The following is a 118,968-nucleotide window of genomic DNA, read 5'->3' on the forward strand; positions in this document are numbered from 1 at the left end:
AAAAACTAACATCAATGTTATTCTTTTATTGTTCAAATCCAAGCAGAATAACCCTAAAAAAATACATGTTCTTACCCAAATACCTTTGTATGATCTACTCATAATTGTTGGTTTCAGTTAGCATGTGCAAACAGAATTTTTACAACCTCCGAGCAGACAGAGCTTTGAGTCCTCCCTAAAATCTATGGCACCAACCAGGTTGGGAACCAAAGCGCTATAGCTTATGGTGATATCAGAAAGCAGACTACTACGTAGCTCCTATTGTGCTGATTATTTATGGTTAAAAGTCCTGCATGGAGACTGTGAAGTATGCACAAAACACCATATCCAGCTTGGATCTGATCAAGGAGTGAGAAGATCAATCTTCAACCGCAGTATCTTCCTGTGACCTTTCCCTTCCCCACCCTCCTGAGCATGTCTGCATTAGACACACAGTCTTGCCAGTGATACTCAAAGATGGGCAAAAGACAAATTATCACAAAGAAGTCAAGCTCACGCCTCTGGCTGTCAGTCAACAGGCCTCACCAGACTACGGTAAGACTGGAAGAACCAAGGACCGAAAGACTCTTGACCTTTGTCCAGAACGCCACACTGTCTTGCTCAGCAAACCCATTGCCCATTGCGCTAGTCCATAACATGGTCATGATCTTGGCTTTGCAGTCAGCCATTGATAGATTACACTGCCAAGGTACAGTAGGTGAACTGCTCCAAAAGGAGGGATGATGGCGTTTATATCATGCAACCTGTTTGCAACCGGGCATGCTATGTGCTGCATACTATTTTCTGCTCGTCAGTCTGTTCTTCTCTGCTCTTCTTTACTTGATACTGTGCATGCACACATACGTAGCACTGATACAAAGGTAAACCTCCTGTGGGAGCAGGAAAACTTCATACATACGAATTTCCAACTCAAGGCAGGTTAGAAATTTTCAGGAGCACATACCTATATGAAAACAGCTGATTTTTTTATGAAAGCATTTTATTGGATAGAAATATGTAAGACAGCACATGGGTACACAGACAGCACAGACACAGCAGACTGGTTGGTATAAACGCAGGTCTGAACGGTGCATTTGAAGGTCGAAGTCTTTACTGTGTTTAATGAGGGGGAGAAGCAGCCTCAGCTCCTGAGAAGCCGTACCACAGAGGGTCACCTTACTTACTTTTCTTGTCTGTTTTTGGAAAAGCTCAAGTGTAATCTGTGTGCAGAGCGGCTCACAGCTGAAGGTAACTCGTTGTTTACAGATTAAGCCCCCCTCTTTCAGCAGAACAGGCTGACCCAAATCATTAGAGGTCAGAAAAAAAAAAACATCATTCTCTATTGTTACAGTGAGTTTATCTGACTATGTGCGAATAATGTGCACCTGCTTGTTCACATGGGAAAACATCGCTGCTTTGGCCGTTCGCTCTGTGGCCTCGCTGCAGTCTCTGTCCAGTGTCATGTGTAAGCGTTTGAGGATCCTGCGGTGAGAGTGGAGTATTGTGTTTCTATTTTATTTATTAGCCTCTTATGTAAGCAGCAGCAGGGGGATGGGACACACTGAGACAGGGCTAAAGGGCACTGAGCGAAGAAATACAGTCAGGCAGGGTACATCGAGTTATCAAGGCATTTCAGAGAGGGAACAGAGTTAAATCAAGAGATAAAAAAAGACAAAACAGACAGAGACTCTGGAACATTATAATTCACAGCGTTTCTTCTTAAATCTTTATTTACTAGTTATATATTTGAACTACATCACTTAATAAGAAGGAATTTACACAAAATACAAAACATATTTTGTATTTGGTGAAGCAGATCTGTGATTTTCCTTTTTCCAGGAGTGGAAAATAGCTGCAGTGTTACCTGTCTGTTGATTTCATCTTCATAAAGTGTTCACCTGATGACTGATAATCATTCATACACCGGGGAAATTTTCTCAACTGCCTCCCTAGATGTCAACAGGCTGAGATAAATGCGAAAATGTTCTCTCTAATTAAAGCACAAGTGTCAAAACAATACAGTGGGTGCTCTCAGTACTGAAAAGGGAAAAAACAGTGGTGCTCAAGGACTGAAATATTTGCGTTTGTGTTTATTCACTGACACTCATGTCCTCATATTTTTTTTTCTCTTTTTTTGTGGCTATCTAGTCAAATAGAATTGTGCAGCATCCCCCTTTGTCATTTTTAACACTGTCAGGATACAAACATTAAAGTTCACCGTCTGAGACTTTGCCACCTTATGCCATTTGGGATAATGATACTCATGATTTGTGTCTATTTAAATATTGTCATGAAGTCTTCATTGCTTGAGTAGTCGCCCTAAACCCTCCTTCAGTCAGCATGCATTTACATGAAGTTGGAAAAAGTCAAATTATTGTGTTAGTCCGAACAGAATTTAACCTGTATAACACGTGCATAGAAACATAGTTGAAACACAGGTTCAGTTGAAAGTCTGGCCCCCAGAGTTTCTGCTGAGACTAAATCTGGCCCTAGTGCAAATGTACTTGATGAACCCTGATCTATGGCATCAGGAGAGTGTTGGCAACTTTTACACACCATGCACCTTAGCAGTCATTGGCCCTGATCTGTGATTTTTCGAGGTCTTCTGCTTTGCGGCTATCATCCCTGCTGTCATCCAGCAGTGGTGGTATTTCACAAACCATCCAATGGAAAAGGTGGCATCGATAATAGTGCCACACTTGAAGTCACTGAGCTCTTAAGAACAACCCATTTTGTATCACAAATGTTTGCAAATGGAGACTACACGGCTAGGTGCTTGATTTTATACGCCTGTGGCAACATGTGGGATTGTAACACCAGAATTTAATAATTAACGTGTGTGGCCAAATACTTTTGTCTGTATTATGTATCTTAAATGTCAGATCAAATATCCCCTGGTATTTTTACAGCTAAATCTGACCCAAACTCAACTTGCATTCTGCACATGCTCCACATTCTCAGTGTCAGGCTTTGACCTGGAAGTTGAACAGCATGAATGCTAATCATAGCAGGAGCTGCACTGTCATCTGCCTTTGGTTATAAGTCAGAAGTATGGCATTTATTTCATTTGCATTGAAGTAAAGCAGATAATATATACCAAATGTACAGAGCTGTAATGTTTGCTCAGGTTAACGCCGTCTGACATACGACCAATTAGGCGCTTCCTGTTGAGCTTGCTAGCAAGGTTGACAGGAAGGAGGTCTGTGGTAACAACTTGAATGGGGATATTTCATCATTTACCTTAGCAAACTCTGCCGTGCTCCAAACAATAAATCTGTTTTCTTGCTGTACATGTACAGTCCTGTGAAAAAATATTTGCTTCCTGATTTCTTCCTTTTTGCATATTTTTCACACTTAAATGTTTCAGGTCATCAAACAAATTTCAAAGTTTTCTCTATTTGTGGATAATGGCTGTCATCATAGTTTACTGGAGCCTGGACACCTTAGAAATGGCTTTTTAAATCTTTCCAGACTGATAGATATCAGTGACTTTGTTTCTCATTTGTTCTTAAATTTCTTTAAAGGGCGCCATGATGTGTTGCTTTTAGAGATATTTTATTCTACTTCACTTTGACAGACAGGTTCTTTTTAAGGGATTTCTGGATTTTAGAGGTCTGGCAGTAATCAGGCCTGGATGTGGCTAGTAAAATAGTGCTAAGCAATCCAAAAAATGTGGTTAATCAAAGTTAATTCATGATTTAATGAGAGGGAGGGCAATTCCTTTTTCACATTGGATCAGGTAGATTTGTCCAGAAATGTTTATAGAGCGATTTCTGGGGCTTTGGTATTCCAGCGAACAATGATGAGAGCCATTACCCACAAATGGAGAAAACTTGGAATAGTGGTGAACCTTTCCAGGGGTGGCAAGCCCACCAGAATTACTCCAAGAGTGAATAGACGACTCATCCAGGAGGTCACAACAGAACCCAGATCGACATCTGAAAGGTTTAGCATGGCCTGGGCAAATTTTGGACTTGACCTTATAACAGACTCGAAAGCCATTTAAAGGTCACATATTGTACAAAATAAGCTTTTCCAGGCTTTTCTTAAAAAAAAGGGGGCCCCTGGCCTGTCCACAATCCCCCAAAGAACCAGAACCCACCCCCCCACCCCTTTCTCCACCTTTCAGAAAGTGTGTGCTGAAAAAAGATTTTCCCCTCACGTGTGGGGAGTAAGCACCAACCCCAAATCTGGTTGACCTTTCCTGCTTTGGAAGAAAGTTCTGCCCTCTTCTCCTGAGGAGAGCCACATCCATTAAGCTACAAGCATTTCCTGGGAGGGGGCGGGGTCAGGGCAGAGTCAGACAGCTAATTAACATTTAAAGCCACAGACAGAAACAGCTCATTCTGAGCAGGCCTGAAACGGAGGGGTTTTAGACATGCAAAAATATAATACTGGAGTGTTTTTCAGCAACAAACTTAACAGGCATGTTTTGAGGGACCTCTGACACCAAAATAAACTTGTCTTAAAAGGGTAAAATATGTGACCTTTGATGTGGCTGCGATCATGGAAAGGGTTTATTTAACATCTTTTAGCCTACTTAACTTTGTCAGACAGGTTCTATATAAGGAATCCCTGGATACAGCAGGTCTGGCAGTGCTTAGACCTGAGCATGGAAAGTAGAAATTGAACTCAGCTTTCCAGAAAATTGTGGTAAATCACAGTTAATTCATGATTTAACAAAAGAGGGGGGGGTATATTTTCTCACATAGGGCCAGGTAGGTTTGGCTTTTTCCCTTAATAAATAAAATCATCACTTAAAAATGCATTTTATATTTATTCTGGTTATCTTTGTCAAATATTAAAATTTGATTGAGGATCTGAAACATTTAACTGTGACAAATGCAAATCATAAAGGGGAAAATACTTTTCACAAAATTGTATTTTATCCAATTTCTTTTCCCTTCCACTCCCACCACCATCAACACTTTAGCCTGTCAAATAATTGCACTCCCAACTGGATACAGAAACCATCTTAAAATAAATTAACTGGAATAAAATTGATTTTCTTAAGTCATCAGCAGTGAGCAGAAAACACATCATACGGGTGCATCATAGGAGTTCACTTGTATAATAGCCTCTAGTGTCAACCTTTGACTATATTAGCATGCCACTGAAATTATGTACTCTGTAATTAAGCCAAGGTATGAGTCAAGGATCATCCGCATGCAGAAATAAACTGAATATGACCTCAGCATCCAAACCAAACAGATACACATGAGCTGGAACTGGAGACAGGAACACGCAGTCGTGTCACAGAGGGCATCAGAGCAGACAAACAAAGAGGACTCAGAGAGAATCATCAACACACATCTTTGTCTCCTCCTTAAAGCACCTGGCTCTAAACTGACCTGACCTTCCCCCCTGGCTCCCCTAGGGGACTAATTGGCATCACAGTGGCCAAGTTACCCCCAGATGACACCAGAGATTCCCTGTGTGTGCTTAAGTGTGTGAGAGCCTTCAGGGCCCGAGGAATAAAACACAAACTGTCTCTGCTCTGCTTTGCTGCTGTCTGTGATTTGTATAGAGAAAATGTGATGTAACAGAGTCCAGGCTGAGACTGCACGGAGCGAGGGCTGGGTAAATCTGCAAGAAACAACTGAAGTGATACAAAGAGAAAGACAAGATGAAGAGGGAGGAGGAGGAGAGAGAGATGAGGTTGAAATGCTGCAGCCCTCCCCTCTGTCTCATCCCCCTCAAGTCAGTGAGTAGCAGTGCCTCCCCCCTCCTCCTTGCTGTGTGGAATGGGGTTTACATAACCCACTGCAGTCTGAGATAACGCAGCACACCACTGCCGACTCTACCTTTTCTCCCAAGGCAACGGAGACACAAACCATTTGCATAAAGCTGCATTAAAAATTCAGAGTGTGTGGACTATATATAGCTTAGCATGCACTATACTAAGAGAAGAGGCTTCTACTCTCTGCTGCATGTGGAAACCTGCATGCACAAGCATCTGCACACATACACCAGCTAGTTCAATAATGAAGAATCAATGATAGAAAGGCTGATGTTGCTGGTTGCAAATCGCCCTCAGGAATGGAGCAGCTTAGTTGCACAACAATCAGATTTGAAACAAAACACCTAAATCTGTTTATAGCATGACACCTGACAGAATCTCCTTCATGCAAATGGCTGTAAAGGTGCTCAAAATTCTTTGGTACTTCTCCCTTGATTGATATTAGCCATGTCAGGGCTCTGTGTTTGTGAGAGGTCGTCGCCAAGAAGAGAGAATGCAGCCAATTTATGTAACTCTTACTTAATCACTTTGCTGGTGTTTTACCAGTTCTGTATCCTGGGTGGCTGCAGCCAGTTCAGTCTGGACCGAGCTGGACGAGAGGTCATACAGGAGGCTTGTTATCCATCTGTGGGAGCCCGGTTTAATGCTCCTGAGTGTGTTGTGTTTGTGTGTGCGTCATTGTGGTTGATGAACTTGAATTAGTAACCCGGGCTGTTGTTCTCTACATTCCCCTGTGACTCTGCGGCTCAGCTGGGATCCTGTCACAATACCTCACCCAACCTCACTGGCTCTCCAACAACTGGAGCACTGACGCACCAAACCACACTGAAATGCTTTTTGAGAGTCCTCCAAATTCTATTTTTAGATCTTTCATAAACACATCACAGAGGTTTCCATTATAATCGACTGAAGGAATTTTGGAGCTGAAACAAGGTTGACATCACATAAAGGTCACAGTGAAAATATTTACTTTAAGATATAAATGCTCAAACTGCTGGGTAGATAACCGTCCTCTAATTCTAATGGAGATTATTGTGGTTTCTAATGAGGTGAAACATTCTTTGTGTCATCAGTAGGGTCATGTAATCCTTTCTATCCTTAAATGGCTCCAAGGATGGCCAGGCTGGTCCATTAGAAAGAGTGTTTAGTCTGTCGAGAACCAATAAGTTTGTCTTTTATTTGCAAGATCAGACTGTAGAAAATATTGAACAAAGGCATTTCGTTACAGGCTGGACCAATCCACAACCAGTGGACTTATTTAATATCCATTGCATTCAGAAAGTATTCAGACCCCCTTAATTTGTTCAATTTTGTTATAACACAGCCATTTAAATCCACTTTTTTCTAATTAATCTGCACTCAGTACTACATCATGACAAGTGGAACAGAATTTAAGACATTTTGCAAATATATGAAAAATAAAAAACGAAACACGAAACATTTAAAATTTGGCTCAGGAGCCTCCCATTTCTCTGTCTTTGCTGAGATGTTTCTGCACCCTGACTGGAGTCCCCCTGTGCTAAATTTACTTGATTGGACATGATTAGGAAAGGTACACACCTCTCTATAGAAGGCCTCACAGCTGACGATGGATATCAGAGCAAAACCCAAGTCATGAGGTCAAAGGAACTGACCTCATGTAAAGCTTAGAGACAGGATTGTTGCAAGGTACAGATCTGGGGAAAAGCTCAACCAGGACTCTTCCAGGAGCTGGTCGTCATTGAGTAATTTGGGGAGAAGGGCCTTAGTGAAAGAGATGACCAGGAACCCGATGGTCACTGACTGAGCTCCAGAGATCCTGTGTGGAGATGGGACAAAGTTTCAGAAGGGCAAACATCACTGCAACCCTCCTCTGATCTGGGCTTATGGAAGAGGGGCTTGGCAGAATCCTCTCCTCAGTGCAAAACACACTAAAGCCTGCTTAGAGTTTGCAAAAAAACTCCATGTGAAAGCTAAGCGGGCTTTCATGTGTTTTGCCTCTAGCCACTCTGCCATAAAGCCCAGATCAGTTTTTAGAGTGTGGTAAATCAGGGTACTGGGGATGGTGCTTGTAATGACAACAGACATAAGAGATGTGTCTGAGCAGCAGAGTTTGTGTGCTTTTGAACAGCTCAGTGTGATATTTGTGATATGCACACTGCCATTTTTCTTCTTTCTGTTGCATAGTTTTTTAAATATTCAAAGATGGGAAGGGTGTTGATAGATTGGAGTTTAACCTGGACTGTCTTTGTCCGGGCCCTATTAAAACATCATGTTCAGAGTTTTTACTGTATAGTGTTTAAAGAGATTAATCGTCTTAGTTTGTAATCCATATATGTGTTTTACTTTTATATCCGTGAAAAGTTGTCCCCATTGAGTTCCTTCTCATCAGTGCCCAGTTCATAGGAGTGAGAGATGTTCAGTCATTTAACATGTTTATAAGTCAGCAGAGGCTGTAGGTTGTGATGCTGTTAGTGCTGGAGTAGAGCAAGGGTTTTGTCTGATTCCAAATTATTTTTAAGAATAAAAGCTACAATCCTTTACTAAGCCTAACTTCACCAACAGACAAAGAGCTTTGATGTCATATCAGGACCTTTACAATTCACTGCCAAGACCTACAGGTTTATTCCCACTCCAAAAGATGACAAGAGGCATTGTTGTTCTAGAGGGTAAGTAAAATTTAGAATTAGATTTAGTTTCTGTCCCATCTATGAAGATGTAATGGATGTCTTCCATTTATACTGATTTCATCTGCTTGGATGATTATGGAAACTTAGTTAATATATTTGAAGGTGAGCCTTTTTAGTGGCAGGATTGCAGGAACTTGCACCTTTTTAATGACTTGTAATGAATGAAAAGTTGCACCAACTCAAGAGCATTCTTTTGGGGTCTTGTAAGCCCATGAAGGTAAAGCAAACTGTGCCATGTAAATAAAACACAATCCCATATACTTCTAGTAATGCTCCCTACTCCTTCCGTTCCCTGTGGGCTGGCTGGTGGATCAAGGAAAATCTCTGTAGTTTCTTCGTCTCATTTCCAAGATCTCCTAATCTTTTGCCTCTCCTGTCAGGTGGGTTTAGCAGGTTCTTTATCACCAAACTACCCTCTCCATCCTTTTCCTCAAGGGTAAGAATTTATCCACATGAACTGCATGAACTTCACAAGTGAACTGGCACAGGAGTAACACTAAATGTCGGAGCGGTGTTTTGTTGTGGGAGTGAGTGGTATGCAGTGGGTTTCACTGTTCAGCTGTTTACCCAATTTAATCTCTATTAAACCTACACCATTTACCCCCTTAACCTGCTTTTGCTTGAGAACTGGACTAATCTTTATGTTTCATAATCTGACAACAGCGTGACTCATGAATATGAATCATAATGTTACAAAAGATGCTTCAAAAAATGGATTTTGGGAGTCTGAGTTACATAAGGAGAGTATTTTCTTTATTTTCTCCTCGCTGTACAGAACATAAACAATAACTCACACACACACTCCCACATACACACACATCTTAAGAAAATCTACAAAACAAGATATGGCTGTTAAAGCCATGTGGGCATTGATAAGACAGTGGAATGGTAAAAAAGTGAATTATTCATCATCCTCTTCCTCCTCTTCTTCTTCTTCTTCGTCGCTGATGACATATTTTTTTGCCTTCTTGGTGGCCGTTTCGTCCTCATCCTCTGCCTTTCTCTTGCCCGACCCCTCGCCCTCCTGCACAAAAACATAACAGTGGAGATGACGCTCTGATGTGAAATTACAGCCATGCTGACAGCAGCAGACATTCTGTACCTCTCCTCTGTACTCTCTGTTTGGCATTTTACTGTTGCTGGACTTTTTTTTTTTTGGCCGTGCAACAATTTTTTTGCAGAAACAGTCTGTGCAGAATCAAAAGCATGTTCTTTGGAAGGACTTTTGTTTCTCGTCCTGCTCCAGTTCACATGAGGGAAAGGAGGCAAGTTTGCTTTTTAAAACCAATGTGTCCTGCATCACACTGCCCCCTGTCTGTACAGTGGGATACTATGTTCTTTAGCTCTGAAGCATCATATATGTGCCAAAGAGTAATCCTATTAACACAGCAACACTCATATAAACAGTAACAGACAAAAAAACCTGTTAAAGAGCCCACCTAGCCCTGAAAATAGAAGCATCTGAAAGGCTTTTCACAAGTTTAAACACGGATTCTGACATACTAAAATGTGTCATCGAGGTAAAAGAGCATGTTTTACAGATATTCACAAGCAACTGCACTCTTCCGGGAACATTTGTTTCAGATCCGACTTCAATAAAAATCAGGAGAGAGAGCAAAGTAAAGCAGAGTGAAGACCTCTCCAGAGGGCTGGGCTGGTAATCTGGCATACAGGGCATTTTCCTAGACACACTCTGGGGCCAGTATGATTCTATTAGGATTTTTTAAAATAATAACTTGTTATGCACTTCTAATATAGTAAGGGTATTATTTGGTAGCCCTTTAAAAAGGGAAAAAGGAACAGCTGTGTTATGTTCGACTGAGGATAAAGGGCTGGTTTACAACCAAAACTTGCCAGGGCCAAATTCCCAGCACTGCCTCTCCATGTTACTGAAAAATGTCCAGGCCTACCATAATAGAATTAAGTTCAGAACAGTGGTTTTCAACAGATTTAGCATCAGGACCCACTACTACCTCCTAAACCACAAACTATAACCCAAGTTACTGATATGTTTTCAATAATATTGAATGAATGTATGAATGAAATGGGGCATTTGAGCTTGAAGTGGATAAAATATGATATGAGATATATCCTTCAAAATAGAAGCTCATCAATAAACGCTCGTAACCCAATCGTTGGTCCTGACCCTCTGAGAAGCAAAGCTATAGAGGATCAACAGATCTGTTATGATTACATGGATCCGAATTACTAAAGAACTATTTAAAGAAATAAGCCATGGAAATGTTACAAATCTGAATTGTGTTAGTGTTGAATACACTCACCAGTCACCTCTTTAAGTCTATCTCTTCAACTGCTCATTAATGCAAATATCTTAATAACCAATCACAACACAGAAGCCAGGGCATTCAGGCATTAGCCCTATTCACACTTGCATAAAACTCCTGAAAATTCCCATATTCTTCTAAGCTGAGCTGCTTGTGTGAATGAAAACAGTTGTTTCTTTCACCTAGACTATGAATTTTCCTGCTAGCTCCATTGTGTTTTATCATCCCTGGCATAACAGGCAAATTGCAAGAAAATGCCCTGCTGTGAGGGAAATGTGTGAGCAAGCAAGTTAGGAAATTTTCTGGGTAAGTTCTCCAAAAAAATAAAAGTTCATGTGTGAAAACGGCTATGGTCAAGACAGTTTGCTGAAGCTCGAACTGAGCATCAGAATAGTGAAGAAAAGTGCCTTAAGTGACTTTGATCATGCCATGGTTGTCAGGAGGGTTTTCATGACTCCATCTTAAACCATTTTATTACAGTGTGTAATTGTTTTAAGCGAGTATCATTCTTTCTTGGTTTGTTTGATTTTGCATTCATATATCTTGACATCATTGTAAATGCGATTGATTGTTTTTGAGAAATAAGTTACGTTTAAAACAAGTTTTATTGTTAAACGTTGGTAGGCCTATATGATTTGTAGCCTCAGTTTCCTGTTCTGAGCCAACAGGAGTGGCACCTGGTGTGATCTTCAGCTGTTGAAGCCCACTGCCCTTGATGCACTGTGTTCAGAAATGTTCCTCTGCAAAAGTCCTCTGACCTCTGCCATTAACAAGGCATTTTGGCCCAGAAAACTGGCGCTTACAGGATATTTTCTTATTCACTCTAGAGATTGCTGTGTGTGAAAATCCCAGTAGATTAGCTATTTAGCTATATTTAGACTAGTCCACCTCGCACCAACAACCACGGCACGTTCAATGATACTTAAACCACCTTTTCTTCACCATTCTGATGCTTAGTCTGAACTCCAGCAAAACCCTTTGACCATATCTAAATGTTTAAATGGATTGGTTGCCGCCATGTGATTGGCTGATTTGATCCAATCTATTCCACTCCACTTAATTAATATAGCATATCTTAAAATCATTTATGTTAACTAAAGTTACACGTTTACATGAACTAACTAGTTATTAATATGAAGTTAAACAAGTGTACCTTATAAAATGATTGGTGAGTTTTTGTTTTATTTTGTATTACTAAAATTTCTGTTTTTGTTTTTCTTGTCTTCCCTTGTCTCTGTTCTAGCCCACCAAAAATGGGAAAAGCAAGTTTGAATGTACTTTAAATTAAACAAGGACTGATTTTTTAAATTTATTCACCATTACTCTATTTCCTCAAGACATAAAAGGATAAAGCTTACACTAATACAGTTTCATAAGGTTTTTTTTTTTTTTACAATATTTGTCTTACTCATGTCAAATGCCAATACTTTTTTAAACCTTAACAAAACATGGGATAGATGCTTTTTCCCATGCAAGCTTCTCATAAAAAAAACACATCTAAGAAGTAAACTGAAGTATGTCCAAGTGTTCTGTTAGCTATGACAATGGGCTATAGATGTTCTGAGACAGTTTTATATTTAGATGTACAGATCTTCTGTTCTACTCACCTCATCACTGTCGAGCTTCTTAGCCTTCATCAGCCTCTGGGCCTTGTCATCGTCAGAGCCTTCATCACTGTCTGATGAGTAGATCCTTGCTCTCTCCTCTGGATCAAAGAAGAAGATGTTCATTTGATTTCAGAGACATAAATATAACTTCATAAGAAAAATAAAGAGAAGATAAGCATGGTAAGAATCTGATATGCCTCACCTCTCAGGCCCCCTCCTCCCTTGTATTTACTCTTGATGGCTGCCAGACTGATGGCTTCCTCGCCCTCTTCCTCATCATCATAGCGATCAGGCTCCAGGTAACTGCTGCTCAGGCCTCTCTGGTGCTGCTTCTCCCTCATCCTCCTCTGCTGGGACTCTCTGCGGATAGACGCTCGCAGACGCTCCTCCTCTTTCTGCCCAGGAGAAACACAGCAGAGAGGACTGATAATAAGCACAGGTTTCAACTTTGAAATGTATGATTTTTTATTATGGATGTGGGTTGGAAAGGGAAGTGGATTTTGTTTGTTTATTTTGAAGTTTTGAGCTGGTCTGTTAAACTTTAACGGTGTGTATTTAACTGAAATGGGAAGAACACAACATTAAATGAGACATTATAATTATTGGAGTTATAAACTCTATGGTCAAAAGTCTGTCTTTTCCTCTTCTTCTCTTAGTTTTGACTCCATTGTTTGCTTTTTGTCTCATGCATCAAGCTCTTTAAAAAACCTTTAACCTTTTTATCATTCATCTGTGATACCTATTAGCTTCCCCAGCTATACAATACCCTGCTGGCATGATTGACAGGCTCTATCTTTAAATGAAATCTCATGAAAGACAAAGAAAAGAAAGGAGACAGTAGGGCTAACTGTTAAACTAAAAACACTGCAAAAATAGGATGCAGCTATCACTAAAAGACAATTCAAATGTGGCAGAACTTAGCAGCAAATGAAGCTTAACAGCTGTCATGACAAGCTGCACAGAGCTATGTGCTAAAACATTACCTTGATGTATGATTGTTCTGCTTCCTGACTGATCTGGATCACTACCAGAGGAATACAGATGCAAAAACTAACATTTTTCATGTGCCCTTACTACATGAATGACTTCTCTATCTGTATTTGCCAGCCTCCATTTGTCAGATTGGGCTGGCGCACAAGGCAAAAGGCTCTAAAGTCCTTCCAAAATTCAAAAAAGTTCAACTTGCTCTGTTATTGAAACCAAAATGCATGATGAAAAACAAAAAAACCAAGCAAACAAAAAACAACAGCAGACTTGCTCTGTTGTAGTTTACTACCAGGGCAAATGAAACTGGCAAGAGGAACTGATCAGTGCAGTAAAATCTGGAATAAAAAACTCAAGTATTTAAGCTGCAGCCTGATTTTTGGAATCTTTACAGTGACCAAAAGAAAAAAGTGTACCCTCGCTGCATTACCATTTACATTTCTTTAAGCAAAGCCAACAAATTCAGATTTTTATGCAGGAAGTTTTTTTTTTTTTTTTTTTTCACGTCTCCTGTGCAACCTTGGCATGAATTTTATTCACAGAGGAGCTCCGTCATACACAACTACAGCAGGGCTGGCCTGTCAGCTCAGGAGAAGCCCATGTGTACAACCTCAGTTGCTTTGATTGGCCTGTCATGACTGTGATGGATAGAACAGACCCCCTATCCCCCTCTGAGAACTTTATTAAAAGTCTTGCCCTTCCAAAACACTTTCTATGGGAGTTTTCCCAGATGAATGTGAAATACAGTTTGTCTCAGCTGGTACAACACCTTGAATGTAGCAGAGTGTAAACTTTGTTGGAAGTGACCTTCAAACTAGGTTATATTTGAACCTACACAGAGCTGGTGCAACCCATAGCTGTCTGATTTCTTGGCAACCTGAATAAAAGTCCAAGGTAATCAGTTCTGGTTTAGTTTTTGTTTTCAGTGATCAAATACTGTAGGCAATTTCCTGCTCATTGTCTGACTTGCCGGTTAATTGTACAATCTGGAGAAGAGGCTGGAGGTTTGTCTACGATCTTGACAAAATAAATTCTTACCTTTCTAACTAACCAGATTTAGTTACTTAAAGCTTTGCTCTATTTGCATATCATTGATCACAAAACTAACAGACTGTCATTTTTAAAACATATACTATCAGAAAGTATCAAAAGTTTTGACAACCTAACAAGCATCAACACTGCTTGAGATGACTGATCATGATTAAATAGCTGATAGTGATGATCAGAACATCTCTTGGCTAATGTGGCTTAACTTTATTTTTAGTTTAAACAACCAGAAAAGCTTAAAGCTGCACATCTTCATCCTGTTCAGTCAGACCGTCTCAGTGAAACCACAAACTTTGCTATCAGCAGAACATGTTTGGGTTGACAGTAGATACACAAACAGCCCCCCTCCCCAAAACTTGCTGACACTGTTTCCACTGGACTGGGCCCCTGTGTGACCTTATTACATAAGCGTGTCAGGGAATGACTTTATGTAACCGAGCCTGATGCTTGTCACCAACCAGCCCCATGTGACCCTTTTTGGTCTCCGTGGTAACAAAAGCATTCTCAGGCAGGGCACAGGAAAGACAAACAGGATGGGAACAGATGGACAGAGTCAGGGCGAGGGTGTGTGTTACCTTGATCATTTCGTTGCGATGCGACTCAGGATCTCGTCCGGCCATGGGGAGGATTCGGATCTTCTGCGTCTTTGAGCAGCGGTCAGCCAAGGACAGGGTCATCTTCCTGTGGGTGGCGCTGTCAGTGGAGTGCGGCCTGAAAATACAGAAAAAAAACCCCAGTTAAAATCTGCTTATTTCTCCAGTGCTTTTAACTTTCTTTCAAACTTATGGTGGATTTAAGTGCAATATTTTTATCCCCTTCTTCAGATTTTTATCCTTTCAGAATGCAAGAAAAGCCTTATTAACAATGCAAACCCACATATTTGCATTGCAAATTGGCAAAAACAACATCGCTGTCTGCCAAACCTGGCTAAGCCCACACTCAGAAACATAAGCAGCGCTATGGCAGAAATATGCATCACACGGGTGACAATGTGAGGCATATTTCTGCATAGTCATCCACACATAGAAGCTGGCAGAAAAACATACCAAGCTCAACAGGATTAAAGAAAACAAATTTGTCTTCTGCACTCAACAACTACTTCATTAGTAATACCTGTTCAACTGCTTATTGGCACAAATATGTCACCAGACTATCACATGGCAAGAAACAATGCATTCGGGCCTGTAGACAATGGTCAAAATCATCTTCTGAAGTCCAAACTGAGCATCAGCTTGGGGAAGAAAGGTGATTTTAGTGACTTTGAAATGGATACACCATGGTTGTGGGTGGTCTGGCAGGCTTTCATGTTGTTTATGCCAAATTCTGACCGCATCATTCAGATGTTATGGCAGAAATTGACACTCAGGCAGAACAGGCAACCCTTCTTAAATCCTCTGTTGTCTAATTTTGGTGAGCCTGTGTGATTGTAGCCTCAGCTTCCTGTTTTTAGCTGACAGGAGTGGAACTAGGTGTGGTCTTCTGCTGCTTTAGTCCATTTGCTTCAAGGTTTGACATGTTGTGTGTTCAGAAATGCTCTTGTATACCTCAGTTGTATCAGGGGGTTATTTCGATTATTTTTGCCTTCTATTAACTCAGACCATCACCACTCACCTCGAACCTCTGCCGTCAACAAGGCAGAGGTTCTGACACTGACACTCACTGGATATTTTCTCTTCTTCAGACCATTCTCTGTAAACTCCAGATGGTTGTGCATAAAAATTGTAGTAAATCAACTAGTGGTGGGTGGTAAACCAAGATCAATAATGCCACTGGTTAAGTGTTTGCTGAAAAAATGGATCTGTCAACACTGTCATAAACTCTCTTCATGCCAACATGAAGCACATCAATGAGATAAAACGTGTTTCTCCTCCTAATTTGGTAATGATTTAATAACTGCAACATGAAGCTAGTACATGCACTTTGTGAACCGTCCCTGTCGGCACTTTAACAATAGCTGTGAGCTGCAAAGGATTGACTTACTTTGTCTTAAGCAAGTGCTTGAGCAATTTGTATTAAAACAACTTAAAACAACAGTTTAAAGGTGAGTTTTAACTGATGATTTTCTTGTTTCAAGGCCATGATAATTCAGAGAAGCAGGCTATGGCACTTAAAAACATGGGAGAAGCAGATGTAAGCACGGTAGCTCCGTACACTCACCAGTACCTCTCTTTAATAGCACTGCAGGCCTCCAGACTCCCAAAGATAAATCAATGCTATACATGCTATTTTGGACAAGTTCTTTCAATAAAAATCTGTAATTGGTATTTTCCTCAAGTGTTTTTATTGTTGAACACCCATATCAGGAAATATGTTGTCAGTAGAAGCTTAACTAGGGTTGGGAATTGTTTGATACCGATGCTTTCTGATCTAAATGGTGCCTGAATCAATACTTTTAAGAGAAAAAAACATGTTGAAAGCCAATGGGAGAATTAAAGCTGTATTGTAAATTATTCACAAAAATATCTTTATAAGATGCCAGACAAACATGGGATAAGAAAAGGAAACCAGTGTAACTTAACACATCAGTCCCCCATTCCATAACATATTTCTTGCCTCTCATTTAGGGTGGTGGGAATTGAAATGAATTATCAATACCTGTATTGTAATCAGGGATGTTCTGATACCATTTTTTCTTTCCTGGTACAATTCATACCACGGTATTGGGCATCGGCCGATACGGAGTACTGATCCGATATCAGTGTGGACTTTCTGGACTGACTGTGCAGACTAGTAAATTATTTTAGACCTATATTTGACTCAGAACATGGCTCAACAAATAGAATCATAATGTAAAGCATCTCTGTGACCCTGTAATTGTTTTTCTGCTGATTATTGAGTTTTACTCCTGAATATTAAACTAATAATAATACAGGGGGCTGCATCACAGGCTCTCACTATCTCTCTCATTATGCTCTATTTGGGCAGCATCACTTGATCACAGAACAGCCTGCAAGTGGCTCACAGACCCTCACAAAGGGAAAACAATGTGGTGGTTAGCAATCAAATTAGCGTTCGAGCAAGGAGTAAATTATCATAATTCGATTTTAAATGGATTAAAATGACGTTTGATATAGGGTTTACTGGTGTGGGTTTAATCATTAAAGTCCCCAAAAGTCAGACCAGTTCCAGGCTCACTGAAAATGCTGCCCCCAGGATTCAGAGGCATCTATAGCGTCAATGCATGAAGGCATGTAGACACAATCGAGAAAGTATACTGAAGGTCATATCAAGCATTAGAATGAGAAGAAAGGATTTAAATGGTTGACTGTGCCATGGTTGTGTATGCCAGATGCCATGTAACAGGCTGATCAGATATCTGTGTTAATGTATGGTTGAACAGGTATACATAATAAAATGATAGTAGAATGTATGCGCATATTTGAAGCAAAGATGCACACACCCTCTTTCACTGCAATATGCTGAATGCAAATACAACCATTTAATTGCAGGAAAACTGCACAGAGCACATTTAGCCGTCATACAGCTCAGACTTATTGGCTTGAAACTTACTTCAGACCTCTCATAAAAAAATGCTGAGCTGTTTTCCACACTGTCCCAAATCCAATAGTTCCTCTACCTTTCTATTGGCTTTAATAAATTGCCTTTTCACTGTTTAAGTGCAGCAATGGTTTCAGTAGAATCAGCATTTCACTCTGTTTCCGCCTGCACAGATACCAACACTTTTTTGCTGCCTCAGCTTGGTCATATTCTTGTAAAGAGTTTCTCACTTTTAATCCACAAAAAAGGGCAGAAACAATTCCCTGAATTATCAGCTCATATTTAATTCATGATACTGAACCAAGGAAATGAAGTGGCAAACAGAGACATGAACATTAGGATGTGGAAATTTTCTTTTTTTTTGTCTTTAGTTCACTTTATATATTGCTTTCCACATTTCCTCTCCTTTCTTGCAAATTGAGCATCATTTAAAGAAGCAACAACCCCGAAATCAATAAAGTTGGGACATTTTCACTAAAGATTGGTGATAATTTATTAAATATTAAACCACAAATGTTTATGGAAAAAAAAAAAAACCAAAATGACATAAAATGTTGGCTCTAAAAACTTGTATTTTAGGGTAATTATAAGCCAATTTAGTTTTTATTGTTGACAATATTTAAAAAAAAATGGGACAGTTGTGAGGCTTACTTTCCTTGTCCTCTTTCTAAGCTCTCTCTTCTTACTTTTTTGAATGTTTTGCTGTTTTTTCATGTGTTTCTTTGCTGTTTATGGTGTAATGTTGGCAAATATTTTGTCTGTAGTATCAGCATTGTCCTTCTTGGAGCTTGCATATACAGAGTTTGGGTCTGTTAAGGCACCGATATTGTTTGAGTTTAGAGATGCACCAATTGCAAAAGTCAGGGTCGATGCCAATACCGATGTTTAAAATATCAACTGACTGCCAATACCAAAGTTTTTTTCAATACTTCTTTTGGTGTAAGGCTCACTATGCCATCATTGTCTCTCATATTTGACCAGGAAAACAGATTAGTTTTTGTCCAACAGAAGAGTTCTTTCATACCAATATTTGTTTGATTGGACACAACACATATACATCCACTACAAACATCTGTTCATGTCACATTTTCTGCCAATGGCCGATGTTTGCCAGCAACGCCAATATTGGTCTATGTGGATTTTAAACTGATGCATCTGAGCATCCCTATTTGGGTTATGATGGCCATGTGTTTGAGTCGGTAAGATAATGAAGTTAGTTAGCCTAAAGGTAAATTTAAGACAATCTTATGTTCCAGCTTTTTAGGAATTATGTTCCAGCTTTTTACTAATGGATGTTGTACTATCAAAGGTGCCAAAAGCTCCTCTTGACAAATGAACTGTTACCTAACCCTTTCTACAATGGGCAGTCTCAGTCCTAATCCTAATCAAACCCAGCTCTGATGATTGGACCTGAACGGAACAAACGGTAACATCCTGTCTGGGAGTGTGGAGGCCTGCGGTGCTTTAAAGCAGCTTTGGCCTGTTTCCTACTAGACCCATGTGGTCCCAGAAGACAGAACATCCAGGTAGACTACGGGGTGCTAAGAGGCTTAACCAGTTTTTACTGGGAGAAACCTGGGGCAGCTTGCACAAGGTGATTCAGAGACTTACAGAGTGCACCTCTTAACAGAGCTTGAATGAAGGCTGTTATTGTTGTTGTTTGGAATTAGAGGCACCCTGCTGCTTATTTAGTACATGTACGGCTATCAGAGAGCCAGACAGAGGGGAGGAGGATCCATGGCAACTAAATCCCTGATCACATATGTACAAACTCCTGAAAAATGCCTTAAGCTGTCATGATGAGCTGCTTATAAGCCACATTTTCACCCAGACTTTACCCTATCGGCCTCTGAGTAAAGTTTCTGATAGTATACAAGTGTTATGAATATGCAGCATCTTCTCTGCAATTACATTGCTATTATATTGCTTTGGAGTTATTCTTTACCATCATGTTTGCCCTCCTTCCCACCCACTGCTGTTAAGTGCAATGTGAACAACTAACTTGGGAAGATTTCATGGGCAGCCTGCCTGAAATTTTCTACAAATTTTCCAAATCACGTGTGAAAACAACATGAGACACTGCTCTAATTGTCAGCCTGTCACCATCACAACAATGGCATGTCAGTGTGTTACCTGAAGGTGAGTTTGGTTTTGAACACAGCCTGTCCCTGCAGTCCTGTGCCCTGTCGAATGAACAGGTGGTTGTGGTCTCCCTGGAGAGGAGCTTTGTAAACATCAAACACTTCGTTCCCCAGGTGGAGGGACATGCTGTGGCAGGAAAGAGACGTTTTCAGAAGCATGGAAAGAACAGATGACCACCTGTTCACAGAGTTATAACTCCAAACATCCAGTATGACATAACACACAAACCTGCCATCAGACCATTTGACGATGCGAGCGTTGCTCTCTCGTGTTTCGTTACCCTCCTCGTCCCTTTTGGCTCGCCACCGAATCGTGTTCTCCACCTGCAGGGAAGAAGATGGAACTCTTTAATTCTCGTGCATCTAATACAAAATATTTCCATAAATCTTTACCTTTGTAAATAGCTTTAATTGTTCAAACTCTGTGCTTCTGTACTTACAGATATCTTTCTGTCTTGAATTTCTTATCTCTATTTCTATATTTCCTACTGCTACACTGTATAGAGGAGCTGCTTTAAGGTCTGAATTTTCCTCTCCAGGGTAAGTTAAGTATATATGATTGTGCAGTACTTTATCCAACACTGATATTTCCCAGAATCTGTTTATCTTTCACATGTCACAGATAACATACCTTCAGTTTGAGCCTTGTCCGTCCCTCTTCATCCAGCATTTCTTCATCCTCAAATTCATCTTCATAGTACTGAGGATCAAAGGGCCTATAAATGGGAATGCCACAAGAAAAAAATGAATAAATTAGTAAAACTGAACCTTGCCTTATGAGAAGTCAAGGTGAAAAAAAAAAATGAGAGAGCCTCAGTCCAGAAGTGTGTAACCTTTACCCCTGAAAACAATTAGCATGTGACAATCAGGATAACTGTTAATTTATTTTTTAAGGAATAAAATACATGAGGTATATTGCAATTGGGGATGGAGAGTGCTGATTTTTCTTTACATTGATACCACTATTGATACTCCTTAATAATCTGAGTCCTCATCAGTACCACTTAAAATGCTTTTTTATTGTTTGGTAGAAAGGGAGGGTGTCAAAACATTTTTAACTGAACTGGTATAAATTTGATCAATTTGATCGTCTTTCAGTGGGCAAATCCATCTTCAAAAGCTCCAATCCGCAATGTTTGTGAGGAACCAAAAAACTGTTTGGACCAATCAGCATCATTTAAGGAGAGCAAGGCAGTAGCTACGGGCGAGGCTTAGTTATACTGACAGCTGATAGCAATGGCAGCCACCAGTGCAGCAATTAAGTCGAATGTAACAAAGTATAACAGCAGTTTTATAAGAACCTTACTCCCACCCACCGCCACAGATAGTCTGAGGCTACCCCTGCTCTAAACAAGGCTGCCTGCCTCATTCCTCATTTTGTCTCTCTGCCTCTTCGTCTGTGTTTCATTACAGTCAAAAAGTTAAGTTGTTATTCCTCATGAACAAGTTTTTATTACACACAGGTGAGCGCAGAAAACTTCTTGTTAGGGACGTCACGAAAGTTCATGGCGAAAGAGCAGGCTTTTGAGCAGCATCAGAACTTCCTATGAGGCTTTCAAGCAGCAACATGGGAGTAAACTTTTAAACAGGGAAGTCTGCACATTGATAGATGAATTCAGTGTTTTTGGATGTAGTACTGCAGCATGTCTGCATGCAGGTGAGAGTGTTTGTCTCTGTGCGCCTGTATGGGAGGCACATTCATACACAGGCTGGGAGGGACAGAGATGGAGAGAAGACACTTTCTGATGTATAAAATTATGAAAATCGAAAGACCATCCAATGTTTGGCTTGTCTTTCATCCCCTTTTCAGTGCAACTATGGATGGCTGTTCCGTATGATGCAAGTGTGATTTATTTGTGTTAAATATTTTTGTTTTGTTATTTTTGTGTGATAAATTCACCAAAATTAACGTGTTATTTTGACATCACTAGTATTTCAATGTCTTGGTTTTGCTCCTTGCCATGTTTTTGATATTCTTGATGTTTAAAATGCCTTGTTCTTGGCTCTGTAAACCATTTATAATTGCTCTATATATGAGTTGCTCTCTATAATTAAAGTTGCCTTGCAGTTACACTGCTGTCATCAAGAGCCAAAACATTTTGAAGAACATGAGGACAATGTTTTACTAAGTCCAGCAGCAACCCTTCTAAATAGGCTGAAATTAAATGGATCAAAAAATAGGAATTTTTTGATGAAAGTCTGTAGATTTTGTGTTTTCCCAATGCAAATTTAATCCAGGACAATAATTGTTTCTATGTTGTATGTATTGACAGAGCTGAGGTTCATACCTGGGCTCCACAGACAGGAAGTTGGGCAGCTTGACAAAATAAAGGTCAGATCCCAGATCTGTGCTGACTTTTGGGATTTCTACTTCAATACGGGTTTCAGGCGCTGGCTCCTCTTCTGCCTGCTCCCCCTCCATCCCATCCTCTGTGTCCTGGAGAAACACATAGACAAAGAGAGGGAGATGAGAATATTTAAAAGTCTGGTTCAATGACCTTTGATAATAGGGATTAGCTTCTAGAAGCTTAACGAGAAGCTCTGAGAAAGAGATTTGGAAGCCTTTATAAAAATTATTCTGGGTAATTAAAGAGGTCTAATGATTGGATGGAGGAAAGGCAGATACCAGAGGCTGTCCTGGGGTCGGAGGCTTCTCTGCATCGCTGTCAGAAGAAATGTCATCTGCTTCTCCGAACAGATCGTCTGCTGCTGTCGTCTTTGCTACAGAACCAAACAGAAGGTTATTTAAAACAGACTCAACTGGCAAACTCATGTTCCAGTAAAAGATGACAATGACCCAGCAAAGTATTTTCAGTTCAAACAATCAATTATGAGAAAATGGTCCCTTACGTTTCTTCCTTCCAATATCGCTGTCTGAATCTGAATCAGAAGCTGCTTTTGCTTTGCTCTTCTGTCTAAGGAAATCATCTTCACTATCACTGCCCTTTACAGACTCTGAAAATGAAATAAAAGCAGGATTAAAACAGTATCATTTCCACACTGCAGCATGTTTTCAACTAAAAGGATTAGAGCCCATTAAAGCATCATACAATTAGTGTAAAAGGATCAATTTGGCAGGTAAAATTTCAGAGAAAAAACTGTATCTTGGAGTGATGAACTTAACCTCAGAGCTCAGGATACAGTTTAAACACTTGGATCTAATCCTCTCTCATGAAATCTGAAGTGTGCGGATTAACACAGACAGCAGGCTCATGATCCAGAGGTCATTCCCTCTGTCTGTAATACCAGAACCTAGACAGTACCTGACTTCCTGTTTCTTGGCCCTTCCTCGTCAGAGTTCTCTCTTTCTTCATCAGAGTAATGGCGTTTCTCTTCTTCATCCTCTGACTGGTCGCTCTTACCCCCTCCTTCCCACTTCTCATCATCTGACTGGTTCTCCCGACCGGAGGCTTCTCCGTCAGAGTGAGGGGTCCCGGGCCCAGACTGTGGAGTCCCAGGGTCACTGTGAACACTGTATTTAGACACAAAACAGTCGATGAAACATGCATCTCATGACATCATTACTACATTATTCATTACTCTGCTGGCTGTTTTTATTATAAAATAATTCAAGTAAATCACGTGACAAGTGCTCAAAAACAAGCCACTTTAAGGATTGTGGTATCAACAGAAAATATGCAGAAAATAAGAAGGGATTATGTGTTAAATTCATGTACTACAAACAAACAAAAAAACAATCTTAACATTTCTTAAGCCTCTCAAACGTGACTGGTGCATTTCTATGGTTTATATGATTATTATTGGATTTTAGTGGGTTGGTTCCAGTAAACAAGTGCACTGAGGCATTAGGGGAATGCCATTAATCTGTTCTGACCTTTTTCCCCATTTTTAGATAAACAACTGAAAAATCTACCTGACTGCACTTAAATGTTGCAAATGAAGTTTAAGGGTAAGGCAGGTAGAAGTTTTTTTGTTAATTAGATCACAAAATCCCCATAAATGACCAGAGAAAACAACATGTCAGTGCCTCTCTCTAACCTTAGTGGAGGTTAGTTTATTTGCATGTTACTGAAAAATGACACTAGAGAGTAATCATAGTTAAAACAGTGTGCAAAGGAGGTAAAAACACAGGAAAAAAAGGTTATGAGGATGCTCCCCTGCCCCTTTTTCTCAGCAACAAAATAAATTATTAAACAGATGCAGTGTGGACAGCAAGCTATGCTGCACAAAATCTGGTTTCTGAGTGATAATAATGTGGACACTGATTGTACAGACAGAGGTAGCTTCTTCCAAAGAGATTTTTTAAATGGATCACAATCACATACATATGGGTTCATATTTAGAAAGTTCAGTATGGCATCAGATTGATGTCATATCACCAGAGCACAGTAAACTATGCTTGTGAGCGTATGTTGTTTCATGCATACACAGTTACTTCAACTCACTGGAACGTTTCATAAACTGATGCCATACAAATGCCACTCTGTGGCCATGCCCTTGTTGTGTGTCATGCTTTAAGTTGCCTGAAAATGCTCATGTTGGTGAATGTTCAGACAACTGCTCATAATTTTGAGGTGACAAATACATCGAGGCACCACAACAAAGTTTGGCAACCCCTTCTTCAATACATTCTAAATGCAAGCTAGACTGATAACTAAACCTGGGACACAAAAGTGGGTCGCAAAGCTATTTTCAGTGGGTTGCAGATATGTACAAGGGGAAAATGAGAGTAAATTAGTCTTAGCTGAGCTTTTATTTTGAAGGACATCCCCATCGCTTTGTTTTGTCACATCCTTTGTTCCATCTCAACTCAAAACTGCTCAACTTTTCATCAGAAACACTTCATTATGATTGAAAAATGTAAGAAATGTGGGTCACGATTCATCTATAGAGAGGTGGTGGTGGGGCCTGACTTTAGACCAGTTCAAAACCACTAAACAAAACCACATTAATAGCCACAGTTGGAGGGACACAGAACTAAATAGTGCTTGAAAGGATAAGGGGATGGCTATATACCCTCTGATGGTATCCGCATTTTCTTGTTTCTTCTTTTCTTCCGTATTTTCACTTGTTTTTGTGCAGTTGTTTTTTCTTTTGATTTTAAAATGAGAACAAATTTGCAATGTATGTTTTACCACTGCGTCCTCAATAAAAACAGCTGAACTAAATTACAGGAGAAAGTTTATTTGTTAATGAGTAAAATACTGTAATATGCTTACAAGCATGGTTACATGCTCTTGAGATATGACATCAATCTGATACCAAGGTCTAGAAATAATATTTTACCAGCTCAGAGTAAACTGGAGTTAGTACAGCGCATTTGTTAGGGACTAGTTTTACTTTTGCAGTAAGAAAAATGTGCTGCCTTGTCTACAATGGTAGGGCATGATGGGCTGATCAAAATAAACTTCAAAGACCGTTCTTATTATAATGAGTGTCTTATTTGTTCTTTTTGCAAAGATTGCAAAAATAAAGGCAGCATGAATCTGTCTGATTGATTTTTGAAACATGATGGATCTCTAGGGACCAGATACAACAGCGCCATCTGATTTGCCTTCACTAGAAACACCTATTAGTTCTTGTTTGTTTTTCTCTCATCAAAAAACAAACATCACAACAGAATACGTGTGTTTTTTTATGTTTTTAGATAGAAAAACATATGAATGCTTCTTTGAAAACCAATGTCTGTAAGCCTCTGATTTAGCACTGCATCATACCCCCTCTGGTGTTATCTCAAGTTATCTTAAGGATGCACATTTTGTAATGTTGTAATACCTTCTGTCTGAGCGAGCACTGCCCCTCCCAGAATGAGGGCTTCCTCCTCCGGACATCCCACTGCCAGCTGGGCTTCCTCCATCAGACCTGTGACCTCCCTCTTCGTCATCCTCATCTTCATCTCTATGTCCACGCTCAGAGCTGCTGTGCTGCTCTGCATCAGAGTGATCATTCTCACCCTGGTCTGAGTGCACACTTGCATCTGATTGGTTGCCTGATCGTTCAGACTGGTTGTCGCTGCCGCTGTGTTGACTGTGCTGCTCATCCTCACTGTCGTCTCCAAACAGCTCCTGTTTGGGCAGAAGGAGACGGGAGTTTAGCTGATGTTAAGATCCCTGTTTAAAGGCATGTGACACCTTGACTATGACAGAGGTATACACATTATAATGGCGTGATTCTAGAGGCATGATTGAATGGGTGATAGAAGTGAACAAAAATATGATTTAGCATTTAATGAATATGGTTCAGAAAACTGGTAACGTATGTCTGCCCCACATCCGCACTGCTTTTTTTTCCTCCAAGTGTCAAACAGATTCACAAACCTTATTCATACTGGCTTTTCCTCCCTCTCGGCCTTCCTCATCTTCGTCATCATCATCTCGTCCCCTGTCGCTATCACTGCCACTAACAGAGGCGTTGCTGGCGGATCGAGGTCTCTCTGGCTCCGAGTCCGAACCTGATCCAGAACCAGACTCTGAAACATAAAAAAGCAGACCACTGTAAATCTGACCAAAAAAAAAATTTATTTCAGCACAGAGTGAATGTTGTTGCTGGATGACATTCAAGGGAATTAGAGTCGTTAGTTTTTAAGTGCTCCTGCACTATTTTTGATTGCCATTTATTTCACTTAAGACACAGCATGAAAACTACTATCTCATTTTCTTATTACAGCACAGCTGGATTTCAATATTTCACAGAGCACTGCAATGGCAATCAGAGTAAATTACTCTGTCTTTTTATGAACTTTTTAACTCTGACTGTCTCGTGAATGTGAATAACCTGGGTCAAAAAAAAATATGATCTCAAAAGTGTAATGGTACAAAATAAAACTCTCTGCTTGTGGTCCTGATCTGAATTATACAGGCTGTACACTCTCAAATTAAACTCTAAATATTGAGAAATAAAATAAAATATGCCTGTCTGAAATGGCTGATGATCACTGGATAACTTATTACTTATGTCTAAATGCCAGTGATGTTCATACGATCATTTTTAGTATTGAGTGTTTGGTTGTAAAATGTATTAACTCTGGAAGAGAATTTTGCAGCATATCTATCAGATAATCATGAATATTTGCAGTAAGAATGCTGTTCCTGAAGCATGTTGCTCAAGAGACCACACAGAAGTGTTTATAGGAATTAAAAATAAATAATCAAAAATATATTCTATGAACATACTCATGATTTCTTTTGCATTCATTGTTTTTTTTGCATTGATTTTGGCAAAATCATTAGCCCCCCCTATGAAAATTGCATTTTCTTAAAGTATTTCCCAAGGGCTGTTAAACAGCCCAAGGAATTCATAACACAACATTTTCAAACATCCTAGTTTTATGTTGAAAGCTTACATTATTTTAATTTGTACAGAGAAAAAAAATTATTTCGCAAAAATCAAAAACTACCAGGGTCAAAATGATTACCCCTCTGAAGCTAACAGTCAATTGTCTCTCCTTTTTTTGCTGGATAACAGCCTGCTGTTGTTTGTTGTAGTTTTTTTTAAAAGTCTCAGACATGTCTCCTGAAGAATTCCAGTCCATTCTTCTTTGGCCAATCTCTCAAGCTCCTTCAGATTTGATGGTCTTCTGGCATGGACCTTGGTCTTCAGTTCACCCACAGATTGTCATTGGGACTCAAGTGAGGGCTTTGTACACTCACTTTGGTCTACTGGAGGTAGTTCTTCACCAGGAATGACAGATGTTTTTGGTTGTTGTTGTATTGGAGGACAAAGTGGCTCAGACTCAGATTCATTGCTGACTGCTTGAGGTTTTCTTTAAAATCTTCACATATCCTTGTTTCTTCGGGATTCCTTACAGTTTTATGAGATTCCCAGTTGCAGCATCCCCACAGCATTATACTGCTTTGTGTTTCACCATGGGGACGGACTTCTTTGGGTCAAACGCCTCCACAGCAATGTCTCTGTGGACAAAGAGCTCTAGTTTGGTCTCATCTGACCAAAGGACATGCTTCCAGTATGCAGAATCTTTCTCCAGATTGTCCTTGGCATACTTCAGTCTGGCTTGAAGGTGTCTCTTCAGCAGTAGTTGAGTTTTTCTTGGCCTGTAACCTCTCAATCCATTCCTGTAAAGGGTTCCAGTGATTGTTTTCTTTGAGACTACAATTCCTGACTTGACATTTAAGTCAGTTACAAGTGTCTTGAGTTGACAGTTATTCTGGGGTCTTTAGGCACATCTCCCACTAGTTTTCTTTCTAGAGTCATTGAAATCTTTCTCTTCTACCTCTGCCAGGCTTGGTGTCACTCTGTTAGAATTTCATGATACTTCTCACTTTAGTTCTTGACTCTTGGAAAGGCTGTGATAACTTTATATGTCCCTTTCTTGCTTTGGGAGCATCAACAATTTGTGTTCTCTACTCTAAATTGAAATTTCTTTAGTTTTCTGCCATGGTGCTTTCTCAAATGGCAGCTTAAACCCTAACTGAAGTCTTGAAAATTAGTAGATATCCCTCAGAGCATTATAAAGTTAAAGACCATCATTGCTCAACAGCGGTCTGGCTATGGCTACACAAAAAGGTCAGTTTGAAAGGAGGCTATGGTAGTTTTGTTTATTATGGAATAATTCTGTTTCTGTGTGTAAAGTAAAGTAGTGGGAGCATTTAAGATAAAACTAGGATGTTTGGAAAAGCTGTGCTAAAAAAAACATCCTTGCTTTGTTTAACAGCACTTGAGAAATACTTTTTAAAAACTGAAATTTTCACGGGGGCTCATAATCATCTATAAGTCAAACAGATACTTTATCAATCCAGTTTGCTTCATAGTTCTCTCCAAAGTCCAGACGGGAGCTTTTGTAGACAAATTCGGGACATTTTTCTTATTGTTTACGATGATACGTTGGCTGGACAGCTAACAAGCTACTACTGCCATTAAATCACGTTGAGAATTTTAAGAGCTGGTTTCAAACAATATGTCTATTAACGAAAACATGACTGATCGAAACCAAATCATGTGTAATATGATGACTGTAAATCTTTGCAATCATTTGTTTGTACAGCTTTGAGCTCAGACAACATCCTAACGTTGATTCACATGTTGTTAAATTCAGACCATTCTCTTTTAAGTCTATGCTACTTCCGCTAGTAATTAACCGTAAAGTAACTAAAATTAACATGTTAAAAAATATATCACATCAAATTTAACCTTTAACAATACATCCTGATCATTAAAACAGATTAACACACATCAGTAACGGTCAGATCTCCCTCTCATCAGCATCGTTCGTGCAAAGTAAGCTAACTAGCTTAGCATAGGAAAAGAAAAAAGTTAGCTCGATCGCTGACATAAAAAGTAAGTCTTACAAAAGGTAAGAGACAACGTTACCTCGCTGATCATTGTCGCTATCCCCATCACTCCCGAACAATTCGTCCATGTCCGCCATTTCTTCTGAACCATGGAAAAAAAATGTGAGCCGCAGGAAATGATCTTTGGGTGGAAGGTTTTGTTTCCGAGTTCAAGCTGAGGCAGTCAGGTTGATGTAGTGACCAGGAACGGCCACAGGGAGGCAGTATACACAACAGATAACTCACGGTCTGTGGATACGAGCTGTCCCAATCTAAATTACACTGAATAAAATTAAACTTTTATATTAATGTTGATGAAATTTTAATCTGTTCAATATCATTTTATTTAAATAGTGTTAATGATTAGAAAAAGACAAATTATCGACCTACCAATCAGGGTAGGTCAATAAATGTAATGCAACAGTTTTTTTTATTCCCATACCATTTATTATGATATTTTGTATTATAGGGAACCAAAACTTACATCAGGCCAGAGACTGCAGATGGAAACTAGCTTTTTTAGGCTAACTCTGTTATATTTACAGAAATGTTGATTAATATTCACTGTCCCTTTCAAGACAAAAAAAAAGACGATTGACTGATATATTTTTTTAACCCACCAGCCACAGTGGCAAGTAAGTAGAAAGGCTAAGTTCATACCCTGTTGCATACCTTTTTGTGAAAACCATTTTGTTTATTCAAAAATAAAGACCCAAATGTAAATTTTCAAAACAGTTCATCAAAATTATTATTGTTTTTTGTTTGTTTTACCCCTATCAAAAGGTTTTCAGTAGGGCTGTAAAAATTAATCACATTAATTGTGGTTGGTTAGGGTCCACAGTTGATTTACAAATTTCGTAAAATCCCAATAAATGACATGCCTTATTTTCCCTTCTGCCACTTTTGTTAGGCACTGTGTTATCTCACTGCAGCCACAGTAATGGAAAATAAGTACTGTTCCTTGATGTCTCCGTTCACTTTAAAAACCCCGACAGCTCAGTGGACAAGTCAGAAGTTATCTGAATCTAATGATATCAAGCATTTACCTTTTTACCATCCCATTATTGCCTTTTCACTCCATAACAAGTTCCTTTTTCTCTGGTTAAGTTTGTGTTAAAATCTTCAATCTACCTATTAAAGCAGGGCTGTATCTAAACAGGAAGTCAATTATCCTTTGTAAGAGAATAAAAAAGCACAATGACACAAAAGCAGTTTTTGAGGCAAATAGTGTCAATTTAAAATGTGTTTAAAAGGATGCAATTTATGAACTAACTACAGAAATTTTGAGATTAAATGAAATCAAAAATGTTGATCTTTTGAAACCTCGAGATTCAAGTTGTTCCTTACCTACTACAGAATACTGTATCTCAAGCAGCACTATAATTCTCAGCTGCATTTTTGAATATGAAAACTATATGAAGGAATTACATAAATTTGGGAAGGCTAAATGTATATTTTAGCTTCTGTGGAACTGGTCTAGATTTATAGCCGTTCCTCCTGTTTGTTCTTACATTTTTCTGCTGATTAAGCATCACTGCAGCATTTATTCGAGTGCGACTGGGGAGCTCTCTATAGCATTGAAAGAATTCTGGGTTGCCCCCTCGCCTTTTATGTAATTTTATGAAATATAAATGACATGTCTGAGCGTGTATCAATTAATTTATTCTGAAGATGTTTCACAAAATTAAAAAGAGTCCATAAATGCACAAGACAGCTGCTGTAGAATTAGATTTAGAACTTTTCTGTGTTTTTTCTTAAAGAATTTCTTTGAGTCAGCATCAGAGCTGTTTTAGTTCTGTTTGACTCAGCAACTACTGAAAAAGTGAGTCTTTTCTTATGCCCACAAATGTCTATATCATTTTGCATTATTCATCCATTGCAGCAAACCCCTGAATCATCTACCTTCCTTCCTTCCATCGATCCATCCATCCATCAATCATCCATCCATCCATCCGTCCATCCATCCATCCATCCATCCATCCGTCCATTCATCCATCCATCCATCCATCCGTCCATCCGTCCATCCATCCGTCCATCCGTCCATTCATCCATCCATCCATCCGTCCATCCATCCATCCATCCATCCGTCCATCCATCTATCCTGCATACCCAAAGGGGGTATGGAGCAAAACATGCCACTGAAGACAGGTCATGTTTACTATTAAGTTCTCAGTCAAACCAGTCCCCGCCATCAGCCAATACCTTTTACATTATGGATAAGCCTCTACAATTTCAGATGAACGTGTTGTAATGTGATTTAAAATGACATTAACTGCTTTAACTTATTTCAGCAAAAGATACAACAATTTTTTAGCATACAAATCTGATCTTAGAGTTTCTGCCTTACTTGCATGGCATCTGATTACCTTGCACATATTATATGAACAGAGAAGGCACATGAAATTCAATCTCTCTACTATTGTGTAACACAGTGTTGTAAAAAAAGAAGGATGAGATCTCACTGATCCATTCAATTAAGGGAAAGACAAGGTTTTATTGTACACAGTGTGTGTTATGGGTGTGTCACTGAGTCTACTTGTGGAAAAGAGGCATCAAGACAGGAAGAGTCAGATAGATTTAGTCTTTATCCAAAGAAGGAGAATGTGAAAGAGGTGCTGTGAGGGTCAGAGGACAGAACAATTCTTGTGTATGTGTTAAATTTTCCATCTGGCTCCAGTTGACTCAGTGTTTTGCTTTTTGTGCCACTTTGACTCATCTAATCTGGATTTTTCACTTTATAATGTTGTTTTTGATGACTGAAATAAGAGTATCATAAAACCATTGGGAAGAGTTTGTGTTAGCAGCACCTGCAGCATCTGTCCTGGTCACTATTAGCAAAGTGATAGCTTGATTATCATGATGGGTTATTTATCATGATGGATTGTATGGTATTTTTAATGGTTTTTGTGAATAAACTGATTGATTGATTGATTGATTGATTGATTGATTAAGATAAATCTTAGCATGAGCATTCATGTTAAAGATGTGGAATGATTTACCAAACCTTTGTCTAGGTAAAATCTGTCTTGAAAATATTAAGATAATGATCTTGAAATCTTTCTTCGTTTATCATTAAAAGATAAAATAAAATAAAATAAAATAAAATAAAATAAAATAAAATAATAACAACAACAACAACAACAACAACAACAATAATAATAATAATAATTATTATTATTATTATTATTATTATTTTTAATTTAATTTAAATTAATTTAATTTAATTTAATTTAATTTAATTTAATTTAATTTAATTTAATTTAATTTAATTTTATCTTATTTTATTTTATTTTATTTTATTTTATATTTCCTCCAGATTTCATTTGATTGGTTTATCTGCGTAAGAGGGGCGGGCCAACTAACTCTATTGGTTCAGTACTGCGACACTCTCATTCAATTGGTTGAGTCAGACGTTACTCAGAAAATGCTCTGACTCTTTCTTCCTGTGTTACCGCCCTTGGACTGAGAGAGAAATCAAGCGCTGAAGACATCGCATTCATTGGAAGGCTGGCATTATTTGGAGGTTCCTTAGTTAGGTCCCATTAGTCTCAGGTAAGGAAACTAATAACCATGGGGTTTAAGATTACAACTATGTATTCCATTTACTTGCTAGCCTTGCTGTTAAAGTAACTGTCACTGGCTTATGTGCGGTGTAGCTCACTGGCTTAGCTAAACAGCTAGCAACTTGAGTCAACTGCAAAGGGGTTAGCGCGTTAGCTGCTACATGTCAACGGCTGTTTCGCATGGTGATACTGTGTACGACAATTGTAGCTTTGTCACAAAAGTTAATGTTACTTAAAGCGCTTGTTCCGGCTTTAACTAATTCCTTGCTAATACGGCGTACTTTTCTTTATGGTATTTATCACCAACAACATGTTTACAGTGAGCGTGGTAATCATAAACATGTCAAGAGCGAGTTAGCTACCGTCGGTGAGTAGCCTGCGGTGTCCACAGGAGATGGATGAAACTATTTCAGTCAGGGACGCTAGGTATTCCCTCACGAAATATAAAGTCCCAGATGTTTACAGGTTATCGAGGTGATATGTTTCGTTTAACTGACGCATAATGAGCCTATTAATGAATCTGGTGCCTCCCAGGTTAATTATTCTTGTCTTATCGTGAATGGGAGTTCCCAGTTCAATCAAAAGTAATGTAATCTCAGCAGCCCATCCCTGTCAACAAGACAGTGCAATTCACATAGAGGACATCAGTGTTTTTGTGTTTGGCTGAGACAGAGTTTCAGTGCTTCAGGACATAGCTTTGGTGGTGTGGTGTGACTCACACCAGAGTGGAGGGTCATGGGAGAGGCTGTGGCTTAAAAACAGCAGCACTACTTGTTAGATAGGTACAAGGTCGCTGTCACTGACACACTCCCTGTACAAGAGCTTATGTGAGAGCTTATGTGGGTGTTTAAAAGAGGTAGTTTGACCAGCAAGGCTCAATGGTGAATGATGGGTGTGGTCCCAGTCTTAAGGATGATGTCTGCATAAAGGGAAGTGTGTTTTTCTCCTTCTTTTAAGCCTGAAGGCAGGTGGCCCTCATAAACCTCTAAAGCAGGTATTGTAGCCTGGGGAAATGATGTGATGATTGCTGACACAACATTTTTGGTGATACTGCTTACTGCTCACTTCTGCAGGTAAACAGTCTCCTCCAATAGTATTTGTGTAACCTAAATACCTTTCCCTTGAGAGTGAAACCTGACTTTGAGTACCTGGTTTCACCCTCTATGTAATGCAGCCATAGTACTGAATAGTAGCTTGTCATTCTTTGTAACAAAGGCGTGAAAGTGTCTGCCTCTCCTGAACCTGTATTATTCACAGCAAGTCCTTGCTGAGCTGAAAGGCAGGGCACTCACTTGAAAACTGTTCTCATTATATAATAATGAAGCGTGTGTGTGGTTTGAACAGGGGAATATACAAACCTAGATGTGTGTTGGTTGGAGAAACACCCCACTTCCTGTCTGGCTTTTGCCAAGTTTGTACAAGAGTTGGCAGGACTAAAATTTTGAGTGAATGAACAACATGTTGATTGTTTTCTTTTCTTATGCTTGATTCATTTGCTGTTAAACCGGGAAATTAGATTTATTTAAGATTTAATTCTGGATGACAGGCTGTGATATTCAGCCAAACATCTGTACCATCACTGCTCAAAAAACTGTGTTACTCTAGGTTCTCCTGATATTTTCACTTATGTAATACTGCTAACAGCAGGATCATACCCTGTGTTGCTATCTCTGTCTTCTTCCATCTGTTTTCTATCATTTCTGACACTCCCGGGCAGCTCAGGAGGCTGAACACAACAAGGATAGAGGAGAATTGAGTAACAACAGGGTGGAGAGAATAAAAGGGAGGGGAGTAGGTAGGTGGGTGGAGGAAGTGTAGACTGCTGTCCCAGGGGTAGCAGAGCTGGGTCATTCTAACTATAGTCTGTTTTGTGGGCGGTGTGCTATAATAGTGTAATAACCAGTGTGTGCTTCATGTTAATGTTTCAGTTTTACTATTCCTCCTGCCTCTGCCTCAGAGATTTTTATATAGCAACGGCAACCTGGACTGTAAAAGTTGTGCTTTTTGGATATAAATGTATATATGTATAAATGTGTCTTTTAGTTTTATGAAGTTATGTAATAGAAGCATCGCATATCTGTGATGGGGTCTAATATCACACCACATTTAAAACAGCTTTAAAAAATATATATTGCATTATTTAAAAAACAGGAAGTTTTCCCAAATAAATGCAGTGATTTTATGTAGGTTTAACTAGATCTAAATTGCAAAGTCAGCGGAAATTGCGTGGGGATGCTGAGAGCTGAATTGTGGAAGAACTGCTGAAAAAGGGCAAAAAGCACAAAGAAGCTGAAAATAGCATAAAAGTAGCTGAAAATGGCATTCAGTAGCTCAAAAAGGATAAAAATAGTCTAAGATAGCCGAAAATAGCCTTAAAAGAGCTGAAAATAGCATAACAATAGCTGATTTTGGCCTAAAAGTAGCTGAAAATTGCATTCAGTGGCTGAAAAAGCATAGAAATAGCTGAAAATAGCATGAAAATAGCTATATTTATAAAACTTAGAAGTGAGAAACGAATAGCAGTCGAATGACAAAGAAACTCAATTTTTAAAAGTTTAAACGATGTTGATATGACAAAGTATGAAGGAGGAGATAGCCGGTGCAGAAGAATAATAATAAACAAAATGGCCTATGCGAATATCAATAGTGTGGATGCTGAATTATGGGCATTTAACATTTGAATACTAAGCAAAATTGAATTATGTTTGACTTTAAGTGTGTTATCATAGGCCTGAAAGAGTGAGAAAAACTCTGATGTGCAGTGATATTTTTCAATATTTTCATAACAATATGAAGTGTAATAAATAAATTAGTCACCCATTATCTATACTGCTTGTCGTGTTCAGGTTTGCAAGGTGAATAGAGCCAATCCCAGCTGTCATGGGGCGGTGGTGTACAGTCAATCGCAGGGCTGATATGTTGTGACAGACGAAAGGTGTTCTTACAGTGCATTTCTGCAATGGCGTCATGAAGCTCCGCCATCTTTGTGCCTTGAGACATTCACACTGATACCGCGACATCACGATTTTATACGTCCTCACCTGTGAATTCACAATGCATTTCAGCACTGTGGTACAGCAATATAGCACAGCACAATAGGAGCACCACAGACACACTCAGTCAGACGTGCACATACACAATGTTGTGCTGCCTTTACACCTCTTTTACGCCCGTAATCAAAGTGAAACATCCAATGGGTGTTAATTTCACAGCCTTAAATTACAATGTGAAATGGGCTAAACATTTATGCTGTCAATCACACCTACGGGCAATTTACTGCTATCAGTTAACCTGACATGCATGTCTTTGGACTGTGAGAGGAAACCGTAGTACCAGAGAAAGCCTACGCGTGAATGGGGAGAACATGTAAACTCCACACAGAAAGGTGCTATATGACGGGGATTTTAACCTGGAACCTTCTTGCTGTGAGGCGGCAGTGCTAGCCCCTGTACAGCCCATAAATACACCCGCTTTAAAGAATACCTAGATAATTTTTCAGTTTCTTTTAATACAAAATAAATCCTAAAAGGATTTTTACCACTTACTTGTCCATAATTATTGTGAGGGTAGCAGGAAATGATCTTGAGGTTTCGTCTGATTATTATATCTTATCGTACTATTGAACTAGAGAGAACTTTGCTGTAATACACAGGCCTTCTTTGAATACGTAAATGCACATATGCTGAGAGAGGACAAGTTGCTTGTTGACATGAAGTTTTATTTATTGTGATAAATTCCAACTTCTACAATGTGTTTATTTCAATAAAGATAAAATTGCAAGTTATTGTACATCTCAATTTAAACATTTAATGTAAGAAATTTAATTCAGACACTGAACTTTTTTTAGCGGTAGGGCAGACAAGGGATAGAGATGCATGATGTTGGATTTTTGCCAATATCCAACATGCTGATATTTACAAATTAATTTCTGCCCATACTGACTAAATCGCTGATTTAAAACTTCAGTACCCAAAGGAGTCAGTTTAGAGTGGAGGATAAACAAATTAACTCATTTTAACCCACAGCAAGTTTGATTTCTGTCCTTCTAACCCACTTTAAAGTGGAAGGAATGATGATGATGAATAAAAAAGAAATCAGCTGATGTTGGTCTGTTGGTGCAGCATCAAACTCTTCTAACTTATTTTTCGTAGGTTAAACAACTGATATAGGCAGATTTTTGAAGCCAAAATATTGGTTGTAAATATTAGCATTGGTTTTCATATCTGACAATAATTCACTTTTAAGCTGTTGTTTGCAGATCATAATATAATGCTGATAATTTTGTGCATCCTAACTTAACTCATTTGATAATGCTTAGTGTCTTGTGACTTACTTTTCAATGACTTAGTCTTACAACCAGCGTTGGCATTGTTTGCTTGATCTGTGATAAAAAAAAAATCAGGGAATAATTTTTTTTTCAATGAAAACTTGATTAAATTTTTAAATGTGCTCTTTTTTCTCTTCTCCCATTAGACTGGAAATAAACACAAAAGTGACCTAAAATCCGGATATTCGTGGCTGTGTCCTAGCACAATCTTCAGTAATATGTTTATGTGTCACACAGTAGTCTGAGGTTGCTGGTTAGTGTGGGAGAGCTTAAGGTGAGTGAAGTGCAGACAGGTTTGCAGTATTATTGGCTTCCAGCCATATGTTGTTGTGTTGGATTAGCAGAGGGAAGCGGGAGAAAGGAATCAATCAGATTGGACTAATGGATCCTCTCAGTGTCTCCACCTGGGCTTGAACCCACCCATCGCCATCATTATCCCTGTCTGCATGCTCCATTACTCTTCTGTCTGCGCATGATATAATACGGGGCCTCACTCTTAGCAGCCACTGTAGTGTTAAATGTGTTGAATTACATGCTAGTGAAGTGGAAAGTGTTCTTTAAAGAGTAGGATAATATGTTAAAAGGCGTTAGATTGAGCTGATCTTGCCATAAGAGCATTATGTGTGTGTATGTGCACACCCCTCATGTGCTACTTAATGCTGATCCCAGGCCAGGGTCTCTGCTTTTTCCAGATCTTTGATGGAAATGTAATCCCATCATTTTGCCTTTTGCACATCTTGGAATAAGTCCACGTAACTTGAAGCAAATGATGACCACAAAAGTCATAAATCATACTCCATTTGATACACGACTAATCTTTCCATATGCTCTCACTGGCTAGAAAACATTTGACTGCTGTGGAATTAAAAGAGTTCAGCCTGGACATGAGGGATTAGGCAGAAAACATCAAAGTCTTTCTCTAGCATGTTTCTAGACTGAGGAAATCTGGCACGCTGCAAAGGGGAATATGGCGTAATTACATGTTACAGTGTCCTGTCCATATGTTTTCATATTTCCCAGGACCTCTGCAGTGTTGATTATGAAAAATGAAGAAGAAGACTCCCTTTTCTGAAAAGAAATGGATGAAAACTCTGTAATGATGTCATGAGAAACAAATCCTGGGGCTGTCCCATGATCACAAACTGGCTGTGGTTAATGCAGGATGAATTTCATATGATTTGAATTAATCTAATTGTTTCGCTCTGCTACAAATAATCATGACACTAAGGCTGATTCTTATGTGTAGTCCTGTGTTGATATTGCTCCACAAATGCTTTAACCAAGAAGTAATTATAAGAATTTTCTTTCTTAACCTATTGTATCTAAAAGCCAGTTTTACTCAGTATGTACTATGACCAAACCAATGTTTCTGCCTAGTCATAGCAATTACAAAATTGGGCCTATTAAGATAAAGTTGTGTTTTTCATTAACTCATATGCACCTAAAAAAAAAAAGAAAGGCACATAACATGAAAAAAGAGTTTTGGGTAATTTAGAATAAAATGCCATATGTTTTTGTGCAGCTCCACTCTTGGTGCACTTATTATTTGTTTATTTGATTATGATCCCTGTTAGCTGTACCCTAGAGCCATGGCCCACAACCACCAGACCATGGACCGATACTGATATTGACTATTGGAGCCTGAAAGATGTTTAATTTTTGAAGACTGACAGGATTGTCTTCCGTTATGTCATCCATCTGTGCCTTTGATATCTTGATACATGTCAAGAATAAAGATGCTTTTCTCGGTCACATGAAACCCAAAAATTAAGCCCACAAGCTAGCTAACATGAGTAGAAAACAAACATTGTGAAGAGCTTCTTTGCAAAGGGATAAAGGCTGAAAGAGGAGACAGAACTAGTGCCAATGGCTGCCAAGAAAAAGAAAGTTGTATTTAAAAAGGCAGTACCGGGAGTTTTAAAGGTGATTCTCACGCCTCCACTGATTCAGCATTAAGATGAATGTATTTTTTTCTGCACTTTGTTTTAATGTTGTTTCGATCATTCCATTTCAGCATATTTATCCCCCACTTGTTGATGGCTAATCCATGAAAATGTTGTCTTTATGAAGTCATTCAGTGGCGAATAAAGGTTGGGGACTGCTGCCCTAGTGCACTGCTGGTCTTCACTAACCACACTTGTTTTTGCAACAACCCTTGTGCTGTCTGTTGTAGAGCAGATGAGCATCATATTTGAGCAGGTGCTTGTTCTCTGTTGAATTTATTGACAAATTCTGGGTGCAAATGACTTAGTGCTTTGGTCACACCCTGTGTATGTGGGCCGGAGGCTCAGTTTCAAGTCCAGCCTTTGGATCCTTTCTAGCATCTTTTCTTGAATCTCCTTTGGGATCGATAAAGTAGATATTGAATCCAATCCAATGAAGCATGTCATGTAGAGATGCATAATATTATGGCCATGATATTGGTAAATTCAAGAAAGAAAGTGAGAGGAGCTGTAGTTATTCACACTTCATTTAAGGATTGCCACTGCCTGATGTATTGTAATTTTACTTGAAATAACCATTTTGTCTAAGTAATAATTAACATCAGTTATTATCTGTTATTTACATTTTTTTCAAGCTTAAATTGTAGTTTTAGCTTGACTTTAATATTAATTTAATGTTGTTTAATAACCTTTATTTCCTGAAGCTTGAATGGCTGATCTCCATCAACTCTGGCTTGTGATATAGGCTAACCCAAACTAGCTGTGCAGTATACTTCCTTGAAGCATTTCTGTAATCCAGGATCTGACTGAGCAGTTGTCACGTATAAATGCGGATGTGGTCATTTATTGTAGGTCATTATTTCCAAATGCTGGGTTTGTTTATACTCATCAGTGGTGACATTTGTGCCCGGCTTCATCTGCTGGCACTCAGGCTTGTGAGTGCCACTTCTGCAACTCTCATAATCATTTCACAAATAAATTTGTGATGCTGTAGTGTTATAATAATGGAGGAGGCGAGTTAATTCAGGACAGAAGTTCAGGCTGCTCAGTGAAGACAAAAAAGAGAGAGAGAGAATCAGAGTCTTCAGGGAAATCCTCGAAACTGTATCCCTCAGGCAGCTCCAGGAAAATGACAATAAGTGTTTTAAGAATCATTTCCTGATCTGCAGAGCTGAAGAACAGAGCGTTTTTTCCTGATATCACTGAATTAAGAGACAATTCAGACCTTTCACATTTGGCACAAAACACTGAGACTGATGGGCTGTCTCTGAAAGGAAGTACTTGTCTTTCCTGCTTATTTTTACAATACAGAGCTACCCATGAGGGAAAGTAGAGTTTAAATTTGCGTACAGTTAAGTATGTGTGTCTAAGTCTGTGTGTGTATGTGAGAGTGATTAGGACTAAAACCATCTGTGGAGTCCTGCAGGGAGTCTGGAAATCATGAGGTCATTTTGGTTTCGGACTGTGGCGTGGGAGAGGGAACTGAAGGCGACATGAAGCTTCTTCATTTAGTTTGACAAGAGCCACCCTCTCCTTAATTCATTCACTTGTCGGAGCTTTATTTGATCTTAAATTAATGGGGTATTATCTGCTTATATATAAAGAGCCTTTCAAGGATTTCTAGCATCTGCCACAGTTTGCTTCACTTTTGGGTGCTAATTCAGAAAGAGAAATGCAGACATGAATTCTTCATCTTATAACCATTTGTTTTTTATCGTCTTATTTTAAAGAAGGTTTTCTAAAGTAACACACCCTTTAAGTTACAATGAGTCGTTTTTGATACCAAGGAAGCTGTCAGAGTATTTAGTCAGGCCTGTGAAAGTCCTTTTGTTCCAGCGGTGTGTTTGTATTGCATCACCACAAGGCCTTCTTATCCGGCCCAGCTGTGATAGACCATTGTTTCACTGAGATGAGACAAACAATGTCAAACTCAGTTCAGATTTAATTACACCATATCTAGTCAGCTAATTTAAAGGCATTTAAACCCACATCACCAGTCATTTTCATCATCTGACCTCTTCTTTCTTCAGGTAGCCTCTCCCTGGTCTGGAGCTGAGAAGAAAAACTGCGGCTGTGGTCTGCTGTTCAGTGTTCAGCTTAGCGAGCATTAGCCGGCACCATGGCGTTGTCGTATAAGAAGGACCTGGACAAGTACAAGGATCTTGATGAAGATGAAATCCTCAACAAACTGTCAGCGGAGGAGCTCAAACAGCTGGAGGTGGCCCTCGAGGAGATGGACCCTGAGGTCAGAACATGTTCAAAGTTGGAAGAGCTCCAGGGCTCTTAAAAAGAGGGAGTGCCTGTAGCAGAGGGATTTATAGGGGAAAACATTGAAAAACACTTAGTGCATACTTAGCATTTAAATTGCACATAACATCATCGCATCTGTAAATAAAAGAAGGAACTAGAGTTTGAAACCTACCCCAATTTCACAGCTAAGACTCCCAGATTTAACTGGCACTTCCTAGTTTCTGGTACCTTTCTTTCTTGGAATACATTCCAGTTCTGAAACACAAATCCAAGGCAGAATTTTTCTGTGCACCCTCCAACAACACCTCCCAGTCTCGAGCCTCCATGGTTGGAGAAAAACAATGTAAAGGGAGGGAGTTTATGCTGCACTAACTCTTGTAAGCAGGCAGCCAAGTGTTTGTGTGTTTATTTGTGAAAAAAGCTTTAGAGTATAATGAAATCCTCCCTGGGTGCCTGGGTGTTTTATTTAAATTCCAGCTAAACCAAGTGAAACAAATAACCCTGCACAGTGACCCAAAGGAAAGGCCCAAAGGAAACACTCAGCAACAATCACTTAAGTATGAAACCCCCCACATCATTCCATTATCTAGAAATACAGTTTGGCTTTTTCACCTAAAGAAGCACTGTTGGCTAGACAAACTTCTCACAGATCCTCAATTTGCCTCACTGAAGTTTTTCCTTCCCCACAGCAGATAGTCCACAAATGGTTGCATGTTTTATGTCAGGTTTCCTTCACCAGAACTGTGTTAACATCCTGGTCAGATACATGTTTGACATGTGTCTGTTTCCATGTGTCAAGCTCCCAAATCTTGCTCTCCGAATCTTGAACTAAGAAATGGACCCCAACATATTGTCGTTTCTGTGCAACTCTAAGACGGGCCAAAGTCTAAAAGAGATGATGAAGCTGCATCTGTGAATTAGAAGGCTACAAGAAATTATCTCAGAGCTGAAATGTCTTCTTAGAATAATCTGATGCTGAACTGATTCGGGATTGTCCTATTGCTTATAATCCACAAGTCTACTTATAAGGAAACTGTCATAAATCAGTCAAAACTGAGCACAATTTATTTCATATTGGATCACAATGTCATGAGTAAATAATGTAAAATAAGTTTACTGAGTTGCTAACATTAGCATCAGTGCTGTCACTGCTGGCCTTCAGTTTCTACGTGTCTGTGCTGATTGTGGTTACAAGCCCTGCAGTCAAGTGCTTTAAAGCAAGTTTAAGATAGAACAGCTTACTTACAACTTGAAAACTGCCAAACTGCACTACAGGATGTTATCAATGCTGTCCAGGCACCATGCATGTTCACATCCAGACAGTAGAGAATCATGGCATTTATAGCATCTTATCTAATTTTTTTTTAATTTAAAGTTCACATGTTTTACCCCTTTAAGAGAAGTTAATATTGGTCTTAGAGGCCCCCCAAAACATATGCCTGTGAATTTTGTTTCTGAAAAACCACTCCAGTATTGGATTTTTGCATGTCTAAAAATCCTCTTTCAGCCCTGCTCAGAACGAGCTGTTTCTGTCTGTAGCTTTAAATGTTAATGAGCTGTCTGACTACACCCCTCTCAGGAGGAGGATGTGGCTTAATGAATGTGGGTCTCCTGATCCTTCTCTCAGCTGGATCAGGAGAGGAAGGTGGAACTTTCTTCCAAGCAGGGAGGGCCAACCGAACCTGAGGGTGGTGCTAACTCCCCACATTTCATCATGAGGGGAAAAATCTGAGAATGTCTTGTTTCAGCACACACTTTCTGAAGGGGGGGATGGTGGACAAGCCAGGGGCACATATTTTTGCTAGAAAAGCCTGAAAAGGTGTATTTTGCATAATACATGACCTTTAATGTGTAATTTGTGTACATTGAGCGCAAGCTAACAGGAGCTTTGTTTGTGTAAGCACATTTGACCAATAAAGCTGATTCTGATTCAGTACAGGAGTAGCCAGCAACTGATGGTAGTTGTAGTTAGAGACAGTTAAAGGCAATTAGCAGTGGCCGCTGTGTAACAGTTTAGACTAATGACTGGGATTGCAGGCCTGAATTGGGAAAGATATTGATTTGTATAACCAACTGGAATTTCTGGTGCCTACTTTCATCATTTAGCTGGAACTTGCACTTACCACTAAAACTGGTATCTGAGTGTGTTCTGCTTCCAGGAGGCTCCAACATCACAGACTGATTCTTGGCTAACATGTGCAGCAGGGCAACTCAGTTAAACTTTAGTATTTGTGCTTTTTACTGCATGCCATCAGGAATGTTAGAGTTTCTAATAGAATAGATATTGTATACATTCACAGGTTTAAATAAATAAATAGTCTAACTTCCCCAGTGTCTACAGATTAGTTATTTGAGTATTCCTCTATGTATTGTCTTTCTCCTCTTCTCAGAATGCTCTTCTCCCAGCCGGCTTACGCCAGAAAGACCAGACGTCCAAGAAAGCAACAGGAACATTCAACAGAGAAAGTCTGCTCAAATACCTGGAGAAGGAAGCCATGGAGTACAAGGACAGAGAGGACATAGTGCCCTTCACTGGGGAGAAAAAAGGTACAAATTTACACGATAAAGCACTAAAACCAGGAGTTGGAGTTAAAGGGGAATGAAATGTAACTGAGTGATATTTAACTTAGCATATCCCCTCATTTTTTACTGGTTAAGTACAGAGAACAAACAGCAACACTGTAAAATGACATTACAGATTAATTACTGTCATTAAAATGCTGACTACAAATTCCCTTGGGGATATAGAGTGACATTATATACCATATCTCCTTTATATCAGCAATAATATGAGGCCTTAGGGATGCGTTTCTCAGAGAATAATTGCCTTAGGTGTGTCTGCATCATCAGTACAAATACACAGCAGTAATTACTTCTCTGCTGTCTTAGCATGTATTATTAATGCATGTCTGCTCTTATGCAACATACAGCAGTGAGGGGGAGGTGTGTTTGTGCTGGGGGGAGAGGACGTAGGCAGCATCAAAGGAGGAAGCAAGCATAGGATTATATGTATATGTTTTAAATGTGCACTGACTCCCAGACTCTTCAAGCTCATAGCATCCCTTCAGGACCCCCCCCCCCCCCCCCCAAAAAAAATAAACGAGTTCACAAATGGCAATTTGTATTAACCCCTTAAGAATTATTTGGCTCTTATTGATTTGACAAAAACATGAAATAATTAATGAAATGATACATTCTGTGCCATCTTCAAGGCAGCCATTTTGGCAGGTGTTTTTTGAGATTTCTGGTTTGAAACTTGTTTTGCTCAAGACTGATTCTCAGGCTGGGTTTTTCCAGTCAAAGCTAGGCAAATCTGCAAATCAAAGCCTTAACCTGATATAAGCATAAACACAATGAACACATTGCAAAAGCCCGTACTTACTCAAATGAATAGGAAAAAAATGTTTCATGTTAACAAGTCATGCTTTCTTTCTTTGGTATCTGTACATTCTGCATGTTTGATTGAGGTCTGGGTAAAATAACATTTCTTTCATGTAAATGGTAATAAAAGTGGCCAATTGGTCCCAAGTAATGAAACACTTATAAAACATGCAATTGACCACAGTTTAGTTGACATGGTTTAACACAGGATCATGGTGTCATGGGATAAATAATGTCAGATTGATTGTGTATGTTACTCTTTGTCAGGCAAACCTGACTCATTAAACTCTATGTCCATTTTTCAAATCAAAATACAACCAAACCAGGCTGCTCCTATGAGTTTGCTTTGTTCACTGCAAAGAGAGAAGGCCCATTCATTGGAACCAAAGCCAGTTATTTAGAGATGTCACACCAAATAATCATATCATAATTGTAGTAACCAAAAGGATCATGGTTACCAGTGTTATCCAAGTATTGTTAAAATGTACTGAAAGAGAAACTGTAATAGAGAGAGGCAGTGCACAGAAATGGGTGATTGATATTGAGATGAAGGCAGTCATAGTAGTGAGGAACATCATTGATACAGAGAAATCCGATTCCATTTTCTAATTGTGTTACAGAGGTTACTCTCTTAAAGGCTTATATAAGCACTGAGACAGGCATTCAGAGAGGTGCAGTATTTTGTTTGAAGTGCTCCTTCTCGCTCCACTGCAAGTCTGCTCTCCATCAGAGAGTGCTGACAAGAGGAAGAGAGGAGAGAGACCACAATATCTCCCTAATGTTCTGTGTGGACTTACTTTATTTTCCTCTCAGTAAACAAACCAATGTGGCATGCTGTATTGACAGTATTTAACATAATATTAGATTGACGTTATGGCACATTGTTTTAATGATCATCAAAATTTGAAAGACATTTCTAACCATGGAGTAACATCAGAATCAGAACTGGGTTTTATTGCCAAGTACATTTTCACATACAAGGAATTTGACTTGGTGTTTGGTGCAAAAACAAGTAACGTTGAGGAAGAATAAAGTATTAGCAAGCTATAAAAAGTAAGATAAAAAGTATACAGTAGTTAACATTAAAGCTGATAACCATTTCAACCTTACAGACAATGGTTTCAGCCCAGTTAGGGGGAATGGTCACTTGCAGTTTGAGCATAACATTTGACTGGCATTAAGGGCCAACAAATAAAAAAAATTTATGTTCTTTTAACTGACTTATAATTCTGTTGCTGACTGGTAGATGGTTAGTGGCACCAGTCTTTAATGATGACCATTCTTTTCAGCATTTTGGTGCCGTCAGACAAAGCCACCTATCAACTACACTTATATTAATTTCTGCTGTTTTAGTAGTAAAATTGTATTTTGGATTTATTTTGGATTCAGGATGGGCATGATGCGAACACAGGTATTTTGTATTACATGAAGAACAGCAGATAGACAGAAGATGTGATTTGTAGATAAGATGAGCTCTTACATTTTTTCTTATCACACTTAAAATATTGACACACCCACATCTCAAAGTTTAGATATTTTTATCGTAGTTGACTTACTGGTTTGAGACTCATAAAGAGAGTACAGCTTTTAACTTTCACCTTCTGTAATAATCTTTGATTTTATGATACTCACTCTTTGACATAGTGATCAGGTTTGATGCAGGAAGCTTTTCCTGCAGTGATGGCATAAACAGAATGAAAATGTAGGAAGCATCATCAGTAAAACAGTCTCTATAATGGTAGAGTTGTCTACTGCAAGAAAAACAAAGTCATTAGGAGATTCTGTCACAACACAGCAGATATCTTTGTAGAGAAGCTTCTCACTAATGGTGGAAAAACAACAGGGAATTTGTGTCATAGATCTTCTCAGACCTGTTTTAAAACAAACTTTGCTTTGTCCCTTTCAATGGGGGACGACAGTAGATGTTTTTAGAGAAAAAGAGAAAATCAAAAGTGAGAACAAGAAATAATCTTTGGTCAGTAATTCCTCTGCAGTGGAAGTTTCTTTTGTTTGGATCCCCAGAGATCTGCAAGCTAGTCTCTCACTGCAGAGGAAATATGGAGCTGACATCTCTCCTCTGACCCGGCTCTGGCCTGTTAAAAATTATACTCCCCCTGTGTGTGAATGTAAGAGTATGTGCATGTGTGTGACACTATGGAAAATTCAAACCACTGTGGTGGTTCTGTGGAATGTAGCTGACTCGCTTCCCCTTGTTAGACTCACCCCCAGCTGGTAAATAATGTGGTCATGAGTGTGTGTGTGTCCTTCAAAAACACACGTAGTGTCAGAGGAAGACAGTCTGCTCAGAGGTCATGGCAAACAATGTAGCCTTTTCACCTCCTAAATGTCATCATGTTTGGCCGGTACTTCTTTATAGTAATCAATCTTTTTTTCAATAGTCTTCACCGTCATTAAAAATAAAAAGTTGTCATTGTTCCTACTGCTGTGAAGGATGACCTGTTGTCTGACTGTATAATCAGATTTGAATATAATTTGGTATGCTCATTGAGGTTCAGAATGGGCTAAGTTGACTGAGTCATCATCTTTCAGAACTAAGGGCTATTAATTTTTACACTTGTTAGAGCCATTCATGCTTCTATTGACGTCTGAGAAACACTTTGTTTCTTGGAGGGTGTGGCTGTTTCACCAGTAGGTTTTTTCACAGTGTATTTCTGCATCAGTGCCATGATGAAAATCTGCCATCACAATGTCTTTAAACATATATATTGACACTCCTAAAGCATAATGTTTGGTGTGTCTGACTATCAGTTCCCTTTGTGTTTACAGCTTTGTAGGAGCATAAGAGTGCATGGCACAGAGGGAGCTCCACATACACACACAGTCAAACATGCATTTTCTGCTGATCCCATTCACACCACACGTAAACAGACCATTTTCTCTGTACATAAGAAACTTTCGTTTTTATCTCCTGAATATCCTCGAGTGACCAACAATGACTGACAAAGAAATTGAGGATTTAAACTCATTATCCACAGATGACAATAGCAGGTATCCCAATTTAATATTTTCTGTGAGTTTCTTATCAGACATATTAAGTCTTAGTCTGTTCCAGAATAAAAGTATTTCACATTTATCTCTGATTTAGTTTTCCCAAATACCAATCATTATCATCATCATTTCGGTGAGCTCATGCATTGGAGAAAACCAAACATGTTCTATTTATGTTGGCATGCTCTTTTAATCAGGCTTAATTGGTTGTTTTTGAAGTAGCAGGAAGATGATGTATTTAGTTTTTCTGATTAACAGATTCTTTATTTGATTAAAGTGATGTCATTGTATTTCCAGACATTATGCCTTTGTGGGATTATCGTTATTAGCCATGAAGGAAGATTTCTAAACCTACCATATAAGGCCCAAATCAGGAGACACTGGATGTATCTCTTAGTTTCATACCTTTTGCTAAACTTGCAAGCACTTCTACCAGCATGATCAACACAGGGATAATGTATCATCATGCCCTAAGTTTTTTGCAATAGGTGTGGCAGCAATGAATAACTTTGTTACTGCATTTAACTAGAATCACCACCTGGCAATTAAATGCATCCACGAGGTATACAATTGCTACATGGTCAAATTGCAGTGTTTGGTCAAAAAGAAAGGCTATGGTGGTTTAAGACTCTTATCAAAATATAGAAGGCTTATCCATATGTCAGAGTGGACATTTGTCAGACATGTAAAGAAGATCACACAAAAAATCCTTGAGATAAGCATGGGATGAACATGAGGCCCAATGACCTTGACCTTTTACCTCCAGCATGTATAGTTGGGTAGTGTTACTTTTGAAACTGGTTAAATTACTGCGTAGATACTGATAAAACTAACCTGTTGGAGTCCTTTTGCTTTACCAAATATGAAAACCCTGTATCACTCGTTTCACTTGTTGGTTGTAAAAACAACATAACGATGGCACATCTGTCCTTGAATTTGTAGACCCTTCTGTCTTGCCTAATTTACGGCCCATAGTCTGTATCTCTGCAGCCTGAAAACATCACTAACAGATTTAAGAATCTATACAGCTCTTTAATATGCTCACAGTCTGACAACAGACTGGACAGAAGTATACAGAATTACACTAATGTTCGTGTGTGTTCTAACCATGGAATGTCTGCACAGCTGATTCAACGAAAACAACAGAAGATTTTAAAATTATATTCACAATAATGCTCGTCTTGCTCCTTTCATCCAAAATCAGCTAGCTCAATAAGCTAGCGCACATGCATACCGACACAGCTGTGTTTACCTTCCGCTGCCATGTCGCTACATACCAACGGTCATACAGGAAAGAAAGAAGGACAGACATGCAGAGGCTTTGAGTTTTTTCCTTTCACTTTTTTTGTAGCCAGAGGAGAAAGGAAATTTGGTATTTTTCTTTTAGTAACAGACTACTTCTATTAAAATGTAACTAATGATGGATTGCTGGAATTGTAAAACAAATGTGTTACGTTACTCGCTGCAACAAAAAAGTAATCTTAGAATCATAACGGATTACTTTGTAATGCGTTACCCCCAACACAGCCAACATGTAATCAGTGTGTCTTTGTTTCAATGTGGACATTTCTGCAAAGTTTGAAAAAAAAATCCCTCTTGAGATCCTTTTCACAAAAATACAGAGAGAACCTGATAACATAATGCCTCTGTTCCCAAGCTATTGCCAGTGTGGAGGTGTAAAATATATATGATGGACTGCTTATATTTAAGGGGCTCAGGCTGACTATGATTGCCATCTAAATTCAGTCTGATTACCAAAATACTGTTGTAACAGGCAGACACTTTGTTATTGACAGTCTTTTATTCTGTCAGCATTTTTGTTTAAGTTCATGATTTATAGATCATACAAACAACGAGACTATAGGGCTGACAGTGTCTTGGCTCCGTCTTGTTTCTGTGTCTCTCCAGAGGGACTGGCACAGGATGCTGCCTGATGACTGTATTTACTGTTTGCTAGCTTTCAGGAAGTGCCAGAGCCCCCACTTGGGACCAGTGCGAACAATTTGACTGGCAGGAGGGACTCAGAAGGAGGGAGAGTGGTGGGTGGGGCTTGATTTTAGGGTGTTTTTGTTGAAGGAGAGAGGCCCATAGAGAAACTGTGAGGGACAGTCTGCATGGTCTCTCTGTCCAGTGTGAGAATTTGTAATGGTCCAGCAGTGCAGTTTGGTTAGACTCCACTCATTGTTCACTGACTTCCCAAACGCTTCCATTTTTTTTCCTATCAGATAGGTTACCATGGAGATATCGCAGTGTTCGGACACTCAAGGCTGGACTGAGCTCAGCTTTTCTTTACCACTGATGGCTGGGGAATGTTGTGTAAAATAGCAGGAGGCTGAGACATTCAGGCAGCACTTTCAGACTTAACTTCCTTCTCAACTGAAGAGTTTTAATTCATCTTTTACTTTAAATAACATTAAGTGTCAGTGCGAGAGATATAATCAGTAACAAATAAGGTAAGGAACAAAGTGCTAACAATTATCAACTTGTTGATCTGTGCTGAATCCCTGCAACAAAGCAATAAACATATAATCTTCTTAATTAAACAAGACGAGGAACACACAATGCAGTTTCTGTCAGGAATAGAGGCTTTAAGCCTCAGGAATAAAGAAATGTTAACCATTTCAAGGCATCAATCTGGTGTACCTTGAGAGCGAAATTAAGAGGCTAAAACTATGAAAAATGTATTTCTGTCTAAACAGTTTTTTCCCTTGTAGTACTTAAACCAGTGAAGCATCGATTCTAATTCAATTGGTCAATTATACTTTCTAACTGTTTTCTGGTCTGAACTCCTGATTGGGGGGGGGGGTTGGCTCCAAGGATAAATGGTTAGGAACCACTGATGTATATCATGTGATCTACTTGACCATCTCTGCTTTTACTTAAAACCTATTTCAACCAGAAAATTGTTTCTCACTTCCTTTATTTCATTTGACTTTTATTCCCTTATTTATCTGGGAGTTGTTTTGTTTTTGATGTTATTAAATTATCTATTGTATTTAATTATATATTTGAAAAATATGTGATTTAATTTCTGGCCTAAGTTCACATTCTACAAGCATGAACACTGTCTATCCCTCTTTGTTTGATATAAACCTTTTTGATAAATAAAATTATTGAAATTGAGAAGTTTCCTGCGGCTTCTGACTGGAGGAAATATGAAATATCTAACAAATACCTACTATCAGTGACTGTCTAGTTCAGCTGTTGCTTCAGATCATTTATCTGACAGCCTCTCCCCCCCATCTGCTCTCTAACATACTCACAGAGCAGCACTTGGCAGTCCTGCTGTCTTGTGACTGTGAAACAAGGCAAAAGTGCTGGAAAGGCTGAAGGAGAAAAACAAGCAACATTAGCCTGCATTTGGACATTTTACAGAAACAAGGGGTTGTGTAACATCTAATAAAAGCCTCTCCAGGCTTGTATGTACCTGTTTGTGTTCACGTTAAGGAAATTTACTGCCTGCCTATTTTTATGAGATTCCTCTCCTTTCAGTTAAGGAACTAGGATATAATACTTGCCTTTGTTCACCATGCTTTCCTTTTGTCTCCATAGGTAAAGTATTTGTTCCTAAGCAGAAACCGATAGAATCACGTCAGGAAGAAGTCACAAAGCTTGACCCAGAATTAGAAGAAGCACTCTCCAGCGCAACAGATACAGAGCTGTGCGATCTAGCAGGTAAGAATGAAAAGAAGGCTTCTGAGAAGGTTACAAAGTCATTTTTGAAAGGCTTTAAAACTCTTGTGAGGGATTCTTTGTATGCAGTTCACATAGTGTTGTTTTTGAGCTCAGTCTCAGTCCCACCATAAAACACAGGCTCCTTTCACTCTAAGACGGCACCCTTTACTGTGATGATGAGGGGAAAAAGGCTCAGAACACCTTCCCTGCTATGGCCTCTAAATTTGATTGTCTTTTATTCAATCACTGAGGCATTTTAACACATTTACACCAATTTTTCTCACCACATTCAATAAGTCTTTGTGTTTGTTTGTTTTCAGCAATCCTTGGTGTGCACACACTGGTTACCAGTACTCAGACGTATGATGGAACTGGGACTAAAGCGGGTTACAACAGTAAGTACAATCACAGGATTAACCCTTAAAGTCAAAGAGCTGGAAAGGATCAATCTCCAGACCTCTGACCGTGTTTCTTTTCTAGATGTGATCAAAGGGGAGAAGATGAACCCCGTATTTGATGAGCCTCCAAATCCCACTAATGTAGAAGAAACTCTGCAGAGGATAAAAAGCAACGATAGCTCCTTAACAGAGGTCAACCTCAACAATATAAAGGTACACAGAAATACTAGTTACAGATTGTGTTTTAGTCCATGTGATTTGTTATTCCACAACTAACAGCTGTGTATGTGATGGTATTTCAGAACATTCCTATCCCCACACTGAAGGACTTTGCCAAAGCCTTGGAGAAGAACACAAATGTCAAGAAGTTCAGCCTGGCAGCGACACGGAGTAATGACCCGATTGCTGTGGTAAGACGGTGGTTTGAGGGATTTTTAACAGCTTTGTTTACACCTAACAACCCTGTATTTAACATCTTGTTTGATTTCCTTCTTGCTTGTCTTCTCACAGGCGTTTAGCGACATGCTGCGGGAGAACAAGACATTGCAAAGTTTGAACCTTGAGTCAAACTTTATCACGGGAGTGGGGGTGCAGGCTTTGGTTGACGCACTGCGAGACAATGACACACTCACAGAGATCAAGATAGACAACCAGGTACCAGATGCTTTCTGACGTGCATCCACGCAGACCTGCAAACTCAATATGCTGCAGCCTCAGTGGGTAAAACATGAAGCCATTGCAGAGCTGACAAAAAAAAATAAAGTCGATGCAAAAAAGGGGGAGGGGGCTGAGTGGCCCATATGAAAATGCCCATCTTTACAGTAGAATTAACCATATTTACACCCTGTTAAAAGCAAACTTTTGGATCTCTACTGCTTGTCTTCTAACCTTGCAAAGACAGTGAATGATCCAGGTTATATGTCTGTCATCAGGCAGGTCCCTTTTGCAAAACTTCAAACTAAAACACATGCTCCCACACTTGATTTAAGTGTTATTTGAATGCAAAACATATTCCATGCTACTGATGTGTAAAACAGTCTATCCGGCACATGAAGTTATGTTCATAATTTGAGAAAATCACACAGGGTTATTGATAGGAAGGGGGGATTAAAACCCAGTTTTTCAAGTACCTGGTCCTGCATTTTAAAAAACTGTAAATCAATACCATTTTATCTTAGCAATACTGCTGTCAAGTCTCATGGATTCACTGACATAATGCCATTTTATCTTAACCTTGCAAAGCAGTTGAATTTGCCAGACTGTCATAGGCAAATCCATCTTGCTAAACTCCAATCCACAACTTTTGTGAGAAACTGAAAATGGCCCCAACCAATCAGTCATTTGAGGAGAACGAGGATGTAGCTACACACAAGGTTTAGTCATACTGTGAGTCATTAGCAATGGCCGCCTTCAGTGTAGCAATTAGCTCAGATGTAGCTTTATATATAATGGCAGTATTCTCAGAACTGTGCCTTATTTCTGTATTAAAATAAGAGCCAAGAGCCCACCGAAAGCTTCTCTTAGCAGAGAAAATGTATTTGCACGTCTCCAGATAGGCTTCAGCATTGATTTTAGCCACTGACATGATTCGCTGTTCAAACAGTACTGTAGCGCTAGCCTGTGTAGCTTAGGTTGGTACTAGAGCTGTGCTTGTCTACTACCTCATTTTTTCTTGTCACTCTTAATGGCCCCAGGGTCTTGAAAAGTATAAAAGTTGATAGATCAATTAGTAATAATAAATAAGAATAGCTTGGATTTATATAGTGCATTTCATGGGACGCAAGGTCGCTAATTAAGCAAAATTTGAGGCTTTAAAAAAATTTTTAAAGTCTTGAATGCCAGATCTTAAGGTCTTAAATTTTGTAGCTGTTTTCATAGTTGTTTAAAGAAGTAGTACTGTGTACCTAGTTAGCAAGTAAACTATGTGATTGAGTGATGTGTGCATCAGGTTCATCCGTGACCCTGATGAAGGCAACAAGCCAAAACATGCTGGTCTTACAAAATTGTTCTCTGAACTACAAGTGTTACTGAGGATTTTTGTTTCCTTCAAGACTTTCTTTATCCTCCATGCACCTTTAAAGTTGGTGAGGTTTGCCAGAATGACCTACCTCAACAAACAAGAATTTGAAATAACCGAAGGCTTCATAGTTTCAGTTCACCAAACTCATGTGAAATTTCACATAGGAGGTTAAAAGAGCTGTCTTTTGTATGTTTTTTTTTTTTTTGTTTTTTTTTTTAATTTGTGTTTTTCATTGCTGTGGTCATTCAGGGTCACTGTATGCAAGGAACTAACTGGGAAAGTCTTTGCACTCTTGTAAATAAAGTGGTTTCACACAGGCTACAAAATCATAAAATATGTTTTTGCTAAGCAGGGTGCAGCTGAAGAAAATGCCACAAATCACTGCCTGAATATGACAGAAAAAGATTATGTTTTCCAGAACTGGAAGAGGTTTAACATGTTTGAGGTCTAGGTCTGAGTCCCCCACGTTTTTGTTCCATAAACTGAGGTGAATTTGTGACTGTAATTTATCTTTTGACCTCTGTATATTTGTACATTTTAGAGGCAGCAGCTCGGTACCACCATAGAGATGGAAATAGCTAAAATGCTGGAAGAAAATAACAGCATAGTGAAGTTCGGCTACCACTTCACACAGCAAGGACCTCGCTCCAGAGCTGCTGCAGCCATCACCAAGAACAATGACCTGGGTATGACACGCACAGACACGCAATCAGACATTCACATACAGACAAGAAACTAAGAAGCTGATGAGTTGTTGATGATCACATTACCGCCCAGATGGTGTTCGATGCTCTAAGAGTGACGACGTCTGCTCTCTTGTAGCTCCTCATCCTGTCAGAGTCGGTGTAGCACAGGTGTGATGCATGGGCGTGGTTACGAGTGTGTCAGTGCATCCGAGTGTTTGAATGAAGCGTTCACTGTATTAACAGTACCAAGGTTGACACAGTGTGAGAGTGATGAAATCTCACTTCCTGTTTTCTCAACACGCTGACACATGCTGTTGAAACCGTATTTCACTTTTGTCTGCTTATCTCATGATGGTGTAAAGTTGTGTTTTTATGGTAGACTAACAGGCCTGTGAAGGTAGAAGGCATGTTTGTAGTTAGATTTTCGACTATCTTCCGGTTGATTCTTGGGAAAAGAAAATCAATATTCTCCTAATTTAATAAAACTTTTCCTCTTCAGTTCGCAGGAAGCGAGTGGAAGGAGACCTGTAGGGACGTTTTCCAGCCTGTCTCACAGCCAATCCTGTTGTTTCATCTCACCGTCGTGTGGAATAATTTCAGCCAATGCCCTGGTCTCATCTCACTGTGTGGAAACTTTAGTCTTGTGCCAAACTGTGGGGCAAGGCGCGCTCAACCTGAACATACACCTGAGAAGAAGGGAAATAACTGGAATTGCCCTCTCCCATACTTATGTTTATACTTCTGTTTATTATTATTTTTGTTGTTGTTATTGAAGGTGTAAATCTGATTTAGTTTTTAGTCATTTCATTTCAGCTGCTCCTTTTTTTGTTTGAGCCTTTACATGATTTGTCCAGACTTTTTACCTGCTTTTCCCCCCTTTTTTTTAACTATGCGATAAGGATAAACGTTACCAAGTAACAGAAACTTTGTAACTAAAGAACTAACAATGAGAAACTCCAGTACCATTCACCATGGTAGCTTGGAGAAGCCAGCGTAAAGATGAATTAAAAGGTAGCGCAGCTTGAAGCCACATGAGTGTTAGCTTTCTGATGATACATCCAGAATCGTTGTAGCCTAATATAAAGTTATCTTAAGGTATGATAAGTCACCATGTAGTACCATCTGGGGGTTGGATGAGATCACTCCTGTTTGTGCTCTGCAGGTGTTGTTTATTGGAGTTGCCTTGTAAAGCCAGCTCGGCTGTTGTTCATAACGGTTAAGTTTGTGCTGACGTCATGCTGCAGTCAGCCTTAAAACAGATGCAGGCTCACGCCCTTATATAAATACTGTAAGTATCGATGCGTAATGTTTTATATCACCTCACCGCTCTTGTTTTCATGTGGCTTAGATTCAAATTTTGATCACTTGTATCCCTGAACAGGAAATTAGAACAAGGTTTCTGGTTAAAGTGAGATCACACTGTAGAAAGAACAGGATATCAATCCCAATCTGGACTGGAGGCTTTGACCTGCCCTTGTAAATGTTCTAAAAGTCTCCTCAGCACTCTGGGTTTCTCTGATGCTTAACCATGCCAAAGACTAACACATGCAGTGTATCTGTGTTGAACTTGGCTACTGGTTCAGGTTATAGCTTCATCGTCACAGTCACTTCCTCATACCTCACTTTAGTAAAGGAGTCACTGAGTTCAAACCATTTTAGACACCCTGTCATGTCATGCTTTTCTTTTCTCTTGTTGGCCTTTTTGTTAACAAAATGTTCAAGAAGTAAACGAAGATGTGTTGGCAAACAGCTCATGAGAATCTTCTCAACTTGTGAGTACTTGTGAAATGTTTCTATGAGCTGCGTCTCACTGGAAGTCTTAAACAGATCCTAAATTTAACTTTTCTCACTCCTACACACTTCACTTGGCTCTCCGCAGTAGCAGGTCATTTATTATGTAATCAACAACATGCTGCTTGTGCCTCTGAAAGAACCTCCATTGTTACACTAACCTGCTTGAGACGGTTATAACAGAACTAATTCAGGTGTTACTTGAAACATGTTTGTGGTTTATGTGTAATAAGAACAATATGTTGGCATGAAGTCATCACCTGTGAACATCGTGTTTCTGTCGACCAAAAAACGCCCAACAGCCTCACATTCCTGGGACCTGAGCTGTCCGGCTCGGTTCAGTTCTTTGGGTTTTATATCTGTGTTCTTCTTCCTTTAAGATCATGTCTGTTAGTATTTCCTCTTGGACCTTTTTTTTAACATTACTGTGCATTGGTGGTGGAAAACTGCTTCTTTGCTTGGGCTTGTTAAGAATACTCTGTGATTTATAATACTGTATGTATATTAATTGTAAAATGCCATCTCAAATTTAAAGTGCGCACACACACACACACACACACACACACACACTCTGTAAAGTGTTTTCCCACATTGTACACATCCCATTGCTGAGATGTTTTTGTACCTTAATTCAAACCCAGGTGTATACTCAACATAAGGAATATGTAATAATATAAAACCACAGAACTGGTAAAAAACGCACTGCTGAATATAAGACATCCTTAAAAATAAATGTTTTTACAAACTCTGACTTTGTCTGCTTTGTCTATCTTCTCTTTATCAAGCCGCAAAAGTAGGGATGGCAGCATTCATGCATTAACTGTGATTAATCAAGGCACATTATTGCATTCATTTTTTTATTTGCATTTAACGCATACTTTATCGTCCCTTTCAGCACACTTTGGTTAAGTCACTGCAATGTCTTCCTGCACAGTGAGGTAAAATAAGTCCACCACTGCGCCCTAATGTCTTATTTCACTTAAAAATAAAACTCAGCTCAGTAGACAAGTCAAAAGTCATCTACATCTCTGTGTTCTAACAGATCCTTGAAAAGTCTCAAAAAATCTTCAATTGGATTTTTGAAATTTAAGACCATAAATAATCATAAAAAGTCTTATTTTTACCTGTGAGTGGTCTTAAATTATAGAAGGCAATTTGACTAAGATGTCTTAGTCTAAGTATCAAATCCCTTCACTAGTCTGCTAGTGTCATCTCCAGAGCCCGTCCATTAGTCACATGACTCCTCACACATCATGACCCCCAACTGGCTCCTGGTCAACTACTGCATTGACTTCAAGACTCTGCTCCTTGCCTTTAAGGCCATTCATAATCTCACACCTCTACATTTCAAACCTCCTGCACATCAACACAATACCAGACGTAAAATTTCAAACCATCGTAACCCTGGCTGTAGGTCCCTCTTCCTTTCACTGCTCCTTGATCCATGTCCACCCTCACTATCTCCCACTTTCCCTCCATCCTCAACTGTCCTATAAATAAAGGGCCCATCTTTGAAAGGTCCAGATGGTGTTTGATGAAAAACAACAGGACTTCATAATCAGAAGGCTTAATCTTAAGAAGACCACAAATGTTCGAGATTTATTTGCTGTCCAACCAAAGACATCGGCAATGTTCATTAAAAAAACAGACTGGCACCTGGTGGTGACATGACTGTGAGGTATCCAATTATTGGACAGTGAAAGTACAGTCGTGAGCCAAGAAGAAGGACTGTGGTGTTTTCTGTGGTAGTGTGATTGGAATAAGTATTATAGGCTGAGTGACCTCAACCTTTAACCTATAATAGCTATAATCTAAAGGGCTCCTTGAGTCATAGTGAGCATCTGTGGAGTTTGAGAGAAATGCTCAAAGCTTCTTTGAGATATCACATTCACAAGCAAAGAATACATGAGCCCTTTGACCTTAACCTATGACCTCCAAATCTTAACAGTTCCTCCTAGAGTTGGGATAAACAGTTGTGCAAAGTTAAAAGAAAATTGTTGTTGAGATGTCACGCTCACAAGACTGGACGGACAGATGTATGGACAGCCTGAAAATATACAGTGTCTTTAAGTACTCACTTTATTGGATGTTTTGACATTTTATTGATTTTATGAATCAGTTGGGGTCAATATAATTTGACTTTTTAACAGAAAATAATATGAAAAAACTAATGTAAAGTGAGAACAGATTTCTATAAAGTAATGTCAATGAAATGAAAATATGTAGTGTAGAACAAGTGACTGCATAAATATTTTACACCTTTAAAGTGACTGCTTCAATTGCCAATTGGTGCTAGTAGTCTCGCAATTAGTGAAATGGGGATCAGCTGAGTACAGTGAATGTGTCTAAAGTGATTGTAGTATTAAGACACCTGTGTCTGGAAGGTCCAGTCACTGGTTCATCAGTATTCCTTGCTACCATTACACCATGGAGACAAAAGAACAAGCAACTATTTAGTCTGTAAGAGATCTATGGTTTGGAAGAAGATTTATTTTCCAGCAAGACGATGACCTGAAGCATACAGCGAAAGCAACACAGAAATGGTTTTATAGACAACAAGGTGAATGTTGTGGAGTGGCTGAGTGAAAGCCCAGACCTTGAAATCTGTTTTCACGTTGACATTATAGAGGTTTTTTTTGTTTGTTTTTGTCAAAACTCCAAATCATATTGACCATGATTGATCTACAAAATCAGTAAAAGAGTCAAACATCCAAGGTACTGAATACTTTACATCAACACTGTGATGCCTCTGGTCTTTGCCATCACCTGCATAGAGGGTGCTTGTATTAAAAAGAAAACAGGGTTTAAAGAAAGTCTGTATCCCTGAAGATAGATCTTAAAAGGACAGTCAGTGTTAACAGTTTGTGATATTTCTATCTGGAGCAGTGTGGTAAACAGAAATGCACAGAGATAGCCTGACTTAGACTGCTATCATGAGTAAGACATGGCCCAGTTAGTCCATAACTGCAGATAAAAAGCTCTCTGTGGCCAGACCACAATAGTAGCTTTACAGTTCAAGTTCAAACATTTTTCTTCATGACCGAGTGACAGGTCTTCAGTTCTGGGAGGTTCTTTATGTGGTGCAGCCTAGACTACGTGTTCACCCTTTAATCAGATCCAGTTTTTTCAGATTGTTTTCACATGCCTTAGAGATGATGTAATGTATATGACTCCACCGCTCTGAGCTTCCTGTGCCAGAGAGCTGCAGTGAGCTGCTGCACTGCTGGCACTGAACTCTGCTCAGAATGTGTGTGCATGTGTGTGTGTGTGTGTGTGTGGGTAGGGGTGTGTGTGTGTGAATGACTCAAGAGTTTCCACTCTACGAGAACAGACAAGAACAGCGAGTTTTTGTCATGTGTGAGACTCACTCAGGCATCATTTCACAGGAGAAATCCAAGCCCACAATCAGAAACTGAGAATAAAAATACAGTTGTGTGCTTACGTAAGTACAATATAACCATCGCTGTTATCAAGCCCTGCCTCTGCAGGCAGAGAAAAATAGACTCTAATAGCTTCAAATCCTCGTCTTCAGTTGAGACGTCAGAGAGCTGTGTCAGTAATGCTAGAGCGAGTAGAATGGAAAACCTCTGGAAATCCATAAAGATACACTCATGGGTGGTATCAAACCTAGCTTTTATAATGATATCCGATTTGTTTATAAAATCTGAAAGAAGTTGGGCTTTCTTCCAAGTAGGCATGATTCATGTTTTTTTTAAAACCATTGTCTTTGGGTAAAAACTCTAATCTCAATGTTCCTCACAGTTTTAATTGGTTTCATCTTATTTTATTCTAATCTAATGCTGTTTGTCCTCTATATGGGTGTAAGTAACAGTTTAAAAAGGAGAGTGTGATTGAATTCTTTATTGTACAGTTAGATAAATGTGCAATGTAACTACGTTCACAACAAAAACTTCAATGTTCCCTCAAACACATCATTTGAAACTCTTGTGTACAGTTCTGTTCCATTTCTGCATATTTCTGCTTGTTTTCTGCACATTTCTGTTCCATTTCTGCACATTTCTGCTTCTTTTCTGCACATTTCTGTTCCTTTTCTGCACATTTCTGCTTGTTTTCTGCACATTTTTGTTTCTTTCCTGCACATTTCTGTTTCTTTTCTGCACATGTATCTTTTGCTGCGTTCTATTAGGAGTAAAGTGTCTTTCTGAATCATGTCCAGTTAATGTAATTTACCACAGGTGGACTCTAGTCAAGGTGTAAAAGCAAAGATTGAGAGAAATGGCCCCCTGAGCTAAATTTCAAGTGTTTTTGCAAAGGGTCTGAATGTGAAGGGGGTCTGAATTCTTTTTGAATCCACTGTAATGTACAATTACCAACACTGCTTTTCTCCAAATAAGCTACATTATGTGATAGAAATGACCTTTAATGGGCGTGCCGGTAGTCGAGCGGTTAAGGCACGCACCATGTACACAGGCGACCTGTGTTCAAATCCGGCCTGTGGCACTATTTCCTGCATGTCTCTCCCCACTCTCTTGCCCGTTTCCTGTTTCCAACTCTATCCACTGTCCTCTCTCTAATAAAGGCACGAAAAAGCCCAAAAATAAATCTAAAAAAAAAAACAAAAAAAAACGAGATGACCTTTATTTCCTGCTGAGGCTAATAAATGTACTACTGACACATATCTCATAAAACCTCAGCTCAAAAAGAACAAACTATTCATTTAATCTTATGATACACAACTGAAGAATATTAAGGCCACTGAAAAGGTCAAGTGTAGGAGTGTTTATTCAGTGCAATTTGGCCCCATTTTTGGCTCCTATCATGCTCCATCCATTAACTTCTTTTCATCACTGTCCAAGAGTGGACATGTTACCCTGATTCACGTCATAAGCACCACTGTGAGGAACCATGAAGTAGTGATGCAGTAAGTGAAATCTTGCTTGACATCTGTTTGAATTGCAGTGCTTTTCCATGTTAAATACCAATATTAGACACCAGTGTCTGGGTGTATTACTGGGTTTAAAAGGACCCGGACAAAAGAGATGCTGTCAAGCTTGACCTTGGCTGTCAAGCGACTGAGCATGTCGACATGGGTTGAGCTTGACTCTGGCTTCTGTCCCCTTTCCTCTCCAGCCTAGGGTTGCTGCACATTGGACCCATGATGAATCCTTAACACACTACAAGCCTTAAACTTATATACATGACTCTATGTAAGGACAAAGATTGTTATATCAATTTTTTATGGCACCTCTCTTCAACACGTTTGAAACTTCCCTGTTTCACGTCTTAACCTTCGAGCTTCTTATCACCATCAAACAGCCAAATCAAATAAAAGCAACAACTCACAATAAAACAATATTCATGGCTTTAGTCAGTAAATATGAAGTGAATATTATTCTCCTTGGCATGGGCAGTCAGATTAGCCGTGATATTAATTCAGCTGGTGGTCAGGAGGTTGGATTAGGTGGAGCCCAGGCCACGATGCTGACAAGGATTAAACATCACTGGATTGGCCCCACGCCAACACCAACTTGCCCTCACATGATCTGAACTGATGCAAAAAAGGCAGCAGATGTTGCACATTTCCACTCCTCATCCATTTAGAAAACACTTTTGCTCACGTGTTTATCTGAGAGCTATTCGACCACCATAGCTCCATATATTTGATGTTCTTATGTTCAAACAGCCCCTCTGTCCTGACTTCTCTTCTCAGCTTTAACATAGGGCCTTTGTTCTCAAACAGGTATGTTCACCTGTAGTCTCTGTGTGTTTTCCATCAGGGTAAGCACCTCGGCCCTGCCAGCTCAGAACAAAGCTCCCAGCAGTCCCTCTCCATCATGACCTCATGTGCTTGGTGAACAAAGGCTCACAGATTATGAGAGAGGAAAGAATGGGCAACACTGGACTGTATTCACAAACAGCCAAGCTGAAGGTGTGAGTCAGTCACTCAGCAGATAGAGTACTATATCTCTAGAGTTTTTTTTAAACCAGGAAAGCAGGTGACAAAGTAAAATAACACTAAGGAAGAAACAGAATCATAAACATGTTCTAGCTTGACTGAACAGCTTGCGAGTGATGACCCATGGAGTCCTTCAAAGAGTCTCATACCTGACTGAGTTGTGTAATCCCTCTCAGCTGCAAACAGCAAAGTAAGAAAAGTTAGTAGCATCTTTAATCTGATCCTATCTGATGTTTTGGCTTGGTGTACAGCTATTACTATGAAAAGCAGATAGATGAGTGGACATACTGCTACTTCCCTCAAATTTGGGATCAAGGAGTTTAGATTATTTTTAGCCATGAATAGTCTCCTTGGCTTTAACAGGAATAACAGACGTCTCTGTTACAAGGCAGTCACTGTAGTATTAATTTCCCTCCCTTTTGTGTTAAAAATAGTTGACTCATAACGTCAGGCACAGTCTGCCAAGTAAAACCACGAAAGCAATCCCTGTTAGTGGTGGAAAAATAATCATTAGTACCGCTGAATGATTGGTTTAGTGGGCTGACTCTGCAAAGCTCAGTGGTGTCCCAACTTTTTTTATTGGCAGAAAAATATAAGGCTCATGAGGCAACTTTGATATACACTATATGGACAAAAGTATTCAGCCATACTTGTTTATTTTGAATTAAGGTATTTTACTCAGACCTGTTGCCAAAGGTGTATAAAATCAAGCGTGCAGTCTCTATTTACAGCATTTATGATACAAAATAAGTTATGAAGAGCTCAGTGATATCAAGCATGGTACTGTGATGGATTAACCTTTGCAATAAGACGGTTTGTGTAATTTCATCCCTGCTGGATATTCCACTGTCAACTGTAAGTGATATTACTAGAAAGTGGAAGCGTTTAGGATCAACAGCAACTCAGCCAGCCATGTATAATCAAGCACATGGTGTGTAAACATCGCCAAGGCTCTGCTAAATCTATAGCTGGAGATTTTTAATCTTTCACTTTCATTTTCTAGGCACAACAACTGTGCAGCAGGAGCTTCATGAATTGGTTTCCATGGCAAACCAGTGCCAAGTGTCAGATGGAGTGGTGCACAGCACAATGACACTGGATTGTGGGGAAGTAGAAACATGTTGTGTGGAGTGATGAATCACACTCCTCTGTTTGACAGTCAGATGGGTGAGTCTGGATTTGGGGAATGCCGAGCAAATATTACATGCCTGACTGCATTGTGCCAACTGTTAAGTTTGGTGGAGGAGGGATAATGGTATGGGGTTGTTTTTCAGGCCCCTTATCTCCAGTGAGCAGTAATCTTAATGCTTCAGCATACCAAAACATTTTGGACAAAGCTATGCTTCCAACTTTGTGGAGACAGTATGGACAAGGCCCTGTTCTGTTCTGCAAGGTGGGCCTTCTCGTCCATCATCAGTCCCTGACCTCAGAAGGGGGACCATATTAAAGGTCATGCAGTCAAATAATTTTGTCCATATAGTTTAGTTACAAGTGTAAGGAATGAAATCTTCCCCTATGCAACGGGACATCCTTCATGTTTCTGATATGTCATCAGTAGTTGTCAACAGCATCTATATAAACAGACACAATGACAAAACCAGATATTTCTACTATAAATGATTTTTTTAAAATGCTTGTTCAACATCAAATGGACCTGCCGGACTGCTATGTGCCAGCTGTGAAGTTTGGTGGAGGAGGGATAATGGTATGGGGTTGTTTCTCAGGCCTCTTATCTCCAGTGAAGGTGATTCGTAACCCCCAGGCATCACGAGGGACATTTTTGTCCACCTGGGCAAATTTTTCATCTTTATCTGCTCACCATTTTGGCTGTTATTCCATATGGTCTAATTTTTTGTAACAAAGTATCTTTCTTGGCAAATTTTCAAATTCACATTTCAGTTTCTTTAATAGGTCAGGGGAATAATGTGAAACAAATTTACCACCCTTTAAAGCCATTAAAGACAAATACTAATGAAATGACAGGCTTTTCATGCATAGGCCTATAATGGGGAAATGGCTGATTTTAGTGATGAACGTAAAAAATGACAAATTTTACTCTTTTTCTCAATAATGAAACCATAACATTACAGAATGCATGATTATATCATGCAATGGTTATGAGATCAAAAAATGTGGTTTTAATGGGAGTCAGTGGGACGTTTTTGTCCAAAAGCTACTCGAAAGGGTCATAAATTTTAAATCGGATGCTACAGAAAAACTAATCATCTATCAAAATCAATATTTTGGCTAATGTTGGAGATACCCAGGACTGATTTAAAAAAAAAAAAAAAAACACCCCCCCCAACTTTAGTTTTCTGGAAAATAAAATAATGTTTTGTGGGGTTTTTTTTAGAAAAAAAAAAAACCTTCCTGTAGTCAAACTGGCATTTAAAGGGTTCAAATCCTGAAAATTATTCAATATTTGATTGTTTTGATCAGAACTAAGTTGATCAAAAGATTTGACACAAAAAAGCAAAAAAGTGGACGTTTTTATCCTTAATGGCTTTAAAGGGTTGCAAATGTTAAATCGAATGCTACACAAAAAATAATAATGCATCAAAGTCAATATTTTGGCCAATCATTGACATGTCCACACTGGATTTAGAAATAATGCCCCAGCCATCCAACATTTGGTTTGAGGAAGATATCTCATTTTCAAAAAACAAAAAAACACCTTGACTTTAAGTAATCAAACTGGCATTTAAAGGGTTAAAATCCTCAAAATGATTAATGTTTGGTCGTTCTGAGCACAGTTGAAGTTATTTAAGAGATCTGTGAAAAAAAAAGTAGAAAAAATATCAATCTGTTCAGTTTTTATAGCAGTTTTTTGGAAGTGGACATTTTTGCCCTTAATGGCCTTAAAGGGTTGTGAATTAAAGTGCTGTGTGAGGGTTAATGCTTTTGGACAATGCTATGCTTCCAACTTTGTGGCAGCAGTTTTGGTAAGGCCCTTATCGATTCCAACATGACTATGCCCCCGTTCACAAAGCAAGGACTATAGAAACATGGTTTGAAGAGTCTAGTGTGGATAAACACTGGCCTTCAAAGAGTCCTACTGACCTCAGCCCCACTGAGCACCTTTGGGATGAGCTGGAATGGAGATTGCAAGGCAGGTCTTTTTGTCCAACACCAGTGCCTGACCTCATTAAAGCTCTACAGAATCAAAAATTACAACAAAAATGCTCCAAAATCATGTGAAGAGTCTTCCAAAGGGAGTGGAGGCTTTTATAACTGCAACTCCACATTAACTTATTTGAATAGAATGTCATTACAGTCTTTGTTAGTCTAATAGCCGGGCTGCCGAATACTTTTGTCCATTTATGTACCTCAACTTTAGTGTATTGCTTCAAGTTGAATGACTATCATATGGATAAATGGCGCCCTCTGGTGGTGAGAAATATAAACCTAGAAGAAATTTAATATATTTTCATGACCACTAGGGGCCAGAAATGAGCTACTTTCTTGAGGTGATGCTGAAGAAGAGGCTGTGGCTCTCTAGTCGTGTTTTCTTTGACAAACTGCTGATAAACAGTTATATCTAACCTCATACAAAGACGTGCATTTTTTTTTCAAAGTAACTCAAACAGTTCTCCATGATTCAAAAAGTTACAAACTTTTAAAATACCTGTGTATAATTTAGGCTGATAGAAATGCTCCCACCTAATTCACCCGTTCAACCTATTTGATTTAACAGGTTTGATTTGAAATGTCTCTACAAGTTAAAATCTGGATTCATACACACTTTTTTTCATTTTCATTTTCTGCCTCCATAAAGCTGACAGATGAAGAGATATTGTGTTGATTGCCACATTTTCTCTTGGGGACCTGCGGGTGCAATTTGATCAGGAGACGGCAGGAGGGATTGTTGTCATGGTTACGTTAAGACTGATGACTCACGGTGTTGCCTCTCATCCTCCTTTTGTTTCTTCTATTTGTCCTTTGCCTTCAACAGGAATAGAGGGCAGGGCCAAGGGAGTGAAGTAATATGATTTGTACAGGAGGTCAGTCTGCAAACACAGCTTCCTTTGTTCTGTTATTTTGTTTAACAAGATCCTAATGGCTCACTGCAGATGGAACCCTTGAAAAGCACTTTTTGGGAGAAAATGGATCATGTTCGATGCCTTCCTCTTCGTGAAAAGCAATGATTTGGCTTCTCCGCCTCTTGCTGATAAGCAGATGTCCCCACATGCATTTGATAAGTCAGCATCAAAGCTGTGGAACAAACTCAACATGAATAATGAACTGATTTGCTGTTTAATCTAAAAAGTGTCATCTCACATAAACAGCATCATGTATAATGAATGAATAAAACTCCCTCTTCCTGCTCTCTCTTTGTACTCGTAACTTTAATGACCTGATTTCCATCAGAAAATGCTTGACAGTGAGATTACTTCAGCTCCGTGTATAACCAAGAGGGACTGACTGTATCAGTCAATGATTCAGACATCATGAATCCACTTGTTTCTCCTCTCTATTTGTTCAACAGCAGAGGCACATCATGCTTACTTCAACGAAGCACCTGTAGGCATTGTGTTCCTGTAACATAACACATCAGAAAATCACTTCTGTCTGCACACACTGAATAGATGAATGTGATTTCTACTCCTAACTGAGACATTCATATAGAATAAAAACTTTCAGGGATTCAGGTTTTATTCAAGACTCTTCTCACGGCAGAAACTGCTAGCAGAGATGAGAGAAGAGGTGGGGAACATTTCTATCTCCTGTCCTGTAATGAATATGAGAACAGTACTGTATGAGTTAACATACTGGCTTTTATTAAGAGTGGTTGTTTAACTCCTGCAATGATTAACTGACCTGATGCATGCAGCCAGGTGGATATCTGATCATAATAGTACAAAAGACGATTAGATAAAGGGATTTTATTGTATGGCACACTGTAGAAAGACACATTCATGTTTGCTGTCAGTGTGAAAATATCATTGTGCTTGAGCATAAACATCCACTGTGTAATAATGAGTGCAGCAACACAACTACAATAAAGAGTGGCTTGGCATTAAACAGCATAACTAAATATATGAGCAATGCTGGTCATCAAAGGGGATAAAAGGGAGAGCTTTCCAGGGCCCTGCCATAGAGCGGTCCATTGAGGTCAGCGTAATCATGGTCCATAGAGTAAAGCTGTGATAACCATATCTTATTTTCAACCTGCTACAATATTGCTTTTCTCAAATAGTACACCACTTGACTTAAAACAGAATTTACCTTTTTGGGCAATGTTAACAATGTAGATGAAATAAAGTGATGTCAGACTTTGTAGCTAAGCCATGATGTGCACCAACATCAGGATGCCAGAAAAAAAGAAGAAGAAACAAAGACAACTTTAAGAGAAAAATTATTTAATAACTTTGAAAAGTGTCAAGCATGGTAAGAAAATGGCATAAGTGGGTCAGGACAAAAGTGGTGATAAAGGAGGTGACATTAAAAGGTGGGTTAAAGATGGTAAAAATGTGGTGAAAATGGGTTAAAAGAGACATTAGTGGTCAAAAGGATGCCAAACAGTAAAATAGAATAGAAACTGAGACAAATTTAGAGGAAGAAATATTAAATTACTGGGAAAAGAGGCAAAAAGTAGCAAAAGTTAACTAAGAGAAATAAAAGATGGTTAAAAGTGTCAAGAATCAGTGGAAAAGGGTGAGTAAGTGGCAAAAAAAAAAGGTTTAAAAAAAATGGGTAAAAATATGTTAACCATGTGTGGAAATAAGGGGTTAAAAGTGACAAAAACTGGAGGAAATGGTGGTGATCATTGTTAAAAAGTGGCACAAAAGTGGTTGAAATGGAAGAATATGGTCAAATTATATTGGACAACTAAGTAGAAGAAATGGAGACAACTTAAATGTGTAAGAAAATTAAATAACTGAAAATAGACAAAAATAGATGAAAAAGTTTAAAAGTTGTAATATTGAATTGAAAGTAGCAAAAAGTGACAAAAATTGGTTAAAAACTGCAAAAATGACAAAAGCAAATATAGGCAAAATGGGGTTAACACAGGCAAAAATGTTTTAAATGGGAAAATAGGGGCTAAAAGAGGCGAAAATGGGTGAAAAGTGGACCTGAAAAAAACTGTGCTTTTCAGGGGAGATGATTCTGTGGTAGGCCTGAGCCAATATTTTATATAATACATAAACAATTTTTTAAAATATGATAACCAGAATTTTCTCACTGTATTAAAATGATATTAATGTAAGAAGCCCTGACTTTAAATTAGCGAATCTTTTAAAACTGGAACAATGATACAGACATTTTTAAGGTATTTAGTTGAAAACCTCATTCAGGGGGCCTTAGATAAATTTAAAAGTTGAAACCCATTGTTGGTTGAATTCTGTCTGTGTCTTCTTAACACCAACTCCATTCAAGTCTAGTAATCCATTCTAAAAATAAAGCCTGATGGAATATGGAAAAAATATGCTTGCGATTAAAACAGTCATGTCCTTATCTGACCCGATGACAATGACATTCCAGTTTGGGAAAAACCCTTATTTTTTTAATAGATTTAACCATGTGTTGATTATTCAAACACATTTCTTTTCCACCACATGATTAGTCACAAGACTGCTAACAAGCTTCCTCTCAATATGCCATCCAAAGTGATCCTGTATTTATGAGCACTGGCTCCAGATGTCCCATAGAAGGGTTAGTATAGTCACACAGACCTGCTGAATGTTTCTACCTGGTGTGAAAGGATTTCCTTCAATTGTTACCCTTTACATAAGGCAAGTGTTTTAATTAAGCAAGATACAAGCTTTACTGTGGAACTAATGACTTATTGTGGCCAATGGGGAATTACTGAAATGCATTTCTTAAGGTCAAGGGGTTAAAGCAAATAGCAGTGGTCTGGTGAGACAAATGATGAGCATAACTGTGGCACATAACTTAACAGCAATTTTTTTTCCAAGTCAACAAGTGGAGCTTTGTTTTTCATACAGACTACTCTTTTCAGTAATACTTCATGGAAATGTAGTTCTAAAACAACAAAACTCTTAACAGTGTTGTAACTCAGGTCTCCTTTATAAAGTTTGGATGTAAGTTAGAGGTTGCTTTGAGCTCCTAATGACATGTTTAGTATGTTGTGGCACAATTGTGTTTGAATAAACTTCATTCTAATGTATAAAATCACCAAATCTTTTCTACTGCTTGACAAGGCTCACAGTTTAACTTATTGGCTTTTCAGCTGATGCAAGGTAAAATGGTAAAATTTAACTTTATTTTAAGTTTTTTTTTAACTCGACTTTACAGTCGTTGGGTTTTTAATACTTAAATAATCGACATTATCGTCAATTATTGTGAAAGTATAACAGAAAACTAAAAGAAGTCTGTTCTTCTGTTTGAGAAGGCACAAAATTTGACTTTATGGCTTTTTTTCAGTTGACGTCGGATTTACAAGTTACGTTATTTCAGGTTACTTCCAAAATCTTGTATTCACATCCGAGGTTTCGATAATTTATGAAGAAATGAACGACGTTAAGTGTAACCGGAAACTGTAAGAAGTCTATTCTACTAGTCGGTATAGCATCAAATTTGACTTCCTGGCTTTTTTTGTTTTAGTTGATGAAACCTACACTTAAATGTAACGCTTTTTCTAGAGAAAAACTGACTTCTCAATTATTAATGTAATAATAATCGAAAGTAAAATGTTGATTTCATAGGTTGATTTTCGGTTTTAAAAAATCATTACTTTGAAAGTTTAACCGGAAACTGCATTACTTGCCTTTGTCCGTAAACGTCTTACGTTTTGAACGTTGTTACGTCAACGTAACGACTCTGTGACAAAGCTAGCCGTGAGGTAGTGGTCCCCGAAACATGTCTCCTCTTGCCCGGGTCGTCATGCTGAAAATGACCGGGGATGGGAACCTCCCTCCCGCGTAATTCAGCGATTCGCTTCTTTGTTGCCTCTCTACTGGAACGTTAAAACAAGCCGAGGCGACCGGGCTCTTTATTTATTCAAGAGAAGATGGCGGAGTTTTCGCCCGTCCTGCCGATGCGGGAAGGAGGAGGACGGTTGGGCCAGCCCATCTTCCCTCGGTCCAGGTCCGGTTCCGAGTCAGAGAGCGAACTGTCCCAGAGCCTGGCCCGGACCAAGATCCGGTCTTACGGGAGCACAGCGAGCGTCACTGCCTCTTTGGGGGAGAAATACATAGAGCATCGAGTTACAGACAGTGATACCCTGCAAGGGATTGCTCTCAAATACGGTGTTACGGTAAGGTTGCTACACAACACTGCAATGTTAGCTTGTGCTTTGATGTTCACCTTGTCAACAAGATCTGATGAGAATATAAAACCAGTGATCCGTCCTCACTGACAGTTAAGAGGAGTCCACCAAAACATCACGACTCTTTTCTCTATCATGTGGGCATCACGTTTACATCTGAATCCTTGATCTGTCACGATCTTTACCCTTTATAGACTACTACTTTTAAAAAAGTCAAACCGAGAAAAAACTCATTAAAGCCGTGAAGTTCTATAGCTGCTGCAACAGCCTGAGCTCCTTATACATGTAGTTTCAGCCTCTTATAGGCTGAATGAAAGGGACTTTTATCCACCACATTGACTGAAATGTATTTCACTTCTTATGATGAGGTGGAATATTGCTTTTTCATTCAACTTTCATGCGCACAACTTGCATCTAATCAAATGAAGTAATGAGGGATAATAGTTACAGTATGACAGCATAAAATAAATGCAAAAGGATAATTATTATGAGTTTAAAAAAGATGGTTTGGGGAACAAGAACAGCCCCAGTAAGGTGGCACCTTCCTCGAGGCATTAGTTACCAGTACCTTAATTTAACGCAGAGAGCCCCAGGTTTAATGTTCTCTAATTGTTAAACTGGAATAAGATTTAGCACACTTTTATTTGCACAAATGACCACTTAAGCAAATCCAGCATTATTACTAAATCAATAAAGGCCAAGCAGCAGAAACTTCTTCCTCAGGGAACAGCTTAATCCCAGCTATCTCTCATACATTTACTTGAGATGAATTAATAGTGATAGTGCTCTTTATTTGGTGAAATTGAAATTTAAAAATAGATGCTGCATATGAGACTGCCATGAGTCATCCACTTATGCTGCTGTTGATTTGATAGAGATTGCACCCTCGACACAACCATGAAATGCATCCAAAAAACCATTTAATGAAAGTTGTTTTCTTAGATCTTTATCTTCTCTGCCAGAAGGACTTTTAGATAGAAGGCTAAATATTTAGTTAAGCAGCTAACAAATCTCTCGGAACCTTACATTTTCAAGATTTTCTCTTAAACATTTAAGCAAATGGTCATTTCTCCTCAGGTAAGGATACAAATGATGCTACAGCCGAAAAATTACATTTTTATTCTCATTAATCTACACTCAATACCCCATCATGACAAAGTAGAATCAGAAATTTTGATTTTTTTTTTTTTCAAACTAATGAAAAATAAAAAAAATGAAATATCACATTGACATATGTGTTCAGACCCTTTGCAAAACTCTTGAAATTAAGCTCAGGGTCCTCCCATTTCTCTCAGTTTTTGCTGAGATGATTCTAACCCCTTTGGCCTGAATTTGGAGTTTGTTGCAAACTCCAAGTGGGCTTTTATTTGTTTTTCAGTGAGGCCTCTCTCTCTAGCCACTCTGGAACAGGATCTCTGGAGTTCAGTCAGAGTGACCATCGCGTTCTTGGTCACCTTTCTTACAAAAGCCCTTCTCTCCAATTGCTCCATTATGCCAGCAACCAGCTCTTGGATGAGTCCTAGTCTTGCCAGACTTATTCCAATTGTGAATTATGGAGACTACTGTGCTCTTGGGAACTTTCAGTGCAGCAGGTTTTTTTGTAGCCTTTCCCAGATCTGTGCCTTGCAACAATTCTGCCTCTGAGCTCTGCGGGCAGTTCCTTTGAATTCGTGGCTTGGTTTTTGCTCTGATATGCATTGTCAACTATGAGGCCTTCTATAGAGAGGTGTGTGCCTTTCCAAATCATGTCCGATTTACCACAGGTGGACTCTAGTCAAAGTAGAGAAACATCTCAGCAAATACTGAGAGAAATAGGGGGCACCTGAGCTAAAATTCAAGTGTTTTTGCAAAGGGTCTGAATCCTTGTATCAATGTGAAATTCTAAAATTCCTTTTCACTTTGTCATGGTGGGGTCCTGAGTGTAGGTTTATGAGAATAAAAATTATTTTTTGACTGTTGCATAAGGCATAAAAATAATAAATTGAAAATAGTGAAGGCGCTCTGAATACTTTCTGAATGCACTGTATATAGCAAACTATAACGCTATTTTAGGTTCATTGACATGAAGATGTAAGGATTTTCATGTTTATGTTCATAATTGTTTTAATCAAAGCAGGGACAGTTCCACAAACATCTGAGTCTGTTGAGTTTAGGTAGCAGATTAGCCATATCTGTTAGTTTGCTCACATGATCACATTAAGATTACAACAGCTCATTTGATTGTCCAGTAACTGTTGTTACTGTGGCAGCCATGTTGACAGAAGAGACAACATACAGTTTGTAGAAAAGCCCCATATGTAGGGAAGTTCGATATTATCGGCCGATAATAGCATAAAATTGTATTATCGGAAATTATCGGTATCGGATTTTCATTAGAAAAAAAAAAAAATACTTTCAAAAAACTTTTACCCTGAGTTTAGATCAGCCAACATTTTTACTCCTTTGTTTACAATTACTAGTACTACTCTAGTCTGGACTGAAGCTGTTTGCCTTCAATGTTTTTGTTTTAGGTTTGCCATTTGTGAAGAAGTCAAAACTAAGTATTTTGCCCTAGTTGTAGTGGCTGGATATTGTCAGGATTATCTCAGGGAGAGCATGAGCCAAGCTGTTGTTTGAAGCATGTAAAAAAAATAAGAAAAAAGAAACATTTGTCTTTTATAATAAATATGGCAGTGCCATGTTGGCACTTTTCTCCATGACTTAAGTTGAAGTTGTTTCTCATTTTTGCACTGGGAAATCAAATGTTTGCATTTGAAAGCCTTGTTGTTACATTTATGAATGCATCCAGTGGGGCATCACAATAAAGTGACTAAATTAGGCATAATGTGTTAATTTCACAACAGGGTATATGTGATGTTGTTACCTTACATTAGTTTTGGTGGAAAAAACCCCGCATATTATCGGTATCGGTTTATATCGGTATCGGGAATTAAGAGTTGGACAATATTGGTTATCGGTTATTGGTAAAAAAGCCAATATCGGACATCCCTACCCATATGTCTTGCTGAAGGTGATCAGTGTAGCCTCAGCTCTGTTCTGAGGTGTGAAGATAAAAAACCAGGGAGGATGTGTTCTTGGAGTTTGTGATGCTATTTCAACCCTGTTTCTTTCTCTTTCACTTTAAAACACCAGATGGAGCAGGTGAAGAGAGCCAATAAGCTGTTCAGCAATGACTGCATTTTTCTGAGGCATAGCCTTAACATCCCTGTGGTGTCAGAGAAGCGCTCCATATTTAATGGACTGTCTCTGGAGTCTCCTGATGGGGACTCTGAAGCAGCATGCCAGGAGCTAGATATGCCTTGTGTTGTGACGCAGGACATCGAGGGACCCTCGCCTCCCCCTTCCCCACCCCCTGAGGACTCCAAACCCCCTCAGCCCGAGGAGCTGTCAGCCAAAGACTTCTTACATAGACTGGACTTGCAAATCAAACAGTCAAAGCAGGCAGCACGCAGGCTGAAAGAAGAGGAAGTAAGGTGAGGCTTTCATGATCCGCAGCAAAGTGCTGCTTCTTTGCTGTGTCTGCAGGTGTTTGGTGAGCACTTTCTCAGACAAGTGCACCTATCTTTGTTTCTGTTCTCATTTAATTGTTGGATATCCGTCACCAGCAAATGATACCAATACCTCTTAGATTTCCTGTGGCCTCTGTCACACCATCAACAACAAACCAGAACAGAGTGGTGCTAGCAAAGTGTGAACTGTTAGTCAAAGCCACCAATATTGTGTGTACTAAGTAATCTTACTCCTTTAGGAGGCTTACTTGGTAACCAATAGTACTGAAGTCTAATAATTGGAATAGGGGTCAGTAAGAAAAAAATGGCATCAGAGAATCCATAGGACTTGATTTTTATCAGCATGCTGTTAACATTCACTGACCTTTATACCAAAAGTAGATAATCCCTTGCTTTGCGACTGTGGATAAATTTAGAAGTAAAATGCTTGTATGAAAATTAGTCCCAGAGGCTCCTCCTTGAGCTCAGCAGTAGGGGTGGGAATCTAAGAGTATTAGGGATGCATCGCATCATCAGCGTAACATCTGCATGAGCAGATTCTAGTTTAAAAGGTTAATTGCCATATCTGCAGATATCTGCACACCGTTTGAGTGCACTAGAATACTTCACCACAAAAGGGGAGTGAAAAGTTTAAGGGTTTTTTAGCAGAATTGATGGGTCTATCTCAGCTGAAGTTTTCTCGTATCCATCCTCATGCTTTTAACTTTAAAGTGGGTTCTAAGGATTGAAGTTTGAACAACAGGCACTATGTGTGGAATTTCTCAGGCAATCAACCTACAAACCTGTTATTTAATTACAAGAATTCCTGTTAACTTGAAAGTATAAACTCTGAATTTAATGGGAGTACTACAGAGCTCACTCTCTCTCAGCAGCTTGTAAAAGTGATGATTTTAGCTCTCAAAAAGACAAATGAAGCTTGTTAAGTTTGACTAAAAATACTACTAATGATACATTTAGCATACACTGCACATGTGATCCAAAGAAGTTTCTCTGTTTCTCTCTTTTTTAGAAAGAATACAACTATAATTTTTGGTGGAACTGAATGGGTTATGTCTTGTTTTATGTCTGTACTAAAACAATCAGACTGTCGCAGTAAGATTAGCTGCATTCTAGCACAGGAAAGACTTTTAGGTCATTTCCACCAAGTGGTCTGGTTCAGTTTGGTAAGCCATGTTCCACGTTTTTTGCATTTTTTATTATCAAAAGTTGGAGAGGGTCCCAAATAACTGACCTGCACTGTCCTACTTATTTGGCACCCTTCTGTAGGTGTTCCAAGCTTACCTATGCATCCTAAAAGGTAGAGCCACACGCACAGTAGAGGGTTTCCAGTGACGGCACTTTCAGCGCACGACACGACTGCTCAGCCAGGCTGAGTGACAAAACAAGGCTGTCTGATCTAGGAGTGTGTGAAAGTTACAGAAAAACAGACTAATATCCATTTAAATTGAATACATTTGGAGTCGACAGGGATCTATACTGTTTCCTGGACCGTGGACACTGATATGTGGCCACAAATCGAGTTTCCTGTCATTATACAGTCATGGATGAAAGTATTGGCACCCCTGGAATTTTTCCAGAAAATATGGCATATATGCCATAGGACTTCATTTTACTCCATGAAGCAGCGAATCAGCCTTGTTCATCAGTGATGGATTTGAAGCTGAATCAACTACAATTTTTAAATAAAAAGCTTTGGATCAGTTCTTTCTCCTTATTGCAGTGATTAATTTCCTTTTTTTACTTTAGGAAATCTAAAAAGTCGCTCTGTGGTTGTAGCGTCAGATATGTTCACTAAAATGCTGAAGCAATAATGGAAATAACTCCAGTATTAAACCAAACTGAAATCAAGTTAATTTACAAATGTTGTGCATTATCATGACAGAAATTCAGCACTAATCAGTATGCAGTAAGCTAATGTTATAGGTTACATTGGGATTATTGGACGAATATAAAATGCCCCTATAGAGGCAAAGTGGAGGGTAAATAATTTTGTATTTGCTGCAATTAGGTGTCACTTTCACCTCTTATCCTGCTGTCTTCTTTTGCCTTTTCTCTTTTTGTCCCACTTACAACGTCCTCTTTGACCAACCAAGTTCTTTCTCTCTCTTTACACTGTATGTATGAGATTTACATTTATATGCATATCGGTATAATACAGGTCAGGACCCTGCTATACTGCCATATTGATGTTTTGTCCCAGTCCTGCTCAGTTGGCAACTATCACAAGTCCACATCAGCAGTATGAGAGGCCAAACACACTTAAGTGAAAATGTTCTCACAGAATCATAGATAACTATCATGGTTCTCCCCAACTATGCAGATGCCATCTTATGCAACATCCAGGTATTTAGCAGGAGATTTGGCCTGCTGAATCAGGTCTGAGCGTGCCTCCCTGACCCAGCATGTTCAAACACACGTCTGCTCAGTACTGTATGCCTGGAATAACCCCTCTGTTGGTACTATCAGTTCAGTGAGTCACACTGCAGCAGTTTGCTCCACAGGTGGAGTTTACGCAGTTTTCCCACTTAAGGGTCTCTCAGAGTGTTTCGCTGAGACTGTTTCCTGGAGGATAGAGGCCAGTGCGCTGCTGATGTCCTTCCTGTTTGCTTCAGAATAACACAAACTAACCTGTTTGGCAGCTGCACAGCTGCCATCAGGTGCTTTTTATCCAGTTATTATCACTGCAGCTCTGAAAACATGATGTATTCTGATGATCACATTAATATATATTAATTTTAATTTATCTGTTTAGTTTTTAATAGGCTTACTTTTTAAGATCAGCTTTTTGTGTAAAAGAAAGAAAGAAGAAATTTAAAAGGCAAATATTTTCTAAATCAAAACAATAAGCTAACTATTAATGTTTTAAACATTTCAAATGGCGGCAAGTATCACTTTATCATTTCTTTCTGTTGGTAAATCTCAGCCTGTTTGTTCTGCAAGTACATAAGCCTTAAGTAAATGTTCAAGATTTTAATTTCTCCCTCAATGTTTACCTACCAGCTGAGACAAATCTAAGCTCAGTGTCAAAGCCCCGTCTCTGAATCCAGCCTCATCAAAGTGTGGCCCAGAGAGCGACAGCCTGTTTAAGCAAACAAAGGCTCACGTCGTTGTTTCCGTACAGTCCCAGAGCAAACACAGACCACAAGCCTGCTGGAAGTGAAACAAACCACAGACCTCTGAGGCTCAACTATGGGGAAGTGTTGATAGATTTCATGCATGTCCCTTTGTAAATCCTACATCTATAAACAAGCTGTAGATTTTATCAGTGACTGTGATGTCCATAAATGGATACATTCAGAAAGAGGCTTTTAGCTCAAAAAATTAGCCACATTGCTCTACAAATTCATTCAATACTGTGCAATCCAAGCTCTTTAAGTGTTAAAGTACGTTTTAATACAGGGATAACAAAATTAATATCAGGATCAAAAGACTGTGATATCGATAACAAGGTAGAAAACAAAGGTCCTTATCATCTAATAACCATTCACTAGGAAGCATTTATTTGTCCGTATTACTAGAAGGATGATTCTGAATTTGTTGTTGCTGAACATCTTGCCATATCAGTTTGGTAAAGCTTCTTGCAAGATCCACCTTAGCTCCCAGGCACAATAAACGCCCTCAGGGCTTTTACTAATAGGAAAACAGTGTTTGGATTTATATGATTGCCAGAAAAGAGGCATTTAAGGTGTGGACCATCTCCTGAAACTTTGCTATACAGCAGCCCATAAACACCTAACAAACCTAGTACATATTTAAATCTTATTTATTTGTTATTTTTACCTTTGAGTTTTATTTATTTTTATATTCAATGTTTAATTCTGGTCCAATGAGAGCAAAGATAACCAGATCAAATTCCGTTTTATTGGCATACTTAGCCAATAAAACAAATTCTGATATGTCGATATAAATCACATGACCAGTCCTGAAAATTTGATGTTATAGACCAACAAAAGGAAGCTTATGCAAAAATAATATACTATACATATGTTAGGGATGCAGTGATTGTTAAACTCTGGGTTGATGTCAATACTGATGCTTAAAATTATTTAGTCACTGATGTATTTTTCATCACTTTTTGTGGTTCAGTGCTCCCTATCCTGAATCTCTTGTTTTGAATCAGCGGTTAGGTATGCTGTATTCTAACATTGGACTGACACAACAGATAAACATCTGCTTCTGTGGTTCACACCCACAGTTTGCGATGGCGGATGTTTGTCAACAGGGCTGATGCTGGCTGATGCTGATATTATACGAGGGCGTCTGTGCATCCTTATGTGTTAATGCAACATCCAGATGCTCTTGCACTATGTAGTTTCAGAAGAAGAACGGGAAGTTATTTCCATTATCACTCAGAGACTGAAAGTTTTTTTTAGACTGAAATTATGGTTGTTTTCTCTATGTGAGGCAGCCAAAACCATGAGAAGAATACTGATTATTTCATATTTTTAGATTTGTATTTAATTGGTTGTTATCTCTTCAACAGGAACAGTGTCAGACAAAAGTTTTATGGCACTTGAATATGACACTTTCTGTGACAGAAAGTGAAACTCAAGGAGAGTGCTATGATTGATAATTCAAAGTTAGGACTCATGAGGAGTTTTTTTTAGTTTGAAACACTGGTTATACAGTAACTGTGTGTAAAGTAAAAGACATAATTTAGTTTACTGAGTCACCAAAACTACAAAACTGAAGTGTCTGACAGTAGCTTTAACTTTTGGTATGACTGCAGTATGGTTCAAGAGAAGATCTTGATTTTTCTTTATTTTTTAAATCGTTATTAGGCAAAAAAAGGGATTGATCAGGAAGTTGGGTTATCACCCAGATCTAAAGGGGGTATGCTTACAGTGAAAGAATGTGAATAGACAGATTTACTCTCCCTGCAAGAAGTAAGCGCAGTTTGAAAACGTAAGAACAATTTCTTGCTTCCTCCTGAAGAGCAAACAGCACTCAGCGTTTGTGTCTCAAGTCTTAGAAGTTTGAGAGTTGATCCTTCCCCCTGTCAGAATAGTTCCAGTAAAGATTATCTGCCTGTCTTTCTCAGCATTTAATTCCTCCAGCATCAGGAACTTTTATTTATCCTCCCTTTGTTTTGATTGTACCGCATTTTTACATAATTTAGTCCTTGGCAGCCAAACCTTGTGAATAGTACATGTGCAGTACAAAGTAAAGAAAGAATGAATTCTCCTCAAAGAAGCTTCTTTGAAAAATGGCACATTTTGACCTTTATGACTGGGTGGTATATAGTACCGTGAGGCTCACCTTTAGCCCACATGAGCCTTCAGCTGTTAAAGAGGACAATACGGTTGCTTGGTTAAACTCATTCATTATTCACATACACGCTGCACTCACCTAGGCACCATGGTAACTTGTACAGCTGAAGTGTACGTCTCTGCATTGCATAAAAAAATGTTTCTTTTGTGGAAATTCAGCCCATAACTTAAAGCTGATGTCTGCTTACATCCACAGGAGCAATGAGGATGACTACACGGCCCCTACGTCGTCATACCAGGAGATATAAAGCACCTGTCTGTTTACCTTAAGCCCTGTCTCAGACACTCACACCCGCATACTCAAAAACACACAAACACTCCCACAACCTCATTGCTTTTCATTTCCTCTTTACCTTTTTGCTTTTTCAAACCCCCTCTTTGAACAAATGTCATGTTTGCCTTTTTATTTATTGATATGCAAATATCCTGCGTGGACGATTGTTATTGTTTTGTGCAGTTTTACCAGGAGACTCTGCAGTGAAAGGGGAACATCTCGTATAAATAGCACCTAAGCCCACACCTCCGTCCACTCCTCATATGCTGCTGTACAGAACCCACCTGCTGCACATGTTTACACACACGCAGAGGCACAAAGCGCTAAGAAACCCCAGGAGGATTAGCCTGTTAACCGCTAACTGCTTCTGATGTTCTAAATCCCCTCTTAGAATAGTATCATTGGAAAGTGCATTCAGGCCTTCCTCATCAGTGTTTACCCAGTATGAGCTCACCCAGGACTGAAGCAATGGATGGACTCGAGCCTTTTGGACACGTCCCGTTTGCCTCATTGAAGCTTTTTTTCTTTGGGAACAGAAGGGAGTGCTCTATTTTTTTGAGGTGTGAATGCATTATTTATGTGTGCGGAGAACTGTCTGTAACTGCTGTTATATTGTGCTTTAAAATTCTATTGTTTTATTTGGGAGAATAAATGTGTATTTAAACCAAAAGGAAGTGTTTTCATAATTATTTGGACATCATTTACCCTTTTTTCAACTGTTGGAGTTAAGTACACAGGTAAAGAAAAGGCAATTTTTTAATTGCTTTTAAACTTTAGGAAAAAATCACAGATATTTACATTTAAAAATACTTCTCTTCTGGCTCTACAGAGATGGAAATGCTGAACTCACAGAGACATGCAGAGAGAATAGATGGTACAGACACTGCCCTCTAGTGGGCTCCAGAAGGATTACAGCAGAACTGAATACAGGAGTTCAGAGGGCATCAACATGAAACACAACAAATATATTTTTTGGTAAAATAAAAAGCAAGAAATACATAAAGATATTACATAGACACTGGAAAAAGAAATATAATAGGCTAAGACAGATTACACAGAATGAGTACAGTTTGATATATGTGTAATTTGTAGCAAAAAATTAATTGGAAAGAGTGGCGCTATGGCATTGTACTCATAACATTCTTTTCCCATAGGTTGGAGTAAATGGTATCATTTTAGTTGCAAGTTGGTAAAGTAAAATACTTCAATCTTTCTCTTAACAACTATATTTAACTTAGTATTACACTGCAATCTTGGCGTGCAAATATCAGTTAGGTATCTGTCGAGTAAGTCTATTCTTTTATTATTTTATCACTTGTCTTGAAACGTGGGAATGTGTGGGAGGGTTGAAGAGTTCCCCTTAGCAGGTAGATTTAAATACACAGTATATACTTTACCATGCCACAGGGAATAACTGTTAATAATCAGGGTTTGGTTGGAGTTCTTAAAATCAGATTCAGTCCTGTGTATTCAGACCAGGAAGGATGACATGTTACAGGCTGCTGTAGATCCTCTTGATGGTGTCGCCCTCGTCCTTAGCAATGATGCCTTTCTCGATGTATGAGTCAACCTGCTGGTCCATAAAGTCCTTCAGCTTGGACAGATCATAATCTGGAAAAGGAACACAAATACAAAAAAATGGCTTTATTATGAGGGATTTAAAGAGAAGGATTATGTAGCTATGGTTGAAGAGAGTAGGCTAAGGAACACAATCAGGTTTATTGGCATTTCAGTGCCTGTGAAAGTATTCAGCCCCTAGGATGTTGTACCGTTTTGTTAATTTTAATAAATCGATAATAATTTGCCTTTTTTTGTCAAAAGAAATGACAAACTCTTTAATGTCAAAGTGAAAACCAATTTTAACAAAGAAATGTTAATGGGGATTGGGCATGAACCACCAGTGTCAAGTCCAGACACAAATTCTCAAATGGATTGAGGTCTGAAGCTTGTAACTCCTTCAGAGTATTCATAGGTGTCTTGGTGGCCTCTCTCACTAGTCTCCTTCTTGCATGGTTGCTCAGTTTATGAGGATGGCCTGATCTAGGCAGGTTTACATGAGCCATATTCCTTCCATTTCTTGAGGATGGGTTAACTGAACTCTGGGGGATGCTCAGTGCCTTGGAAAGGTTTGTATAAATCCCCTGACATACTAACACTGACATATCAAATCAACAAAAGGGTGAAACATCCAAGGGGGTGAATACTTTCTATAGACACATGTTGACTTAGTGTGAAATAATGAACCTAAAGGTTAAACAGCAGTACTCCTGCTGGCAAAGAACTTAAAGAATAAAACACTATAAATAGGAATACAAGGGAAGATAAAAGAATTACTGACAGTGCAATGGACAAGCTGTATAGTTGTGCAGATAAATATATAATCAAGATTGTTCACAAATATCTTAAAATGCGAAACTACACATTGTGTTAAGTGTAAACAGTAAACTCCTGCTGTGTTGTCTTCTACAGCACACCCAAACAAGCCGTAATCTGGCGCCGTAGTTCATCCTAAAGGGAGATTAAGGTCAGAGCTAGCATGTCGTGGGTTAAGAAGATACACGCATGAAATAAGAAGGCCAAAGATCACATGGTGGAAAATAATTAAAATATGTCCTAGTATTCAAATCCTCACAACAATCAACACAAGTTATCCTCCCCATGATACTTAAGGAACTTTATAAAACTTTTACAACTCATTTAAACGGAGAACTAAGGGATGAGATCTGGGTGAATTTTTAAAGAATAAACATGTTTTCCAGCCAGTTTAAACAATACATAGACTACTCTACTTCAAGGGAATTATGCTCTACTTCACAATCATAAATCAAGTCTGCGTAATAATTAATTTAACACATTCTTTGTGGTCATGCAGGAAACTGTCTTCATATTGGAAACTATATCCTTCATTGTCTCTCGGGGCTTTTGGAAAGTGTTGGAAACCTGATCCACTTGCAGCCATCCTTCCTGCTAAAACCTCCTCATCTTTTACCCGTAACTATGAACAGAAAGCTGGTCGGAATAGAGATTGAAAAAACCTTGAGAGTGGCAAAAGATATTCACTAAAAATATGAGGATGGGAGAAATGAATATTACTCCTCCTCATAATGACAAACTGGGTTTCATGACCAAAGCAAAGGTTTGATAAGATCTAGGAAAATTAGCTGATTTTCTTCCTCCATGGTTAAGACCAGTGTTTGTCTGATGTAAGCCATTCTGTTTGCTTTTTCCCCTTTAAATGAGAAACTGCTTCTGATATCAAGTCTGGTTATGGCTGCCTCTAACTATGATGTGCTGATGTCTTTCTGGAAGGTATTGTTTGGCAGTTGATTAAGTTTCAATTTCAATTACGGTTTTAGCTTCCCATGATCATGAAAACAAGATAACTGAGATTAGACAAGGACAATTACTGCACCACATGCCATGTTGTGCTTGCTCTGTCATGAGGTGCTGTCAGACGTGGTTGATGTTTATACTTTGGCCACCACAGTCCACAGCTACCTCAGGTATATAGTAAATTAATTTTTTTTAAATATAATAATTTCATATATTCATATTTTCATCTATTGCTTGTTTTTCAATTGCTAAATATGCCAACATATTAATAGAAGGCATGCACAATACTGGATTTGTGCTGATATCCGATAGGACAATATTTCCAAACTCGTTTTAGCCAATACCAGTACTGATATATACAGTTGTTATGTCTTTTATACAAAGAGAGGCTGAGTAAAGGATTGGGGAAGTAGACAGTCTAGTAGGTTTTTAAGCTTGGGGCTTCATTAAAAATGTCCAGGCATCACAGTGCGCCCACTTGAGTGTGGCGCCTGAGAAAACCACCAATACCTGATGGTACATTTGTACATTTTGCCAGTTTTTAACCTCCAAACACCTGGCATGAATATTTGAGGACATTATATTTTGGCTTTTATAACATAATAATTCCTGCTGTTGGAATTTTTGACATAGTTGTTCAGAATGTCCATTTAACTTTAAGTAATTTGTTTAAAATATTGGGAGAATGTGCTGTTTACATATTCAGAGAATTTGCTTGGAATTTTTGGGCCTTTTCATGGGAAATTGCACATTTTGTACACCTTGTACAATTGATGAGGAATTTGGGGGTTGGCTGAAATTTCAGAGGATTCTGCACTGTATTTCAAATTTTTTTTTGGAATTTGCTACGAAATTTTAAGGGGACTTTACTCGAAAATTTTCAGGACTTTACATGGATTTTTTAAGGCAAATTATTGGTGGGAACATATTTTAGCTTTATGATACAGTTACTGACTATTTTGGGGGTATTAGGGGATTTTAGGTAGTTTATTTGACATTTTTGAGCATTTGTGTGGATTTTGGAAGGGAAAAGTTCCATTAAATTCCTGTTCAAAGACAAAGCTGATGTTTCAACTTAACAGGTCCTTATCATTCCAAATGAGTGGAAGAAAGTAAAAATGCATTCCAACCAAAAGTTCAGGTCTCAGAAGTTTAAGGCCAATATATTTCATACTGCTAATACGGCAGATACATCAGCTATAAACCATTAAATTGTTTACATCTGCCGATATAGTATCGAACTTTTCAAGCCAATATCTGCCGATACTGATATCATGCTGATAATAGTGCACATCTCTTGTGAATAGTATTAAGGCTGAATCAGAAAATAATCATGTTTATTAGTTGTGATCTCAATGTCAATCAAAGCCTGTTTGTCTTGTAATGACGGTTGAAAATGGGCCAAAATAACCACATTTTGTGTCATTTATTCAAAATGGTGGATTTCTGAGTACTGGCCCAAAAGACTTTGTAGAGCTCTTCAAGCTGCATCTAACCACTTGAAACCCACTTTTGGCAAAACAATGTGGCTTCAAATCTCGATTGTCAGGCCCCTTGTGAAACTGGGGAACTTGCACAGATTTAAACGTATACTGTTACACAACAGTTGATGCAGTATTGGGCAAGTAGGAACTTTTCAACTATCCAAAGACAGTCTGGCTACAGATCTTCACCGTCAGGCCCTCTCATCCTGTCAGGGTTAGGGTTAGGGTTAAGGCAGGATTAGAAACAAGTGCACTGGCAATGCACCAAGGGAGTGTGATGTAAAAGGTATGAGAGGAGAGTGCACAACACAAGAGGTCTCCAGTCCGCAGCAATACCTGTTTTCTGGAGAGGAGGCTCATGACTGCCATTAACTGTGATATAACTGTTTCACTTTGGATCTGGAGAAGGCTTGGCTCTATTTGGTTTGACTAACGCACGGCAGCCCAGCATGGCAGGGGATTTGCTTTTCCACCACAACTGAGCTACCAGTTTGAGGGGATGTCTAGAGCTGATGACGCAGCGTTTTGAGTCGATAGCATTAAATAGCTCCACTTCAGTAAGCACTGTTTTGTTCCGCAAGGAGAAGGAGAAGAAGAAACCATTGTTTCTACTTCAAAGTTTCAACTTCTATTGATAATCCAGCCGATATTTCAAAGTTTGGTGCAGTGTTGCTATATTAACATGTCTGGGAGGCATCCCTGAATGATGGCAAACAGCTGTGATGTCACCGTGGTGCGCTTGAAGTCGGGGCGGGTGTGCTTTGGCCCTTCTTAAAAGCAGAACCAAACTGGGCACAGCGTGGTGTAGTCCAGTGCAGCCAAACTGATGATGGAATAGTGAATCAGCACAGCTTGGTTTGAAATGGTGCAGCCAAAAGCCATAGTGGAAAAGCTTCATTTGTGCAACCAATATGTATTATTTAGGCTGGTCATGTGTTTTTAGGACAGTAAATTTTCCACTTTTTCCAGTTGGAACAATAGGGTCCTCAACAATGTTTTGGGTGCTCTGGCCCTTAATAATGATAATAATAATGATGATTTTTACAACAACAGAGCATCACCTTGTAGATGATGCATAGCAGTGTTAATGGTTTCTGTGTTGTCTGTTTTATGTAGATGCTTGAAATTCTATATACAGTACATTAAAAAAACGTAACTTCTTTGAAGTACCACTTAAGTTCACCTTGCTCTTGACAGGTCATTGTTATTTAACAAGGCAGCATAAGGCCACAGCAGGATGTATCTATATTTAGAGCTAAACTGAACTCTGTGTTATCCATCATAGTTACAAATGAGTTTCAAAGAGCAACATCTGCCGCACCGTCTCTCCCTGCTAGAACTGAATGACACAGAAACATAGAGGACAGCCAGTGAGCTACATAAAAACTTCTACGCTATTCTGTTGACACATGTTGCATAAGCAAGTCATCGCATGGCTATAAGATACAGTTCCTGACAAACATGACATGTGTGAGGGATTAACAGCATGTGATTAGACACAGCACCAGTTTTCTCAGTCTTGGCTATGAGGAGCCAACCGACAAAACCAGGATGTAGCCTAGAAGCCCATCTGCTCCTCTGGCTAATCTGTGTAATGTGTGGGCGCAAACACACACAGAGAGATTGTCCTAATGGGTGCTTCTGGTAGAGTAAACACAATAAATGGCGCGTCTCCCGCTCTGTTTCTATGACACTGCTTTTTTTTTTTTTTTTTTTGAAGGGCTTTTGTTCCCTCACAGCTGTACTTTTCCTTGGATAAAGTGGATATTAATTAGGAGGACATGAGCAATTTTTGTGGTACAAGATGTGTGGGAAACTAGATCCTGATTGGGTGTCATTTCGACTGCCTCACTAAATGAGAATGAGGTGATTCTGGAGGCACATTATGACCCTGAGTGTGAGTTTCTCTGCCCTGACAGCATTATCTGTCCGTCTCCTCTGGGCAGATTTCTGACGGGCAGACAGGGGAGGCCCCTGTTGCCCTTGACAACCACTCCACACACACTAGAATGCTAATGAAGTGTCCTATATAGAGCCAGGTTGGAGATGAGCGCCACACAAAACTTCCCTGCTGCTCTGCTCTCTAAGCTTACATCAGCCTCATTTCTCTTTGCCGTCTTTCTCCTGTGTTGTAACTCCAAAATCTGGGTCAAACTTTTTATCTGTCACTGTTTTTCTGACTCCTCATGGCCAAATGTCCTATTTATCGACTCGTATTAGATCAGGCCACTGCACATGACCAGGAAATATAAATCTCACAGAGTTGGTACTTTCTGTGTTTTTTTGTCCCAGATGTCCAGCAGAGATGATGGCAAAGTGGACGGCCGGCCTGAATAACAAGAACTCATTAACATTTCATCCTCTGCTGCTTAATTAAGCACCACTGGGCATTGATTTTAACACAGTGGAGGGGCCAACGGCAGGCTTCGCCTGTTGTGTGTCAAACTGATATAGTCTGCACAGCTCTGCAGTTTCTGGGTCACATGCTGTTCCTTTATTAACGCAGACAGTTACTGTACTTACAGGAAGTAAATATGAATGTACAAAACAGAGAAAATCTCTAGAAATGAGCCCACATTAGTATATTATTTGTTAATTAGGCTCCAGCACCATAAATGAAAAAGAACACGTAGGAAGAAATAAATATATAGACCTCAGTCTCTCATCAAAAAAGTTGTATCATAAGTAATTAGGACAGACATGAAGAATGATCCATATTCATGAGATGTGGAGTGAAGCATCCACCCCAGCATCCCACACTCATTTTAAATGCAAATCAGCGCAAACAAAAGAGGTTTCAAATTTTGTGTTCTGCAGCGCGTCTCTTCAGAACCAGCCATGACCCGGGACACTTTAATGAGGAGACGAGGGCTTGCAAATGAGGATGTTTTTTCTTGTTCTGCCTCATCAAACTTAAGAAAGAGAAAGGAGAGCAATTTAGAGTGACTGATTGAAATGTGTCTCACCATCTTTGCCTTCTTCTTTGTTGTGTTTCTTCAGCCACTCAATGTTCTTTCTGATAGCCTCTAAATACGTCTCTGATTTGCCGGGCTGATCTGAAAGAGAGGAGACAAAGACGACATGAAAACTGTTTTCTTTGATGCTCTGGATAGTGGACAATAATTTAATATGCCTTCACTTCTTCTGGGATTACATTAGCCCTCTGAAAAGCCAGGAGTCAGACAGCACTATCTGACACTTTTAAATAATTTACGCGTCTAAATTTTAGTTCAAGCTGAGCTTGCTTTCTATCTTGAACAGTCATTATCAATGGGAAATCATCCAGGATTTAACTATCATGTTAAACCAGCAGCACAATCAAACTATTGTGTATTTCTGGTCCAAAATAGGCAGAAATATGCTGTATGTTCATTACTTAAGACTAAATAAAGACTACTGTGCAATATCCTGATTTTTTCATGATTACACCATGTTATGCAACATAGAGCAGCCTTTTATCATACAGATAATTCTGACTTTAGCTGACATTGCTTTGGCTTTCTTTATTTTAGCTGTGGCAAATGTTCTGGTGGTAATCCTCCTGTGTTTCATTTTGTTTTTTAGTGTGTGTAAGGTGGATTAGGCTAAAGCACACAGACAGGAACAGGGAGTAATAGCAGCTGTGACGTGCCTTCCTGTCGGTGTTATTGGACTGGCCTAGTTCAGAGACAATCAGGGACTTAACTATGCTTGGCTTTGAGACACACTGACTACACAGCACTGAGCTGGAACTTTTCTGTGAGAAATACCAAATAAATTTAGCTGTCAGGAAGTGATGTGATTTGGAATTGCTATTTGAAAAATTTGCATTTATTTAAGACTTTGGGTACAAAACAAAGCAATTAAGCCATGAAGAAAAAAGCAAACAAAACAAGAACAGAACAAAGTAAAAAAATAGAAGCAAAGCAGTCTACAAGGCACCAGCATTCTTAAGGATCAAAATGGTAAAGCTATATTAAAACTAAAGTTATCAAAAAGGCTATAAAAGCTATTCATGCTTCCACGGGTCATCATTGGGTTGTGGACTGACTGGTCTCAGTTGAAGGCTGCTCCTCCTTGGTTGAGTCTTTGAGGTTCTCGTACTCCTTCTGCATCTTGGCCGCTTCAGCTTTGGTGTTGTCGTCCTCATCCAAGATTTTTCCTGCAGCATGAAGTGTTAAGCATTAATCTAAGCAAATGTGAAAATTTAACAGTCAAGTCCAGTGTTTATATTAACTGTTGCAAACTGAAGTGTAGAAATTATGATATTGTTGCTGTCAGACAGAAGCCTTATGTCTCCATTTTTCATTTTTTCAGAAATCTGTACCATTGGTCACTCTCCCTGTTGATCTGTGGGTTTTTACAAATTTTCTACCAATGAAAGAGCTTGCACCCAAACCTCATTACTGCATGGGTTTGAAGTACTTCAACAAACCTAAAACTCCTCCAAGGTTTTGGAACCACTGGTCCACAACCTTGCGACTACATTTTAACCTAATGTTGGTTAGATATTGACAGTTTAATGAAGCACACTGGTCACCAGGTTATGTTTTAATATTGTTTACTCTTCCTTTTGTCTTATTAACCATGATTTTTTAGCTTTCATTCTGTCTGATCTTATTGGTCTTTGCCTTTATCCTTTGGATGCTTGTATGGCTTTAAGTGTTTCCTTGCTCATACGTGTGCTTTAACCATAGACTGTAAAAAGAATTGGACAAACCCTGTGTGACATCAGTCGTCTGCTTACAATAGGCGGACTCAAACGGCTCTTGAAGCCAATCCGTGGAGGCTTCCGTATTGTAATCGTGGTCTCAACCAAACTTTGGATCAACCTAACGGCCCACCCACTAAGCGCGACTTCCTGTCAGCCTGCCAGCTAGCATTCCAGTTGACAGAAACGGAGCCTCTACCTGCCGAGCTATCTGTCAATCAAATGAGACACGCCAATCAGCTTTCATCCTAAATATAATACAAAATATCATGGTACAAAAAAATTCACCCCTCGTACAGTGGGAGCACTATGAGACACTAGCTAATGAGACACGTTTGGTGTTTTGAACCAGGCTGTAAACCAGTTTATTTCTAGTGTGAAAACCAGCTGTTTAACAGGTGTCCAGACAGGATTTTCAGTGTTCCTGCAGCCAGCCTCAAGTGGATACTTGCGGTATAGCAATTTTTTGCACTTCCGCATTGGCTTTATTTTTCAGGACCGGAGGTTGCCGCTTGGCTTTAACATTCCTTTTTCCTTCATCATATTAGCTCTCTAAATGTTTTCACTTCTTATTGCTTCTCTAATTACTTCTTGAAACTTTGGTGCTCGTGGTACACGGTATAACAATTATCATGGACACTGATGGCCTCCTGCTGTGATGCTGCCTGTTTACAACCCCAACATAATGCTACCATCTGGCCAAAACCTCATATCTCCAAAATCACCACTTTTCAAGAAATGAAAGGAACGTGGTACAGTCAAATGATTTAACACTAAATGGCCATATTCAGCATCATTTTGACACTTTTTGTTGGTTTAAGAGTTTTAAAAACCAACTGATGGACGTGAAGGGTGACAAGTAAAAAAAAAAAAAAAAAATCAAATCATGAAAAATGGAGATAGAAGGTTTTGCCTGATGCAAGCGATAAGCATTACATCTGTTTTCATTGTTAGAAATTGTTAAAATGAATCCAAGAGCAGCTCTGCTATAATTACCAGTATCCATCCTCTCCATTTCATTATTATCTTAGCTGATAATGCTACTGTTTGAATGTTCGGTCTTCTGTCAAAGATGGCTAGTAATGCCAATTCTTCCCATACTGTTACCATCATTCCTGACATTATGGCCATATCCAAGACAATAAGTATAAGATGGATTTATGGCTGGAAAAGCCAATAGTTTATCTTATTTATAGTTGTTTCTCTGCTTGTTTTCTTGCTTCTACATCTTCCTCTTCTCTTTTCTGACACCTCCCTTTCTTTTTGCATTTCCCTCCATCCCTTAACAACCCTAACACATCTTCAGCAGATGGCTGTTCAGCATGAGTCTGGTTCTACTGCCCAGCAGAGGAAAGTTTTGCATTTGCACTGAAACTGCTAAATGTTTAGCGCTGACCTCATGGTGGATTGATACTGTTGCTGCTAATGGGTCTTTATAAATAATATAACAGAGAGTACAGTCTAGACCTGCCCTCTTTGTCAAGTCTATTGAGATTACTTTAGTTGTTCACTGGGGCTATAAAATAAAGTTTCACTGATTGATTATTAACTGACCAGAATGAAGCAAAATAGTGGATTTTCAATCATTTTAAGATTACACTTATAAAGGTAAATTACATTAATGAAATGTTGCTTTAGTAGTTCAATGACAAAAAGCTCAAAAACTCATCTATTCATGTTTGATTGTCAAATAAATCTATCACATGGGTTTACACATTTTATTTTGAATAAATAAATAATTTGCAAATGAATAAATATATTTGTAAAATATATATATTACTTATTTCCAAAGAGTCAAACATTGATTATGGTGTAATATTTTGGACTATGGTGAGTACTTTACGTTTGTTTATTTGGAGGATAACTTATTCGGCCGTTTACCGTTGGGTCCAGTGAAATCAGGAGGCACGAGGGACTTTCCCAGCTTGTTCTTGGTCTGCATGGCGATCATAGCATCCAGGTTCTCTGCAGAGGAAACAGACAAAACACGCACTTTAGGCTCAATCCACATTGAGTCATCAGTTCACTCTAAAGACGATGAATAATAACCCCTTAACCTTTTGAAAATCCCACGCTGTCTCTGTGCGACTCACAGGGTGATTACCATTTGAAAAGGGTTTTATCTTATCATTGAAAAGGAGTTCCAAGGGCACAACTAAAGTGATACAGAAAATCTCTTTCCATGGTTTTATTATATAACTTTTAAGCAAAAGTCTGAATACAGAGAAAGACTATTCAGCCTTTTTATGCTGCTTATAAATTACCCTTGATTCAATAGACAGTCTGTATCCTTCTCAAGGCTTGTTACCGCACATATAATAGAGGGGTTTTATGTATTTACAACAAGATTAAAGAATTAAAAGACCTCCAATCAGACAGACAGCAACACAAACAGATCATATGGCTCATGAAAGTAATGTTAAGTGACAACTGATCTGCTGTGGATTAACAATGGGGTAAATATGTTTAAAGGGAGGGGGAACAGATGGTCTTTAGATACACAAACAAGAGAGATCGGATGAAATTTCAGCCTCTATATTAACTTTCAGAAACATAATAACTTTAAGTAGCACATTTAAGCATTTAAAACAATTCAAAAACTTACACTTTAATATCGCTTTGGGCAAATATCTGTAAGTTTTTATTAGATATATCCTGTATCATTAAATCTGTGTTAAAATATATCAACTTCCATTGCTCATTTTTAAACTTGAGGGCACCTTTAAGAATATTTTCTGCTTATGATTTGACTGTTTATAAAGCAAACATAGATATCTTCCTCTGCCTTTATGTTCAGGAGGGAAAGATAAAATGTTTTAAGAAAGCGTTCTACTGTGGTTGAGGTTTTAAAATTGTAAGAACACTGGTAATATGACAAATAGCCATAATTTTACCTCTTCTCAGTTGATCAGTATCAGTGAAGACAATGAATAATATGGATACACTTGGAAATGGTGCCATATTTTGAGGTAAAACCAGATACTTAATCACCATTATACTGTATGTCGTATTACTATTAGGCAGCTATGAAAAACAAATGCCTTGGGCCTCATTCTTCAAGGAGCCTTAAGATACAGTCATTTAAAGTGTGCATTATATGAATTATACTGTATGTCAGTGATTAAGATGTGTATTATTATTATTATAAATAAGGGCCAAAAACTTAATAAAATAGCATCAAGATAGATTTTGATTTTCCAAAAAACAAAAAAACAAAAAAAAAACAAAACAAAAAAAAAAAACAAAAGAGTCTGAAGGGGACCCCTGGCCCAAAATCCAAAGTCCAAGCACCTCAAAAAGCCCCTAAATGTTGTCATCTCAAGTAAATTATTGTTGGATAGATCCCTACAGGCTTACTGAACCAGTGAATTAATGGTTTACTGTGAGGTAAAATGGCATACGGTAAATACAAATGTATGGTTAGTGTCAGGAGAACAGATACTGCACCAATAGTGAGCATATACTCTTATTCTCAGAGACATGTTGAACTATTACAATGGGCTGAGTTTGACTTATGATTATCGTCTAAAATGATGAGGTACTGTATGCTATTTGGGTATTCATAGTTCATAACTGGGTTTGTCCTTTAGTCTTACTTTTTCTTGCTTTTACTACCCTTGGTCTTTTATCTTGGTTTTAATTAGGCTTTCCCCTTTATAGTTTTGAGCACAATGGTCACCCTATGATGTCTTGTCCTGTCCTGTGCTGTTGATTGTGTGTGAAAGGAGGCTGACTAAACTCTCTCCAGACAGTCTGGCTGCAGACCTTTCATCTCTGATGACCACTCTCACAAACTGTTCATCTGAGATGCTGTATCGCTCAGAACAGAAATATACGCTAAAACTTTGGAAATAAAATCAGATGAAACTTCTGTTAGGGGTTAGCGTTAGAACACCAAATGTTAAAAGTAAAAAAGCTGACCAGCAAAATGTAATTGCAAAACATTAGATAAAGCCAAATAAACAATCTGCTAACAGGAAAAATGCCTGTCCTCCATGAAAGCATAGCTTACATAGCTCCTTAAACTCGTTGATAACAGAGCTATGTAAATAACAGAGCTCATTGACAGTGGAACTATGTAGCTAACACTATGAGCTTAGTGGCTTATGTATCTAAAACTAAGCTCACAAAACAGCTACGTAAACTACATATATCATCTGCGTAGCTAAGTTAGCTTAAGCTATGTTGCTAAGGCTCTTTTTCCAAAACTATAGATAACAGAGCTATGTAGTAAACACAGCTAAAGCTAAGCTCGCAAAGCAGCTATGTAAGATACATAGGTACATTATCTTTAGCTACATTTGCTAACGCTCATGTTGCTAAAGCTAACAAATCAACACTATATAGTAATGTTAATAACGTAGCTAGTTCAGCTATGTTAGCTTTGCTGTGTTAGTCACCATTTATTTAACTACTTCTCAAACAGGACTATACATAATTTAATCCCAGATTAGACCTCTGACCTTTACTAAACTAATGAATGTTAGTGCCAGACTTTGTTTATGAATACAGCTGAATTTTAAAAAAATTGAACTGCATTCCATTTAATCTCAGATCTTGGAAATCCCAGGTTGACCTTATCAAAAATGTGCCATGAATTTGTGTTTCTGACTTGGAAAGTCAGATGAACAGTCTGTATGTCAGCCTAACCCTTCTGGACTCACACACTGTAAACCAAATCTACCTACAGGTATGAATAAAGTTAACTTACCTACCTTACCCTTCATTATACACAAGCACAACAAGGGATAAGAAAAACCCCTAGCTGAGGCATCAGAAAGCCATACAATCTCCTCTGTCCTCTTTTTTATTTCTTATAATCAAAGCATCTCCCTATCCCTTTCCGTACTTTCAAGCTATCTTCACCCACCTGTGGCTAGAGGAGCACCAATTTTTCATCTTCTCTCTCTGCCCACACAAACACACATCACTTTTCTTCCTCCCCCACTCTCTTTCTCCTTATCTCTCTTCTTTATTCCTGAGCCTGTATCTCCTTCAGGCAGAGAAGAGTTGACTGACAGCTGTGTGTACCTGGGGTGACTCATCGGAGCCTCACTGACAGCTGGGGGAGGAAGTGCGGATGGGGGGGCTTTAGCATGTTGCTAGGCGATGGTGGGATTCCATCCGCTTATCTCCTCACAACCTATGGCACATGAAGCACGGACTGTTGTCTAGGAAACTCACATCTAATGTAATCTTACATGCCTGATTTGTTCTGGTGGTTAACGTCAGCAGTGTTCTTTGCTCAGCTGTTAAGAGACACAGTAACCAGCTTGATGCTCTGAGGGGTCATTTGAAGGAGTATTGATTAATCCCATTGAGGTTAGTTACATTAGCTGATCATTGCTCTTATAGGAATGTGGTGTAATGACAAGCATTAAAAAAATTAGTTTATATATTTATTGACTAGACACTCGGCTGATAGAAATGTGTGGATTTGCTGCTTTTCTGTGTTTCACATCAGTTTAAATCAAAATCTTTCCGTTCTTGACTGTCAGACTGAATTTAACACAGAGTCTGAAGATATCACTTCAGGCTCTTTAAATGTGGAATGGCTATCTCTTCAACATTAACTGACTTAATGGCACACTTATCATTAATAATGATAATCTTTCAGATCTAAATGAGACCACATCTTCCAGGCTGGTTTTAAAGTGGAGCTAAGCATTAGAAGAGATTATAATTTCCATTCTTTCTTGTCATTTCAAGAGAGGGGCATAGAAAGAGATGATGTTGCGTCTGAGGTTTTCCTGAGGCTGACACACAGAGATGACAGCTGTCCCTTACAGGTGGCTGACCTTTCCACTGGCTGCTGATGTGATGACCCGCTGTAAAAGCCCAACCTGGTTATAAAGGGTGTCCCTGACACTAATCTGTCTGTGCAGGCTTGACACTCCACTGCACAAGCTCATGGGGGACATTGGTTTGGCTCAACACGCACTGAACACAAGAAATAAACACATAACAACAGAGGGAAAGAGAGAGAGAGATTGCTTGTGGGCTTTTTCAGGACTGGATTGGATTTTAAGATATTATTTTTGATTTAGACGTAAGCCATGCACCTATGTAGGGTTAAATTACTGTTACTGAACTACAATGCTGGGCATCTGCAAAACTCATTATGAAGGTTTATAAAAAAATGATATCCATTCATCCATTTTTAAATCCTTGCAAGTTTTGTTGCATGGGACTTGTTGCGTTTTACAGTAATTGGATAGATAAAGCAGAGTAAAAATGCATGTTTCCACACTTAAAAATACCAAGCTACTAGGATTGGGAATCACAATTGGCCCCACAATACAATATTATCACGATACTTAGGTTAGATTCGATATTATTGTGATTTTAAACATTTTGCAATACATTACATGGTACTGCAAAAACATAATTCATGGCTATCTATACCATTTTTTTGCCGTGCCCTCATGTTTTCGCAGAATTTTATTTTCATGCGGCACTACTTGCTAACCTCATATTTCCATCTCATCCGTTCCCTGCTTGCATTCCTAATGTTATTCCCTGGTGCTGCCATATTGGTTGTACTAACTTTCTCCTGGTGCATGACCGCCACCACTGCCGATCTCACTAGACAAAGGGCACAACAGCATCATTGAGTGGACAGAAAAAAGCTATTGATTTTATTTTTTCCAATATCACAGACTTCAGCTCATACTGGCAATTAATATGAAAAAAATGACAATACTAATACATCACAATATTATGCTGTATAGATTTTTTCCCTCATGCCTACAAGCTACTAAAACAGCTACAACTGTAATTCAGGTTAAAAATAAAAAAAATTAGTTAAGATTATTTCTTAAAATGTATACTCTTTTTGTAACATTGAACTATCTCTTAAAGCATCACCATCCAATAGCCCTGACATATGGCCACATAATATAATTCACCTCAAATTTAGTAAGATCTTAGGTGACTGTGCCACTGATTGTTTGATTCTTTGCCTCATATTTTGTCATGAATGCACCAGACTGTAGGTAAACAGTGCTGATATTGTGTTATGTCTTACCCAGATAGGACACTCCCTCCTCTGGTGTAATAGTGCCGTACTTCACCATCATCTTCACAAAGTCAATCAGCGTCTTCATGATGGTGATCAATGTCTCTCTCTCCTCTGTGTCTTTTTCTGCAGAAGCAAGCCAATAGAAGATCATTTGAAAAGCACTGCTGCTTCGTTAACGGTAATTGGTTTCCATGGTGTTAATGTTACCACATGGTGTTCACTGTAGGGGGTCATAATGATTGGATTATAAATAATTATTTGTCTGTGTGTATGTGTGTGTGTGTTTGGGTGTGTGGGGGTGTGTATGTGAGTGTTTGCAACGCTCAAGTATTTAATGGAAGGAAAGGAGAGCAAAACAAGCACTGACTCATCCTTGAGAACAATATCAACATGACAACAACAGCTTTCCAGAGCTGCTCTTGATCTGAATAACATTCTATATTTAGCCGGAGGTTACTGTGAAGTGATGATCTTAAATGTCACTTCAGGGTATGTGTGTTTACCTGAATCGAGACTCCTGAGGAGACGATAGAAGTTGGGGAAGTACTGCAGGTCCTGGAGCCCATCTTCAGGTCTCACCTCGTTGCCCTCATCAGTATCTTTGTCCCAGGTGTTGTCTCCTGCATCACCCTCCTCTTCCTCTGCATCTCTGTCAACCTCATCCTCGACCTCATCGTCTTCTTCCTCATCGTCCTCATCGTTGAAACGGCGCCTGGGTGACTCCCACGTGTCCTGGAAAAAGTAAACATACATTTTAATTCTCTGATGAGTAAAATATTTTTGATGAAAATATTACTTTAGTTTAAACTGTAATTTATTCATAATAAAACATTAGTGTGGTTGTTTTCTTTGGACATTCATATAAGCTATACCTCACTGTGTAAAGTCAACGAATGCAAGTAATAATGATGGTTAATATTTGATGCATGTTGTTTGGATAGTATAGTTTTAAGACTGTGCAAAACAACATAAATGTAATAGTACTGCATCAGTTTAGTTTAATACATTAAATTTGTTATTAGCAAATCATCGAGTCTTTACTCAACAGATTCTGCCAATAAATTGACAAACTGTAAGCAAGTGGAATTTTTATGTTAACGGATCATTGTGGTCCATACTTGTAGTCCACAAAGAACTACCCATTTGCATTTCATGTAAAATAGTAAGCTTCACTGAAAATAATAATATACGCTGTGACTAATGAAATTATTCACTTTAATTAACATATGTGCGCAGAAAACTGCAGGTGAGGAAAGTTTATATCACATCTTGAGCATTAAACAGCGCAGCTTCATTTTCTATCATCAAGTTGCTAGTTGGTCTGTAAACAATGGCGAGGCACAGGACGCGCTTGTTCGTGAACGATACATCACTACATGCAGCTGAAAGTCACCTGTTGATTTGGTTATCTCCTTGAGTGCAACATAGGCAGCTACTAGCTTACTAGAGTTATGTATTGCTGTTGCCATCAAAACCTATGCTAAATATGGTTGAACACAATGTATTCTACTGTAGCTATTTTTACTTCATCCTTACTAAAACGTGAAGGATTTTGTAAATCCACAGTCGCCCCCTGTGGTGGCATGTGGTTGTAAATCTTGTGTAGTTTTGGGCTATTTCTTAGCTCAGTATTGTTGGAATGCACTTTTCTTGTGTGGCGCATCCCGTGAAAGTGCATTAGGTGCCTTTCAGCTATAGAAAATTTAGTCTCTTTATTTTGGAGGTGTGATTTATGTTATTGTTTTGTTATGACCATACTATAACATTAGGCCTACACCTTCCCATAGTTATACAGTTATTACTCCTTGGTGCTTCACTGCCTAGTGTGCAAAGATGACATTTACTGAGTTTATGAACATTATATACTGGCTCAAGAAAATCTGACAAGCCTTGATTCTGATTTTATACATCTTTACTGGAAGACTCAAGTATGGCATTTTGTGATGCTTAATCACCCATAAAAAGCTTGTAAATGAAGTGCTAATCACTCATTCTCATCGTGCTATCACTGCCATCACCAGTATTGTCTTTGTGGGTTTTTACCGAGTTTGTGTCTGAACCCTGGTCATCCTGCTCTCCCCTGGGTCCTTGGTCATTGCTCTCCATGTCCTCAATCTCGTTGTTCTTGGCGTTTTTAGTGATGAGATCCTGCAGAGCCTCGGCCACCTGGTACTCCAGAGTTTCAGCCTGGCTGTCTGTGATCTGCAGAGAGACGCAGCGAGAGACACAGACTGAGAACAATTGTGTGTAGTCACAAATGTGCTGTAAGCTGTGCCAGAACGGAAAAACAAGCGCAGACGGCAAAATCTCTGTTCAGCTCATTTATACTGTTTTAGTGTCACAAAGGTCAGCCTCAGGAGGCAACTTTTTCTTGCTACAAACTACTTATTGAGTGCAAAAAAACAGCAATCCACAACTGAAACAGAGCTGAATTCACACATCTACATCTCACCATGAGGGGAGGCAGGGGGGAGGGAGAGAGTTCCCGTTGAGAAAATGTCAGGCCACACACTGTGTGGAATTGAACAGCATGTGTGAGTACAAACTGACAACCTACCAGACCCAGTTTTAGCAGTTTGGAGACGATTCTGTCGAACACTCCTCTGTCGTCCTCCTCATAGATTTTGTTTGCGATCTTTTGAACAATGTCCTCTGCCGTCAGTGGAGTGCCATCCACTTGACGAAAGCTTTCTGGATCATCTGTGGGGAGACAACACACATTATGTTTTTTCCATTTATAAACTTCTCACCATACTTTTTAGCTTTATGTTGTTTCTTGTACTCCAGTTTTTAATCTTTTTAACTCAACAAACATTTGGTATTATCTGTATCATTGTTCCCACTGATGTTTCTATTAAAGACATTATTTCAGCATTTCCTTACTTCTTTCCTCACTTTCCTTACTTCCATGCACAAGGGACCTGTTGCCTCACAGTGAGATGGTTTCAGGTTTGAATCCTGGCCAAACATGGCCTTTCTGCTTGGTCTTGCATGTTTTCTCTGTGCATGCATGGGTTTTCTGCAGGCTCTCAAGCCTCCTCAATTACCCAAAGGTGCAAGCGTGAGCATCGCTGGTTATTTGTCAGCCTTGGAAAACATTCCTGGGTGTAGCCACCACTCACCTAATGACAGCTGGGACAGCCCCCCTGTGACCCAAACACTGGATGGATGGATGGACCAAAAGTAGTAGTAGAATTCATAAAGCTTGTTCTCTCTCTTTTATGCCATTGCTATCATTTGCACATCTTTGTAAAATGCTTATGCTAGAGTTCGATGTTGAAGCTCTGCAGGGCAATAAATTCTGTCTCTCATCCGATGGAAAGAAACACATAGTAAAAGCCTCATCCACTCCTCACCTCTAATTTCACACCTAAATCTTCATTACTATCTGTGAAATGAGCAATAGTTACAGCTTTTCTCTTACATAACAGCCCCTGCTGCTTCCTGATGTCCACCACGCACAATAAAAATAAGCAGAGCCAGAATACTCCTGCCTGTATTGGCGAGTTGAATCATCACTGATGTACTTTCAAACACACGGGACTATTTTTGTCACACTTTGGAAGAATAAAAAGTGAAATGGACTGCGCTTGCCAATTTTAGATGTAGTGTAACCTGACGAGCTGCTTGTCATTGCCGGGCCGCGCGACTGAATCGATGAAGTATTGCACTCAGCGCTTTGTGTCTGAGTCACCTCACCTCCAAGACTTTGCTTTATGCTGATGACTGAACTGGAGATCAAATTACATGCATATGCAGAGCAAAATGTGCTGATCCGATGAACTCTATACACTAAAAATCAATGTAAATATGAGCATCTGATTGTATTTGGAGTGAAATTACAATCATGGATGCAAAATTAACTGAAGGACTGTATTTGCATGTTAATGCAGGAAAGGTTTAGATTTGTGTACTTGCAAACTGGCACTTTAATCTAACTCACAGTAGTGTTGTCGTACAGTTGTAGGGATATTATTGTTTTTTTGCTCATAAAGGGAAATAAAAAAGGCCCAGCCAAACTGGGGGCCCACGGAGGTTCACAAAATCATGTTCCACTGTAAAGTCAAGCTGTGATAATGATCATTTATTTGTAACCTGAATGATAACCACTCAAAAATATTTAATTTATGATATTATATCAATTATATTATACATTTTATATATCAATAATATATTTATTTATGCTTTAGTACAAATATAGCCTTTTTCATAATGTAAATCCCTTTTTTAAAACAAAATAACCTTCTCATTGGTAGGTTAACAATGTGGATGGGTACACTGAACCTAACCATTTAGAACGTGATGTTTGACTTCAAAGCTAAGCCATGATATACATAAATGTCAGGGTACCAAAAGATAAGCTGAAAAAATCAGACAAATTAAAGGGAAAATAGTTACATAATTGTGAAATGAAGCAACCAATAAACTTAAAGTGGAAAAAAATGGTGAAGAAAAAATAAGCAAAAATTGATGAGCTGGCAAAAAGGAGTGGTAAACATGGGCAAACAGAGGCCAATATGAATGCAAAGGAACTAAAATAGGTAAAAATGACATATAAATACCGTAAAGAAGTAGCAAATATGGGTGTGAATGGCCAAAAAGTGCCAAAAATGAGCATTAAGTGGCAAAAGAGTGGCAATAAAGGACTAAAAAAAAAACAAAAATGGGTTAAAACTGGCAAAATAAAGAGCAAAATCTTGGGTATAAAATAGGTATAAATGGGCAATGAGTGGCAAAAATTGCCAGAAATTGGTAAAAGAATTCCAATAAAGGGAAAAAAAAATGGTTAAAATATCAAAATTGGTGCAACATGGCAGAAAAAAGCCAAAATGGGTTAGAAATGGCAAAAAGAATTGGCAAAAATTGGTGTAAATGGTCAGAAAGTGGCATAAATGGGTTAAAAGTGGCAAAGGAGTGGCAGCAAAGGCAAAGGGGCAAAAATGGGTTAAAAGTGGCAAAATTGGGGAAAATTTTTAAAAAGGGCAAAAAAAACCCCCAGCCAAAATGGATTATAAATGGCAAAAAGAATTGGTCAAAATTGGAGAAAACGGGGTTTAAAAAGTATCACAAATAAACAATACCAACATCAGAACTCAGTTATAGTTTTACACACTTTTCAGGGCCAAAATGAGGTAACTGTTAGCCAGGATGCAAGCACCAATTCTTCACATCCAACACACAAGCATTGATATCATTAAATCACAGTTGGGGAGGGCCCATTCTCTGTGATTTTTTAGGGGCCCGACCAGTTCTGTGGGCGGCCATGTGTGTATCATTTTAGTATTTTCATTACATAATTTTATCATTTATGGCTATATTTTTTCTGTAAATGCATATATCCTCCAGTTTAAGACATATATCTGTAATTCTCACTGCCATCCCTGGTCTATATCATGTCTTTTAATGTTTTCACATTCTTATGTTTGTAGGTATTGCTGCATGTTGTTCAGCGTAAATTTTAACTCTGCTACCACCTGTCTTGGCTTGGAAATTCACTGAAAATAAAGTTTTAACCTTCACTGAGTTGTATTCTCCCAGTTAAATAAAGGTTGAATAAAGTAAACCAAAATATAAAATGCCAAGATACTCTTTTACTGGTGTAATACCACAAAAAGGCAGAGACAGTACAACAGTCTTTTCTCCTGAATCCTCAAAGTTAGCAAATTGGTTTCTTTCTCTATACGCTGTCAGAGATGGGTGAGATCGTGGTGGTTTATGAGAAAAATCAGAGCCATGATTACAAAGCATCCCCTGTGAATAGATAAAAGAAGTGGGAACAGTAGCCTCGCAGAAAGAGAGGATAATCTTTTTTTCTCTTGCGTGCACGTGTCCTGCCTTTGACTCTTCCTCTGTCTCCGCTGATCCTCATCAAAGACACGTGTACTCTCTCCCTACTCTTTCTTAAAATGTCTGCCCCGGTGGCCTGCCAGTGACTGGCAGAAGCACGCGGCATGAGGCCTGCCTTATCGAGGGGGGGGACACAAAGGCCACACAAGCAGGGCAACCGAGACCAAACACAGTGCTTATAGCAGCTTACTCTACAGACAACACCAGGATGGAGCCTGCTGGAACAAGGTGGTGACAGGTGTGCGTACCCTGGTACTTGCCGTAGTCCATCCCGTTTTTTGTGGAGTCGTAGTCCTCGGCCAGACGTCGGCTCTTGGTCGAGTCAGATTCATCTGGAACATACTGGATGTCTTTCTTGGCCGGCATCTCTGTGGACTCTTTAGATTTCTGCCCATCAGCCAGTGATTTCAGCACAGTTAAATCATCAAGGTCCTGCTGTGACTCGGACTCCTTGGAGGCAGATGAACGCTTGCTCTCTGAAAGAAAACAGAAGAGTAGGAAATGAACTCTTCAGTTATTGTGGTTAAAAAAGTCTTTTTCTTGTCAGTAAAAATGAAGCTTGTTTTACTGGAAGTGCTGCAACATAGATGCACTCAGCAAGCGGAAATAAAGTTAATTGATTGGCAGTGAGGTTTCCGCTTACCAGCCGACTGTACTGCAGCCTTTACACTGTCCGCCTCAGCAATCTGTGCAGAAAACAAGAACATTAAACATATAATTTCCACTCAGGATATAAGCTCAGATTAATAATGTTGGCTGTGCTAATACAGAGGTTGTTTGACAATCAGCCATAAAGCCCTTTAGCCGGATATTGGATGATAAAATTGGCTATGGGACGTGGAAAAAGGGGGCTTACCTGCTCTTGTAGAGGTCTTTCTTCTGTCAGCTGTCTATTGTACACAGCTTTATCTGCAACAAAGGAAAGGGATTTATTTGGTGTCTAAAGCAGACTGGGAAAACCCAGGTTTGTGGGTTTTTTTTATAACAGAACAGTGTCATTTTTTTACTCTCTTGACATTTATATTCATTTACAGCTTTCAGACTTGAGTGACCGTCACTGCCCTCCCAGCTAACCACAGCAGAGGCAGAACATAATCGGATTATCAAACAAAAGATTAAACCGCGTCGAAAATAGACCACAGGCGGCCATAGCATGAGACTAGGCGTCGTTTAAAATCCAGCCGAACACCATGGAGCTGGAGCCCAACTTTCAGGAGCTCTGCTTTGTTTGTCAACAGGTTTGCAGCTGCTTTAACATCCTCGGCCCTTACACTAAAAACCAAATAACATTAAATTCAGATAATAAGGAGAAAACAACAAAAAATCTAAGTATATTCCTTTAACTATAATGCAAATGTTGCACAAGGTGAACAACGTGTACCAACCAAATTGAGTTTACACAAATGATTTCGTCATATTTTTGAATTGTTGAGTTTTCTTTGATTAAATTTGAGTGTATTACTTCGTGGTTTTCCACGACTAAATATTTAAGGTGTCATGTGTTCTGAATGGAGAGTTTTATGGCTTCATTGTACGCTACTTTTTGCTGTTTTAAAAATTCCCTCGTGGCCACTGACTCCCCCGTAGAACATTTAACATTTAAGCTAGCAGGATACTTTGAAGATTTAGGCTCGTGCAGTTTTCTATCGCGTGTGTACAGAGTAGACAGTTCACTTACCATCCGTAGAGGCTGTAGTAGGTGTGGGGAAGGCAGATATCTGGCTCACTACATTCAGGGCTAGAAGCTGGAAAAAGACGAAGAGGCCAACGTATTTTGACGCCATCCTGAAATACGCGGTCTCGTAAGGTCCTTAGCCTTTATCCCAGCTGCCTTTGCTTCTTCGCCGTCTTGTTTCCACCTCCAGCTGAAGAAAAGTGCTGAATGCGTGGACAGCTCCGCGCCTCTCGTGCTGAAACTGTCCGCGGAGGCTGCGCCCTGGTTACCCGCTGTGTGAGACGCACCGGGCGGGGAGGGGCTGACCAAATCTCCGCCGCGCTCTGGAGCTGTTAGCGAACCGGGGGGTGCTGAAACCAGGTCACCTCGCTATTATTATAACCAGCTAAGCATGGGAGGCTGTTCAAGCCCCGTGTGAGATACAGCATCACCTGCCAAGGCAGTAATAGAGCCCACTACAACAAGACCTGCCCCCTCTGTCTTTACAGAGGGGGAGGAGAGGGAGGAGGAAGAGGAGGAGAACGCTGCAAAAAGTGTCATACCAAGAACATAAATTTCCCACCTTTAAATTTGATAAAGTTTGCACTAATCTGATCAAAAGCGCTCAATTATTTCTGTAAAATGTGTTAAATGTCTTGAAATAAATTGAGTCCTTGTGCCACAATCTTAAATCTCTTTTTGCTATCAAGATAAATCCTGATAAACTAGTTAGTCCAAAGCAGGATTTAGCAGCGGTACTTGTCCATTGTTTAGGCATCCATTTACACATTGCCAAGTTTACATTAAAGTAATTGAGCCTCTGGGATGAACATTTTTCTCAGCGTTTAATTAGTAAGCTCCACCCACGTCCTGCGTCACATCAACCTGCGTCATAGCCGTAGATCTTCCACTGGCCGGTCAATAGCAACCATCATTAAAACGCCAAACAATTAGACACATAAACAAAGAAGGAGATATATGATGACCGCTTTTATTGCCTCTTTGCTTTCACAAGCCTAGTGTGTTGCTAATCAGGTGTAGGCGTACGTCTCTTATGGGTGAATCATGGGTTATTAGATCTAGTATCCAGTGACCCATTCTGGTCTCTGAGTGAGGCCCCAGACTAAATCAAGAGGTTCAATAATCTAGATCAAACTTGCAAATAAGGGAAGTGTAAAAGAATATCAGAAAATAACTTACCCTGTTTAATTTGTTAACAGAATTTTACATGATTACTTTAAGCAAGCCATGTTCTTATAAAAGCTTGAATAAAGCAAATAAACAGCCCATTTTTATCTCTAAGGACAGGAATAGTTTTTGTATTTTGAGGCCTCCTTTCATTTTTCTTAAATCAATAATTGTGATGAAAAAATTGAGAAGAATTTCTTTTTAAAAACCCCGATTCCAAAAAAGCTGAGATTCAGCATAAAATGGGACTGAAACATAAGGTAGTGATTGGCAAGTCCTTCTCATCATATATTGAACAAACGACAAGATATTGCAACTTTTCTATCAACTGTTTATCAAAGGTATTGTCATTACACACATTTTGAATTTGATACCTTCATCTGTTCCCAAAAAGTTAGTGCAGGGGCAAGAAAAAACAAAGTTTTTGAATAACTGATGCCACAAAACTACATTACCATAGGTTATGTACAAAAGTGAGCAAGCTGTATTTTCTCATCACCTCTCATATGAGTAACAATGTAACTTAAATTCTCTACATCTCTGTACTTCAAAACCTTGCTTTGCAGGTGGCTGAGTGGATAAGTCGCAGAAGATGAACACGGGCAGCCCAGGTTAAAGTTCAGCCTGTGGCTCCTTCCCCGCAAGCCCCGCTCCCACTCTCATCCTTATTTCCAACTCTGTTTACTGTCTCTGGTTCTAAACCCCCAAAACATACCTTTAAAAACCATGAGGCAAGCTGTAACTCATAAAAATAAACAATATATCCACAATATATAAAACATGATATTTAAGAAATTGATTTCATGCCATTTCACAGTAAAACCCAATTTTATGAGTTTGATATTTTTTATATACAGTAGTGGATTAAGTCATTTGGAATACCTAGTCAAAGACCAATATGAGCTCCTTCCCTATTCAGCTTAAAGCAATCATATTGAGTGGATAAAATATTTTGAAGCATAACTTTCCTACAGTTAAGCTAGAGCACTACAGGACATTTCCAAATTTGACATACAAATACACAACAGTATTTACTTATTCCCTTTTAGTAGAGCATCATAACTTAGACTGACCACATCTAAATAGTTTAACATGTCTCTTGGCAAGCCAACTTGTTCTTCTGGATCATATAACATTTTTGATTACATGCCATTTTACCACAAAGTAATCCACCAAATGATTGATTCACAATCCTTTCAAAATCACTTTAAGGATCTACATAGCTATGATTTTCTGAATATGAGGATATTTGGGGCCTTTTTTTGACAATCAAAATTGATTTTGATGTTGTTTTATTCACTCTTGGGCCCTTACTACATCCAAATTACACGTCTTAGTCATTGAATGCCATTTTAAACATATATCTAATACTATTTAATCTTCACCTACAATGGCTATAAAGTGTTTCCCACACATAGACAATACCTGAGCGGGCCATCCAAGTATATTTTCTGGACATTTGCACACACCAGAGAAACATCCATGAGCGCATCCCTCCAGTCTCCACACATGCATCCATGCATGCAAAATTTCATCAGTTTATTGCTGCTGCTGTTATCCTATATTTCACTTTAGGATAATGTTTGCAATATGCTACCTCTTCAACAATAAGCCTTTACATACACAGCTAAGCTGCTATGACTAGAGACTACCAAGTGACATATTTCAAAAGGCAAGTGATGTTATCTGAGCACCTTTATGTAATGTACTGCTGATGAATACTGTTAAAGTGCAGAAACAGAAAAAAATCAGTGTAAAGAATGTGGCAGCGTGGGTGGCCACCCTCATCTGCTTAAGTGCAGTTTCATTCTGTGGGACACACTGCTATATCTGGAGTTCCTTGAAACTAGAGGCCCCAAGCAATTGCTTACGTTTACCTAGCACTAGCGGTAAAACATCCTTTAATGAGCTCCCTTGCAGTAATTTTTTTGATATGGATGAAGACATAGTGAGGCTTTTTGAGGAGCCTTAAACTCGGGAAGGGGTTAAAGTGTCTTTCTCAAGGAATATTTTGTACAATTGAACACTGTTTTGTTGATGTTCTTTGCACTCTGGGTGCCTGTTTTACATTCTTATTACTATTTTTATGATCAAATACAATTTTCAATGTGTTTTTTACCTCACATATGGCTATGCTGCCTTTGCTAAATGTTGCTTAGTGCTGTGCTCATGGTGTATTAATGTTGAATCTTTGCAAATAATGTATTAAAGATTGAATCTGCAGATGAAGCTGCACCATGCAAAGTTTGATTGACTGACTGGTTGATTGATTCCTATCTTTGCCTAGTGGTAAAACTGCTCATGTCAAAGGAGAACTGTAGAGTGGAATGAGAGAGTAACAAGAAGCAAGTCATGTGATATATCAGTGGTAATCCTCTGGTTTATGAAAGCCGGATGTCTGAGATTAAAATGCATCCTGGTTAGTGATTGGACAGTTCCTCTCTGATTCCAAGGAGTCATTTCATTTCACCTTTTCCCCATCATAACACAAATTAAAGTTAAATAAACTATTCCTTTTCTTTCATTTGAATAACAGTATCCGTTACTTAATGCTGTTTACCAGCAGCATTTTTTCCCCCACACAGTTTGTAGGAGTGAAGCTTTCCAGTCATCACCCTGTTAAGATTTAGTCGTGCTGTTTGCAGGCTGTAAACCAGTCATGCTTTGTGTTTTGTTTGTTCTGACTCTGCAGCTCAGATTGCTTTCTCTAATCAGTGTTATACAATATAATAAGCTACACCATTTGATGCGATGCCACACTGATTCCTCTGCAGGCAGAGGTGTCAAAGTATTCACATTTATCACTCAGGTGGAAGCATAGATACTAGGATTTAAAAAGACTTCTGTAGAAGTTGAGGTATCAACTCAAGTTTTTTACTCAAGCAAAAGTATAAAAGTATTGGTTTCAAAACTACTTAAAGTATAAAAGTAAAAGTAATGTAAAGGAGAAAAAAATCCATTAAGGACAAAAGCTTAGGCTGCACCACAGGGGCCAATTCCATTCCACCATTCCATTCCATTATGCATTCCATTCTATTCTACCTTTCCATTCTAAAATTCCATTATACATTCCATTCCATTCTACCATTCCATTATACTTTCCATTCCATTCTACCATTCCATTCTTTTATTCATTCCATTCCATTCTACCATTCCATTATACTTTCCATTCCATTCTAACATTCCATTCCATTATACATTCCATTCCATTCTACCATTCCATTCTACCATTCTATTCTACCATTCCATTCTATTCTACCATTCCATTATACTTTCCATTCCATTCTACCATTCCATTCCATTATACATTCCATTCCATTCTACCATTCCAATCCATTATACATTCCATTCTACCATTCCATTCCATTATACATTCCATTCCATTCAACCTTTCCATTCTAACATTCCATTATACATTCCATTCCATTCTACCATTCCATTCCATTCCATTCTACCATTCCATTCCATTATGCATTCTATTCCAGTCTACCATTCCATTCCATTATACATTCCATTCCATTCTACCTTTCCATTCTAACATTCCATTATACATTCCATTCTACCATTCCATTCTACCATTCCATTCCATTATACATTCCATTCCATTCTACCATTCCAATCCTTTATACATTCCATTCTACCATTCCATTCTACCATTCCATTCCATTATACATTCCATTCCATTCTACCTTTCCATTCTAACATTCCATTATACATTCCATTCCATTCTACCATTCCATTCCATTCCATTCTAACATTCCATTCCATTATGCATTCCATTCCATTCTACCATTCCATTCCATTATACATTCCATTCCATTCTACCATTCCATTCCATTATACATTCCATTCTACCATTCCATTCTACCATTCCATTCCATTATACATTCCATTCCATTCTACCATTCCATATCATTCTACCATTCCATTATACTTTCCATTCCATTCTACCATTCCATTCCATTCCATTCCATTCTACCATTCCATTCCATTATGCATTCCATTCCATTCTACCATTCCATTCCATTATACATTCCATTCCATTCTACCATTCCAATCCTTTATACATTCCATTCTACCATTCCATTCCATTATATATTCCATTCCATTCTACCATTCCATATCATTCTACCATTCCATTATACTTTCCATTCCATTCTACCATTCCATTCCATTATACATTCCATTCCATTCTACCATTCCAATCCATTATACATTCCATTCTACCATTCCATTCCATTATACATTCCATTCCATTCAACCTTTCCATTCTAACATTCCATTATACATTCCATTCCATTCTACCATTCCATTCCATTCCATTCTACCATTCCATTATACATTCCATTCCATTCTACCATTCCATTCCATTATACATTCCATTCCATTCTACCTTTCCATTCTAACATTCCATTATACATTCCATTCCATTCTACCATTCCATTCTACCATTCCATTCCATTATACATTCCATTCCATTCTACCATTCCAATCATTATACATTCCATTATACATTCCATTCTACCATTCCATTCCATTATATATTCCATTCCATTCTACCATTAAATATAATTCTACTATTCCATTATACTTTCCATTACATTCTACCATTCCATTCCATTATACATTCCATTCCATTCTACCATTCCATTATACTTTCCATTCCATTCTACCATTCCATTCCATTATTCATTCCATTCCATTCTACCATTCCATTATACTTTCCATTCCATTCTACCCTTCCATTCCATTATACATTCCATTCCATTCTACCATTCCATTCTACCATTCTATTCTACCATTCCATTCTATTCTACCATTCCATTATACTTTCCATTCCATTCTACCATTCCATTCTATTCTACCATTCCATTCCATTATACATTCCATTCCATTCTACCAATTTCATATCATTCTACCATTCCATTATACTTTCCATTCCATTCTACCATTCCATTCCATTATACATTCCATTCCATTCTACCATTCCAATCCATTATACATTCCATTCTACCATTCCATTCCATTATACATTCCATTCCATTCAACCTTTCCATTCTAACATTCCATTATACATTCCATTCCATTCTACCATTCCATTCCATTCCATTCTACCATTCCATTCCATTATGCATTCTATTCCAGTCTACCATTCCATTCCATTATACATTCCATTCCATTCTACCTTTCCATTCTAACATTCCATTATACATTCCATTCTACCATTCCATTCTACCATTCCATTCCATTATACATTCCATTCCATTCTACCATTCCAATCCTTTATACATTCCATTCTACCATTCCATTCTACCATTCCATTCCATTATACATTCCATTCCATTCTACCATTCCATATCATTCTACCATTCCATTATACTTTCCATTCCATTCTACCATTCCATTCCATTCCATTCTACCATTCCATTCCATTATGCATTCCATTCCATTCTACCATTCCATTCCATTATACATTCCATTCCATTCTACCATTCCAATCCTTTATACATTCCATTCTACCATTCCATTCCATTATATATTCCATTCCATTCTACCATTCCATATCATTCTACCATTCCATTATACTTTCCATTCCATTCTACCATTCCATTCCATTATACATTCCATTCCATTCTACCATTCCAATCCATTATACATTCCATTCTACCATTCCATTCCATTATACATTCCATTCCATTCAAACATTCCATATCATTCTACCATTCCATTATGCATTCCATTCCATTCTACCATTCCATTCCATTATACATTCCATTACATTCTACCATTCCAATCCATTCATTCCATTCTACCATTCCATTCCATTATACATTCCATTCCATTCTACCTTACAATTCTAACATACAATTATACATTCCATTCCATTCTACCATTCCATTCCATTCCATTCTACCATTCCATTCCATTATGCATTCTATTCCAGTCTACCATTCCATTCCATTATACATTCCATTCCATTCTACCTTTCCATTCTAACATTCCATTATACATTCCATTCTACCATTCCATTCTACCATTCCATTCCATTATACATTCCATTCCATTCTACCATTCCAATCCTTTATACATTCCATTCTACCATTCCATTCTACCATTCCATTCCATTATACATTCCATTCCATTCTACCTTTCCATTCTAACATTCCATTATACATTCCATTCCATTCTACCATTCCATTCCATTCCATTCTAACATTCCATTCCATTATGCATTCCATTCCATTCTACCATTCCATTCCATTATACATTCCATTCCATTCTACCATTCCAGTCCATTATACATTCCATTCTACCATTCCATTCTACCATTCCATTCTACCATTCCATTCCATTATACATTCCATTCCATTCTACCATTCCATATCATTCTACCATTCCATTCTACTTTCCATTCCATTCTACCATTCCATTCCATTCCATTCCATTCTACCATTCCATTCCATTATGCATTCCATTCCATTCTACCATTCCATTCCATTATACATTCCATTCCATTCTACCATTCCAATCATTATACATTCCATTCCATTATATATTCCATTCCATTCTACCATTCCATATCATTCTACCATTCCATTATACTTTCCATTCCATTCTACCATTCCATTCCATTATACATTCCATTCCATTCTACCATTCCAATCCATTATACATTCCATTCTACCATTCCATTCCATTATACATTCCATTCCATTCAACCTTTCCATTCTAACATTCCATTATACATTCCATTCCATTCTACCATTCCATTCCATTCCATTCTACCATTCCATTCATTATGCATTCCATTACATTCTACCATTCCATTCCATTATACATTCCATTCCATTCTACCATTCCAATCCATTATACATTCCATTCTTCCATTCCATTCTACCATTCCATTCCATTATACATTCCATTCCATTCCACCATTCCAATCCTTTATACATTCCATTCTACCATTCCATTCTACCATTCCATTCCATTATACATTCCATTCCATTCTACCTTTCCATTCTAACATTCCATTATACATTCCATTCCATTCTACCATTCCATTCCATTCTAACATTCCATTCCATTATGCATTCCATTCCATTCTACCATTCCATTCCATTATACATTCCATTCCATTCTACCATTCCAATCCATTATACATTCCATTCTACCATTCCATTCAACCATTCCATTCCATTATACATTCCATTCCATTCTACCATTCCATTATACTTTCCATTCCATTCTACCCTTCCATTCCATTATTCATTCCATTCTATTCTACCATTCCATTCCATTATACATTCCATTCTACCATTCCATTCTATTCTACCATTCCATTATACTTTCCATTCCATTCTACCATTTCATCCTATTCTACCATTCCATTCCATTCTACATTCCATTCCATTCTGCCATTGTGAACTACCCCCACCTCCCCCAAAAAACATTCATTCTAAAGGCCATATACTGTTATATTAAAATGTTAATGTTGAAAAATTTGGAATGCACCTGTTTCAGACACATTTATGCCCATTGAAAATGAATGCATTTTAGTATAATGCAAATACTTTTAAGAAACATATGTTTACTACCAACCTCCTCGCTGGTGCTTGGTTGGGACATTTTGCTCCAGTTCTCCTGAGTCTCTGCCATGGACATCTTCATATTAAGCTACATACGTCTGCTATTTCCTTGCTGGAGTGCGACGTGATTTGTGTCATGTCCAAAGGTGCAATGGGTCGTTTACAAATGTACAAAACAAAACCAATAGGGTGTTAGAATGGTGTTATGTTTATACTTCTACCATTCCATTCCATTATCCCTTCCATTCTACCATTCCATTCTATTGTTCCATTATTTCCATTCCATTCTACCATTTCATCCTGAAATTCTACCATTCCATTCCATTCTACATTCCATTCCATTCTGAATTGTGAATACCCACTCCCCCAAAAACATTCATTCTAAAGGCCATATACTGTTATATTAAAATGTTAATGTTGAAAAATTTGGAATGCACCTGTTTCAGACACATTTATGCCCATTGAAAATGAATGCATTTTAGTATAATGCAAATACTTTTAAGAAACGGTGTTTTGCTTTGGTGTTATAAACCACAAGACAGGCAAAAGCTCTGCCACGTGCAACTAGCAGAAGGTGAGGAAAAAGTTAGTAAAGCTTAATTTGTAAACACCTACACAGTGCTGATAAAAGGTCTAATGAAGCAACATGATTGAAAACACACATGTAGGTGAGCTGGAGGCAGGACTAGGCCAATATTTCTGTCTGTCCAGGCCCACCTACACATGATATTACCAGAGCAAGTACACTATAATCATTTTGATTAAATTACTGTGTTAAATTCACTGTTCAAATCAGTAAACTCATCTTTTAAACCAGTGGAAAAGACTCCATTTTCTCCAAGTGCTGTTTATGGAACAAAGAATTTTAACACAGCTTTTTCAAACATAGCTATGTTTTGGATGCTTACATTTTTTTACTTTGCACACAGAAACAACATTATTTCACAAAAACTACCAGGATCTAGATTATTAGAACAGGCCTTTTTGTTAGCCATAGCATAAACCACTGCTGTGCTGTGCTTTAACTTTATAATGCTCAAAGCTTGTAAAACCAGGTCAAAATTGAGGGTTAGCTTCCAATTTACAAAAAATCTAAAAACTTCAGTCAGGGTTTGGGCTGTCACAGAGATAACATCATGGCAAAAAAAAAACCAAATCCATTAAGATGTCAGAAAAAGAATTGTTGATGCTCACAAAGCAGGAGAAGGATCTACAAAGTTATCTCAGCGTTTTCAAGTGTTAACAACTGTAGTGAGAAGTATCATCGAGAACTGCAAAGGGAGCCACGCAGTACCAAACAAGCCTGGTCGAGGAAGAGAAAGATTTCCATGACTCTGGAAAGAAAACTAGTGAGAGATGCATCTAAAGACCCCAGAATAACTGCCAAGACACTAATGAATGACTTAGCCAAGTCAGGAAAGTAGTTTTAAAGAAGACCATCACTAGGAATGGACTGAGAGGTTGCAGACTAGGAAAAACCTCAAGCCAGACTGAAGTATGCTAAAGACCTGGAGAAAGACTATACATACAGGAAGCATTTCTTTTGATCAGATGAGAGCAAACTAGTTTGTTTGAAGAAGGAAGGTAGAGGTGTATAGGTCAAAGAACACCGTCCCTACAGTGGAACCCAGAGGTGCAAGTATGGTGCTTTAGTGTGTCTGGAACTGGGAATCTCATAAAGGCGGAAGGAATCATGAAGAAAGAAGGATATGTGAAGATTTAAAATAAGTATCTCAAGCAGTCGGCAGCAAAACTGGGTCTGGGCCATCACTTTGTCCTCCAACTACCTCCAATAGTGAGCGTTATTGACTGGCCTGCTCAAAGCTCTGACTTGAATCCCATTAAAAATCTGTGGGGTGAACTGGAGACCAAGGTCCATGCCAAAAAATCATCAAATCTGGAGGAGCTTGAGAGATTGGCCAAATAAGAATGGGCTGGGATTTCTCAGGAGATGAGTCTGAGAGCTTTTGAAATCTACACGACACAACTACAGGCTGTTATCCAGCAATAAGGAGACACGACTGACTATTAGCATCAAGGGGGGTAATCATTTTTACCCTGGTCATTTTAGGTTATTGTGAAATAAAGTTGTTCCTGTGTGCAAAGTAAAACTAAACTAACCCAAAGTAAAACTAGGATGTCTGAAAAAGGTTGTGTTTAAATTCTTTGCTCTGTTTAGCAGCATATGGGAAATACTTTACAATAACTGAATTATTATAGGGGGCTAATAATTTCATTGTCATCTGCATGGAAAGAGAGATTGAAGAAAGAAATGCATCAAACAGCATCAGGACTTAAACTTAAATCTGCAACCTTTATGCTGAGGACTGTAGTCTCTCTATACAGAAGAAATATTTTATCATTTTGCAGAAACTTTAGTTCAAAGTCACTCACATCTGAAAGTAAGTAAAAGACAAGGAAAGACCTTTGAAGAAAGGACCAACACCAGTTAGTAGTGCATCAGCTTCAGGTCTGATCAGTCAGAGACTGACAGCGCACACAGACATGCTCAGGGTGCATAGAACTCATGCTTTTGTCATTCTAAACATCAGCTTGTACAGCTTCATTATCACTATCTTGGGCTGGGTTGGGCTCTGCTTTCCTGTGTAACATGATCAAATGTTGACTCAGTTTAATGAAACGCAAAGTAAACTCTAGGAGGGTTATGATACCATGGTGATTCATGATAAGAGCTTTGTTAGGACGATTTCTCAGTTCAAACTGCATTAACATTAGAAAATGAAAGCTTCAAATGCAGATTAAATGTGAAAATGTGATGTCAATCTGAAGTCAGCATAACTCACTTGCCTGCATAACTGAAGGTGTAGGAGTAAAGTATGATTAGAAAGCTGTGGGTGGGCCGTTCAAACTTATTGCAGAAAACATAAAACACTTTGAGAGGTTTCTTTAATGTGCAATTGTGTAGTGGTAAGAAAATACTAAAATGGGGAGCATAAGTCTGTGTGAACATATAGATGTGCTCACCAGCCAGCATGTATTGATTTGGCTGTATTTTTCTCTCTTTTTAGACGTCTCTATCTCTTTCTATTTATCCTGCCTGAAAAAGGTTTTATTGAGTTATCTCCACTACATTTATCAAGAAGTACTTACTTTAGTGACTTCAGGTCTGTTGATTAAGGGAACTGCAATGGAAAGTTAATTTCTACTTTGTTAGCTGTTCAACAATTAAGGATTAGCTCATGGATGAGGTATTCATTAAGAATCCTGTTCATGGAATTGTTCAGCAATATAAAGTATTATTATCATTTATTCTGTTTAATGAAAACTCTTGAACACTGTCCGACTTGCAAAAAAGGGAGGATTTATTTGCAATGCTTTGGTTTTTCAGGTTTTTCCTGTTTTGCACTGAGGAGAGGCTTCTGTCTAGCCAGTATCCCATGAGCCCAGATCAGTGGGGCTGCAGTGATAATGGTCCTTCTGGAACTTTGTCCCATCTCCACACAGGATCTCTAAAGCTCAGTCTGAGTGCCCACTGGGTTCTTGGTCAACCCTCTTACTAAGGCCCTCTCACTTTGGCCAGATGACCAGCTCTTAGAAGAGTCCTGGTTGTACCAAACATCTTCCATTTAATGTGCTCTTGGGAACTGTGCTCTTGCAACAATCCTTTTAGCCCCACGGCCTGTTTTTTACTCAGATATGCAATTTCAGCTGTGTTTAAGTGTTGTTGCATGGATTGAATACTTCAGTCAATGTTTTGTCAATTTCTTGTTTCTCTTTACCAACACATGAAGATGCTTAAAGGTCCTGGAATAAATTCTGCCCCATCACTGTCCGTGCCCTGTGCAGTGCAGGATGGGATGTCAGTGGGGTGACTTCACTTCCTGTTGTCTGCCTAGATCAGCAGTCTGAGACCAGACTCTTTGCCAAGATCAGGATGAATATCAGCTATTGAGTGTAGTAAGAACAGCAAAGGGCACCTCTAAGAAAAACCATGTCATTATCTGAAGCAGAGCTAATCACCAAATGGATCAGTAGAGAGGAGAGTCTGAGGATGTGCGTCACTGTCTTCAGCTTTACTTTGATTTATTTCTCTGTATTTACAGCCAATCCCTGATATTAAATTTTTATTAATGGTCCCCTCTGTCTGTCTTAGATAGTACTTTATCCTATGTAATGTTTTACACTACTGCCATCATGTGTTAGGACAATGTAATTACACTCAGTCTCTTGTTCCTCTTACAAAAAGCCAACATGTAAACAAAAAACCCACCATCGACTCCATGGAGTGCAGAGTTAATCCATCAACTTCCACTCCTGAGAGAAAGGATATTCACACAGACTTCCTGACCTCTGGTACCAAATAAAAAAATCAACTATAAACAGCCGGTTTGGCTCTAATTTAATGCTGCATGTTCACATTCATTTCCCATGTCAGCACTGCACCAGATAAATCAGCCTTTATCAGACGGTTTATTTATACTGCTTAAAAACCTCTGCTATTTCCTGGTCTCATCCAGAAAAAAAACTTTCTGAAGTTTTAACTTTACTCCTCATGTAAATGGCTGGAAATGAATTCATCATCCAGTCAAATCAAATAAGACTGGGCAGAGGAAGTCACCTGTTGGACACACTTTGATTTGTTTTCATGTGCAATCATGTGAGAAAAGTTGATGTAATGGGTTTCACCTTTAAAAGAAGTCATGGAAAAAAAAAACTAGCATCAGCTAAAACTTTTTTAAAAACATCAGTGTTGGCAGTATCAGATATCAGCTCTAATTTTCACAATAAGCGCACCTCTAGTAATGTGACTTCCTGTGAGAATTTGATCTGAATATTTATTAATTAGTTGTTTTTTTTTTTTTTTTAAACTTTGCATCCTTTCAATGTCTGTTTGTATTTAAAATCTGTTTGACATTTTTATTTAACAAATTAAGAGCTTAGCAAGACAATTTCTGGTTTGAATCCTGATCCTTTCTGTGCAGAGTTTTCGTGTTCTCCCCATCATGCTGGGGTTCTCTCCAGGTGCTCCAGGCTTCCTCCCACGATCCAAAAATACCCTTGTTAGTTTGACTGGTGACTTTAAATTGCCTGTGGCTGTTAATGTGCGTGTGCTTGGTTGTTTGTCTCTTTGTCAGCCCTGTGACTGACTAGCAACCAGTCCAGGGTGTGCTCCAGCTCTTGTCCAATGATAGCTGGAATTAGCTTCATCCACACGTTTTAAGTAAACAGTACTCGATTACTCAAAGTATTTTTAGTCATTGTACTGAAATTATTTGACAGTCATTCTTAACCTGCAGAGTTTTCCCAGAATGCCTTTGGGTATTAGCCACTTTTGAATCATGAGTGAAGTTACCCTCTTAGTTAGAGAAGTCCCACCTATAGGGACCAACATCAGCATAGCAAGGATGCGGCACTGAAATCTGTGGTCAATCAAATTAGCTTACTTCGGGCGTCATGTTCAAAATCTGTAAATATGTGAAAGATATGAGGTAAAATTGCAGTTGATAAGAAACATGTAAATTAAATATTTTAACTTAAGTCATACTCAAAAATTTATTTCCACTTTCTATAAACTTTAACGTGATCAGTTACAACAAATATTCTAAGTATTTTAAACTTCTTTGGTTTCACAGTGCATGGCCGTAAATAGAATAGTATGGGTGGGTGGATGGATATCAATGAATTACAACATAGTATCTCATAGAAAGTTGGTTGTCCTTGAGTTAACATAAGCTATTTATTTTAATAAAGGTAAAATTTATCATAATGATACAACTGGCTGAGACATCTCTTTTTGTATTTTGTATTTTCCCTGTAAAAACCATTATCTACCAGCAACTTGAATCCTGTTAGCAAGGCCTATGGTGCTAGGCAGTCCTGATGCATTTGTGGACAATGCATCCCCTCTTAATCTCCTTCTGTTGTACAACAGTGAAGCCAATTCCCTATATTAGCTGATGTCTGCCCTATACTCCGGTACAGAGAGTGCTGTGAAGTGTGGTGACTCCACCTTTGACTTCTTCCCAGCTGGACTGGATAATGGGGTGGGTAACAGGCAGTAAACAGTGGAGTGTCATTTGGCATTGTCCAGATTAGCTGATGATGCAGAGATCTTGCAGAGACTGTAGATGTCTTTGTGGGGGCTCTTGACTTCCTGAGTAAGAAGGCTTAAGCATTAGGAATGTACTTCTCCTGGGCCAAAACAAAGATCCAGGCATTCAGGGATGCCTTGGATGCTGCCACTGAATCTGTATCTGTGAATGGTGACAGTGTGGAAGTTGTAGGGCAGTTACCTAAGCTGAGATCAGCTTGGAGATCAGACTTGGATTCACACATGGGGTTAAGGGTCTGCTGAGCAAGACAGTGTGGCGTTCTCGGTATCTGAGCATGCAGACAAAAGCCAGAGTCTTTCAATCCTTGGCCCTTCTGGTGTCACTATACCCTTCTGAGGCCTGGATGTTGACTGATAGCCGGACTGATTGCCGGTTGGACTCCCTTGTGAAAACTTCTCTTCTGTGCATTTTGCATGTTGTTGGCAAGATGATGTGTCTAATGCAGGGTCTGCTGCCTGATACGGGAATGGATGCTGCGCTTTTGTAGGCACGTGATGTACTTTCCCAGGCCTGATCCAACTCATTGTATACTGGGTGCCCAAGACCAGGTGGGATGTTTCATACACTTGGGGCAATCATGTGTGCCATCAAGGATGCAGTTGGGAGGATACCTGGTGAGATGGGGCATGGGCCTGGAGCAGGCCTCAAAG

General features: G+C 38.8%; 4 protein-coding genes across 6 annotated transcripts; 2 read left to right on the forward strand and 2 right to left on the reverse strand.

Annotated features, from left to right (window-relative positions):
- Positions 1-9,105: 9,105 nt before the first annotated feature.
- On the reverse strand, positions 9,106-29,320 carry leo1 (LEO1 homolog, Paf1/RNA polymerase II complex component). Its single transcript, XM_041794147.1, has 14 exons — positions 29,239-29,320; positions 26,229-26,380; positions 25,687-25,976; positions 23,214-23,422; positions 22,801-22,905; positions 22,577-22,671; positions 22,239-22,387; positions 20,582-20,666; positions 20,180-20,274; positions 19,943-20,077; positions 14,887-15,022; positions 12,483-12,675; positions 12,281-12,378; positions 9,106-9,412 (listed from the first exon to the last, which is right to left on the reverse strand). Exons 1-14 carry the CDS (start codon positions 29,294-29,296, stop codon positions 9,290-9,292), a joined length of 1,923 nt encoding a protein of 640 aa, XP_041650081.1. The 5' UTR covers positions 29,297-29,320; the 3' UTR covers positions 9,106-9,289.
- A 3,316-nt stretch (positions 29,321-32,636) lies between these two features.
- tmod2 (tropomodulin 2) lies at positions 32,637-56,992 on the forward strand. 2 transcript variants are annotated; one of them, XM_041786984.1, is made up of 10 exons: positions 32,637-32,750; positions 41,062-41,276; positions 43,672-43,828; positions 51,224-51,346; positions 51,667-51,741; positions 51,827-51,957; positions 52,047-52,154; positions 52,255-52,398; positions 54,306-54,450; positions 54,950-56,992. In XM_041786984.1, exons 2-10 carry the CDS (start codon positions 41,151-41,153, stop codon positions 54,979-54,981), a joined length of 1,041 nt encoding a protein of 346 aa, XP_041642918.1. In that variant the 5' UTR covers positions 32,637-32,750; positions 41,062-41,150; the 3' UTR covers positions 54,982-56,992. The 2 variants fall into 2 exon arrangements, with proteins under 2 accessions (XP_041642918.1, XP_041642911.1); XM_041786977.1 differs by lacking the exon at positions 54,950-56,992 and adding an exon at positions 54,587-54,906.
- Positions 56,993-69,938: 12,946 nt separating this feature from the next.
- lysmd2 (LysM, putative peptidoglycan-binding, domain containing 2) lies at positions 69,939-80,111 on the forward strand. Its single transcript, XM_041794921.1, has 3 exons — positions 69,939-70,376; positions 73,521-73,861; positions 79,364-80,111. The coding sequence occupies exons 1-3, from the start codon at positions 70,131-70,133 to the stop codon at positions 79,413-79,415; spliced, it is 639 nt and encodes a 212-aa protein (XP_041650855.1). The 5' UTR covers positions 69,939-70,130; the 3' UTR covers positions 79,416-80,111.
- Positions 80,112-80,232: 121 nt separating this feature from the next.
- Positions 80,233-103,915, reverse strand: scg3 (secretogranin III). 2 transcript variants are annotated; one of them, XM_041789373.1, is made up of 12 exons: positions 103,495-103,915; positions 102,673-102,725; positions 102,460-102,502; positions 102,077-102,292; positions 98,527-98,669; positions 98,013-98,171; positions 96,473-96,701; positions 95,976-96,092; positions 90,830-90,913; positions 88,289-88,399; positions 87,225-87,314; positions 80,233-81,052 (listed from the first exon to the last, which is right to left on the reverse strand). In XM_041789373.1, the coding sequence occupies exons 1-12, from the start codon at positions 103,598-103,600 to the stop codon at positions 80,934-80,936; spliced, it is 1,470 nt and encodes a 489-aa protein (XP_041645307.1). In that variant the 5' UTR covers positions 103,601-103,915; the 3' UTR covers positions 80,233-80,933. The 2 variants fall into 2 exon arrangements, with proteins under 2 accessions (XP_041645307.1, XP_041645298.1); XM_041789364.1 differs by having other exon boundaries at positions 102,065-102,292.
- Between the last annotated feature and the right edge of the window lie 15,053 nt (positions 103,916-118,968).

Source organism: Cheilinus undulatus, linkage group 1 (genome assembly GCF_018320785.1).
Source record: "Cheilinus undulatus linkage group 1, ASM1832078v1, whole genome shotgun sequence".
Lineage (NCBI taxonomy): Eukaryota > Metazoa > Chordata > Actinopteri > Labriformes > Labridae > Cheilinus > Cheilinus undulatus.

Coding starts and splice junctions, on each gene's coding strand:
- leo1 (XM_041794147.1), bottom strand. CDS start 29,296: ATGGCGGACATGGACGAATTGTTCGGGAGTGATGGGGATAGCGACAAT. Junction 20,078..20,179: donor GTCAAATGGTCTGATGGCAG/GTTTGTGTGTTA, acceptor TTCCTGCCACAG/CATGTCCCTCCACCTGGGGA. Junction 9,413..12,280: donor AGAAGCTCGACAGTGATGAG/GTGAGTAGAACA, acceptor GTTTTTGTGCAG/GAGGGCGAGGGGTCGGGCAA.
- tmod2 (XM_041786977.1), top strand. CDS start 41,151: ATGGCGTTGTCGTATAAGAAGGACCTGGACAAGTACAAGGATCTTGAT. Junction 41,277..43,671: donor TCGAGGAGATGGACCCTGAG/GTCAGAACATGT, acceptor TCCTCTTCTCAG/AATGCTCTTCTCCCAGCCGG. Junction 51,347..51,666: donor AGAGCTGTGCGATCTAGCAG/GTAAGAATGAAA, acceptor GTTTGTTTTCAG/CAATCCTTGGTGTGCACACA.
- lysmd2 (XM_041794921.1), top strand. CDS start 70,131: ATGGCGGAGTTTTCGCCCGTCCTGCCGATGCGGGAAGGAGGAGGACGG. Junction 70,377..73,520: donor CTCTCAAATACGGTGTTACG/GTAAGGTTGCTA, acceptor TTAAAACACCAG/ATGGAGCAGGTGAAGAGAGC. Junction 73,862..79,363: donor CTGAAAGAAGAGGAAGTAAG/GTGAGGCTTTCA, acceptor TTACATCCACAG/GAGCAATGAGGATGACTACA.
- scg3 (XM_041789364.1), bottom strand. CDS start 103,600: ATGGCGTCAAAATACGTTGGCCTCTTCGTCTTTTTCCAGCTTCTAGCC. Junction 96,093..96,472: donor CCTCAGGAGTCTCGATTCAG/GTAAACACACAT, acceptor TTGCTTCTGCAG/AAAAAGACACAGAGGAGAGA. Junction 90,914..95,975: donor GGAGGGAGTGTCCTATCTGG/GTAAGACATAAC, acceptor TTTCCTCTGCAG/AGAACCTGGATGCTATGATC.